Source organism: Suncus etruscus, chromosome 12 (assembly GCF_024139225.1).
Source record: "Suncus etruscus isolate mSunEtr1 chromosome 12, mSunEtr1.pri.cur, whole genome shotgun sequence".
NCBI classification, from domain to species: Eukaryota; Metazoa; Chordata; class Mammalia; order Eulipotyphla; family Soricidae; genus Suncus; species Suncus etruscus.
Window position 1 is genome coordinate 30,027,370 of NC_064859.1, and position 114,098 is coordinate 30,141,467.

A 114,098-nucleotide genomic window follows, 5' to 3' on the forward strand; every position below is an offset into this window, starting at 1 on the left:
TGGTCACTGGAGAGCAAATTATGAGTAAAAAGAAAAAAATTCTCCTAAATAATTGGGTCATCATGGCACAGCTCCATGAAAGATCTTCTGGGACAAAATTTAATCGCTTCATAAATTGCATATGTTGATTTTGTTATAACTAATAGCCCTGTGTGCCTCATTAAGGCCTGGGTGCATGTCCTTACATGAAACTCATTCCTTTTCTTGCCAGTCTGTCTAGATGCATTGTCTTTGTATTGGGAAACAGGTGTGCCTGGCTGAAAGTTTGAAAGTACAAGATGTCTCAAAGGTGGTAAAATTTTTTGCTGATCAATTTTGACAACCCATGTTCTAGACACTCTATCAGGCTCTCTCTCTTTTCTTGCCTCTCATTCCTTGCTCCCTCTCTCTGCCTTTTCATTTTCTCCCTTTCTTCATTTCTCTTTTCTCTCTCTTTCCACTTATAATTAACTGGTAGATCAATTACCTTAAATACTCAAGTATAAGCTGATCTCCCTAATTTTATCCTAAAAATTGAGTATAAGCCAAGGTGGAAAATGCAGCAGCCATTGGTAAATTTCAAAAATAAAAATATATTACAATAACTGGGCCCAAAGAGATAGCACAGCGGTGTTTGCCTTACAAGCAGCTGATCCAGGACCAAAGGTGGTTGGTTTGAATCCCAGTGTCCCATATGGTCCCCCATGCCTGCCAGGAGCTATTTCTTTTTTTTTTTTTTTTTTTTTTTTGGTTTTTGGGCCACACCCGGTAATGCTCAGGGGTTACTCCTGGCTATGCGCTCAGAAGTTGCTCCTGGCTTGGGGGACCATATGGGACGCCGGGGGATCGAACTGTGGTCCGTCCAAGGCTAGCGCAGGCAAGGCAGGCACCTTACCTCTTGCGCCACCGCCCGGCCCCATGCCAGGAGCTATTTCTGAGCAGGCAGTCAGGAGTAACCCCTGAGCACCGCTGGGTGTGGCCCAAAAACCAAGAAATATATATATATATTATATATATTACAATAATTACAATTACAATAATTGAGGAATCAGTGAATGAATAAACACATGATTACATTTACATACATGATTGTTTGGTATACTGTGTGTATACCATTAACGTTCCACATTAACCCATAGTGTTCAATGACAACTTTAATAAAATGAATAAACCATTTAAGACAGTAAAGCATTGTAAATATGATATATTGACAATATATTTATATATGTAAATGGCTAAAAATCCTACATCCTTATACTCCAAAACCCCTGATTATAAGGATTCAGGATTCATAAACATTTACTTACACGACTTTATTACCTTAAATGGGATTTTTACTTAATTAAATGTGCCATTAAATATTGTGGGTTAAATAGTTCAGTGGTATACAGTTCAGTTCAGCTGCCTCCCTCTTAAGCTCAGCCGCAACTTGTGGACTGAGCTGAATTGAAGTACCACCCCTTCCAGCAGACGGCAGAAGATGACTGGAGACTTGATTTGGTGCGCATGCACGGAATCAAATAAACTGTATGACCTGAGTATAAGCCGAGTTCGGGTTTTTGGGCACAAATTTTGTGCAGGAAAAACTCAGGTTATATTCGAGTATATAGGTACTAAAAAATTCCAGATGGGAAATTAACTTCCTTCTCGAGATTCCAGACAATCTGTTTCATTTTGTATTTAAGGCTTAAGATGGAGTTTTACAAAATACAAGTCTGACCTAATTTCTTCTACTAAAACCACTTAGAGTAAATTTGCTGGGGTAGAGAAGATGCCTTAAAGTATGAGGGTACATGTTTTTACTTGAAGGAAACCCTAGATTTAAATCCTGACACTGTATAACACCTCCAGATATGCAGGGAACAACCCCTGAGCACTCAGATGCAAGTAACTTACTTCCACCACATCACTGCGAAGTGTGGTTCAAACCCCAACACACAAATTGCTTAATAATTCAACTTTAATGCCCACCATAAAAGCAAATAATATTGGTGAGTGCTATAACAGTGTAAGACAAAACCCTTACTGTTAATATTTTTGTAAGAATGCACTCTGAACTATAATAATTACATTTAAAAACTTTTAAAAAGTTAAAAATAAGCCATAGAAGTTAAATGGAATTTATTTTATATGGAGGGGGTTCAAGGGCCACTCCTGGTGATTTTCACAAATTGGGCCAGATGGTCCAATGTGAGGGCTGGAAATGCTGAGCTTCCTGGTTCTGCAGTTTCTGAATATATGAGACAACCAGGGCCACCAGTGTTATGTCCTGTTGACTCCAGGTTAGATCCAGTGATGTTGGTGTGATATGGTTATATGATGCCAGGGTTCAAACTTGGGCCCGAGAGATAAGATAGGTAAGGTAGTTGCTTTGCATGCAGCCAACCCAGAGTTAATCCCTTGAACTGCATATGAACCTCCAAACATTACTATTATTCATTGCTATGAACACAAAGCAGGATTAAATCCTGAGCTCTACCAAGTATGGCCTCAAAAAAAAAAAAAAAAAAAAGACAAATTAGGATCTGGGCATACCATATTCAAACTCAAGATCATTGACCTATCCTGCCAGCTCCTGGATTTTATTTGAATACTAAAGAATGAAATTGGAATCCCCAGACTGGTAGAGGGATTAAAGCATTTTCCTTGCATGCATCCAGGCACAGTTGATCCCAGACACCATATATGGTCCCCTGATCACCAACCACCACTGATCTTCCTGATCAAAGTCAGAAATAGTCCCTGAGGGGCCGGCGAGGTGGCGCTAGAGGTAAGGTGTCTGCCTTGCAAGCGCTAGCCAAGGAAGGACCGCGGTTCAATCCCCTGGCGTCCCATATGATCCCCCCAAGCCAGGGGCAATTTCTGAGCGCTTAGCCAGGAGTAACCCCTGAGCATCAAACGGGTGTGGCCTGAAAAACCAAAAAAAAAAAAGTCCCGGAGCAGTGCCAGATATGACCTAAAAACCAAGCCCTCACCTATGGAAAAAAAATTCCCTTGCAAGGGATCCATTGGTCATGAAATTAGACACGATGGTGTTGCTTGCCAAGGCTTTATAGGGTAGTGTTGCGTAAGGTGCTACCACATATTCTAGTAGGCAAATTTTTTTTAACCAGCTCATCACATAGCACTGAACTTTAAAATAAACCCTAAAAAGCTTCAAGGTTTTTTTTTTTTTTTTTTTTTTCGGTGCCAGGTATCAAACCCAGTTCTTGTGTGTACAGACATGTACTTGGCCACTGAATCATATTCCTGGACCACATGTAGGAGGTTTTATAGGAAACTAAGCCTGTGTTTATTTTTCTATTTTCATTTCATTTCATAAAAATATCAGTTCATGATGGATTGGAAATGGAAAGAAATTAATTCTTCATTACAGAGAGTTTGAGGATTGCTGTTATGAGGAATTATTTAAGCACCATATTATCTTCTCTAAAGATAAATGTTTTCCTAGGCAACAGAATAATGCTGTTTGGTGCTTCTGCTTCTCTTGTCAGAGTAATACTATGGACTGGTGATGCCGGAACTTTAACCCATACATGCATGACAAGCTCTTTGCCACTGAGCCATGCTACCAGATCCCTGTCTGTTCTTGTCTGCTTTATTCCAAGTGTAACATACATAGACCAGAGCTGTTCAGTAGGAAAGAGTTCATTGTTGCATGCAGAAGATCAGACTCTGGGTTTGGTTCCTGGCACCACATCATTGTCCAACACCATCAAGAACAACCCTTAGGGCTTTAGCACAGTGGTAGGGCATTTGCCTTGCATGCAGCCGACCTGGGACAGACCTGGGTTTGATTCCTGGTATCCCATGTTTTCATGAGCCTGCCAGTAGTAAATTCTGAGCACAGAGCCAGAAGTATCTCCTGGGCACCATCAGGTGTAACCCCAAAAACAAAACAAACAAACAAACAAACAAAGAACAACCTTTAAGCACTGAGCAGGACCCCTTGGCACTATAAAGTGTTGCCCCCCAAAACAAACAAAAAACCCCGAAGTGTGAAGATACCTTATATCTAGTATTTTCACCAGCTGGCAAATATCAGTTCTTTGAGGATGAACCAGTTTTAGTTTATTCTACCTTTTAAACTCCATTTGTTTTCTTTTCTTTCTCCTCCCTCCCTCCTTCCCTCCTTCCCTCCCTCCCTTCTCCTTTCCTTCCTTCCTTCCTTCCTTCCTTCCTTCCTTCCTTCCTTCCTTCCTTCCTTCCTTCCTTCCTTCCTTCCTTCCTTCCTTCCTTCCTTCCTTCCTTCCTTCCTTCCTTCCTTCCTTCCTTCCTCTCTCTCACTTTTTTTTCTATGTTGGAATCCAACCCAAGACCTCAGAGACAAAAGGCATGTTCTGTTCTTCTAAATTGCATCCCTGGCCCCAAGACCTTTTAGATTCCCTAATTCTTTTTTTTTTTTTTTTTTGGTTTTTGGGCCACACCCGGTAACGCTCAGGGGTTACTCCTGGCTATGTGCTCAGAAGTTGCTCCTGGCTTGGGGGACCATATGGGACACCGGGGGATCGAACCGCGGTCCGTCCAAGGCTAGCGCAGGCAAGGCAGGCACCTTACCTTTAGCGCCACCGCCCGGCCCCTGATTCCCTAATTCTTGCCCAGAGGATCTCATTTACTTTCAGCTCTTATAATCTCTCCAAAGTGTGTCCTCTTTAGGATGTTTGTGATACTTGACTAAGCAATATATTTAAAGTCATGATAAAGATGCCTTTACTTGGTATCTTCCATTGCAGTAGTTGGTATATTATCCTTTTTGTATCAAAGTGCTGTTAGCTGAGAGGGAAGATGCCTAACTTGAGATGCCTATGCCTATGTGATGGTCTTTTTTTTTTTGGTGGGGGTGACCACACCCGGTAGGTGCTCAGGGGTTTCTCCTGGCAAGCTCAGGAGACCATATAGGATGCTGGGGATAGAACCAAGGTTTGCTGTGTGCAAGGCAAATGCCCTATGACCACGCTATCGCACCAGCCCTGTGTGATGACATTGTTTATTCAGAAACAGCTCTGGATGATGGAGACAGCCTTGATCCAGACACCATCCACGCCTCTGCTTATTCTCCTGCCTCTTGATCTTGAGACACAGATTCAAGAGTATCTAAAGATTCTGGGCCTTTCCTGGCATAGAATTTGACGAAACATATTAGGATTAGTCTTTTTTTTATACTCATATCTGCTTCTTAGAGAAATATGTTCACAGAGGAACTGGACAACTTTTTCATTCAAAAAATTTTAAACTGAGAATTAATAAATACTAATTTTCTCTGTTTAAATTTATTTTTTTGTATTTTTTTTATTTATTTTTTTTTATTTTTTTTATTTTTTTATTTTTTTTTATTTTTTTTTTATTTTTTTTTTTTATTTTTTTGTATTTTAAGAACTAACATATTTAGTATTCTTTTTTTTTTTTTTTTTTTTTTTTTTTTTGGTTTTTCGGGCCACACCCATTTGATGCTCAGGGGTTATTCATGGCTTAGCGCTCAGAAATTGCCCCTGGCTTGGGGGGACCATATGGGACGCTGGGGGATCGAACTGCGTGGTCCTTTCCTTGGCTGGCGCTTGCAAGGCAGACACCTTGCCTCTAGCGCCACCTCACCAGCCCCATACTTAGTATTCTTAAAACTCAATCTTTCCTACAAACATACACACACACACACTTTTTTTTTTTTTGGTTTTTGGGTCACACCTGGCAGCGCTCAGGGGTTACTCCTGGCTCCATGCTCAGAAATCGCTCTTGGCAGGCACGTGGGACCATATGGGATGCCGGGATTTGAACCAATGACCTTCTGCATGAAAGGCAAACGCCTGTGCTCTCTTCGGCAGCACATATACTAAAATTGGAACGATACAGAGAAGATTAGCATGGCCCCTGTGCAAGGATGACACGCAAATTCGTGAAGCGTTCCATATATATATTCTTTCTTTAAAGAAAGACAAACGCTGGGCCGGGCGGTGGCGCAAGAGGTAAGGTGCCTGCCTTGCCTGCGCTAGCCTAGGATGGACCGCGGTTCGATCCCCCGGTGTCCCATATGGTCCCCCAAGCCAGGAGCGACTTCTGAGCGCATAGCCAGGAGTAACCCCTGAGCGTTACCGGGATAGGCCCAAAAACCAAAAAAAAAAAAAAAAAAAAAAAAAAAGAAAGACAAACGCCTTACCTCCATGCTATCTCTCTGGCCCCACTTTTTTGTTTAAACTTTATTTATTTGCTTATTTATTGATCTTGGCTCTGCATTCAGAAATTGCCCCTGGCAGGCTGGGAGGACCATATGGGATGCTGGGAATTGAACTGGGTCCCTCCTGGGTAGGCTGCATGCAAGGCAAACTCTCTACCGCTATGCTATTCTCCAGCCCCCCACCTTTTTTGTTTGTTTGTTTCTTTTGTTTTGTTTTGTTTTATGGCCATACCTGGCTATGCTCAGGGCAACTCTTACCTTTGCACTCAGAGATCATTCCTGATGGTGCTTAGGGGACCATATGGAGTGCTGTGAAGTTTCCTTATTGTGGTCAAGTGACTGGTTTGGCTTTTTTTGCTTTTGGGCCACACTTTGCTGTGCTTAGGGGTTACTCCTGGCTCTGCACCCAGAATCACTCCTGGCAGTTCTTCAGGGACCATATAAGATGCTGAAGATCAAAACCAGGTAGTTGTGTGCAAGGTAAGTGTCTTACCTGCTGTACTATCTTTCCAGCCCATAGATCAAGTGACTGGTAAAGAGCTCATCAAAAGAACCAAGGATATAGCTGTGATAATAGCCTTTGCCTTGCATGAGTTCCTGGGTTCAAAAAACAGCTACAAGAAAAAAAAAAAAAAAACCCACCAGTTTGAATACCTGCATGTGACCTGACCTCCTTTATAGCATGGAAACTGAATGCCAGAAAACCTAGTTCATTTATTTGTTTCTGCATATTGTATGGAATAAATAGAAATTTTCCATTTACTATGTTCAAATTTTTACGAAAACAAAATTTTTGTTTTTTTTCCCCGGGGTGGAGGCGGGAATCACACCTGGCAGCGCTCAGGGGTTACTCCTGGCTCTATGCTCAGAAATCACTCCTAGTAGGCTCAGGGACCATATGGATGCTGGGATTCAAACCTTCGACCTTCTGCATGCAAGGCAAACACCTTACCTCCATGCTATCTAACCGGCCCTGAAAACAAAAATTTTAACTTTTCTTAGGTATATACCTAGTAGTAGAATTGTTGGGTTATATAGTAAGTCTATGTTTAAACATTTGAAGAACTGCTGTGCTGTTTTCCAAAGTAGCTGCAGTATTCATATTCCTACCAGTAGCATATGAAAAGTCTAGGTTGTCAATATCCTGGCCAAATTTTTATCATTATGTGATGCTTTATCTAGCATTATAGTGGATGTGGCATGTTTTCTCGTGACATACATTCTTCTTGAATATAAATTATTTATTTAACTTCCTTAAAGCTACACTCAGAATTCAAATATAATTTTCAAAAAAGTTAAAAAAATAGCACAACTTATGCAAATTAAGATGGTCACAATTTAATCAACTTACTAATTAGTGAGAAAATCATTAAGGTGGGAAGACTCGTCCAAAAACTATTTTGAGAAACAAGTTTATATTATCCTTTTAAAATATCTTAAAATGGTGCCAGAGCAATAGCACAGTGGTAGGGAGTTTGTCTTGCACATGGTCGACCCAGGACAGACCCAGGTTCAATCCCTGGCATCTTATATGGTCCCCTGCGCCTTCCAGAAGTGATTTCTGAGCACAGAGCCAGGAGTAATCCCTGAGCACCACTGAGTGTGGCCCCAAAACCAAAATAAATAAATAAATAAGATATATTAAAATAAAATCAATAAATTAAAGAGAAAATGGCTAATATACTATAGGGTAATAAACCATAATTTTTTAAATTTATTTTTTAATTTAATTAAAGAAAATGCATTACATAATTGACATAACTGATAATACATTTTTAGGAAGACCAAAAGCGACATTTTTTTTTTTTTTTGGTTTTTGGGTCACACCTGGCAGTGCTCAGGGGTTACTCCTGGCTATCTGCTCAGAAATAGCTCCTGGTAGGCATGGGGGACCATATGGGACGCCGGGATTCAAACCAACCACCTTAGGTCTTTGGTCGGCTGCTTGCAAGGCAAACGCCGCTGTGCTATCTCTTTGGCCCCCCAAAAGCAACATTATTTTTTTAAATAGAAAGTTGAAAGAAAAACTAAAGAGATGAAAGAGAAAGGAAAGAATAAACCTTGTCCTAAATACAAAGTGACCTTATCCCTGAAGTTCTCTGGCATAAGACCGATTCTAGGCTCCAGGCATCCTAGGTTGTCCAACCCCTGATTCATTCTCTGTGGTCATGGTGAAATTTTTCACACATTAGTTGTTGTTGTTGTCCGGTTTATGTAGTTTAAGATTCTGGTTTCCGTGGTTTCTGTGCGAGAAGGATCCTGGTTTCTGTGTTTCATCGAAGTCAGGATGTGGAGCATCCTTCAGTTTCACCTCACTATCAGTTGAGAAGTGTCCTGCCCTGCAAGCAACTTGCTGCTGTCACTCAGTCATCTGGGTGTCAAGGGAACATTCCTCGGAGTAAAGTCAATGCCAGGGTAGTGGCAGGGTCTCCCCTGGTAGAGGAATAAGGTTATCAGGTGGTGTACTGAAGTCAGCTCATACTAATTTACATGTTCATAAACTGTAAGGTTTTGTTATCCCCAATCTCTTTCCCAACAAATAACTAATTTGATCATTACTACTGGGAAGAAATTATTAAATTCTACATCAGATACAAAAAACAGCTAGTAAATAGTTTTTATAAGATCTCAATCGTTAACTAATAATAAAGAGCAAAGTTAAAGCCTGGTACATTCTTGAAAAATGAGTCATTGTTGGTTGGCCTGATAAACAGTCATCACCATAACAGTGATGAGCATGTAAAATAATGAACGGTGCATTTTTTTTCTTGATGCTAGTTTTCTTCCCATCTTTCTTCTTCTCCTTTATACTATTTATTATAAACTATTTGTCTACGTTTTCATAAATGCTGGTGTTTTTTTGTTTTTTTTTTTGGTTTTTGGGCCACACCCGGTAACGCTCAGGGGTTACTCCTGGCTATGCGCTCAGAAGTTGCTCCTGGCTTGGGGGACCATATGGGACGCCGGGGGATCGAACCGCGGTCCATCCAACGCTTGCGCAGGCAAAGCAGGCACCTTACCTTTAGCGCCACCGCGCGGCCCCAAATGCTGGTGTTTTTTAAAGTTCTTCAAGAATTATCTAAGATAGGTCATTTTTTTGTTTGTTTGTTTATTAAAGGCATTTTTTGTTGATGCTGTTTTTTTCTACCATTTTTTTTTTCTTTTGGACCACACCTGGTCATCTTCAGGGATTATTTCTGGCTCTGCACTCAGGAATCCCTCCTGGCAGTGCTAAGGGAACCATATGAAATGCTGGACTCAAACCCAGGTTGGCCATATGCACGTATGTACCATCTCTCTGGCCCAGAAAACTGATAGTTTTGGGATGCTGCATAATTAATTATACTTTTTTTCTTACCTTTCAAATAATACAAAATAAGCTTCAAATTTGGATTTTCACAAAGAATTCCTACTTTTTGTGGGGGTCTTTTTGGTATGTTTGGGGGACACCCCCAGTGATGCTCTAGGGTTACTCCTGACTCTGTAATCAGAAATCGCTCTTGGCTGTTCTGTACTTGGGACCAATTGGGATGGCAAGAATTGGACCTGGGTTGACTGTGTTCAAGGCAACTGCTATCTCTCTACTATCTTTCTGACCCAAGAATGTTTACTTTTTAGATTTTCTTACATTGAATGGGAGATTGGGGTGCATTTCTTCATTGTCTCAGATATAAATATCTCATTAGTAACAACTAACTTAAAGGCATGTGATTTTTTTCTATTTCTTTTTTCTGTTTTGGCCACACCAGGTTCTTCAATCAGAAATCGCTCCTTGGGCCTGGAGAGATAGCACAGAGGCGTTTGCCTTGCAAGCAGCCGATTCAGGACCAATTGGTTTGAATCCCGGTGTCCCATATGGTCCCCCTGCCTGCCAGGAGCTATATCTGAGCAGACAGCCAGGAGTAACCCCTGAGCACCGCCGGGTGTGGCCCAACGGGTGTGGCCCAAAAAAACAAACAAACAAAAAAGTCGCTCCTCAAAGAATTAGGCCTCAGGGCGAGTGAGGTGGCGCTAGAGGTAAGGTGTCTGCCTTGCAAGCCAAGGAAGGACCGAGGTTCAATCCCCTGGCGTCCCATATGGTCCCCCCAAGCTAGGGGCAATTTCTGAGCGCTTAGCCAGGAGTAACTCCTGAGCATCAAACGGGTGTGGCCTCCCCCCCCAAAAAAAAAGAATTAGGCCTCAAAGTATACATTTTCTTTAGGGTGTTTGCCTTGCACTAGTGAACCCAGATTTGATTCCCAGTACCCATTATGGTCCCCTGAGCTTGCCAGGAGTGATCCCTGAGTCCAGGCTTGGGGGACCATATGGGATACAAAGGATCAAGCTCCGGTTTATCCCAGGTCAGCTGCATGCAAGGCAAATGCCCTACCTCTGTGCCATCACTACAGCCCCTGTTTCTTCTTCTTCTTCTTCTTTTTTTTTTTTTTTTTTTTTGGTTTTTGGGCCACACCCAGTGGTGCTCAGGTGTTACTCCTGGCTGTCTGCTCAGAAATAGCTCCTGGCAGGCACGGGGGACCATATGGGACACCGGGATTCGAACCAACCACCTTAGGTCCTGGATCGGCTGCTTGCAAGGCAAACGCCGCTGTGCTATCTCTCCGGGCCCCTTCCTTTTTTTTTTTTTTTTTTTTTTAATGTCTTTCATTCTCCCTTATAAGGCTTGGTACAACTTCTAACTAAATATTACTATTCCAGTAAAACTGTTCAATGCAAGCTCCCATCTCATCCAACTACTTCATGCAATGTGACTTCGACATTCTCTCATCAAGGTGTGGAGTCTATTTCTACATCTCTTTGCATCTGTGGAGGGCCTGTGACTGTTTTGATTAATAATCTATGCTGGAAGTGACATTGAGGAAGTTTCAGGCACCATTTTACACTGACCCAGCAGCTTCTCCTTTCAACTATGCTCCTGCAAATCGTTTTGTAACAACTGGTAGGCAGGCCAGGCAAGTGAGCTATCTGGATGTATTACCTAGATGGCCTTCAGATAACTGCAGTTATCTAGGTCTAGTCGTGGTCACCTCAAATAAGAAGTATTGAGCTGAATGCAGTCCATAAACAAAATCAGGAAATAAAATGATTGTTAGACTGGAGCAATAGTGCAAAAAATAGGACATTTGCTTTGCACACAACAAACAGGGCATCTGATCTCTAGAACACCAATATCAATACATGGTCTCCTGAGCACAACCAAAGGTAGGTCTTGAGCGGAGTCAGGTGTGGTCCCTTTTCCTCCCACCACCCACCAAAAGCAAATACATTGTTGTTTTTTAGTAACTGGTTACACAACAAAGAAAAATAGAGCAGCAGAGGCCCCTAAATAAAGAATTTTACTTGATCTTGTTGTAGTTCTAAACATAGTCTCAAGAACTGAGAATCCTTAACAACAGGAACAGTGGCCAGAGAAATAGTACAGTGGTTTAGGCACTTGCCTGGCATGTGTCTGACTCAGTTTTGATCCCTGATACCACATACGGTCCCCTGAGCACCACCAGGATTGATCCCTAAGCACAGAGCCAGAAGTAAGCCCTGAGTTCACCAGGTGTGAACTGAAAACAAACAAATCCAGACAAAATTAGAAGCCATTTTCACCTAAGATCTTGTTTGATTCCTTGTATCTAATGGCCATTACTGATGTACTTTTAATTAAATAACTTCTTTATTTTTTTATTTATTATTATTTGAATCATTGTGAGATACACAGTTACAAAATTGTTCATGAAATTTGCTTATACGTGGATGGACATGGAGACTATATTATGGTTTTTTGTTTTTTGTTTTTTTGTATTTTGTTTTTTGGGTCACACCTGGCAGTGCTCAGGGGCTACTCCTGGCTCTACACTTAGAAATCGCCCCCAGCAGGCTCAGGGGACCATATGGGATACCTGGATTTGAACCACTGTCCTTCTGCATGCAAGGCAAACGCCTTACTGCTGTGCTATCTCTCTGGCCCCAAGAGACTATATTATGTTAACTGAAATGAGTCATAGGCAGAGAAATAGGCACAGAATAGTCTCACTCACCTGAGGGATTTAAGAAAAATAAAGGACATTATTGTAATAATACCCAGAGACAACAGAGATGAGAGCTGGAAGGACCAGCCCATGATAAGAAGCTTACCACAAAGAGTGGTGAGCACATTTAAAGAAATAACTACACTAATAACTACCATGACAATGATAATGAGAGAGAGAAATAGAATGCCTGTCTATCAAAGACAGGTAGGGGGTGGGGGAGGAGGAAAATGGGGGACATTGGTGGCGGGAAAGTTGCACTGGTGAAGGGAGGTGTACAGTCTATGACTAAAACACAACTACGATGATGTTTGTAACCATAGTGCTTAAATAAAGAAATCATTTAAAAAAATTATTGAGTTTCAGGCATATAATATCCAATACCCATCCCTTTATGAGTGCACATTTTTTTTTCATTAATGCCCCTAATTTCCTTCCTACCCTCCTCACCCCTGCTTGCATCTATGGCAGATATTTTTCTTCACTCTCTTCTACCCTCCCTCCCATGCTCCCTCCCCCCTCCTCCCCACTTCCTTTTATGCTTTTATATACTGTGGTTTGCAATATTGATGCTAAAGGGGTATCACACATATCACTTTACCTCTTTCAGCACATAGTTCTTGTTCAGTGATCATTTCTGCTAGTATAATGTATTTTTGTTGCATTAATGAATACACATAAAATAAATATTCCTAGTAGAACTCTTTAATTAGTTCACTTTTTGTGTGTGTAGGGCCACAATTGACAGTGTCAGGACTTAGACCTGGGTCTATACTCAGTAATCACTTTGGTAGCTCTAGTGATGATAAAGGATACCAAGGATTGGCTGCATGCAAGGCAAGCACCTTACCCACTGTTCCATTGCTCTCTTCCCTAAATTTAACATTTTTTTTTAACAAGATAACATAGTTTACAATACATTTCAAGTCACGGTGTTGTTGTCACAAAACTGCTATAACAATTCCTCCATCAATGTTTCAAAATCCCATATTCCGGAGAAAAAGTATTATTGGTATGGCACTTTTGCCTTTCACAACTGACCTGGGTTCAGTCCTAGCATCCCTGAGCCATCCAGGAGTGATTCCTCTGTGCAGAGTCAGGAGTTTTGCCAGGTCAAAAAAAAAAAGAACTTATATTATTATTACCTTACGATCCTTTCCTCATCCCCACTACTCCAACTCTGTGTTTGTATTTGTGTGCCTTTTTTTTTTTTTTTTTTGAGGTGAGGTTATATCTGGCAGTGTTCAGAGGAAACATTCTAGATTGGTGTTTTGGGGGTTGCTCCTCTGGTGTTCAGGGAAGCATATATTCATCCAATGAGCTATCTCTCTGACTGTATAATAAAGAATATTTTTATTAAATTCTTTATTTGAGCACCATGATTACAAACATGATTACAGTTGGGTTTCAGTCTTAAACAGAACACCCCCTTCACCAGTGTAATATTCCCATCCCCAACGCCCCCCTTCCCATCCCCTGCCTGTATTTGAGACAGGCATTCTACTACAGTTATTTATTTATTTATTTATTTATTTGATTTTTGGGTCACACCTGGAAGTGATCAGGGATTACTCCTGGCTCTATGCTCAGAAATCGTTCCTGGCAGGCTTGGGGGACCATATGGGATGCCAGGATTCGAATCACCGACCTTCTTCATGCAAGTCCTCCATGCTATCTCTCTGGCCCCTACAGTTATTTATTTATTATTTTTAAGTTCAGTAGGCTGTTTGTTTTTCTTTATTTTTTCTTAAAGGATAAGTGTTAAAAAAAATACAGCAGTAAAGGTGTGAAAATGGCAATCACCGTTGTTTGCATAGGCCCAGCAAAATATGGGGAAAACAGAAAAAAAAATCCTTGGCCTGATTACAAGAAGGCCTCACCCTCGAATTTTATTGGCATAAGATCAACTCTGGGCTCCAGGCATACCAGTCTGTCCAACCCCTGAGTCATTCTCCTTGGTTCCGGTGAAACTTTTTCGCACTGTAGCTGTTGTTGGTGTCAGGTTCCTGTATTTAAAGATTCTGGATTCTGTGTATTTCCTTCACCGAAGTCAGGCTGATGTGGAGCATCACCATTAGATGCAGAGAGACCTTCCCTGCAAGCCGGTTTTTGCTAAGTCGTCTGGGTATTGAGAGCACTCTTTGGAGTAAGTCAATGCCAGAGCAGTGGTAGGGTCTTCCCTGGTAGAGGTTTGCGTCCTGGTAAAATTATAGACAACTGTGGTTGTTTTCATAGATGGTATCCATTGTCCAGGGGCGTATGGTCAATGCCCATTCTTCTGAGGCTTAAGTCAAATCATTATGCCAATATAACAGAGATCTTAATCCTAAATTTTTTTTAAAAATATTGATTTATTCACCTATAAATTAAATACTTGGTATTAACTCTCCTTTCTGAATTTATATGTACCTGTGTTCAAATAAATTCAAGCATGGTCTGATCTCTAGACCTGTATCCTGACAACCTGTTTGATCACAAGTTTGAATTCATGTAGGAGGAAATTCCAGAACTGGTTTTGCTATTGTTGGGTAACAACTTGAACTCACTGCTGTTAAGGCAGCCCAATTTTGTTTGTCACCTTTTTAAAAGCCCTGAGAATGTTCTGAATTCTGAAAATGTAAGACTCAGATTTCAGTACACTCGTGTGCTTTTCTGTTTAAAAAAAAAAATAACTTTTGGGGATGGATAGAATGGAGTGTCCTGCACATGACAGACTGAGATTTGATCCTCAGCACTGCATGTGGTCCTCTGAGAATGTCTGGCCTGTGAGCATAGAGTCAAGAGTAAGCCCCGAACACTGCTAGGCCCTCCCCCACCCCCAAATAAAAATCACTCTTGTGGTGGGGAGGAGGGTGTAAGTGGGTGAACCAGGTGTTCCTGGTACTATTGCTAATTCAGTGCTTGAGTGTCACTGGGCCTCCTATAAGAAAATCATGTGCTTTAGTTAATTAAAAACATATCCCTGACCTAAACAAAATCTCTCTAAATCATGGTAGTGTCACTTTCATGATGTCTCCATTCACTTCAAGACCCAGCCAGCCTTTACTCTCAGACTTTGCTCTCTTACTTTCTGTGTGTCAACCTTTCTGATGTTTCAACAAGCCCTTGAATATACATATTCCTTTGATTGTGAGATTCTTTGCTCAGGTTATCTCATCCTCCCACCACTTTTCCTTCATTTAGTCAACCTCAATATTCTGCCCAAGTTCAGGAACAAGCTCCTCAAATGATCCTTTTTCTGGCCTCTGTATTCCAGTGAGGCAACTACAGTCCCTACTTTAATTTAATTTAATTATATGCACCTATAATGATCTACATAGTGGGGTTTGTGTTAGATTTTTGAGGGGAGCTCACCTGGTGGTGCTCAGTGGTTACTCATGACTTGGGGTATCATATGGAATGCTGGGGATCGAACCTGGGTAGTACTCTGGGGTTACTCATGACTTGGGTATCATATGGAATGCCGGGGATCGAACCTGGGTTGGCCATGTGCCAAGCAAACTCCTTACTTACTCCAGCCTCACTATATAGTGTTTTGTTTTATGGATCATACCAGGCTTACTCCTGGAATTATACTCAGAAATCATTCCTGGGGGGCTGGAGCAGTGGTGCAAGGGACAAGGCATCGGCCTTGCCCGCGCTAGCCTAGGATGGACCACGGTTCAATACCCCAGCGTCCCATATGGTCTCTCAAGCCAGGAGCGATTTCTGAGTGCATAGCCAGGAGTAACCCCTGAGTTACTCCTGAGTATGTAACACCTGAGTTACACTGGGTGTGGCCCAAAAAGCAAAAAAAAGAAAAGAAAAAAAAATTATTCCTGGAGGTCATTGGGAGACCATATGGAGAGCCAGGGAACAAATCTAGGTAAGCTATATGCAAGGCAAGCATTTTTCCTGTTGTACTATCTCTCCCCTCCCCCCCCAGGGTATTTTACCATTATACTAGCATATCTTCCTCTAATTTTATGTTATTTTATATCCCAAAAATGTACATTTCTCACATGTTTATGAAAACATCTATACAACCTTATTAACATGATTTACCTTTCTACTGCTGTCATCAATATAATTTTATTCATATAGGAAATTCTTGATCAGGAAGTTGCAAAATATTTTATAGTTGATCCTAGGGCTTTCTTGAATGACCCACCAACTTTTCATAAAAAAGCACCAAAACATAATTTATACCCTGACTCTATTTTTTTTCTGGGTAGTCAGTTTGGTACTAAGAACTTAACCCAAGCCTCCCACATGAAAGCATATGCTCCAGCCACTTTAACAATCTTTTAATCCCTACACGAGAACTTTTTTGATCCCTGTTAGGTTACATCTTATTTTATCTAAAACAAAAACCATCCCTGGTTTCTTTATATCTGTTTGTTTACAACTTGGTTTTGTTTTTTGTTTTTTGTTTTTTGTTTTTTTTTTTGTTTGTTTTTGGGCCACACCCGACGGTGCTCAGGAGTTACTCCTGGCTGTCTGCTCAGAAATAGCTCCTGGCAGGCATGGGGGACTATATGGGACACTGGGATTCGAACCAACCACCTTAGGTCCTGGATCGGGTGCTTGCTAGGCAAACACCACTGTGCTATCTCTCCGGGCCCTACAACTTGGTTTTATCCCCAAACAGAGATTATTTTACATGTAATCCCAGGTGGGGGTGGTTCAGGGTAGCCTAAACTATATTTACTCTGTTTTTACTGTCCCACTTGGGGGTGGTCTCTGTATTTAATAAAAATGATAGTTCTAGTAGGAACTTTGCCCTCCATATGAGGTAGAAGACTGCCAGACTATATGTGTTTCACCCTCAGTCTTGTTTAATTATTTCATGCATGACCTTGATTCAGACTTGTTCACCTGGGGTTGAAGATATGCCATGTGGACTAACTTTATAGTCCCTTTACTTCAAGCTCTATGTATTCTAGTTTAAAGCATGCCTTAAAGTATTATAACATGATGCCTATACACGTTCCCTCTTCCCACTTCAGCTAAAGACTTTGGGGGTGGGGTGGGATCATACCCAACCCAATCAACCCACACACCAACTCACTCCTGAGCAGGTTCAAGGGACCATATGGGCTACCAGGGACCATATGGGCTACCAGATTGGCTACATGTAAGGTAAGTGCCCTACCCTCTGTTCTATTACTCCAATCCTTCCAGTAAAAGACATTAAACCAGATATTTTAGTTTTATAAATAGCTTGAGTTTGCCTTACTCTTTACTGAGTCTTTAAAGACTCCTAAAATAATGCTCTGTTTAAAGAGTAAACAATCGGGGCCAAAGAGATAGCATGGAGGTAAGGCGTTTGCCTTTCATGCAGGAGGTCATCGGTTCGAATCCCGGCGTCCCATATGGTCCCCTGTGCCTGCCAGGAGCAATTTCTGAGCACGGAGCCAGGAATAACCCCTGAGCACTGCCGGGTGTGACCCAAAAACCACACACACACACACACACACACACACACACACACACACACAAATAAAGAGTAAACAATCAACTGAGCTTGCTTAATACATTGCTTTGTTGATATTCAGAGAGGCTTTTTTATGCTAAAATATAATAAATGTATCTATTTAATGTGGTAGCATTTTTTTTCTTTTCTTTTCTTTTCTTTTTTTGGTTTTTGGGCCACACCCGGCGATGCTCAGGGGTGACTCCTGGCTGTCTGTTCAGAAATAGCTCCTGGCAGGCACGGGGGACCATATGGGACACCGGGATTCGAACCAACCACCTTTGGTCCTGGGTCGGCCGCTTGCAAGGCAATCGCCGCTGCGCTATCTCTCCGGGACCAGCATTTTTTTCTTTTTCTGAAAAGCTATTGTTATATTGTGATGAAAATCAATGATACCTTGGGTATATTGATATATATACCAATTAACTATATCATTATTATAATTATATATAGTTGATATATATGATATATTAATAAATATGATACCATATATATCAATTATGTATATTGATAAATATATACATTCATTAAGAAATCTCTCGGGGCTGGTGAGGTGGAGGTAAGGTGTCTGCCTTGCAATCGCTAGCGTAGGACGGACCGTGGTTCGATCCCCGGGCGTCCCATATAGTCCCAGCAAGCCAGGGGCGATTTCTGAGCGCTTAGCCAGGAGTTACCCCTGAGCATCAAACGGGTGTGGTCCGAAAAAACAAAAAACAAACAAACAAAAAAAAGAAATCTCTCACTTGTAGGAGCTCATATATGTCCTAAGGGCATAGGCTTAGTCAGTTTTACTGGTTTATCTACTTGACATAGCAGAACAGATGCTTGCTAATAATTGTTGAATGAATTAAAGGATCAATGAAAAGAAGATAGGTCCATGGATGTGAGGGTGATCTGGCTGCGACATCTGTCACCCTATTGATTGCCAGGGTTGATTTGGCTGATCTGGCTGGCTAGGCGGGTGTCCGCGTCCTCCCTCACCACTTTATGTACGTCCCTCCTGTAGCTGCGTGCTAGGTTGAAGAGGATGGCCTTCCCCGAATAGAGACAGATTGGTTCGTTCTTCCATCGAGGGCATACAAGTAGCTGTGCTCTCCTGCTAGAACCTCTAAACAAGTTCTCAAGGTCCATTTGTAGGAGAACATAAGGTAGTCAAGCTTCCAAGACTCCAGACACACATCCAAATGAGATGCTGCATGTGGCTGTCTGTCTTCCTTAAAAAAAAAAAAAAAAGAAGAAGAAGAAGATAGATCCAAAAGCATTGGCAACTCTTATTGATGACTTCCTATTGATTCACTTCCTGCTTATGGCAAAAGTAAGATAAATTCACTTTCTCACTTTTCCATTTGAACTCAATTCCAAAGTATATTATGGGGCCGGAGCGGTGGTGCAAGCGGTAGGGCATTTGCCTTGCATGTGGTTGATCTAGGATCGACCATGGTTGGATCCCCCAGTGTCCCATATTGTCTCCCAAGTCAGGAGCGATTTCTGAGCTCTGAGCCAGGAGTAACCCCTGAGCATCACTGGGTGTGGGCCAAAAACAACAAAAAACAAAACAAAACAAAAAATAGTATGCTATGCTACTGTACAAGGTGTGTTTTTTTTGACATTTTTATTTTATATTATTTTATTTTTGGTTTTTGGGCCACACCTGGTGATGCTCAGAAATGGTGTTTTTTGTTTGTTTGTTTGTTTTGTTTTTGACATTTTTATATTATTTTATTTTTGTTTTTTGGGCCACACCTGGTGATGATCCTGGATCTGCACTCAGAAATCGCTCCTGGCTTGGGGGAACCATATGGGATGCTGGGGGATCAAACCGTGGTCCGTCCTAGGTCAGCCCGTGCAAGACAAATGCTCTACCACTGCGCCATCGCTCTGGCCCCTATAAGTTTTATTTTATGAGGAAAAATAAGTCAGGGTTATACCAGTTACAAAACAACTGTTGATAGAAACTGTAAAATAAGCATCTCACATGTAGAGTAAAAGTGAAAATGAGTCTGCTATAAATCCATATTGCTAGAAGACGAAAGACTTTCAGAACCTGTAGGAGAGTGGATATTGATTGCCCTTTCTGGTTCAGTATAATCTCAGGATGTTAAACTACTTAAATCACAGTTTCAAAATCTATTGTCTGTTTCCTTTATATATCAAATAAAAATTTCAAGTATATTAATTTATTCAACCTTATAATTTCAACTCTTCTCTGTTTTAATGTAAGAACTATAATGGTTTTAAAATATATTTTCTGTGGTTTGATCCCCTGGCATCCCATATGGTCCCCCAAGCCAGGAGTGATTTCTTTTTTTTTTTTTTTTTTGGTTTTTTTGGGTCACACCCAGCTGCGCTCAGGGGTTACTCCTGGCTGTCTGCTCAGAAATAGCTCCTGGCAGGCACGGGGGACCATATGGGACACCGGGATTCGAACCAACCACCTTTGGTCCTGGATTGGCTGCTTGCAAGGCAAACACCTCTGTGCTATCTCTCCGGGCCCGCCAGGAGTGATTTCTGAGCACATAGTCAGGAGTAACCCCTGAGCATTACCGGGTGTGGCCGGAAAAAAAAAAGATATTTATATCAAATTGCAATAATTGAACTCCACTAAGGAATGAAAATAAGAATTTTTAGAGTTAACCTAAGCATATTTTTCTAGAACATGAAGTTCTGATGGTAGTCTTAAGTTTCTGCTTAGCGGCTATGCTATAACTTGAATTTGCTCAACTTAGTTATGTAATAGTTCTATTAGAAGAAATAAAAATTGTTTATGAGGGAGCCAGGAGAAATAGTACAGTGATAAGGAACATGCTTGCATGCTTTCAACCCAGGATTGATCTCTGGCTTCCCAGATAGTCTGTGGAGCACTGCCAGGAGTGATGCTTGAGTATTGGCAGGTGTGGCCCCAAAACTAAAATAAAACAAAATAACCAATTGTCCACAGAGAGTTGCCATTGTGAGAAGGGAGTACAAATGAATTCCTTGAGGCACAGATTTGTAGCTTGGTTTGACTGACTCCAGATTAAAGGGTTGCAGAATATGTCATCCCTAAAAAATCTGCCACAGTACTGTAAGGATTATTTTGAAATAAAGTCTTTTGAGAAGAATCAGGCATAAATAAAAACTCTTGGTCTTTCTCCCATTTACCTTCACAAGAAAGGACATAAAATTGTGAAGTTGTATTCACTTTTTTCTCTATACCAGGAAGGAGATAAATTAATAACAGAGTCAAGTCTATTTATTTCCTTATCAGTTCAGAGATTGCAGAGGAAACTACTTAGCAAACCTCACTAAATAACCCTTATCTTCTATTAGTTTTTCAATACATAGGTTGTATTCTTATATGTATATAAAATACATATCCCTTCCCATAGTTTGCTTTCCCTTGAAACTCAGAATCCTTTCCATTGTTAATGCTCTCAAAATACTGTATAAATCCAAATTCTACTAACTTTTTGAGTTCCTCATCTGTAAGTGATCCCATATATATGCATATGTACTTGTTTATAAAATTCTGTTTTAATCACTTTATTATTATTTATTTGTATTGCTGGGCATCAACTCTAGAGAGACATGCATTTTTCCTTTGAGCCACATCCTGCCATTGTCCTGTTAATGTTTCATTACTCTAATTTACAGATGTCAAACATCAACAGCTTTTTTTTCTCTTTTTTTTTCTTTTTTGCAATTCCAAGAATTAAATCAAGGTTTTCAAGCCTCTTCCACTCAGCTACATGGCCCAGTTAACATCAACTCTTTTACTTACATAAACATCAGGTTGGCCAATAGTGAATGAAGACAAAATGATTTTTTTTTTCTTTTCTATAAAAGGATCAGTTGAAACAAGTCAGCTGGTAAAGAAGGATCAGTTACTAGCTACTCTCATGTGGTGACATGGTGACATGGTAAAAATCCTGGGATAAAGACTATTAGAAAAGTCATCACTGCAGCTAGAGACAGAGTACAGGGGTTAAGGCACTTGCCTGGCATGCAGTTTATCCTGATTTGATCCCTCATATGTCCCCTGATCACCATCAGGACTGATCCCTGAGCAGATTCAGGTATCCCTGAGCCACTGGTTGGGTTAGCCCCTACTACCACCACCACTACACACACACCATTACTGCAGTTTGTCAACAATATAGTTCACGCAAGACAGATACTATTACATTTGCTTAGTATATAAAGATTAAGTATTAAGTATATAAAGATTAGTATATGAGGATTGTGAATTTCTTTCCTCTCTTTTTTTTTGTCCTTTCCTTTTTTATATAGGAGAGCACAGCCAGTTTTGCTCAGTCCTTACTCCTGCCTCTGATGCTCAGGAATCAATCTAGGAATAGTTCCGGGGATCTACTATATGTAGTGCCAGGCTTCATACCCTGAGCAGCTGTGTGCAAGGCAAGTGCCTTACTTGTTGAACTATCTGACAGTGTGACTTTTTTTTTTCTTTAGGACTCACTAAGAACTTAATTCACTCACATTCACTCAGTACTTTTTTTTAAGCACCTAGTTACTGCATAATATACTTTAAGATATCTAATTTTCTAAAATTTGTTTTTGGGGGCCTCATCCAGCGGCGCTCAGAGGTTACTCCTGGTTCTGCATTTGAAAATCACTCCTGGTGGGGTCGTAGGGTGGCACAAGTGATATGACGTTTGCCTTGCTCGCGCTAACCTAGGACGGACTGTGGTTCGATCCTCTGGATCCCCAGGTATCCCATATGGTCCCCCACGCCAGGAGCAATTTCTGAGTACATAGCCAGGAGTAACTCCTAAGCATCACCAGGTGTGGTCCAAACTCCCCCACAAAAAAGAAATCACTCCTAGGAGGCTCAGGGGACCATATGGGATGCTGGGGATCAAACCCAGGTCCCTCCTGGATCAACAGCATGCAAGGCAAACACCCTACTGCTGTAAAATAGCTTCGACCCCCAGATATCTGAATATTTTCAAAGCGATGGGGGGATACACAATCAATGATGCCCAGGGGTTACTCCTGGCTCTGCACTTAGAAATTACTTCTAGCAATGCTGGGGAAAGGGTGTACATATGGAATGCCAGGGATTGAACCCAGATCATGCTATACAAGTGAGGGCTATCTCTGTACTCAGGTGCCCCTCAAAGAAAGATTATTTAGAATTGGTCTTGATTACTGTTTCTGGAGAAGCCTGTCCTGCTTCTACTCAAATGAAGTTCTCCATAGCGTTTGTGGTCTTGCTCTGCGTAGCTGGCTTGATTTGCTGTCCCACTGAAATCCTCTATGTGAAATTAAATTGTTCAATGGACTGGGTGGTAGTCTCAGTTACTCTGCCTACATACAGGAGGAATGAGTACATATATCCTGATGAACTATCCCTGGGGAAAGGTTGTCCTGTGAATAGGATGCAAACATACGTGTATGATTTTATATACCGTGTTTGTGAATGCTGCATTAGGATAAAGGTTCTTTCAGAGCATATGATCCTTTTGGAAATTGAGCTCTACTATAAACCAAGGAATAGGCCTAATCCACAAATAAAATTTCTCTTAGCATGTTCTGTCTCTAGGAAATCAGACTGGCTCACATCAGTTTTTACAGAAGATGACATAAAATTTCCTTCTAGTCTCTTTATGACTGATATTGACTCAACACCAGCAGAGTTAGGATTGCTTGGTTTGAATCACACATGCTCGAAGGAGAAGATGAAGCTTGAAAGTGGTACAAATTTGGGACAACATGGGGCCGGGCGGTGGCGCTCGAGGTAAGGTGCCTGCCTTACCTGCGCTAGCCTAGGAGACGGACCGCGGTTCGATCCCCCGGCGTCCCATATGGTCCCCCAAGCCAGGAGCGACTTCTGAGCGCATAGCCAGGAGTAACCCCTGAGCGTCACCGGGTGTGGCCCAAAAACCAAAAAAAAAAAAAAAAAAAAAAAAAAAAATTTGGGACAACAATGTTTTCTATGAAACAATTACTTTATTTCTCTCTAGATATTCTATTCTTAAATTCTTAATTCAATAAAGTTCTTGATTTTATTTTTAGTTTTTGGGTAAAAAAAAAAGAATTGGTCTTGATTAGTATTTTTATTAGTATATAGTATTAGTATATATTAGTTTATTATGTATTAGTGTATATGTATTAGTATATAGTATTTAACGGTAGTATATTCGTATTTGTCTTGATTATATGTTGTTATGGAGAAAGATGACTAGTTGTGTTCCATACAATTGACTATTAAAATGCTTTTTGTTGTTGTTGTTATTGTTGTTTGGTAGCTACACCAAGCAAAGTTTAGAGCTTACTCTTGGTGAATTTGGGGGAACACATGGGATGTTGGGGATCAAACCTGGGTCAGCCACATGCAAGGCAATTACCCTATCTGCTACACTATTGCTCTAGCCTTGTATTCATTGGTTCTATAAAAAAAAAGCCAACTAGATATTTATGGAAGATCTATTATGGGCTAAGCCATAAAGACACAGAGAAGTGTAAAATCCTAAAATGTCCTCTGAGGTGAGATTATCACTCCCTCCTTCCACTTTCTTCCTGCAAAGCAGAGAATATAAAAGATTGAATTCCTGTCTCTGGACCATGGACTCCTTCCTCTTCTCCCCATTAAGTCCTCTATTCTATATCTAAAAAATACTTTAAGTTGGGTAGCATTAAAGAAAGTTAAGGCATTTGTATGAATAGGGAGCTAGAAAGATAGTATAGTGGGTAGGGTATTTGCCTTGCATGTCACAGACCTGGGTTTGATCCCCAGCATACCTAAGTGCTGTTTGAAGTAACTCCTGATCATTTCTAGATGTGGCCCCCCCAACAAACAAACAAACAAACAAAGGGTTTTGGCTTGCTCTTCAAGCCCATGTTCTCCTTGAACACGTATCTTGTTTGCTTGTTTCTATGTCTCTGCATTTTCTACTCTAGAGAAGACAATGTTCTCTCCTCATCATGTATTTCATATCTTTCTCTCCCATCATCTCTTTTTTTTGTTTGTTTTGTTTTTTTTTTGGGGGGGCCACACCCAGAGTTGCTCAGGGGACCATATTGGATGCCGGGAATTAAACCTTGATCTGTCCCAGATCAGCTGCATGTAAGGCAAACACCCTACTGCTGTGCTATCTCTCCGCCCCTCCCCTCATCTTTCTATTAAGAGTCATTCAATAAAAACTATTCTGCCTCAATTAAAAAAAAGACATTAGGAGATATTCTATAAGTTGAAAAAGGCAATTAGGAAGGCCGGAGAGTTAGCATGGAGGTAAGGCGTTTACCTTGCAAGCAAAAGGTCGGTGGTTCGAATCCCAGCATCCCATATGGTCTCCGGAGTCTGCCAGGAGGATTTCTGAGTATAGAGCCAGAAGTAACCCCTGAGTGCGACTGGGTGTGACCCAAAAACCGAAAAAAAGAAAAAAGAAAAAGAAAAAAAAGGCAATTAGGGGCCAAAGAGATAGCATGGAGGTAAGGCATTTGCCTTGCATGCAGAAGGATGTGGTTCGAATCTCAGCATCTCATATGGTCTCCTGAGCCTGCCAGGAGCGATTTCTGAGCATAGAGCCAGGAGTAACCCCTGAGCACTGCCAGGTGTGACCCAGACACACACACACACACACACACACACACACACACACACACACACGAAAAGAAAAGAAAAGAAAAGAAAAGAGAAAGAAAAAGGCAATTATAGGTAGAGTAGAAGTGAAAAAAATCTTAAATTAAATAAAGGATGATTTCAATATATATTTATTCGGAGTTCATGTTTGGGTTAAGAATGGGTGCAGTGAGAAAGCTTCTAAAATAAATGGGTGTTGGTGACAGGGAAATATTTTCCAATCTTATAATTTCATCATGGCTGCCTACTAACTATAGATCAAAGAAGTGAGCGAGCGAGCGAGCGAGAGCGAGAGAGAGAGAGAAAGAGAAAGAGAAAGAGAAAGAGAAAGAGAAAGAGAGAGAGCTCAACAGATAGAGACCATGCTTTGCTTGAAGGAGGTCTAGGAGTGATCTCCTCAACAGCATATAGCGTGCTTGTCTTGCACACGAGTGACCAAAATTTGATCCCTGGCATTCCATATGGGCCCCCAGCACCTCTAGAAGTGATTCTTGGTACAGAGTGAAGAATAAGCTCTAAACAGTGCTGATTCTGACCCAAATAAAAGACCCTTCTCAATAAAACAAAAAAAACAAAACAAAACAAAACAATCAGTGTTGGTATAGATGTGGGGAGAAAGGAAATCTCATCTATTACTAGGGGAAAGTGCAACATTTTTTTTGAAACAACATGGACACCTCTCAAAAAACTAGAAATTGAAGTTCCATCTAGCCCAGCAATTCCACTTTTTGGCATCTACTCCAAGGGCCCCCAAACTCAGAAGAGACATTTGTGCTCCTAGGTTCATTGAAACACTACTTATTCATATTAGCCAAAAGCTGGCAACACCACAATTGTCCAAGGACAGAGAAATGGTATCTGTTATATATATATATATATATATATATATATATACATACATTGGAACACTACTTAACTTTAAGCAAAGAGGAGGGGCCAAAGCGATAGTATAGTGGGTAGGGAGTTTGCCTTGCACACGGCCTATTCGGGTTCAATCCCGGGTATCCCATACAGTTCCTGAGCCTGCCAAGAATGATTCTTGAGCTCAGAGTCAGGAATAACCCCTGAGCACTGCCAGGTTTGGTCCCCAAACAGAAACAAAACAAGGAAAGCTAAAAGCATAAAATTTGCTCCTACATAGGTGGGTATGGAGAGTATTAGTCATGCTGAGCATATTTTGAAGGGGGGGACAAGACACAGTATGATCTCTTTTATATGTGGGACATAAAGAAACATAATGGGTCAGAGAGATAGCATGGAGGTAAAGCATTTGCTTTTCATGCAGAACGATGGTGGTTTGAATCCTGGCATCCCATTTGGTCCCCTGAGCCTGCCAGGGGCAATTTCTGAGCATAGAGCCAGGAGTAACCCTTGAGCGCTGCCAGGTGTGACCTAAAAAACAAAGCAAAACAAAAATAAATAAATAAATAAAATAAAGAAACATAGTAAGGGAACAACAAATGGCCAAAAGCAACAGAAAATAAAAACTGCTCAACAGAATTGAATTTACCAAGGAGGGGAATAGGTACGGGTTGGGAGGAAATAGTGAGACAAAGGTGGACAGAAGTGGAGGGTGTGGTGTTGGAACACTACACATGAAACCTTATATTAACAGTATTGTAAATCACATTGAGGCAAATAGAATCCAAATCAAATACTGCTAGCACAAATTTTGTTTTTTTCTCCCTGCACTGAGAGATTTGAACAAACATTGGGATAGTTTCTAACAACTCAAGGACACATCCTTAAGATGACCCGGCCCCTCCTTAAAATTCCTGAGAAAGCTCAAAGCTGTCTAAGGAAGCTTTTTGTTCTAGCCAAACCTAGTAACAGATAGGCCCCAGAACCCATCATAACAACAGTTACTTTGGAAAGTTTGATATTATAAACCCCTTTCTGCTGTCTCTTTGATATATATACATATATATATATATGTATATATATATATACATATATATATATATTCGTTTGTTTGTTTGTTTTGGGCCATACCCAGCGCCACTCAGGGGTTACTCCTGGCTTTTTGTTCAGAAGTCGCTCCTGGCAGGCTCAGAGGACCATATGGAATGTTGGGGATCGAACCCAGGTTGGTCCCAGGTCGGCTGCATGCAAGGGAAATGCCTTACCACTGTGCTATCACTCTGGCCCCTTAGCTGTCTCTTTGATATGCAAACATTTGAGGAGTTCACTCTCACACCCAGACATAGTCATCCTGCTCCAACTTGTAGTACCAGTCTTCTCTTACAAAGAGGCAGAATTTGTCTTTTGAATAAGTACAATCAATGAAACCTCTTGGCTTAGTCCCAAATGCCAACTTCCTTAAATACCCCTTAGTCTCATTTTCTATATAGTCACTCACTTAAACATGTGTATCTTTTTTTTTAGTGATCTTGAGTTCAATTTCCAGTGGGTCTTCTTCCCTCTTGGAAGAAATATTGCTGACTAAAGTCTTTATTGCTTTAACAAAGTCTCTCTCTCTCTCTCTCTCTCTCTCTCTCTCTCTCTCTCTCTCTCTCTCTCTCTCTCTCTCTCTCTCTGTCTTTGTGGGGAGGGCACACGCAGTGACACTCAAGGGTTACTCCTGGCTATGTGCTCAGAAATTGCTCCTGACTTGGGGAACCATGTGGGAGGCCAGGGATCGAACCTAGGTCCATCCTAGGTCAGACTCATGCAAGGAAAACGCCTTACTGCTGCACCACCGCTTCGGCCCCTGTCTCTCTTGGACAGTCTCCTGTTTTCTTTGCTGATTCAGCAGGATGACATGTTCTGATAGTTCTGCTACCAAAGAGCACCTGTTCTTTGATTTTTGTCAGGTAAGCTCAAGTAGTTGGTTTTATGTCTGTTTGTTGTTGTTTTAATTCCACCTTTGCTTCCACTTCCTCCTCACAGAAATTTCCCCTCCTTATTTATTCTTTTTTTTTTTTTTTTTTTGGTTTTTGGATTTTTTGGGTCACACCCGGCAGCACTAGGGGTTACTCCTGGCTCTATGCTCAGAAATCGCTCCCGGCAGGCACGGGGACCATATGGGATGCCAGGATTTGAACCACCGTCCTTCTGCATGCAAGACAAAAGCACTATCTCCATGATATCTTTCTGGCCCCTCCTTATTCATTCTTGATGCAATTGCCCCAGGTCAAGGCATATTCCCTGATTACTAAATGAATCTAATGACCTTAAACTAATCTCCCTACCTCCTGTTTCTACATTTTTCTTTTGAAAAAATTCTTGGGGGCCAGAGCGATAGTGCAGAGGTAGGGTGTTTGCCTTGCATGCAGCTGACCCAGGACGGACATGGTTTAGATCCCTGGTGTCCCATATGGTCCCCTGAGCCAGGAGTGATTTCAGAGTGCATACACAGGAGTAACTCCTGAGCATCACAAGGTGTGGCCCAAAAACTGAAAAAAAATTTTTTCTTGGCTTTTGTGCCACACCCTGTCGCTTACCCAGATATTGCACTCAGGGATCATGGAACCATATGGGGTGCCGGGTATTAAATCTGGGTCGACCACCTGCAAGGTATACTTGCTTTACTATCTCCCTACTGTACTATCTGTTATGTACCTTTAAATTCACTCCTTTTAGGTATAGATAGCTCTATTAGGTTTAGTTTGTTTGGGAGAGAGGGGTTATGGTTTACTTCTAGTGGTAGTCAGAGATTACTCTTGGTTCTGTGCACAAGAGTCACTCCTGATGGTGCTTGGGGGACCATGGGTAATGCCAGGAATTGAACCTGAATTAGGCACATGCAACACCAGTGCCTTCCTGGTACTATTACTAGTGCAAAAATGAATTATTCTGAGTTGATGGGTTCTTAGGAATTGTATGAAGAATTTGCATTCAAAGCTTGAATATTACGAAGTTAAGTTTATTGTACAGTTCAAATAGATGGGTCCAGGTTCTTCCCCTATGTTAGACCTCTCCTTTTACTTGTGTACATCACTTATTCTTTCTCAAGATGCTTGGTCTCATGTACAATTCCTTGATTCTGTTCCTGGCCATCTGCTTGCATCCAGTGTACAGTGTCTGTATGCTTTCCTAGTCTGGTCTTGAGGTTAGGCCTCTCTCAGTTTTACTGTTGTAAATCTTCAGCTGTGGACCTGATGATCGTGCGTGCGTGACAGAGAGATGAGAGAGAGAAGAAGAGAGGAGAGAAGAGAGAGAGAGAGAGAGAGAGAGAGACCTAGAGAGAGAGACCGAGAGAGAGAGACCGAGAGAGAGAGACCGAGAGAGAGAGAGAGAGAGAGAGAGAGAGAGAGAGAGAGAGAGAGAGAGAGAGAGAGAGAGAGAGAGAGAGAGAGACCGAGAGACCTTCTGAGGTTATGTTTTTGTGAAATCACAAAAAGCAGGGTTAAGAGTCCAGAAAAATAAACACTTTAATTTTTTAATTTGTTTTTTTGGGCTACACCTGGCAGTACTCAGGGGCTATTTCTGGCTCTGTGCTCAAGTATCATTCCTGGCGGTGCTCAAGGATCATATGGTGATTGAACCCAGGTCAGCTGCATACAAGGCAAATACCCTATCAGTGTGGTATTGCTCTGGTCCTCACTTTTTAATGTATATCATTGATCCATCCTTTTTTTTTTTTTTTTTTTTTTGGTTTTTGGGTCACACCCGGTAGCACTCAGGGGTTACTCCAACCTTGTATTTCTAATGTGGAGTCCCTGCTTAAGCCAACATAGTATGACGAACTCCAGTATAGGTTTGACAATGCCAACTTTGGCACATGAAGGAGGTAATACATGGCTAGTAATAAGAACTGCCTACTTCCCACATTTTGGTGTCATGAGACTTCAGAGTGATTTTGCAATCAATCTTGGGAGATAATTTTCTTGTTTCTTAGAACAAGTTGGAAGATAAACTTTGGACAATGTATTATACTATGCCCTTTGTAATTAAATAACCTACGATAATGTGTTAAAGTTCAGTGGAGATTTAAGTTCAGGAGCTGATAAAAGTTGAAGGTTTTATTTTAAAAAGAAAGTCAATTAGTGACTTCCTGAGTTTCTAAGCATTAGATTATCTGTCACATTTCCTATTTCCTTTTTTATTTTTATTTTTTTTTTTTATTTTTGGGTCATACCTGGCGTCGCTCAGGGTTACTCCTGGCTCTGCACTCAGAAATCGCTCCTGTCAGGCTTGGTGGACCATATGGGATGTTGGGATTCTAACCACCTTGTCAGTCCTGAGTCGGTTACTTGGAAGACAAATGCCATACCGCTGTGCTATCTCTCAGGCCCCTAGCTGTCACATTTCTATGCGTTCTTCCTTTCCAATCTTGCAAAAACAGCTCAGAATTAAATAACTAAAAACAAGTAACAATTCAGCAGGACTGAGCTGTGTGTGGCATTGTGATGGAAATTGTTTCAGGAAGACAAATCTGGCCAGAAAGAGTAGAGTCGAAAGTCCACTTGGAGGTACTGCATTTGTTATGTAGGATCCTGTCTGGGGGTGATCAGGAAGGGCTGAAATCAAAACTTGCAGCCAGGAAGGACCAATAATGACAGGACCCAGTAGGGTTGGGTGAGAGCAAAGAAGGAAACTGACAGAACAGCTTTTAGTCTTCCAGAGGCCCAAGTTTTTTATTAGCAGCCAGGACCCTTGGCCTTCCTTTTCTGACCAGGCACCTCAGGCCTCTTTTCCGACCAGGCCTCAACAAAGTCCAGCGCGCAAGCTCCAGCCCTTCCTTCGCACAAGCCTTTGCACCCAGGTCGACCCTGCAAATCCCCAGTTCTGCCCCTTCCTCCGGCCCCCTAGGCACCACCGGCCCTGCAGGCACCGCCCTCCGCTCCTCCTCCCCCCTCCCTCCTCCACGGGGCGCCGACTCTCGGGGCTGCCACGTCTCCCTGATGACGTCACCAGGGCCGTTCGGCCGCAGCCAATCCGCTAGGGGGAGTCCGAGCGAAGTCCGAGCCAGCGAGTCAGCGGGGAGGGGCGCGGGGCGGGGCGGAGAGAGGAGGGGTGTGTGTGCGAAACCAGAGGAAATGGGCCGGGCGTCCATCCCCTCGAGTGCGCATGCGACGCTCGCGCGGGGGCCGCCGGGAAACCGAGTCCCGGAAGCCACCTCGTGTAGTCTACGAGAGCCGCTCGCGGACTCGCTTTCCCGGCATGCCCCGCGGCGCACCCGCCCCCCTCTCCACCCGCCCTCCCCCCGGGCCGGGGCCCAGACCCTCCTCGGTGCGAGGCTTTTCCTATTTCCTGGTTCGCCGGCGGCCATCTTGGGTGGAAGCGATCGCTGCGGAGCGGCGGCGGCTGCGGAGTGTGTTGTTGGAAGGGGACGGAGCGAGGGGAGGAAGGAAGGAAGGGACTGCCCGCCTGATCGCTCGCGCTCGCTCTCTCCTCCCCCCTCCGGTTCCCCGTGGCGCGGAGAGTCGAGCGGCGGCTGCGGCAGCGAGGGCGGCGGCGGCGGCTGCAGTGACATGTCCAGCATGAATCCCGAATAGTGAGTGGCGGGCGGGGGAGAGGGCCGCGGCCTGGGCCGGAGCCGGGCCCCTTTGTCTGTTGGCCGGCGGCGGGCGGAGGGGAGCCGGGCGGCCCGAGGCGGGCGGAGGCCGCGGGTGCGGGGCGGGGTGCGGGTGCGGGGTGCTGCGGGTGCGGGCCCGGCCTGCCTGCCTGCTGCCCCCTCCCTCCCTCGAGGGCTGGGTGGTGGGTGGGGCCGCCCCTGGGAAGGACGCTGGTTTGGTTTTGGGGTTGGTTCTCTTTCGAGCCTGTGTTGGGGGGCCTCCTCCTCCCCCTGCGGCCTCCGGGACCCGCGTCCGCCGGCCTGGGAGCTGTCAGCCGCCGGCGCGCCCCGGTGGACGGAAGGAAACCCGCCCGACTCGGCAGCCCCCCCCTGTCTCTCTCTGTGTCTCTCTGTCTCCTCTCTCTGCCTCTGTGTCTCTGTCTCCTCTCTCTGCCTCTGTCTCTCTGTCTCTCCCTCCTCTCTGTCTCCGTGTCTGTCTCTCCTCTGTCTCTGCCTCTGTATCTCTCTGTCTCTGTGTCTATCTCTCCTCTCTCTGTCTCTGTCTCTGCCTCTCTGTCTTTCTGTCTGTCTCTGTCTCTCACCTCTCTGTCTCTGCCTCTGTCTCTCTGTCCTCTCTCTGTCTCTGCCTCTCTGCGTCTCCCTCCTCTCGCTGTCTCTGTTTCTGTCTGTCTCTGTCTCTCCTCTCCTCCCTCTCTGTCTCTGCCTTTGTCTGTGTCACTCTTCTCTCTGTCCCTGTTTCTGTCTGTCTCAGTCTCTGTGCCTCTGTCCCTTCTGTTTCTCTTTCTGTCTCTACCTCTATCTCTCTGTCTCTGACTCTGTCTCTCCCTCCTCTTTCTGTCACTGTCTCTCTGTGTCTCTGTCTCTCTCCTCTCTGTCTCTGCGTCTCTCTCTCTCTCCCCCTTCTCTTTCTCTTCTCCTCTCCTCTCCCTGAATGCTTTCCTGGGCTGCGTGGGATTCGGAGGAAGGAAGGGAAGCAGGATGGGGTGGAGAGATCTCGCAAGGCCAAAGTGGTCTTGTCTTCTTGCGGAGTTGTGGACGGGAAAGGTGGAACTCGGGTAGCGTGCTTTTATTTTATTTATTTATTTATTTATTTATTTATTTATTTATTTATTTATTTAGATTTTTTTTTAAGAGGACACCAAAGTCATCTGATGTGTCCTGCAGGTTAGTGGGAGGTGGAGCGAAAAGCCAGAGGTCGGAGAGTTGGGAGGTGGACGGACACCACAGTTCCAGTTTGTGACAGCTTCCAGGGTCGTGGGAGATTCGGGCCGACCCGCCGCCTCGATTCGATCCCTCCTTTTGGGCTTGGGTTACCGACTCCTGATGCCTGCAGCAGGGGAATGAGGTTTCCTGAGGTGTCGTGAAAAGTTAATGCCTTTCTTTCTGTCACTGGAGCAGACAGAGCAGCAGGCCCGGGTGCCCTTTCTGGGAGCCAACATCCAAGGCCCCGGGAAGAATTAATTCACGAGGTTCTCTTAATGACCCTTAGATAAAACATTCTCCTAAGGTTCACATTCACTGAATAATTCGAGGCTTCATTGGTAGTTGTCCTGTGTCAGGAGAACCCCAGGAAGAGAAGGGTATTTTTGTTTGTTTTTAAGCACAAAATGTTTTTGTCCTAGAAGTTGAGTTTATTTGCTACTTTGGTCAATAACTCTAAAACGCTTTCTTCAACCGTAAAATTTTTGGTCTGCCCATCAGTTTAGCTGACTGTCATGTGTGTGTCACATGGCTCTTGCAACACGGCTTTCTGACCTCAAGTTTTGTAATACTGTGCTTTGGTGCTGAAATATGTCCCATTTTGTACTCAACAAGGAGCCTTAGTGTTAGGTTAAAATTTTAGGTAAAGAAGTTGAGGTTAGAATTTGTCTGAAGAGACCATATTTACTTTGGACAATTTTTTTAAATTTCTTTTATTCTGGGTTCTAAAGGACAGAGTTGGTTTATACAAGGTTAGGCAGAGTAGAATCTGAGGTTCCTAATTAAGTATTTTTCCTGGTAAAGTACATAGATCTATCACCTTTTAAGAAGTTTATACCTTTAGTTCAGGGAGTTTCTTTTATTTGCTATTTATATTTAGCTTTGTAAATATATCCAAAAGATTAGTTGAACAGAAAGAAGAACGACAAATTATTTGACCTCAAGTTGTTTTTCCTGTAAAATAGGTATTAGCCATCATTCCTAAGAAAGTAGTTGTGGAGTTAAAGGTAAAATAATTGGAAAACTGCAAGGGCTCTCTAGGAAATGTAGATCATTATCATGTATGGCAAGCAAGTTGTGATAGGCTTAGGAATTAACCTGTCCTTTATTCTCAAATTCATAATGAAATATGGAAGAATGGAATATGGAAGAATTGTGTGTATTTCACATTCAGCAGATAAAGCAAGTTCCACATCATGCTGCTGCAGCATCATGACAGGGGTGGAAGGGATGACATACTCAGCTTACTTCTGGGTTTACTTCTGACTTTGCGTTCAGGGATCACTCCTGGTGGTATTGAGAGAACAGTATCTGGTGCTGGGGATTAAATAAACCTGGGTCTGCCCTGTCTATGCCAGCAAGGCAGGCACCTTTCCTACTTGCTATGCTGTCTCTCCAGCCCATATAGTATCATGATTTTGAAAATGGGGTGTATTTTTTTGACGGGCTTATTTTGATTTAGGAAAACTTTATAGAAAAGAGACATATAAAGGAAATTTTAGTGAAAGATTTAAGGAACAGAAAGAAAGGGAAGAATTTTTTCCAAGGGGAGGAAGAATAGGGGTTAATAAATTTCAAGAATAATTTACAGCAAATATATTACCAAGCCAACTTTTTGAAGACACCAGAAACAGAATTTTAGTAATCTGACTCAAGCTATTTTTCTGCATTTGTTAGGTTACATCTTATTTTACCTAAAACAAAGATCCTCTCTGGTTCCTTTGTATGTTTGTTCACGTTTATTTATCCCAATGTGGGGTGATTTTACAGTGCAAAGCTATTACATTAATAAAAATAAAATAAAACAGTCCAGAGAGATAATACAGTAGGTAGGGCACTTGCCTTGCACACCAGGTTCAATCCCCAGCATCCCATATACCCACCCCTCCCATGCACACACATACCCAGCACCACTAGGAGTGATTCCTAAGCTAGAAGTAAAATCACCCCACGCCCCTTATCTCCAACCCCAGGTAAGCAAGTCAGAATCAGGATCGGTCACTCAAAATAATCCAAACCAGGCTGTGGGTAAAACAAATATAGTCTGGCTGTCTTCTACCTCTTATCTCCATCAAGCTGCCTGCCAGAACTGCCATTTTTATTGAGTACAGAGACCACCCCTGGATGGGGCAGTAAGGACAGATAGCTCTGGCTATCCTTAGCCTCTCCCACCTAGGTTTACAAGTAAGACAATCTATGTTTCAGGGTGAATCCAAGTTGCAAACAAACATACAAGGGAACCCGGTATCTTTGTTTTAGGTAAAATAAGGTGTGATCTAACACTTAATGAAGTTTGTTGCCATCATAAAAATAAATAGGGAAATTTGGAAGAAAAAAAAAAGAGAAATAGTATTATATCACTCTAATACAAGTCTGTTTTCATTAAGTTAAAGTTAATTAATTAAAAATTCTAAACTTTAAAATTCTATTCTAAAACTGAAACTTATGGGTGAGTGCCTTTCATGATTCTAAAATGTCTTTAATAGCTAACACTTATAGATGTTTACTGTATTTGCATCCTATATGGGTCCCCCAAGCCTGTCAGGAATGACTCGGAGCCCAGAGCCAGGAGTAACTCCTGAGCACTGCTGGTGTGACCAATAAACAAATACCGTATTTTCCAGCATATAAGACGACCCCCTATTTTTGCAGTTAAAACATAGGTTTAGGCCTGGATTCGCTGTATCAGACAGAACGTTCCTATGCTGCAACTGTATGTACCACAGTGAGCCAATCACAACAAGCAAAGATTCAAAGGTTATACTGTAATAGACTTCCTCTCTGACTCTGGTCAATCTGAGCAGGCTTTTGACAGTGTAGATTCAGGTCCAGAACATTGTCTAATTTGCATGCATCAAAAGTCTGCTTGGATTGGCTGAGTTAGAGAGGCGGTCTGAGCAGCACTGATCGAGTTGGAAAATTCGTTTTGTGGCAATATTGAGACAATTTTCGTTTAGTGGCATATTGAAACATTTTTCGGGATATAAGACGACCCCCGATTTTCTGTTGACTTTTTTTGTTTCAAACGTCGTCTTATACGCCGGAAAATACGGTATATGTTAGGGACATTATACATTATATTATAATTATTATAATATTATACATTATAATATTATACATTATAATATACATATACTGTATACTGGCTAATGTTTATAAGAGCTCCCAAATATTTGTTTTTTTATCATCTGATTTATATCTTTTCTTTTAGAAACTAAAAATCTTAGGGTGCTGCTGAATTTGGTGATGGAAATGAGTGGGAACAAAAGAAGGAACAGAATTTTATGTTTACATAAGTAAATGTAAGCTTATTACCTTCGCTTACTGAATACTTTCATTTGTGATTCTCAAATTGTAAACTAAGTTTTGGCTGCTTTGGAAGAAATGACAATCTCAGGTCTTCTTTGGTAAAAATTAGTTTTTTCACAAAAGCAGAAAGCAGTTGTAAGTGAAATCTGAGATGTGGTAAAAGTAGATGGAAAGGATAAAAGTCTTTTTTCTGAAATATTTGATATTTTAAGCTAGGTAGTGAGCCAGGCAACGATTATTCATATGCTGATTAAGTACTTAACATTATCTTCATACCAGAAATATTTCATAATCCATTAGTTTTTACAGGTTTTAATGTGTCATAATTACTCGTTTTTAAGGAATATGTTAAAGCATAAGTAACTATACTAACTATACGAGTAACTTTAGTTTCTATTGAAGCTATTACATCTTATTTTACCTAAATTTAATGCAGAAAAATGATGTAGGGCTTTAAAAATATGGCACAAGAACGATAATTTGAGATCAGTGACTTGAGACTCAAGACTTGAATAGCCTTTTAAATATTGTTCTTTTGTATTGGTAAACTAAACATTTGACAACTTTGGATGAAAAAAACTTAAAGAGGAAGTTTCTGGTTATGCCCAGCCGTGGTAAAGGATCCCCTAGCATTTCTGGGGAACCATATGTGGGATGTAGTTGTGGTTTTTACTTAGGAGCTTTGCTATGCAAAACTTTCTGTGGGGCCACACCCCTTGATGCTCAGGATTAACACCTAGCTTTGTGCTCAGGGACTGTATCTGGGGCAAAGGGGCTCAAACTCAGGTCCGCTGTGGACAAGGCAAGTGCACTACTTGGTGTACTATCAATGCAACCCATGATTTACAAAACCTCCAGTGACACAGTGTTCCAGCTCTAAACCCTGAGCACCTTTGTCAGCTTCCCTCAATCTTACCTTTTTTGTTTGTTTATTTTTGGTGGCACTCAGGGGTTACTCCTGGCTCTGTGCTCAGAAATTGCTCCTGGAAGGCACGGGGTGGGGGTGGGGGACACATGGGTTGCCGGATTCGAACCACCGTCTGTCCTGGATCAGCTGCTGTGTGCAAGGCAAATAAATGCTCTACCGCTTTGCTATCTCTCCCTGCCCCTTCAATCTAATCATTTGATTTAAGGATTTGACTATAAAAATATGTGAATCATCTCTGTTATCTGGCAGGCTGTAATAATAACCATCATTTCATGTAATTTTTACTTTTATAAGAAAAGCAGAAATCAAAAGTAAGTTTTTTTTCTATTGATTGATTTTTTTTTTTTTTTTTTTTTTTTTGGTTTTTGGGTCACTTCCAGCAGCGTTCAGGGGTTACTCCTGGCTCTACACTCAGAAATTGCTCCTGACAGGCTTAGGGGACCATATGGGATGCCAGGATTCGAACCACTGTCCTTCATGTAAGGCAAATGCCTCACCTCAATGTTATCTCTCCGGCCCCTATTGATTGATTTCTAGTGCCTTGATGACTTTTTGGTGGTGTTGGTAGTGATGTGAGAATTCCAGAATCATTTAAAGGAGAAAAAACAATAAAAGGAGATAGTTTTCACTATCCAGAATGTGATTACTTTCTTTTCTTTTGGTTTTGCACCACATCCAGCAGTTCTCTAGACTTTTTTCTTCCTCTGTAATCTGGGATCACTCCTGTAGTACTCAGTGGAATCATAGGTGTTGCCAGCAGTTGTATTTGGCAGCAACATGCAAGGCAAATGCCCTACCTGATCTGTTGTGCTGGACCCACTTTCTTTTGTGGTGCTGGCAGTTGAACTCTTTATTTGGGGGGGGGGCTGGGCCACACCTGGCAGCGCTCAGGGGTTATTCCTGGTTCTGCGCTCAGAAATTGCTCCTGGCTTGGGGAACCATATAGGATGCCAGGGATCAAACCGAGGTCCATCCTGGGTTAGCCACATTTACAAGGCAAAAGTCTTACCGCTGCGCTGTCACTCTGGCCCCTATAAAATGAATCTTGCTAAGAGTTCTGTGAATATTTAGTTTTGCAATATCATTTAAAGATAAATGAAACTTTGCATTTAAAATTTTATTTTCATCTTAGTTAAAAGGATTGGAATGTTGATAGTCTTTTTACCTATTTAAGAAAGCTATTTAAAATATCTTTTTAATGTTGTAAAACTTGAGAGTTTATATATATATATATATATATATATTTTTTTTTTTTTTTGGGTCACACGCAGCAAGCGCTTAGGGGTTGCTTCTGGCTCTATGCTCAGAAATCACTCCTGGCAGGCTTGGGACCATATGGGATGCCGGAATTTGAACCACTGTCCTTCACTCTAAGGCAAAAGCCTTTCCGCTGCGCTGTCTCTCCGGCCCCTTCTTTGGATATTTTAATCAGGGTAAAAATTGCCTTTTCTGGTCCCGAAGAGATAGCACAGTGACGTTTGCCTTGCAAGCAGCCGATCCAGGACCAAAGGTGGTAGGTTCGAATCCCGGTGTCCCATATGGTCCCCCGTGCCTACTAGGAGTTATTTCTGAGCAGACAGCCAGGAGTAACCCCTGAGCAACGCCGGCTGTAGCCCAAAACCAAAAAACAAACAAACAAACAAAATTTGCCTTTTCTGATTTTGGGATACTACTTGTTAAGTACTGGGTGGGGGTGCGTGAGTGCTGCTCCTGACACTGTTTTACCATCCAGTGTCTGGAATAAAAATTGTGGCTCTGGATTTTACAAAGCATGTTCTCCAACTCCTTGAGTATATCTCTCAATCTCCAAACCCCAATTTTGGGAGCAAGTTTAGTAATTTACTTGTGTTAATGTTTTCTAAGTTTACATCCTGCTAGCAATCAGTCCTTGAACTGTTTTTCTTTCCTTGACTACTTTTTTTGTTGTTGCTTTTGGGTCACACCTGGTGGTGCTCTAAGGGGTTTCTATCCACTGTACTTTTGCTCTGGTCCTCCTTGGCCACTTTTGATCTTATCCATGATGGATGTACTATTTGTAGTTATGATAGTTTGCTTAATTTAATATTATTATTTTTATTATTTTTGATTTTTGGGCCACACCTGGTGACGCTCAGGGGTTACTCCTGGCTGTGTGCTCAGAAATCGCTCCTGGCTTGGGGGACCATAGGGGATGCCTGGGGATCGAACTATGGTCCGTCCTAAACTTGTGTGTGCGGGCAAGGCAGATGCCTTTTCACTTGCGCCAGTGCTCTGTCCCCTAATTTTATTTTTGATAGACATGGTCCCCCTCTTTTTAAACTAATGTCTACTTATTGTTTAATATTTAAATTTGTGTGTGTGTGTATGTGTGTACACACATGCAAGACAAACATTCTACCCCTGTACTTTGTGTGTGTGTGTGTGTGTGTGTATGTGTGTACACGCATGCAAGACAAACATTCTACCCCTGTACTTTCTGGCCCTAAATAATAGTTAACTGAGTTTCTGAGATTTCTTTTTAAAGGATTTGCTAAAATTTGTGTTTCAAGACAAACATTTGAAAATGAATGTAGATGCTACTATATTAGGTAGCTGTTTAGCTTTTAGATGTGTAGCTTATTAACTTTTTATTGTTCTTGTGAACTTGCTTTAGTCTAAAATTTTTTTTTTTAAATTTTGGAAAGAGAGTTCAACAAAATTCCTCAGAGGGAAAGGGGAGTGTTTCAGTGTTTTCCTGTAGATGGTGGGGCTTGGATTGTTGCTTTGATGTCTGGAAAATAATTTAGTTGGGTGGAAACCTAGGTCCAAGATGCTTTTATTTGGAACCTCCCAGTGAACCTTTCAAATTATGAAAGGACAATGGGGAATGATATTTGGGGGGGAAGATGTGTGGATCCTAAGGAGCCAGAGAACAAGTGTTCGTTGAGTATAAAAGCTGGAAATACAACTTTTTCTTGGTATTTTATGACTGACTTGCTCTATTAATAGAACACTGCTTTATTAGTTCCAGGGGGTGGTCAGTACTACATAATTTCTAGTAATAATATCTACTTTTTTTCTCACTTTTTTTTTGCGGGGGGGGGGTCACTCCTGGCAGTGCTCAGGGGTATAATTCCTGGCTCTGTGCTCAGAAATTGTTCCTGGCAGTCACGGGGGACCATGTGGGATGCAGGATTCGAACCACCTTTTGTTCTGAATCAGCTGTGTGTGAGGCAAAGGCCCTACTGCTATGCCATCTCTCTTTTTCCCTTTCTTTTTGACCACATCCCCACTGGCACCCATGCCCGTGTTACTTCTACTCTGCATTTTAGGACTTATTCCTGGTGTTGCTCAGGGGATCCATATGGGATGCTGGGAATTGCATCTCGGCTGGCAAGACAAGTGCTCTCCCCACTGTACAATCTTTGTGACTCCAATAATATCAACTTTATTTTTGTTCTTTTGTTTTTTTTTTGTTGGTCATACATGGTTGGGTTCAGGGCTTATTACTTCTGGGGAACATATGTGGTGCTGGGGAACAAACCCAGGTCATCTGTATGCAAGTCAAGAAAATGCCTTGGCCTCTGTACTATTTCTTCTGCCCCACTAATATCTTTGAATGATGTTTTGGATGAGTTGTGTGTTCCTGCCGCATGAATATAGTCTCACAAGGGGCATTTTATGTAGTTTGTCAAACTGGTGAGATTCACAGATTGAGTTAACAAATTTTTTCAAGAATAATGAAATATTTAATTTTAATATATTTCCTTTGTATTATTTTAAGTACAGTTGTTTTTGTTCATTATTCTTTATCTGGATATATATGTATGTATGTATGTATGTAGTTTTTTTTGGTTTTTGGGTCATACCTGGCAGCGCTCAGCGGTTAGTCCTGTCTCTACACTCAGAAACCGCTCCTGGCAGGCTTGGGGGACTTTATGGGATGCTGGGATTTGAACCACTGACCTACTGCATGAAAGGCAAATGCCTTACCTCCATGCTATCTCTCCAGCCCTATTATCTATTTTTTTAATCCACTGAATATGTAGATTATATATATATATATATATATATATATATATATATATATATATACACACACACACACACACACACACACACACCATTTTTTTCTGTGTTATGTTTTCTGGGAGTTAAGATTTTTTTTTAATTTTTCAATTATGGGTGTTGGAGCGATATAGCAGTAGGGCTTTTGCCTTGCACACGGCCGACCCTGGACAGACCCGGGTTCGATTCCTGGCATTTCATATGGTCCTCCGAGCCTTCCAGGAGCAAATATCTGAGCACAGATCCAGGAGTAACCCCTGAGCACTGTCAGGTGTGGCCCCAAAATAAAAAATTTTAATCGTGAAATAAAATTTTAGGTACTTACCAGTCAATTTAAAACAATTACTCAAATCAATAAAAACAGTATTAACACAAATTAAATGATATTGTGACTTAAACTAGTGCAAAGGATTTGGAGATTAGGGCTCCTGATTTTTATTATTAATAAAAAGTTTAGTTGCGAGGCTGGAGAGATAGCATGGAGGGTACGGCATTTGCCTTGCATGCAAAAGGATGGTGGTTCGAATCCCAGCATCTCATATGGTTCCCCAAGCCTGTCAGGAGTGATTTCTGAGCATAGAGCCAGGAGTAACCAACCCCTGAGCATTACCGGGTGTGACCCAAAAACCAAAAAAATAAAAAGTTTCGTTGCGTTTGATTTTGCTGGTGAGGAAGAGTGCTGAGGAATTTCCTCAGAGCCTTTGTCCTGATCTTGGGATGTTGGGCTAATTAATTTACAATCACACTGTCAGTCATCAATCAGACATTTTATTTATTTACATGACTTTTCTTAATTTAGTGAAGAAGTATTCTGTTTTTATAATTGAGGGGAATAGGCAAAGAAGAGTAAACTAATGTGCATAGGGATGGAATTAGACTTGTGATTTGGTCATGATAAGTTTACTATTTGTTAACTTCTAGAAATTTAATTTTAAGTCAGTTAATGAGGCTTCTAATATTTTTGTGGTCACCATTAAAATTTGTGTTTTTTTTTTTTTTTTTTTTTGGTTTTTGGTCCACACCCGGCGATGCTCAGGGGTTACTCCTGGCTGTCTGCTCAGAAATAGCTCCTGGCAGGCACGGGGGGCCATATGGGACACCTGGATTCGAACCAACCACCTTTGGTCCTGGATCGGGTGCTTGCAAGGCAAATGCCGCTGTGCTATCTCTCCGGGCCCAAATTTGTGTTTTTTTTTAAGTGTCTAGGTTTACAGTGCAAAGATTATCTTGGACCTTTGACTTTAAGCTTGAATTATCTCTGACCTTGAGATTAAATTACTAGATTTTGGGGCCAACTAAGTATCACAGAGATTAGCTGGATCCTGTCTGGTTTGATCACTGATATCACAAGCTTACAGGGCGTCACCCCAGGGCTTTGGCCCCCTTGTAAGAAACAGTAAAAGAAATTGGCTGTTCAGATTTTCTGTTCTTTTCTTTTTCTTTTTTTTTTGGCCACACCCATTTGATGCTCAGGAGGTTACTCCTGCTAAGCGCCTCAGAAATTGCCCCTGGCTTGGGGGGACCATATGGGACGCCAGGGGATCCCAACAGCAGTCCTTCCTTGGCTAGCGCTTGCAAGGCAGACACCTTACCTCTAGCGCCACCTCACCGGCCCCTGAAAATTTTATTTTCTATTCTTAAATATTTGTTCAGGAGTCATGGAAAAGAAACAACAAATAAAATGTTGTGTCTGCCAGGAGTAAGCCCTGAGCACAAAAAAACCCCAAAATAAAGGGAAACCTATAGTCTTAGTGATTATGTGAATTTTATTTTATTATGTTTTTTTTCTTCTTCTTCTTCTTCCGGTTTTTGGGTCACACCCGGCAGCTCTCAAGGGTAACTCCTGGCTCTTCGCTCAGAAATCGTTCCTGGCAGGGGACTATATGGGATGCTGGGATTTGAACCAATGACCTTCTGTATGCAAGGGCAAATGCCTTACCCTCCATGCATCTCTCTGCCCCTTGTCAGTACTTCTTAATTGCACTATGGGCAAGCTTTTTGCTTAAGCTATACGTTTTACTGACTTAAAATTTACCTTTCTCCTAAAAAGTGTCACACTTAGTAGGGAGTCACCAGACCCACTTACTATGGCAGGGGGTGGGGACATATCAGCATCAAGAATTGAACTCAGCTGGAGAGATGGCAAGGAGGTAGGTAGGGCTTTTGCCTTGCATGCAGAAGGACGGTGGGTCGAGTCCTGGCATCCCATATGGTCCCTTGAGCCTGCTGGGGCGATTTCTGAGCATTAGAGCCAGGATTAACCCCCTGAGGCGCTGGCCAAGTGTGACCCAAAGAAACAAACAAAAACAAAAACAAAACAAAACAAAAAGAATTGAACTCAGGACCTTGTACATTCTGAGGCATGTGCACTCGAAACCACATGTCTGGCCATTCATGGTTTCTGTTTGAATTTAGTCACAAAAGTGATGCCTTCCTCTTTAAAAAAGAAACAATATAGAAGTATACTAAATACCTTGGGAGTTACTCTAAGATATAGTGTGCCTGTAACAGTTAACTATAGGCTGACATAATGAATACTTATTTTTGGGGTTCCTGGACATAAACAGTTCTTTACAGTCTTCTACAGTTTTACTGGTTGTCTTTTTCTCTTGAAAATTGCTTCTAATGGGTATATATATAGTTCCTGTTATATGTCTCGTAAACTTTTTACATAAAATATTCACCAACGTGTATTATGTCTGTCTCATCAACTAAGTTTTGTTTCATAAAGAATGTTTATGCTCATTTAACTAGTGCCCCCAAAGTTGGCCTTTTTAGCTATAATGAAATATGCGCCAATGCTGTGTATAACCTTGACTATCTATTTGGAAATCATTTGGTTATAAGTATATTGGACAGATTTTCAAGGGTTTGAATTTGTGAGACTCTTCTGATTGAAAATTTTCCTCTTCTGGTGTCAAGAGAGAAACTCAGTGGACTGGAGCACGTGCTTTGCATGAAACTGACCCTGGTTTGAATCCCCATATCATATAGTTTCCTGAGCACTACCAGGGGCAGTTCCTGGGTACAGAGCCAGTAGTCACCGCTGAGTACCACTGAGCCATTGGTTAGGGGTTAGGGATATGGCTGATTGATCAAAGCACATTAAACACCTACCCCAGAAAAAAAGAAGTAAAACCATAATAATTGAAATAGTATTTTAAAAAATTGCCTTTGAATCCCTTGGACCCATAAAATATTTTGTAGTACAATTGGAAGTCATTCCATCTTCCCCCTTCACCTCCCAGCTTTATGGGAGCTCTGAAATAGACTGCTCTTTCTGGTAAGGAATGATAAAGATGCCTAAAGAAAAACCTGTGATCTAAATCTGTGCTTAATTATGACAGAATTCAGTACTACTGACTAGGAGATATTTAATAAATATTGCTTGCTTGCTTTGGTGTCTGGCACCAATTTCAGGAGATAAGTAAGTTCAAGCTATCAGTATGTACAAATGTGAATAACTATATAACTAGTATCAGTATCTGTTAGGAAACAAATCTTTTGTTTGTTTTGGGGCCACTTTCAGTGGCGCATAGGACTTACTCCTGGGTCTGATTCAGGGATCACTTCTGGCCGGGATGGGATATCATATGGGATGCTAGTGTTGAATATATGCAAGACAAACATCCTATCTGCTATATTTCTAGATCCCAAATGTAAATTCTCAACTTGTACTCAATCTTCAAACTCAAGTTTCAATCTTCAGTGGCTTAAAAATTTTTCATTATATAGTTGTTCATAAATACATATTATATAGTATTTACATAGTTGCTTATAATACATTATTTTTGCCATTCTATGTTTCGGCATCGATTCCACCACCAGTGTAAAATTTTCTCCACCATTATTGCCAGATTCCCACCTTCCCCCAAAGGGGCACTAAATAATATTTATATTGCTTGTTTATAGATAGTTGGTAGTGAAATTATTTTAACTACAGTAGAAGAAAATTTGTAAAGTACTTGTCAAAAAGGAAGAGAGAGAGAAGTAAAATTTGCCTGCCCCAGAAGCATACATGGGGGTGAGACGGGAGGGAAATTGGGGATATTGGTGATGAGAAATATGCACTGGTGAAGGATGATGTATATTCAATCAGTCATGAAACTCAGTCATGAACTGAGTATCTAAACTGTTGTATCTAAACTGCTTAAAGTAATTATTAATAAATTTTGTGAAATTATATCTTGCAATGAGGTCATTAAGTCATTGTGTAAAGGTGGTTTTTTTTGGAGGGGGGCTTGGGCCACACTCGAAGTGCTCAGAGGTTGCTCCTGGCTCTGCACTCAGAAGTCACTCCTGGCAGGCTCTGGGGACCATATGGGATGCTGGTGATTGAACCTGAGTCCATCTCGGTCAGTCATGTGCAAGGCAAATGCCCAGCCAAGGTTTACAGGTTTATTAAGCTATTTGTTGCTAGTTGATTTTTCTCTTTGTTTTGTTACTTAACATTAGGTGGCTTCAATGCCACTTTGACATCTAATTTGATTGTTTTCCGACTGAGGTGACAGTATTGAAAAATTCAGAGGTTCAGGTATTCCAAACTCAGGCTGTTAGGATAGCCATCTGTGGCTGAAATCTGTGGGGCATGTTTACAACTGCCCCACCTTCCAGAAGTCAAAAGGGCAGGGGGAGGGTGGTGCTGGAATTCACTCTGATAAGTTCTGATGATGATCTCAGTCTAAATACTGGCATGCCCAGAGTTTTGGTCAATTAGGTGTTCTTGCAGTAAAGCAGTGAAGTTGGGCCATTGGCAAAGTGGTGATTATGGGTTGTGGGTGCAGCTGCCAGAGCTCTGGCAGGGTGGAGACTTGGCCTGCTCCTCCACCCGAGAGAGTCCAGTTTTCAGCTGAGAGGCTTGGACCCATGATTTTCCACAGTGTGGTTTACATCTCTTTTCCAATTAAAATGATTTGGATCGTGCTGGCCCGTGAGCACAGTGGCAGCTGTGGGGCATGGTTACTGCTCTCAATGGCTTCCAACTTTATTTGATTTAATTAAGAAGTAAGTTCAGTCATTTATTAAAGGAAAGATTTTAGTCATTTCTTTTCCCGCCACTTTTTTCCTTTAGGATTTTGAACTGGAAAGGATGGCCCTTCCAGCAATGTTTGATTAATTGGTACCTTATCTTGGGTTCTGTATTCTGGGACCATGTTTTTTGTGAACTAAACTCAGGGCCTTGAACATGCAAGAAGTAGAACATATTTATGGTGGTGCTTCAGAAGCTCGTACAGTGCTGAGGATCAGATCCCAGTGCCTTGTATGCAACCTGCTGGTGCTGTAACCTTTGAGCTATCTCCTTGATGATTTTTGCTTTCTCTTGTCTTTTTTTTTTGGATTTTGGGTCACACCTGTTGGTCACTTCTGGGTCTGAGCTCAGAAATCGCTTCTGGCTGGCTCAGGGTACCATGTGGGATGCCGGGAATCGAACTGGAGTCCATCTAGAATTGGTTGCATGACAATCTAACAGTTGAACAATCACAAAGATACTTTAAAAAGTTATACTTTTTATTTACATGTAATCTAATCTATGTTAAAATCAGAGCTATCAGGTTTGATCACCCCAATTTTGTTTGTTTTTGGGCTACACCCGGTGACGCTCAGGGGTTACTCCTGGCTGTGCTCTCAGAAATTGCTCCTGGTATGGGGGACCATTATGGGATACCCGGTGGTTGTACCGCAGTTCGTCCTAGGCTAGCACAGGCAAGGCAGACACTTAACCCCTTGTGCCACAGCTCTGGCCCCAACGTAGAAATTTTTAAAATGAAAAATATGAACAAAATTGAAAATCAAGGGGCCGGGCGGTGGCGCTAAAGGTAAGGTGCCTGCCTTGCCTGCGCTAGCCTTGAACGACCGCGGTTCGATCCCCCGGTGTCCCATATGGTCTCCCAAGCCAGGAGCGACTTCTGAGCGCATAGCCAGGAGTAACCCCTGAGTGTTACCGGGTGTGGCCCAAAAACAAACAAAAAAAAAAAATTGAAAATCATGTATATACATATATACATATATGTGTATGGATATATACATGATATATATTCTATATAAATATATATATTCTGGGCCACACCCAGTAGTGCTCAGAGGTTACTCCTGTCTCAGCACTGAGAAATAATTCCTGACAGGCCCTTGGAACTATATAGGATGCTGGGGATTGAACCTGGATCAGCTGCATGTAAGACAACCCTACCCACTGTGCTCTGGCCCCAAAATTATGTAAAGATTTATAATTTTGGATTTTTGTCATTTTGAATTTACTCAAAAGAATATTGTCAAACAGATTAAAATGTGGAAGGATCTGTGAAGAATTCTATTGGATACTGGATTTCATGAAGAAATACTTGATACTTAGGAATGGACTTTTTTAATTTTAATTTAATTTAATTTAATTTTGTTTTTTGTTTTTGGGTGATACTCCGTGCTCCTGACTTGGGGACCACATGGGATGCTGGGGGATCGAACTGCGGTCCATCCCGTCCATCCCAGGCTAGCGTGGGCAAGGCAAATACCTTACCACTTGCACCACCACTTCAGCCCTGGAATGGATCGCTTTTAAATAGACCTACCAATAGTAAATGCATATAAAGAGCCTACCTTACAATATTTTCTGTTTGTTTATTTGTTTTGGGACCATACCTGTTGGTGCTGAGGGGCTACTGCTTCTGACTCTGAGCTCAGATATTGGTGGCTTGGAGAGTCATGTGGAATTCTGGAGAAAGAGCTTGGTTGGCCTCTTGCAAGGCAAACACTCTACATGCTGTGATAATTGCTCTGGTCCCTGCCTACTCTACAATATATATGTTTTGGGTCACACCCGGTGGCACTTGGGTTACTCCTGGCTCTGTGCTCAGAAATCCTTCGTGGCAGGCATGGGGACCATATGAGATGCCAGGATTTGAATCGCTATCTGTCCTTAATCAGGCCACATGCAAGGCAAATGCTCTATTGCTGTGCTATCTCCCAGGCCCCTCTCTACAATGTTTTCTGAAGAGTGCTTTAAATACAAGCTTCAATGTTTTAATAGTTTTTTATTTGTATAAATAACCTCTTTTTTTTTTTTTTTGCAGCATCTCTAGTTTAAACCATATTATATGCTTCAGAAACGAAATGATTACATTTTATTTTTGAGTGGTACTGAAGATTCAACCCAGTGTTTCACAAGGAATATTAGTATTCTACCACCGAACAGCTTTCCCTCCCAGTACAAATGGTCCTTTTTTTTTTTTTTAAAGTTTCTTCTTTGGATGATTACTATGAAATGATTTGAAGAATCTTGGGAGATACTACAGTGGGTAGGATACTTGTCTCACACATGGCTAGCTAGGTTCAATTCCCAAGCACCTCATATCCTCCCCTGAGCAGCGCCAAGAGTAAACCCTGAGCACTGTTGTATGTGGCCTAAAATAATAATTATTATTGTGTAATATTAGTATTTGAGGGAAAGATTTATCTCATTGACACAAACAATGGAAACAAGTCAAGTTCTAATAATGCAGAGTAGGATTTATCTAGCTCTTTTGGCCTTTCTGAGATACTTACTGTGTTCTTTCTTTCCTTTATAGTGAAAGTTCACTGATCTCTGGAATCATGGGTGGAATTACCTAATTTACTTTAAATAATTCAGTCATTAATGACTCCTCAAAAGGGCTTTGTTGTTGGTTGCAGCTTTGGTTTCTGTTAAGTCATATATGGGTTTTTCAGAAACTGAAATACTTCTTTGGTGAATAAATATTCTTGGTTATGATTTTGTTGTCTTTAGTGTAGTATACATTTCATTAATGTGGTTTCTTTTTTTTTTACAGTGATTATTTATTCAAGTTACTTCTGATTGGTGATTCTGGTGTTGGAAAGTCTTGCCTCCTCCTTAGGTTTGCAGTAAGTTGAAATTTATATACATTAATGCTGTATATTTTCTAGGTAAACAAATTAGACATTTTTTTAAAAAAACTTGATTGGTTTTTGGGTCACACCCAGTGGTGTTCAGGGGTTACTCCTGGCTCTGTGCTCTTGGCATGCTGGGGGACCATATGGGATGTTGAGAATCGAACTGGGTTCCTCCTGGGTCAGCCGCATGCAAGGCTATTGCCCTACCGCTGTACTATCTCTCTTGCCTACAAATTAGACATTTTTATTCAGAATTTCTCCCACAGAATTTGTATGTTTAAAGCATCCATGTATGCACCCCTAGTGATATCTTGGACTCTTAAGTAGAATAGATTTTACTGCTTTTATATGCATATATCATCAGGTGGTCTTGGTAGAGGTGAAATTGGTAGAATTACGTGAAATTACTTAAGTAATTCCTATGTATGTAATGAAATGTAAGAAAAAATAGTTGACCCAATTTGAAGGTGGCTTGATGGAAATGACTTTTCAAACAAAAATTTAATAGAATGCTTTTTTTTTTTTTTTTAAATATTTTTTTTTTTTTTTTTTTTTTTTTTTTGGTTTTTTGGGCACACCCGGTGACGCTCAGGGGTTACTCCTGGCTATGCGCTCAGAAGTCGCTCCTGGCTTGGGGGACCATATGGGACGCCGGGGGATCGAACCGCGGTCCGTCTCCTAGGCTAGCGCAGGTAAGGCAGGCACCTTACCTCGAGCGCCACCGCCCGGCCCCATAATAGAATGCTTTTAAAAAATACATTATATATTATTTTCAACGTGAAGATGGTTGGTCAAAGTATGGACCAAAGACCCTTGACTTTTCAAGGGGCTGGAGAGATAGATAGTACAGCAGGTAGAACTCTTGACTTGACTTATGCTGACCTGGGATCTATTCCTGGCATCCCATATGGTCCCCAGCACTGCTAGGAATAATTTCTAAGTGCAGTCAGAAGTAAGCCCGTAGCATCACTGGGTGTGCCTCATAAACAAAACAAAATCCAAAAAAATTCTACAAGGGTTTTAGAACATTGAGCTTGTTATCACACTAAGACAAAAGATTGTTGTTGCTGCTTCCTCTCCCTCGCATCCTCCTTCCTTTTCTTTAAATTCTGTTTTTCAACACCCCTATTGGAATGCTGAAGATCAATTCTTGCCCTGTGCAAGGCGAAAAAAAGCCCTATCTGCTATCCTATCTTTCTGCTTCCTTGCTGTTTTTTATGATGTTGACATTTGCTCTGATGGAAAAGCCACGGTGGTAAAGGTGCTAGCCTATTTTAATATATATCAGGTTAATGCTGTACCCCAAACTACACTTTTTTTGTTTGTTTGTTGTTTTTGGGTCACATCTGGCAGCCCTCAGGGGTTTCTCCTGGCTCTGCACTCAGAAATCGCTCCTGGCAGGCTTGGGGGACCATATGGGATGTTGGGATTTGAACCACTGTTGGTCCTGGATTGGTTGCATACAAGGCAAATGCTCTACTGCTGTGCTATCTCTCCAGCTGCACTTGTTTGTCCTTTTTTTGGAGGGGGGGGGGCACATCCTGCAGCACTCAGGGGTTACTCCTGACTCCGTGCTCAGAAATCACTCCTGGCAGGCTCGGGGGACTATATGGCATGCCAGGAATCAAACCTGGGGAACCTGGGTCTATCCCGGGTTGGCCATGTGCTAGAGCTAAACAAACACCCTACCACTGTGATAACTCCAGCCCCATCAAACTACACTTGTTAATGGTATTTACATCCTTACACTAACAATATATTTGCTAAGACAATAAAAATGACCTTCTTTTTTTCAAAAGAAGACTCAGTGTTATTTTTGTTAATTTCATTAATTATGTCTCCCTACTTCTTATGTCTTGATACATACACTCAAGGATAGTAGGTCTGGCAAATTAAATGAAGGCCCAATAGATCAGTGATAAGGTGCTAGATATGTAGGCATGCTGTGTTCTCACTTCATCACCACTTGTGGAGGCCATTTGGAGTCATGAATCATACTATGCCTTGAGCACTCAGGCATGTTCTTCAGTCTCTTGAGATCTTTTCCAGCCAGATCTCTGAAGTATTTTTTTTTTTTCAATATTGCCCAGTGATAGAACGGCTGCTGCCTCCTACGCTTAATTTCTTGCACTGTGGCAACATGCTGTGTTATGCACACTGGTTTAGTTGTGCGAGATCCTGAGGGCACAACTGGTGGTTGATCTACTAAACATAACAGAAAGCAAAGAGAAAAATTTTTACTAAAAATCAAATGCTGTGCGATAAAAAGGATAATTGCGATACTAACGTTAATACGTTCTGATAAACCACTGCCATTGGACCACAGAAAGGATAATTGTAGGGCCGAGAGATAGCATGGAGGCAAAGCATTTGCCTTGCATGCAGAAGATCAGTGGTTCAAATCCCAGTATCCCATATGGTCCCCCGAGCCTGCCAAGAGCGATTTCTGAGCATAGAGCCAGGAGTAACCCCTGAGCATTGCCGGTGTGAACCAAAAACCAAAAACCAAAAACCAAAACCAAAAAAAAAAAAAAAAAAAAGGATAATTGCATGAAGCACATTTACTTCATACCAGAATGTGTTGTCTTAAATGAAAAACACTTGGGCCGGGTGGTGGCGCTAAAGGTAAGGTGCCTGCCTTGCCTGCGCTAGCCTTGGACAGACCACGGTTCGATCCCCCGGTGTCCCATATGGTCCCCCAAGCCAGGAGCAACTTCTGAGCGCATAGCCAGGAGTAACCCCTGAGCGTTACCGGGTGTGGCCCAAAAACAAAAAAAAAAAAAAGAAAAACACTTGTTTTATCTAGTTTTGGATTGTGAACTTTTAACTAGCTGTTTTTTTTTCATTATTGTATTGTTTTTTTATCTGAAAGCTAAGTAAAAATTGAAAATCTTTGTAGAAATATTATGTAGAATTAGATATTTAGCAGACATTTTCTCTTATGAACTGACATTTTTAGGGAAAATAAGTTAGTCTTTGTAATAATTTTCAGATTTATAAGGGGAAATAATGTTTTCTAAAACTTTACATTGTCACTATGAGCATAACAGTGTCTCATCTTAATATGATATTTCAGGTAATGTGAGTAAAGATAATGCCAGATAATTTCATTATATATAATTAAAATGAAACCATCAGTAAAATAAAAACATGGAGACTAACTTAGGTGAAATATTTTATAAGAAAATACATTTACTATATCAAAATTAATGTTAAATATATTAGAATTTTTAGAAAACAAATTGGCATTAGCAAAAAGTATTTAAAAAGTGGGTTTTCAGCGACTGTAACAATAGCACAGTGGATAGGGCATTTGCATTACATATGCCCAATCCGGGGTCAAACCTCAGCATCCCATATATTCTCGGGGTCTGCCAAGAATAATTTCTGAGTGCAGAGCAGCAGTAACCCCTTAGTACGTGCCCCCCACCCCTGATAAAAAGGTGTTTTCGTAGCCAGTGTGGAAGCGAGGTTTGATTCCAGATTACAGTAACAAATGTCAAAACTGTTGGCTTCTGGAGCATATAAAGTACATATATAAACCATGATAATAATATAGTAATATAATATAAACTATAATACAGAGTGTATTATACCGTCATATTCAAAAGACTATAAAATGCTTTATTTTTTAATAGGGACCATCCTGTGCAGTACAGAAAACCTAGTCTTACTCTTATCAGAATTTACCTTTGTGTACCCTGGGAGCAGTATTCTTGTGGTGTTGGGAATTGTACTAAGTCCTTCACATGCTGGGCATATGCTCTTTCATTTAATCTGTTTGCCCAGCCCTGAGTAAAATATACATGAAAATGACATGATCATTGCTTTGTGATGAATGTAATTGGATTGGAGAGACAAGGGAATATGAGTTAGCAATTTTAAAAATGTATATATTTTTTGGTGTTGCCAGTAACTTATACATGTAAGATTTCTCTTCTACAGATTAACATCACCAACCTCTAAATTATTATTTTGTTTTGTTTTATTTTTGGGTCACACCCTGCAGTGCTCAGGGGTTACTTCTTCTACACTCAGAAATCGCTCCTGGCAGGCTCGGGGCACCATATGGGATGCCGGGATTCCAACCACTGACCTTCTGCATGCAAGGCAAATGCCCTATCTCCATGCTATCTCTCTGGCCCTCTAAATTATTTTTAATCATTGAAGATAAAAAGCTTTTTTTTGGGCCGGAGAGATAGAATGAAGGTAGGATGTTTGCCTTGCATGCAGAAGGATGGTGGTTCGAGTCCCGGCATCCCATATGGTGCCCCGAGCCTGCCAGGAGCAATTTCTGAGTGTAGAACCAGGATTAATCCCTGAGCGCTGCTGGGTGTGAACCTAAAAACCAAAAAAAAAAATAAAAGTTTTTTTCGAAGTGATGTACCAAAGTAGGATAGAATGGCTATTCTCAGTATGTTGTGCCTTATAGTTTTTGCCAACTTCATAGATAAAAATAATAAGCATTATTCTTTTGAATTAATTATAATCCAACTTTTCCTCCTCTAGGATGATACATATACAGAAAGCTACATCAGCACAATTGGTGTGGATTTTAAAATAAGAACTATAGAGTTAGATGGGAAAACAATCAAACTTCAAATAGTAAGTAAAATTTTGGAACTATAAAAATTATTTGGAAGTGATTTAGGTAAACAGTATTCTTTCTTAAATACCCCAAAATTTTGTATCTTAACCATGTATCTATGAATGGTAGAATTGTTTAGATTGAAAAGGATTTATCTGAGTACCTTCCTTATGGAGTTATCTATTCATCTGAAGTACATTTTTTCTCCATTTTCATGTTTTAAGTCAAACATGAATCTAATTTTTTTCTTATGCTTTTATCAGTGGGCTAAGTTTACTTTGTCCCTTAATGAAAGTATGTTGGATAATTTTGTTAGAATTTTACTGTGAATATTGTGGAACTGAGAAATTTTAAGAGAAAGGTTTCATAGATAGTATGAACAAATCTGTAGAAACAAAATTCTGGAAAGTAACAAGATTTTTAATATGCTTGTTTTATATAGCTCATAAAATACTGAGAACACTTGCTTAGAGTTAACTACAGTTAACTAGTAGAATTAAGTTACCAGTTAGTGGTCCCTTAAGTTTCCACCCTTCATTACACCCCCCCATTTTACCTAACTTTATATCCCAATCCTTAATTAAAAAATAGGCAGTTGTAGGGGCCAGAGTGGTAGCACAAGTGGAAGGACATTTGCTTTGCACGCACTAGCCTGGGATGGACCTCGGTTTGATCCCCGCCGTCCCATATAGTCTCCCAAGCTAGGAGAGATTTCTGAGCATATAGCCAGGAGTAACCCCTAAGCGTCACCGGGTGTGGCCCAAAAACCAAAAACCAAAAACCAAAAACCAAAAACCAAAAAAAAAAAAACAGTTGTAGTACAATGTACAATTTAACCATTGTGGACCTATCTATGATCAGTAAAATAATTCCAAGTATATGGATTTTTTTTCCTGTTTTTTTTTTTTTTTTTTTTTTTATTAGAACCTTTATTTATTGATTGATTGGTTGTTGGGTCACAGCCAGTGGTGCTCAGGGGTCACTCCTCACTCTGCACTCAGAAATCACCTCTGGCAGGCTGGGGGACCATATTGGTGCCGGGAATTGAACTGGGTTCCGGGTCCCTTCTGGGTCAGCTGCATGCAAGGCAAATGCCCTACCGCTATACTATCTCTTTGGCCCCTTTTTTGAGTATCTTTTTAAATAGACTGTTGGTTTAAGGTGACATAGGAAACCAGTGACTTTTTTCCCTTAATAATCATGAAACTGATAATATTTAAATAGAAATTTGGTTTGTTTTGGAGCCACATTCAGTGGTGCTCAGTCATGTTCCTGGCTTTGTGTGCCCAGGAGTAACCATGGCAATGCACAGTACTGAGAATCCACTGCTAGTAAGGCAAGTGCCTTCATTGCTGATACTATCTCAGCTGCTCCAAACTTGTATTGTCTTGATTTTGATACTTACTAACAAATGGTTGGTGTAATTACTTTTTCCTGAGACTCAATTTCTTAGCTCTAAAATAGTGATGATACTAATAAGTGTGAGAACAAAATTTATATGAAAGCCCTTTGAAAACTTTGGACTCAGTTTCATTCTTTTATTTTATTTTATTTTTTTTTGTTTTTGGGCTCTACTTCGTGGTACTTTGGTTATTCCTGGCAGGCTTGGGGGACCATATCAGATGCCAGGGATCAAACCCAGGCCTATCTTGGGTCACTGTTTGCAAGGCAAATGCCCTACCACTGTGCGATTACTTTAGCCCCCATTTATGGAAATTCTTAAATTACCAGGCATTCATAAAAACCTAGAGGAACAGAAAAGTGAAATGTAGCCGCATCCATAGGAGATAGATCCCTTTATCAGTGGAAGAAAGGAACGTTGTAAAATCAATTACAGTGGGATTATGAAGAATAATTACATACAGTTTTCAAGTGTCAAGGAAACATCAAAAATTTTACTCTTTAAAACTGGAGCTATGCTATGCTTCTATGTTAATGTGCACAGAGGACTGTTGATTTATTTATCTGTATAAGACGCTAATGGGAAAAAAGGAAATATTTTATTGAGCAGCATTTGTAATTCAGCATGGCTGTAGGCCTTTTATAGATAGCAGAACTTCATTTAAGCTTTTGATGCTTGCACAATGTTGAAAAGACTGTAATGAATGTGAAAGGTATAACATAATTGCTCATTCTAGAGCAGGGGTCTCAAACTCAATTTACCTGGGGTCCGCAGGAGGCAAAGTCAGAGTGATTCTTGAGTGCAAAGTCAGTAGTAAGCCTTGAACATTGGGGGGTGTGACCCAAACAACTAAAACAAAACAAAACAAAACAAAATTCCTCTAGGGCAGGGCCACAAAATGTGAGACCCCTGTTCTAGAGGATGTTAATTTTACATTATTGCCATGAACTAATCACTTTTTTCTATTCTGGACCTTTATGCATTTTGACAGTTCAGTAGGATGAACATTGAAGGCTACTGTTTTTGTTTCAAATTCTGATAATCTAACTATGTCAACTAAACTGTTTTCCCTCTGTCCCTTTTCCTTATTCTTTAATGGAATTGTTTGGATTTCTTGATTGTTTTATAATAGTGGGATACAGCTGGCCAAGAAAGATTTCGAACAATAACCTCCAGTTATTACAGAGGAGCCCATGGCATCATAGTTGTGTATGATGTGACAGATCAGGTAAGTTCCAGGGGGAAATTGTTTTAATAGGGACAAATTAGAAAGTTACTGTTAAGTTAAATATTCTTGGGCCAAGCAGTAGTACAGTGGATAGGCTGCTTGCCTTGCACATGGCCAACCTGGATTCAGTTCCCTAGTTTACCATTTGGTCCCCAACTCCTGCCAGGAGTGATTCCTGAGCTCAGCGCCAGGAGTAAACCCTGGGCACACCCCGAAGCAAAATATACTATTATTTTGTATTTTGATCATTTTATTTATAAAGCAGAAAATTTTTGTCCCTCTCTAAAAATGAATCACTAAACATTTAAAAGCATTAATCTTTTGAATCCAGTATATATTTTTCTTCCATTCTTCATTTGAGTGGATTGATCAGCCTTTAGTAAATAGAACATTTGGTAATCGGTTTTACATTTGCTTTCAAGAGATGGTTATATTTATCAGCAACTAAACTGATCATTTGGCAAGAGTTAATAAGAAACTGTTGGGATAATATATTGCTTGGTGTTAATAAGAGAAATTTGCCTGTTAATTAAACCTGCTGGAATTTCCAAAAGCAGGATGCGGGTGAAGGTTGTTCTGTGCCTGGAGGATGTGGTTTAGAGGGCACATTTGATGACTATATGAAGCTAGCAAAAATCTGAAGGCAGGGAGACGCAAAGAATGAAGAATGTGATCCAAGGACCATAAACTGTTCTTTTGATCAAAAATAAAAGATAAACATTGAAAATTAGATATTTTCTGGTAGCAAACGTTACTTTTACATCAATGTAAAGTCAGCTATTTAGTATTTAACTAGACTCAGACTTTAGATTACCATTATAAGTATTGGAGGGTGGAGTGATAGTACAGTGGCCTGTGCTGTATTTGGATGTGGCCGACCCAGGTTCTATCCCTGACATCTCATATATGATCTGAGCCCCACCAGCAATAATTCCTGAGTGCAGAGTTTGGAGTAATGCCTGAGCATCACATGTGTGGTCCCCAAACAAAAACAGACAACCTCTACTACCCTGAATTACGTTTATATTCTGACATCTTTCACCAAGATGTCAAGGCTTAAATAACAACAACTGTGAATGTAGTCTAACCCCAGGTTATTACCTGCCACCCCATCTTCCCCCAGTTCCCCACAGTTCTGGACTGCAATCCCCACCAACCTCTGGGATTCCAATACCAATGCAGTAAGAAAGGGCTCTCTCTTTTTTTTATTTTTGGTTTTTGGGCCACACCCGGCAGTGCTCAGGGGTTACTCCTGGCTGTCTGCTCAGAAATAGCTCCTGGCAGGCACGGGGGACCATATGGGACACCGGGATTTGAACCAACCACCTTTGGTCCTGGATCGGCTGCTTGCAAGGCAAACGCCGCTGTGCTATCTCTCCGGGCCCAGAAAGGGCTCTCTTAGCTTTTTGAGGTCTATTCCCTTCAGTAAAATGTCATGTTGCTTGAAAGTGTAATCAACAGTGAGGTATTAATATTATACTATTAGTAATAGTATAGCAGGTAAGACACTTGCCTCACTATCAGAGGCAAGTGAACCCATATGGTTCCCCATGACCACCAGGAATAATTCCTGAGTATGGAGCCAGTAGTAAATCCTGAGCATAGCAGGTATGGCTAAATAAATACAGTATGGGGATATTAATGTGCGCTCACTTCAGCAGCCCATATACTAATAAACAATGGGAGAGAGGGATGTTAAACTAAAAAAAAATTGACAAATGAAAGGTTTTTTTCCCCTAAAATAGGAACTTGGAAATTGTCTTGTTATGGAACAAATTTTGTTTGGATGCCAGAGGTCTAACCCAGGGCTATTCCTGGCTTATAAACCAAAACTTTATTCAATTTTACAGAAAGGTTTTATATTTCACACTTAAATTGCATATTCAGAACTATTAGATTTGCATAAGTTTTAGTGTTGAGATATATTCCCCATTTATGTATTTTATCCTTTAGCTTTCAAATTTTAGGTTTCTTTTAAACTCATTTATCAAGTCATTTTATTAATTTTTGAGGAGGATGCCTATTCATACTGTTCAGGGAGCCTTCTTGTGGTACTGGACAGTTCCATACAAGGGTCCTGTGATATATGTTGCTGCTTAGGGATGATCCCCACTATGACCAATCTTTGGTACTTGGGAGGTCTCCATTGTTGTACCTGAAGGTTACCTGGGATGTGATACTGGGATAGAACTTAGAGTCATGCCACATGTAAGGCATGCACTTCTAAACTCAGCTTTCTCTTTGGCTCTCATATAGCTGTTTTTTTTTTTTTCTTTCTTTTTTTTTTTGAGCCATACCCAGCGGCACTCAGTCACTCCTGGCTCTGCGCCCAGAAATGGCTCCTGGCAGGCGCAGGAGACTGACTATATGGGATGCTGGGGATCAATCCCAGGTTTATCCTGGGTTAGCCGCATGCAAAGCAAATGCTCTATCCCTGTGCTATCGCTTCAGCCCATTCTATCAGTTCACCTCTTATGTATTTTGTAGATAGAGTTGTTAACACTAGTCTTAAAACCAAAAAGATTTTTTTCCCTTTGATTATGCTTTTCTGGTTTTTGGATCAGCTGGTGCTGCTTGGGGGTCATTCCTGGCTCTGCTCTCAGGAATTACTCTTGGGGGCCATTGGAGTGCTGGGGATCAAATCCAAGAGGGCCACATGCAAGGCAAGAACCCTACCTCCTATACTATTGTATGGCCCCATTAATTTCTGTAATTACTTGCTTTATTAGAGCCGTTGTGTTCTGAATCATATTTCTTTAAAATGCCTTTTCAGGAATCCTTCAATAATGTTAAGCAATGGCTGCAGGAAATAGATCGTTATGCCAGTGAAAATGTCAACAAGTTGTTGGTAGGGAACAAATGTGATCTGACTACAAAGAAAGTTGTAGACTACACAACAGCAAAGGTATGTTTTTAAGTTTGGACTTAAAATTGAATTTGAATTATGTATGTACTGTACAATGGTCATAGACTTACTTCAGTTTTGGAAATCATTGCACTAGAATACTCTGACGATGATATGAGAGGGCAGGCGGCTTCATTTGGGAACTCAGCTCTTCCTTTCTATTTTAGATGGTAGCAGTAGACCAAATGAAAAATATTAATCTGTTAATTGTGCCTTATTTCCTTAGGAATTTGCTGATTCCCTTGGAATTCCATTCTTGGAAACCAGTGCTAAGAATGCAACGAATGTAGAACAGTCTTTCATGACTATGGCAGCTGAGATTAAAAAGCGAATGGGTCCTGGAGCAACAGCTGGTGGTGCAGAGAAGTCCAATGTTAAAATTCAGAGCACTCCAGTCAAGCAGTCAGGTGGAGGTTGCTGCTAAAATTTGCCTCCATCCTTTTTCTCACAGCAATGAATTTGCAATCTGAACCCAAGTGAAAAAACAAAATTGCCTGAATTGTACTGTATGTAGCTGCACTACAACAGATTCTTACCGTCTCCACAAAGGTCAGAGATTGTAAATGGTCAATACTGACTTTTTTTTTATTCCCTTGACTCAAGACAGCTAACTTCATTTTCAGAACTGTTTTAAACCTTTGTGTGCTGGTTTATAAAATAATGTGTGTAATCTTTGTTGCTTTCCTGATACCAGACTGTTTTCCCGTGGTTGGTTAGAATATATTTTGTTTTGATGTTTCTATTGGCATGTTTAGATGTCAGGTTTAGTCTTCTGAAGATGAAGTTCAGCCATTTTGTATCCAACAGCACAAACAGTGTCTGTCACTTTCCATGCATAAAGTTTAGTGAGATGTTATATGTAAGATCTGATTTGCTAGTTCTTCCTTGTAGAGTTATAAATGGAAAGATTACACTATGATTAATAGTTTCTTCATATCTGCATATAATTTGTGGCTGCAGAATATTGTAATTTGTTGCACACTATGTAACAAAACAATGGAAAGATATGTTTAATAAATATTGTACTTATTGGAAGTTATATCAAATTGTATGGTGATAAGTATTGTTTCAGTTCTTATGGTTAAAAGGAAATGGTCCTGCATTATATCAAAACAGCCATTTATGTGTGCAACAGGGCATATAGACCTTATCTAGAGCAGTTTCTAATATGCTTTCCAGATAATACACCTAATAAATGATTTAGGGATGCTTGTGTGTTCTGAATGGATTTTGCAAAGCTTAGTGGGCTGGGGAGATTAAATTGTAAGGAAAACAAGTGTAGAATATATGTTAGCTAGCCTATTAATACCTTGATCCTTCTCTAAAGCTGTTTGAAATGGCTTTATTTTGTTCATCTGTGGTAGAGGTAGAATACAGCACACCTTTCTTAATTGGCAAGTGATCAGACTGCTGTGTTCAGTGCTGTTTTTTTCCATGCTTGGACTCAGATGTCAGCTGTGTTATCCTCCACAATTGTATAACTCAGATTTGGGGGAGAGTTAAAGCATTGAAATAGAAAGAAAGCAAGAAATTTATTGTTTGTGATTGCCCTAATTTTAGAAATTATAACCATACAAATTAACTGAAAACATGAATACTGAGTAGGAATAAATGAAAGAAATATATTTATTTCAGTGGAATTTTGCACATTTGAAAATTTTGTTAAATAGGACCTTAGATCCTAGGGTTTGTTTTTATTGTGGGAAACAAAATTGTTTGCTGACTTGGCATTTTAAAGTGAGAGGAGTCAAGGATCGTTTCTCAGGTGGGGGTAGGGGGTGGGGAAGAAGTGAGGTAGCAGCAGCCAGGCATTCTTTTTGACCTGGCACAGTTAAGGTTTCTTCTTTAATTCAATGATTAAAAATTTAAAACAAACCAAAATTTAATAGATTCCTTTATTTTCACTAAACCGGCAATTGGAATACATGGTACAAAAATAAGTGGTCAGAGTATTGTAAAAATAAAATGGACAGAATAAATATTCAAATTACATTTTCCATCTGAGAATTTCACAATAAAATCATAGTTTACTTTGTATTATAGACGTGCTTGTTGGATCTATTCATCCTCTTATGAGGCAGCTGAAAAATTGAAATTAATGGGTATTTGAACAATGATCTTTTTAATGTCATAAATAAGTTTGTTTTTTGCCTTATCAATACATATAGTAGGGTAAAAACTCAGAAAATATTTTTGACGCAAATTTATACAAATGTTGGCTTGATGTCATGCACTTTTAAACAGTTACTCAAAACTTGGTTTGTCAGCAAGTATATTTACATACATTACAGTCAAGACAGTCTGGATCTTACCACAAGACACTTCCGGCATGTTTCGCTGTTGGTGTTTATGAAATGCCAACAAATCCAACTGTTTCCAAATACAAACATTTCAAACCACTGGCTTTAACTATCTAAAATTAATAGATTTTTGTATTTAAGTGGAGACCGCAAATTAACGTTCACAAATGTAAAACTTAAACAGTGACAAGCTCTAAGAAAATCCTGCAGAAGGACAGCCGCCTTGGACTGAAATTACCTTGTAGCAACCTTTTATGTTCCTCGTTACATTTTAAAATTGCCCTGATTGACTTAGAGCTATAATAAGCAGTCAGTTCTCAACACTGCCAACCCACCACCTCTTAGTACTTTCTTCCCTGTGGAGTTTAATCTTTTCAGTTTTAAAAATTACTGTGAAGGGGCCGGGCGGTGGCACTGGAGGTAAGGTGCCTGCCTTACCTGCGCTAGCCTTGGAAGGACCGCGGTTCGATCCCCCGGCATCCCATATGGTCCCCCAAGCCAGGAGCGACTTCTGAGCGCATAGCCAGGAGTAACCCCTGAGCGTCACCGGGTGTGGCCCAAAAACAAAAACAAACAAAAAAAAAAGATATTTTGGGGCCGGGTAGGTGGCGCTGGAGGTAAGGTGTCTGCCTTGCAAGCGCTAGCCAAGGAAGGACCGCGGTTCGATCCCCCGGCGTCCCATATGGTCCCCCCAAGCCAGGGGCGATTTCTGAGCACATAGCCAGGAGTAACCCCTGAGCGTCAAACGGGTGTGGCCCCCCCAAAAAAAAATTACTGTGAAATGTCACTACAGGTAAATGAGGATTTCATAACTTTGGTTGTCACTGTAAGCCACTATTTTCTTTAGACATTGAATAGCCAGGCTATTTGACTTAACCTGACCACATGTGCTCATGAAAACCATTTCTGCTGGTGACATCTTCCTAAGTTGAAAACAATTTCAGTTTGAGTTTTAAGGGAGGTCTTTCACTTGTTGAGGCACCATTTTATTTTATTTTATTTTTTTTTTTTTGTGGTTTTTGGGTCACACCCGGCAGTGCTCAGGGGTTACTCCTGGCTCCATGCTCAGAAATTGCTCCTGGCAGGCACGGGGGACCATATGGGACGCTGGGATTCGAACCGATGACCTCTTGCATGAAAGGCAAATGCCTTACCTCCATGCTATCTCTCCAGCCCCTGAAGCACCATTTTAGATAGAATTAATAGTGTGCTGATACTATACAGTGGCAATCACAGCCAGGTTATGAGTCAGTACTCCTGGCCATGCCTTATTTCAAAGGATATGAATAAAAATATTCAAAACATCTCAGTAAAATAGTACTATTTGGGAACGTTTTGGAGGTTGCGGGGGCCTAACAGCTACTTTTTATGCCTACCAAAGAAATATTAATAAATGGGCTTTACTCCTCCTAAACATATTTAGTCGGGAGGCATGTACCAATATATAGCCATAGCAGTGGAGATAAAATGTTACCAATTTAAGAAAAAATGCCATAAATTCTATTTGTCTTTTTAAACCAAATTAATTATAGGGGACTGAAGAAAATAAAAGGGTTAGGCACTTGTTTTTGGGTGTAATTTCCAAATGTAGGCCTCCCAGAGTCACTGGCTAACTCCCGAGCAACATCAGAAGTTGTCAAAACCCCAATCCTCCCCCAAAGAATATTTCTTTTTCCCCAAAGAATATTTCATCTTTTAGGGCTAGAGTCATAGAACAGTGGGTAGGGCATTTGCCTTGCATGTAACCGACCCAGTTTCTATCCCCGGCATTCCATTTGGTCAGGAGCCCTCCAGGAGTGATTTCTGAGTGCCACTGGATATGGCCCCAAATGAAAAAAAAAAGTCATTTAATTTTCTAAAATCTCTTGGGCCCGGAGAGATAGCACAGCGGTGTTTGCCTTGCAAGCAGCCGATCCAGGACCAAAGGTGGTTGGTTCGAATCCCGGTGTCCCATATGGTCCCCAGTGCCTGCCAGGAGCTATTTCTGAGCAGACAGCCAGGAGTAACCCCTGAGCACTGCCGGGTGTGGCCCAAAAACCAAAAACCAAAAAAAAAAAAAAAAAAAAAAATCTAAAATCTCACTGTTTTGATCTAAAGCAGGGGTCTCAAACTCGCGGCCCGCCTTCAAATATCGCAGTATTCACGATTATTCGCTTACCGAATAATCGCAATAAAAATCGCATTAAACATTCGCATACCCCGAGCAGTTCTTTTCGGAGTATGCAAATGTTTAATGCGATTTTTTTTCTACTAATGCGATTTTTTTATTGCGAATATTCAGTAAGCGAATAATCGCGAATACTTTGCGCCTAGCGCAGACGTCATTTCCGCTGCTCCTGCCTGCTGTCCCTTTTTTTGTGTGTGAAATCCCTTATGCGGCCCTGCCTCACCCCGACTTTGCTTCCTGCCGCCCCCAGGTAAGTTGAGTTTGAGACCCCTGATCTAAAGAGTAGAGCAGAAATAGAAGGTGGTTTTTTGTTTGTTTGTTTGGTTGGTTTTTCGGGCCACACCCGTTTGATGCTCAGGGGTAGAAGGTGGTTTTTTTTTTTTTTTTTTCGGGCCACACCCGTTTGCTGCTAAGGGGTAACTCCTGGCTAAGCGCTCAGAAATTGCCCCTGGCTTGGGGGGACCATATGGGATGCCAGGGATCGAACCGCGGTCCTTCCTTGGCTAGCGCTTGCAAGGCAGACACCTTAGCTCTAGCGCCACCTTGCCGGCCCCAGAAATAGATTTTGATCATACCCTTAAGCATTATAGTAAATCCAATAATAAGGGGCATTTGAAACAGTCCATTTAATGTATTATTGGATCATACATAGTAGTCCTTATCTTTATTAAGTAGTTTCCAACTACTATAAAGTTTAAGAATATCTTAAACTTATTAATAACATATAAGGAGATGTGAGATGTGTTAAATAAGATTGTGGGTTTAGGGCTGGGGATACTGGCTCAATAGTAGAGTGGATACCTAGTGTGGGGCCCTGGATTGGAGCCCTGGGACTTCAAAAACATTTGTGTGGCTTAGCTCCCAATACTAAAGCCCTAAATTTATTTACCGTATTTTCCAGCGTATAAGATAACTTTTGAAACGAAAAAAATGTCAGCCGAAAATCAGGAGTCGTCTTATACGCCGAGTATATCCCGAAAAACATTTCGATATGCCACTAAACACTGGATATTGCCATCAAATGAATTTCCAACTGGATCCTGCACCAATCACTGCAAGGCTGCTCGGACTGCCTTTCTACCTCAGCCAATCCAAGCAGGCTTTTTATGCATGCAAATTAGACAATGTGCTGTACCTAATCTACACTGTAAAAAGTCTGCTCAGATCGGCCAGAGTCAGAGAGGAAGTTTATGACAGTCTAACCTTTGAACCTTTGCTTGTTGTGATTGGCTCACTGTGGTACATACAGTTGCAGCACAGGAACCTTCTGTCTTATACAGCGAATATAGGCCTAAACCTATGTTTTAACTGTAAAATTAGGGGGTCATCTTATATGCTGGAAAATATGGTATTTGTTTATTGGTCATACCAGCAGTGCTCAGGAGTTACTCCTGGCTCTGGGCTCCGAGTCATTCCTGACAGGCTTGGGGGACCCATATAGGATGCCAGGATCGAGCTGGAGTTCGTCCTGTTTTGGCTGCTTGAAAGGCAAATGCCTAACTGCTGTGCTATCGCTCCGGACCCCCCAAATTTCTTTTAAAGAAGGTATAAAAGTTTTGTTCTGAGAGGATTATTGAGTATATAAACTAGGGGCCAGGGCAATAGTGCAGTGGTAGGATGTTTGCCTTGCACTTGTGGTGAATCCAGGACGGAACTGATCTCAGTTCTATCCCCGGCATTCCATATGGTCCCCCATGCCAGGAGCATTTTTGAGTGCATAGCTAGGAGTAACCCTTGAGCATCATCTGGTGTGACCCAAAAACCAATATATATATATACATATGTGTGTGTGTGTGTATATATATATATATATATACACACACATATATATGTATATATATACACACACACATACTCAAGAGAATCAAGTTAAATCAATGGCTTTTATGTGCTCATCTTGCCATCAAATTATGAAGAATTCTTTAAGCCATAGTCGATTACATTATCCAAGTTATTAGGAGACTGGGGAGGGAGTAGTGAGGGGAATGTGTTTTCCTCCCATGTTTGTAACCCCATTGACCTTTTACTAAATTTGGTTACCATCAGTAGCTAGTTATTTTGCTTTAAAATTACAGAATTAGGGCTTTTGCTGCATGTTTGAACAGGATTTGATTCACAGAACCAAACACAAGTTAAAAAAATAGACTCTTGGGCCCGGAGAGATAGCACAGCGGCGTTTGCCTTGCAAGCAGCCGATCCAGGACCAAAGGTGGTTGGTTTGAATCCCGGTGTCCCATATGGTCCCCCGTGCCTGCCAGGAGCTATTTCTGAGCAGACAGCCAGGAGTGACCCCTGAGCACCGCCGGGTGTGGCCCAAAAACCAAAAACCAAAAAAAAAAAAAAAAAAATAGACTCTAAGTGTCTGATCCAGTCTCTCTTTTTTTTTCTTTCCACTTAAGAGGTCCACTCCAAAGTAACAATGACCCAACCCCCACCCCCCATGCTGCTGCTCTTGGTTTCTGTAGTTAATGAGGCTGAGTAGCAATGGATAGATACCCTTCCTGTGTCTGACCTTGGACTACTTCCATGGCGGGTGGGGGAGAGAAGGTCGGAGTATGAATGGAGGGATGCAGCCTCTCAGTGGTTTCCTTAAGGAGGGTTGATAATTATTCTGTTATTGCTCATCAGCAACTTACTAAAACTCCCAACCCAGTTTCCTTTTTTCTCCCCTAACATTTTGTTTTAAGTATTACTAAGGCAGTCAGATGGAGCCCTTTAGTCTTCAAGATAACAAAAAGTATCATTAACAGCTCCAAGTAATTTGTAGATGTTCTTTAGATTAGTGGTCGGCCACATGTGGCTCTTTAATTTTTATTTGGCTCTTCTGTGTGCCGGGCAGCCGTTCCAGGAGTCAGGACTCTGCTCCTAGCTTCTGTCAGTGCGTGCCCTTTGGGGCTCTCAAAATAAACTTGAATCGTGGTTTTGGTGAGATTTGGCTCAGTTGAAAAAAAAAAGGTTGCCGACCATTGTTTTAGATCATAACAGTCTTATCAGTCTGGAGTTTTGAAGTCTAATATCTTCTGAGTCTTATAAACCTTAAACTTTATTTTGTACAGTCTTATATGTTATTATCATATCTATTGTATCATATCTAGTAGGTTATTACTATTATTTTGGTTTTGGGACCACACCCAGCAGTGCTCAGGTGTCAGTCTTGCTGGGACTTAGGGGACCATATGTGGTCCTGGGTGTCACACCTGGGCTGACTTTATGCAAAATCTCCACTGCATTCTTTCTAGACCTGAAAGTTATGTGTTTTTTTTTTTTTTTGGTAAGGGGAAATTTTAAGAATGCCTTTTCAAGCCCCCACTCATATTATATGCCAAATCATTCCAAATGGGAGCATTCTATTTTATGATGGGAGGCTAGAGTGGGAAATACTGCACAGCATAGAGGATCTGTCTTTGGGCGCCTTCTTTCTTAGCTAGCTCAGGAGGAGGGATGTGTAGAGCTGGCGGTACCTAGGGATTCACTCCTCACTCTCCTTAAAGATCATTCCTGGTGGGCTTTATGTGGGGAGGCCTTGTAATCTTGGATTCCCAGCCAACTGTGCTAGGGAGCCAAGGATGTTATGCTGCTTGAGCCTTCTGGTGCCAACAGGGCTACCCATGGACCATGTGGTACCTGAGATCGAACTTGGCAATGGCACATGCAAGGCAACCATCTTAATCCTTTTATTGTTTCTCCAGTCCCTATCTGCTCTTTTTAACAATATATAGGGTTAGAATACAAAAGTAATTTTACTAGCATTTTCTCAAAAATGCAAAGCCATAGTCTTTGTAGAGATGCACCAAAAGGAAAACCTTGGTTTGGAACAACTAATTTTATTTTTTTTTATTTTGGAACAACTAATTTTAAATAAAAAAACAGTAGGCAAATAACCTTACTTAAGGGAAGAGAAAAGGCATTTTAAAGCTAGTAAAGTTGCTTCTCCCTTCATTGATATTTCTGTATTAACATGGTTCTTGCTGAAAGAATTTCCTGAAAGCTTCCTACCAACCAGGTTTTGACTAGATTATATCTCTGCCTGAGAAGATGCCTGGAAGAGAAGACAAAGGGTTACAGGTAGAAATTAGACCTGCAGTTACCAGCATTCATGCCCAAATTCAATCATTGTTTAAACTGCTTTAATGCAAATAGTGACTCCTGTATTTGACATAAATGGACGTATATCTATTAACTTGTCTACAGTAGATCCCCCTCATACCCTTTACCACCACCATCTCTCCTAGAAAATCTCTTGAGCTTCTTCACACTTGCTTGTAGGAGAGTAAGTTTAGAGAAAGTTCCGTGTAGAATCATAATGACAGTGGACAGTGTAATACCAAAGTGGACAATAACATTTGTTTTGGGGCCATACCCGGTGACGCTCAGGGGTTACTCCTGGCTATGCATTCAAAAATCACTCCCGGCTTGGGGGACCATATGGGATGCCGGAGGATCGAACCACTGTCCGTCCTAGGCTAGCGTGAGCAAGGCAGAGATGCCTTACACGCAAAGTCGGGGTGATCCTTGAGTGCAAAGTCAGTAGTAAGCCTTGAACACGGTGTGTGTGTGTGTGTGTGTGTGTGTGTGTGTGTGTGACCCAAACAACTAAAACAAAACAAAACAAAAAAATATTCCTCTAGGACGGGGCCACAAAATGTTGTACAGAGGGCCGCAAATGGCCCGTGGGCCGCGAGTTTGAGACCCCTGGCTTGCGCCACTGCTCCAGTCCCCCCCCCCCCCCCCACTGCTCTCTTTTTTTTTTTTTTTTTTTTTTTTTTTTTTTTTTTTTGGTTTTTGGGCCACACCCAGTAACGCTCAGGGGTTACTCCTGGCTATGTGCTCAGAAGTTGCTCCTGGCTTGGGGGACCATATGGGACACCGGGGGATCGAACCGAGGTCCGTCCAAGGCTAGCGCAAGCAAGGCAGGCACCTTACCTTTAGCGCCACCGCCCGGCCCCCCCACTGCTCTCTTAACTCCCCTTTCCTATCATTCTTTTTAACATTCCTGAGTATAGTTGTCTTGTAAGTGTCCAGGGATGTTAGCCCATCTATCCCATAGTCCTTTTTGGAGTGAACCTGTAGAAGAAATTTGTGGGAAAAGGGTGTGTGCAGGGAGTGACCAGTAACTGGGTTCTGGGGTTGTTTGATGGCATCAGAATGGTAGAACAGATGGTAGGTGCCTTTCATGTGGCTGATGCAGCCTCAGCTTCTAGCACCTATAGTCTCAAGTGCAGAGCCAGAGTAAGCCCCAAGCACACTGAATGTAGTCCCCAAACAAAAAAAGAAAGCACTGATTAGAGATAGAACAAATTTCTTGGGACAAGCAGAGAAGGAATAACTCTACAGATTATGTGAGCAGAATAAAGTCAGTATTGGGTGGAGAAGGGAGTGTTGTAGAACTGAGGATATTGGCACCAAACACAATTGGAACTGAGGAAGGAATTTCTGTTATAGGAACAACTCCCTTGTTCAGTACCAGGGGCTTCTCCCACGATTTTATCTAAGACATAGCAAGTTAACAGCGGATTTGCATCTTATTTCAGCACAGCTCCAGGAATATTTTATTTTGTTATACTCACTAGGCTGAGCTTCCTGTCGCTGTCTGTGTGTGTCCTTGTTGTGGTGTCAGGAGTGAGAGTGCAGCCAGCCAACACATCCAGAGAGGCAAGCAGGGAGTCATACAGGTGTTCTGCGTGGCTCTCCAGCTCACTGGGCTGCTGTGAGATTCTCTCGAGGACATCCTTTAACACTGGTGAGAGATAGGGTCAAAGCAGTTAGGCAAAAACAACATGCAAGCTTATTTTTAAATGATTCACAGAGGGGCCCACAGCATGGGTCTCTGGTGAGAACTGAGCCACACCCAGATGCTGTGAGCAGCTAGCTGTCTTAAATGAAACAAATGTGCTAAGATCAGGATTCAAGGTCCTACTACTAGTCCTGGTAGTTTCTGTTGGCTGGGGGATGTCACTTAGCAGCCATCATGGACTGCTTGTGGACCTTTTTTTGTAGGTGCTAAGTGAAGAGGAAAGTATCTGAAACCAGACTAGAACAAGATTGTTAGGGCAATATTCACTCCTAGAAGTCAAAGTTTCATTTGAGGAAGGGATGGGCTAGGTTGGGAGAATACACAGTGGGATTGTACTTCCCCCTTTAATTCTTTCTTTGTTAAACCAGCTTCCTGTGCCTTTATCAGCTGTGTTAACACTCTCCCTAGTTTCCTGCCACAGTTGCAACATTTGCCAGCAAGAGGAAGGAAAAGAGGAAGCTGTATTTGGAGAGGATACAGACAAATGGGCAGAACATGGGGGTTGGCTAGGCTGCACTCAGCCCCTAGGAAGCAGAGCAGTGCAGTGTCATGGGGCAAAGTTCCCCTGACATCGAGAGCTGTTGAGGCTGCAGAAGAATGCAGAGGGCAGGGAACAACTGTTAACTGGCTGTCTCCTCCCCTCCACCTTTAGACTTTCATCCTCTTGGGTGTGGTCAGTGGAATTCAGCAAACCCTTATTATTATCTTTCAGTATGTTTCTTGGAGCCATGTAAAAGGAATAGATTATTTCACAGAATGAAGTAATCTTTCCCATCGGTCTCGCACAGACACTAGTGTCCAGTCATCTGATCTAATACAGTTATACACTGGCTGGAGTTACATAGGTCCAGCAAGAACCAAGAGGTTGCAAGCTTAATGTACTTAATATCTGATTATTCTATTTTCCAAATTGACAACACCTCTTGCAAGTTGACCTTGAGTTTCCTTAGCATGCCACACCAGCCTGTCATTTCTTCCTTTGGTCTGTTCCCTTAGAATAGACTCCTCAGATCCTTAAACAAACCTTCCCCCAGAGTACTTGTTCAGCCTGTGTTGGGGAATTCTAAAAATTGCCTACTCTGAATACCTTCTCCAAAAGGGACACATTAAAAGACAGGAACCAGCAGTCCAAAAAGATAGTACAGTGTTTTTAAGGTGCGTGTCTAGCTTACCTCCCAGCCCAGATAAAATTCATGGCACCCCACACATTCAAGCAGCAGGGTATGCTTGGGCCCTTGTATTGGTAAAAATGATGGCCCAGGTTGGTTGAGAATTGTCAATGTTGCCTCTGGGTCTCCTGAGCATTACCTGGCAGCCTCCCTCCTAAAAGCAAGTTCCCCCTCCCCAATCCTAGCAGTCCTATGCAGGTCACCAAAGGAAGTAAAAAAGCAAGGGCAAGAATATAACTGCTGGGGCCGGGCGGTGGCGCTAAAGGTAAGGTGCCTGCCTTGCCTGCGCTAGCCTTGGACGGACCGCGGTTCGATCCCCGGTGTCCCATATGGTCCCCCAAGCCAGGAGCAACTTCTGAGCACATAGCCAGGAGTAACCTCTGAGCACATAGCCAGGAGTAACCCCTGAGCGTTACCGGGTGTGGCCCAAAAACCAAAAAAAAAAAAAAAAAAAAAAAAAAAAAAAAAAGAATATAACTGCTGGGCCCGGAGAGATAGCTCAGCGGCGTTTGCCTTGCAAGCAGCTGATCCAGGACCAAAGGTGGTTGGTTCAAATCCCAGTGTCCCATATGGTCCCCTGTGCCTGCCAGGAGCTATTTCTGAGCAGACAGCCAGGAGTAACCCCTGAGCAACGCCGGGTTATGACCCAAAAACCAAAAAAAAAAAAAAAAAAAAAAAAAGAATATAACTGCTGCAGGTCTAAAACTTCTACTTGGCTTACCTTAATCACAGTAAACTGCCTCAGGTGGCTAAGTGGGCAGTGATGGTGTAAGGGACAGAATAGCAGATGGTCATAGGCATCTACAACAGTGGGAGACTTCGGGAGGGATATTACACATGTTTCTGTGGATTCCTGAAAGATTGACTGTGAACTGGATTCAAACCTCATGTCACTCACCTGGGATATTATCCAACAGGCACTGAAGAAGAATTTCTCCTTTCTGCAAGACACTCTCCGTCAGGGGCTGGTGTTCAGCTATATCTTTCTTAAATTGCTTGAAGCATATCAGAAAAAGAAAGACACTTCGTTAGCATTTTATTTTGAAAATATTTCATGCAGGGTAGCTTGATTCTCCTCTAACATAGAAGAAAGCCCCTAATAGTTTAAATAAGCTCAAAGTAAATATAGTGTCAATTCTTTTTCTGTACTTTCACAAAACCCCATCTCCACCCCCACCAAGCTGAGTGTGGGCTTGTGGAAAGGTTGAAATCATGGTTTCCTTCTAAAGCCACAATTCAGAGGGGGTCTCTAAACTCAAAGTTCTCAGATTCTCAAAGAAGACTATTATTGTCATGGATCTGGTAGAGAAGAAACAAGAGATCTGCTGTTATTAGCCTATAGGATCCTACCCACATCCTAGATAATCTGCCTTGCCAAGGAAGCTATGAGAATTTGTTACACAGTGCAGTTATCTAGCTTTGTAGCTGCTTTGATTTTGTTTTGAATATTTCTTTAGCTTCTAAAAAATATAAAGTACAGGCTTGCAGAGCCAGGCAGTTAAGGTTTTGTACCCGATCATTTTAATTTTACTCTTGTTTTCCTGTTCTAATAGCCATAAATTTTATTTATTTTATGTAGTTCACATGCTGCCAAAAATCAAGTTAGTCAAACACATATTTAAGATATAGACACAAATTAAGCCAACACATGCATATATATGTATGCACCATTCTATACTGTAAGGGACTGACACCCCCATTCTGTGCCAAAGCTGTGTGGATGACACGTAAGAGGAAGACTTGACTGAAATGCAGGGGAGACCCCCGGAGACACCCCCCCCGGGGGGGGGGGGCTCTGTAGAGTATAATAGATGCTTCTGGTTCACTATGGAAGTTAAGGGACATATAACTTGTGTGTGTGGGGATAATGAAGGATTAGAATAATGAAGGTCGCACTGAGGTACACCAAAAAGAAGAAAAGAAAAAAAAAAAAGGACATAGGTGCGCAAAAAGGTGGTTTTTATTTTTTCTCTCCCTGCAGTGACGTGCACACATGTGGGGCTAGAATTAGAATGCAAGGAACTTCAGACTGAGACGTGGCATTCCCACAGGGCGAGCGAGAGTGCCCCCTGGAGGAAATCTGGCCAAAACTGAAAAGCAAAGTCCTGCCCTCCAACTGGTTCTGGGAGCAATAGTGAACTCCCAGTTTAGCTCAGGCTTGGATAAAGCTTGGTCTTTTCTGTTGAACATTTGCTCTGGGTTACTATAAGGTGATGGGCAGTCAAAAAATTGTCTTAGAAAACTTTCTAGACTAGTATCAAGCACAGATCATAGATCCTATCTCTGTTCCACCAACCACAAGTTTAGAAAGGTTTAGAAATCAGATGCGCCAGAAGCCAGATGACTGACAATGCTCAGGGTATCTCTAAAATCTATCCTCAAGTTAAGAACACTTCTGAGGGGCCTGGAGAGAGATAGCACAGCAGCGTTTGCTTTGCAAGCAGCCAATTCAGGACCAAAGGTGATTGGTTCGAATCCTGAATCCCGGTGTCCCATATGGTCCCCCGTGCCTGCCAGGAGCTATTTCTGAGCAGACAGCCAGGAGTCACCCCTGAGCACCGCCGGGTGTGGCCCAAAAACCAAAACAAACAAACAAAAAAAAAAAACAACACTTCTGAGGAGGGCATGGCACCTCTCAGTACATCAACATGCCCTATGCACATTATAGAGTCACTATGATTTTCAGCTCAAATCTTTATGGACCGTTGGTGCTGTCTGACAGAACTGTCTTTGGTGTTGGACAAGTTCTACATAAGCACTGCTCAATGTGAGAGACAAATACGAGGACAGAACAATCAGAATGTGTTGAAAATTCTGAACCTCTGGTAGCAGATAAGACCAGTCTAGGGATTGTACCTATCAATTCCTGAGACATCCAGAAAAGATTTACTTTTCAAATCACCATAGTTGTTTATTAATATTAAATCTATTTACTCAAGTCTGTGGCCTGAGAGATAATTACTACACTTCAGTTTCACCTAAGAATTGGAAAAGGCCCTCATTAGATTTCAGGTAAACAGCTGCACCACAACACAGACATCTCTTACTTGGGGTTTAAAATCAAATCACTCTTAGGAGCAAACAACTAAAAGTCGGGCCCGAATATTACCCGGTAAAGCTGCAGAGAAGACTTGAGACCTTTCAGATTGGATTTGGGTGGTGCCAAGTGGTTGGTAATGTCAGCTACATTATACAGCCAGAGGATCAGCTCTTCCAGCTGACAGCAGAATGTCTGTAGACAGAACACATGTCATGAACTGATGAGCTCTTGTTTATGTTCTCAAAGGCTAAAAATACCTTGCGGGAGCTGAAAGTGCACCCTGCTATAACTCTACCACCTGTCCCCACCCCAGTGCTTCAGACCTCGGCTGGGCCAACATGAAGGGATCCCCTCACCTTGATGTAACACCAAAAGTGAACATGCTGAGAACAGCCAGTCCTCACTGGGAGTAGACCCACCAAGGTGTGGATAGGGCAAGGGCAAGAGGTAGCCTAGAAGAGATTAGCTTGCCACAGACGAATTCAGGTCAGCACCACTGCCAACTCAGATGGCTCCTGGCAACATCATGAACATATATGCCTCTAGACAAGGCAAAGCTGAACCTACAGCTTAAAACAAAGGTATGAATTGTTTACCTTGTTTTATTCCCACTTTTTAGAAAACTGGGTATCTTGACTCCTGCCAGCCACTGGGAGCAGCATATTTGAGTTTTTATCACAAAGGAGGGCACATGGACGTGGAGATGTTTATCCTGTTTACTAAAAGCGAAACACGGCACTGGGCAGCCTCGTGCCAAGTGTGCCAGGAAACAGCTGGGGCATCCTCCCGGCCATCCTGCCACCAGCTCACCAGGCCTGAGCGAGGACAGCACCTCCTAAGCTGCCGATGACCAGTGGCACAAAGCCCTCAGCATACATTGCAGCACTCACACAGCAGCTCAGAGCACCCACCATTTGTGAATGGGAAAACGTGATTGAATCAAAGCCCCAAAGACAGGTGCCTGATACCCCTGGCCTACGCCAGCATGGGAGCTCTGGGCACCCTCACAGGGTACATAGGAGAGCCCATGGCCAGAGGAATGGCCTGGACTCTGCAGTTTATACTACTTAGCCCAAATGAATCTGATGAGCCCTGTGATCCAAAGTGGCACCTCTTCAAGTCCAAGGCTTTGGGGAATAGCTCTGAGAATAAGTTGGGAGTCTCCATGGCTAGGCAGGCCACCAAGTACCCGCAGCCCATCTCACCCTCAGCACAATGCTGAATTATGATCAGGGAGGGGTGAGGAAGAACAGAGTCCAGCCACCAAACTCCACGACACACTCATGTTTACCTTCATACACTGCAGCAGTGATTCTCTGCCCTGCTCTCCTTTGCAAGGCTGTCCCCCTGCTTGTGAGTCTGAGAATGACCGATGCTCCGATGTGGCTGGCAAGGAGGGAGCTGCCTTGAGCAGTCCAGAGGAGATACCCCGAGCCTGGCTGCCTGCTGTACACGGAGCCTCCCTGGAGTTCTGGGTCTGGACAAAACAGGGCTTCTGTCCTACTGGGGCCCTCCTGAGGGCTGTCCCGGAGGGCAGCTGGCTTTGGCTGTAGTCCAATGGGAGGGAAGGGGGTCCCTCACTGTCCGATGCCTCGGAGGAGCTCTGAGCATTGGCAGCTGTGCCACGCAGGCTACCTGGATCAGGATTGGAACCCAGATACGTGGCTAGGCTGGAGATTTGTGTGAGCCTAGTAGGCAGAGGGAGGTACTCCTCGTCACTCTCCACCTCTGCTTCAGCTTGACAGCCAGGTTCCGTGTAGACACGGCTGCCCCCACTCCGCTGCATTTCTTTCTTGCTGCCCAGCCAGGGTGTAGGACAGCCTTGGTTCCAGGTCCTTGGTTGGGTGTCCACTTCCAGACGTGTGCTCCCAGCTAGCCGGGCTGCCGGGTGCCTCAGCACTGACTCCCGGCTTGCCCAAGGACCATCCTGATGGCTGGTGGTGACAGGGGTGGAAGCAAACTGGCTCCCAGGGGTGAGCCCCATGCCCTGTTTTGGGGGTGTTCTGGGGAGCTGTTGCTTGAAGTGGGACTCAGCAGGCCCCAAAAATGACAGAGCAGTTGCCTCTGCTGGAGGGCAGCTGTAGGAGACATTAGTAGGGGACTTCAGGGTACTTGCTGGGGAGACAGAGAAGCTGTCCAGGTCCACCCCGGAGTCCTGCAGGGCTACGTCAGTGGACACGCGGCAGGAGCGGTGCTTGGAGAGCTGAGGGCCAGGCCTCAAGGGGTAGGTATAGTCTAACAGCTCTTCATACTCCCTGTTGGGGTTCCAGAGTGGGGAGCGGCGGTCAGGGGAAGGAGGCAGTGAGTCTGGCAGAACGCAGGCCCAATACTCGGCCTGGAAGGAAAGGCGGCCCCTGCCTAGAGCAGACTCCTCAGTGCTGGAGGGCAGAGGCTGTGGTGACCACTGCAGCTGAGGGCCCGGGACCAGCACAGACGGAGTGGTCCGGGGGACCGTCAACTCCCAGGAAGAGGCCATTTGGGTGAGAGCACCATTCCGAGGCTCTGCCTGTGCAGGGTGGCCCTGGGCACTGCTGCCAGCACACAGAGGGCCGGTAGCCCCAGGGCGCCCCACAGCTCTCCACCTTGATGGGAAACAGGAGGGGTGAGGTGACTCATCGGGGGACAGGTGCTCCTCTTCCGTGTCAGCGTCATGTCCTGAGCAAATAGAGGTCTGAGGTAGCTCCTCGGGGGCAGGGGACCTGCCCTCTTCCATCTGCAAGGAGGAAAGAGGCACTGGGTGAGACTGCAGCCACACCAAACTTCTGGGGACTCACTGGAAGTGGGCAGATGAAATCTGGGGAAAGTTCTGGAAAAGGGTAGCAAGGAGCAAGACAAAGTGCCACTCTCCCCAGCCTGGGCACCTCTGAGGAGCAGACTCGTTCCTCTGTTCTCTAGACACATAGTGAAGACAAGATGCCCCAGAGCTGTGGGTACTGCAACCTGAGGTACTAGAAGGAAAGCTGCTTCCTCCTGCGCTAGAACAAAGCAAATGGCAGTCTGCTCCTATCCTCTGGAGACTGCTCATCGATGGGAAGAGGGTGTGGCATGGGAAGCAGAAGCCCACACTACCCACCATCCTGCCTTCGAGAGACAATCTGGGGGGATTCTCTTCCTACGCTAGAAACAGGGGCCTTGGGGCCGGAGAGACAGCATGGAGGTAGGGCGTTTCCCTTTCATGCAGAAGGTCGGAGGTTTGAATCCCAGCATCCCATGTGGTCCCATGTGGTCTGCCTAGAGCGATTTTTGAACAGAGAGCCAGGAGTAACCCCTGAGCATTGTAATGCATTATAATGCAAAAACCAATTAAAAACAAAAACAAAAACAGAGGCCAAGGATGGGATTAACTCAGGCTGGACAGCACTGGGAAAGTGGGGCCCTCCCTGTTCTTGTCCCTGGCTCCAACTGCCTAATTCCTCTCATGGCCCTGAGCCATAAGGCATATGGCACCAAACTGCTCCCCTAGTACCCTCAAGGACAGGAAAGGCTCCCAGGCCAACAGCATCCGGGAGACACTGGCCATTCTGGATTGAGGCCCATCAGAGCTGGGAAGGTCATTCATGTCACCTTGCCAGCCAGAAAGGGACTCCTGCGAGTACGGCCACACTGGGTCAAGCAGCATCAGGAGCGCTACTTACCTGACAATGCTGCTCCAAGAGGACTGTCCCTGAGGCCTGAGGAACAAACTGCCCTGAGCTCCTCTATTCCCAAGCCTTTGGGCAGCAGGTCTCAAGCCGCAGCACCAGTCTTGGGGTCACCTGGACCCCTCTTGAGTAGGGTGCACCAGAGCCCCTGCTGGCCCCCAAACCCAACTCCAGCTAGACCTACACCACAGGAGTCACCCCCAGGTCCCCAACCTTAGTGAAACTGCCCCCTCGTGCAAAGGACACAGGAGAGGCCAGCACCACTCAACCCCCACCCATCCCCTGGGCCGGACCTACCTGTCCTGCAGGGAGCAGTGGCTCTCCAGGTGGCACCACACAGCCGGGCTTGGGTGCCCCAGAGGCAGGTTCTCGGCAGGAGCTATTGGCTGCAGAGGGGCAACAAGGGGCCGCCCCACTGCTGCCTGCCTCGGCACCCCACACGGGGAAGGCAGGCCCTCCCTCGGCTTCCAGACGGGGCAGCTGCTCTTTGCTCTCTGGGGAGCCCCCACGCTGCTGCTCGCATGTTGTCCACCTGCCCGAGACTTCGGCTTCATGTGCAGTCGCCCTCTCTCCTCCAAGGGCCATGGGGCCTGCCTGTGCAGGGTTCAGCCTTCACTCCCTGCAGATGGGAAAAGGAGAAAGAAAGAAAGGTTCTGAGCCTGTGTCCAGGTAAGCCTGTTTTCTTCATGATGGAGAAAAATTTGTCTTCCTTTTCGTGTTTTGCCCAAAAGAGAAAAGGAACAGTGACGACTTCCTGTGAGAAATCAGAGGCCTGTTTCCATGGCTTTAGATTCTAGAACCTACCAAGGGGCTGCAGCAGCCTTAGTAGTGGTCCCATTTTATGCGTCTAGTGCAGGCTTCCAGGCAGGCTAAGTCAGTTCCAAACCAGAGTCAGGGTTTGGCCCTGCCCTGTCCGTCCATCCCCTGCGTAAGGGGCCTGGCTCTTCACATTTGTTATCAGTTCCAGGGATGAACAAGTTGGGACCTGCCCAGATTCTGCTGGGCCGAGCACACTCCCCTGGGCCTGCACTGCCAGGTTTTGGAGCAAGGCGGGTTTCCCAGTCCAAGGGCCCCAGCAGAGCACAGCAGCTCTCCTTCGGCTATACTTACCCCAGTAACTAAGGGGACAGGCAGCAATGGAAAGGGGGTGAACAAGACAAGTTCATGTGACCGCAGGGGGTGCAGAGGCAGGGAAAGCCTGAGGAGGAGCTCAGTAATCAGGCCCGTTCCTGTGAGCACAGACCTGGGAACTGGCCCCTCAGCTGAGCACAGGTCAGTGCTGGGTGCTGGCAGGGAGCATACCCAGAGCACTGAGAAGGGGAGTTGAGGGTAGCTGGAGTAAAGTGGGGTAAAAGCCATCCTCGAAGTTCCCACTCTAGGATTAGCCTGGCTTCCTCTGGGGCCTGGAAGCCAAGATGTGACAAGAGGGAATGGGGGGATGTGGTGGTACTGGAAAGCCAGAGAGGGCAGAGAATGTGCCTCATCGATGTTCTTGGCTCCAGTTGGGAAACACAACTGGAGGGGACAATTTAGACCCCAAGGCTGTAGTTCGCTGCCCTGACCCTTAGACAGAACTGATTTCTCATACAGATCAAGTGTTATCTTCCCAGAGGAAGCACCGAGTCTACCACCCTAGGCACCATGCAGACAAATACCAGCATCCACTGTACCCACCTCTTTCCACAGGAAGCAGCAAACTCTGGGGAATACTGCCTAGGGCTAGATAACCTTTAGGGGCCACGGATGGATCCCAAAGAGCCATACTACAGGGACTGTGCTTGGCACATGGAGGCAGCCAAAGGATCAAACTCAGCCTCACCCTTCCTTGCAAAACAGATGCTCTGCCACTGAGCTGTCCCTCACTCCTTTTCTCTAAATGCTTACAGACTGCCCTTAGAAATGGAGCCTCCTTTTATTATTTTTTCAGTCAGTGCCTACCTAGGACAGTAGTATTCCATGGTATATTCCTTATCAGTGGACATTTGAGGTTCTGCCAACCCCACTGTGATGGGGACCAAGGACATGCTTCACTGGCCTAGTGTCTGCACAACACAACACCTATACAGAACTGTGGAGGTCTACAGAGCACCTTTACCCGACTTCTGCCAAATGCTACCCCCACAGCTGGCTATGGGGACCCCCAGTTGACACCAGTATTTCCCAGTTTCCCCAGGAGGCAGGCCCCATTCACAGATGGGAGACAAGGCTCTGGTCTGACTCTGTCACACAGGAGAATGGGTATCCTTTCCCAAACGCTGGTGAAGTGACTGGAGCCCGGAAATGACAGCCTGTGTGTTGGACTAGCACCCTTCCCCGTAGCAGCAGTTTTGAACTAGAATTCTCTGTGGCAGTTTCTAATCTTGAGTTCATTTTAGGGTCCCAAGAGGCTGATAGGGTGGGCAGAGGCCTGAGTTGGCCTCCACCCTAACAGAAATTATCAGGAGATTCAGTGAAGGACACATGGCCTATAAACTACAACAGTGGAGGGGAGACCCATGAAAGGGGTGAACTCAGAACCCCACGCTGGACCAAACCAGAAGCCCAGCCGGTGAGCTGTAGGATCCCAAAGGAGCAGCTGGGCTATTACTTTAAAGTCTCTATTGGCTTCCAGATTGTGTAGAGGCCATGACCCGCTGGATATAATTAGGAGTGACGAGGGCTTGGCTCACTCTAGCCTACGGTAAAAATACCTCCCGCCTTGGGTATGTGGAATACTCGATAGGGACACCTGACCAGACCCCCTATCTGCTGCAGGGACCCCATGGACTGCCAGGTCAGACAGGAGGCCAGCATGGTGAGCTTGCTCTCTCACCTGGAGTGTAGGAAATCACTCATATACAAAACACTTCCCCTAGGATTCCTCCAACCTGACTGCTCCTGACTTAGTTTTGTACCAGAGCACACAGCCAGTCACCAGGATCCATCATGGAAGCTAAGGCTCGCTTGGCAGAGCCAGGCCGGCCAGTGCCAGGGCCCCAGCCCCCAAAGGTTCCTAACTCAGAACACTGTGTGTAGGGGGAGATTTTGCACACAGAGGCAGAGCTGGGTCAAGAACCCAGAGAACTTTTGGTATTGGCTTCTTTAAGAATATGGCCCTGCTCATGTCAAAGGGGTGGACATGGTGAGTGCTCCCCATTCCACTCCCCACAGCTGGGGGCTGGACGAAGACTTCTGGGGGAACAGAGCTGAAAGACAACAGCCAGTCTGGGTGTGGGAGGCAGCAAGAAAGGCTGTAATATGCATATATGGGGGGAGACCAACAAAGGAGACAAACACAGGGACCTGGGTCTGCCTTAGAGGTGGGTGGTTGACAGAAACGCTGTGGGCAAAGGTCACTGACCCCAGGCCATTGAGCAGGGGCAACTGGCAGTTGGTGCCTTGGTGCAAGTCACCCTGGCGCCATGTCCCCTCTGCAGATTGGAAAGGAGAAGGCACAATGTTATCCATGGACTCAAGGCTTGGTGGGCTGTATTATTCCCAGATCTCAAGGAACCGGCAGTCTCCCATCTTGCAATGGAGTCTCCTTAGACCCAAAAGCCCCCATCCCAGGTCCAAACAGAAACCTCTGGGCTCTCTGAGCAGTGGCCACACATCATGGCTGATCACCCCCTTCCAGGAAATACACTTTCCTGAGGGAGCAACAGAAGTTCCCCCTACTGACCCTTATTGCACTCAAGGACACTTCTGCTCCCAGGAGCTTGAACCCCTTTGGCCCCTTCAGATAACACTGCCCGAAAGCCCTGTGGTGGGAGAATCTCTCGCCCTGTCACTTGTCACTTGGTGGGCGGTCCTGAGATCTTCAGAGGGTCTGAAGAGATGAAACTGCCACAAGGCGGTTGTTCCAGTCACCTCACTGCACCCCAAGCTCTCAGGCTGACAAATTGCTCCCATTAGGTCAGAGGATGCTGAGGCCAACAGGGCCATTGTTCCCACCACACAGTAAGGCAGAAAAACTACTTGGGACACATCAATGGCTCCTGCCTTCTGAGGATGGTGGGGCTGGGCCCCGCTTCACTGTTTGGATGGAGACTGAAGGAACCTTATTGTCCCAAGAGATGCTATTAAGGACACTGCTCCCTGTCTCTCCCTGAGAACCCAGGGGAGGACTCTACTCTCACTAATAGAAACAGCTATTTCACCCGGCAACCAGGGTGTTATTACTTTACAGGTACCAGCAAAACTGGTCGAATGTTCCTCTCTGCTCTGGCTGTTGATAAGCTCAGATCCAAACTGCATTCCCACACAAGAAAAGGTCAGAGCACAGAGTAGCACTCACCCTTCTTCCAGCATAGGTGATTAGCTTACTTTTCCTTACTTTTTGGACAACATCCTCTTAACTTTTCCTTGGCCCCACCTGACTAAATATTGTGTCATAATGAAAGTAAATAGAAAAATTGTTTAAAAAAACATTAACATAATAAATTGGGAAGGGCCAGAGAGCTAGTTCAGGGGTTAAAGCACTTGTGTCACATCCAGCTGTCCCTGGAACCACATAAGGTCCCCTGAGTACTGCCTAGAGTCATTCCTGAAGAGAGCCAGAAATGGCCTGAGAACCACCCAATTGAGAGAGAGAGAGAGAGAGAGAGAGAGAGAGAGAGAGAGAGAGAGAGAGAGAGAGAGAGAGTAAGAGTAGAGAGAGAGAGAGAGAGAAACAGACAAACCAAACATTCCCTGGTCATTATAGCAGCTGCAGAAAAAGCTATGGGGTACCAAAAGAAAATAAAACCATTACTACCTTATAAAAGACAAATGCATATTTTCACCAGCATATTCTCACTCAAAATATTGTCTCAGAACTAGCAATGCAGATTTTCAGGCCCTACAGTCTTACAATCAAAATTCAGGGGCACCAAGTTAGTAAGCAGGACTTTTTCAGCATTCTGAAAAGCTACACTATGGCTTTCTAACCACTCACTCTCTTCATGCTAGATACACAGAAAAGGTACACCCTAATCCAGGGGTCTCAAACTCGCGGCCCGTGCAAACGGCCCTCCGTACAACATTATGTGGCCCTGTCCTAGAGGAATCTTTTTGTTTTGTTTTGTTTTAGTTGTTTGGGTCACACCCCCCAATGTTCAAGGCTTACTACTGACTTTGCACTCAAGGATCACCCCGACTTTGCTGCCTGCGGCCCCCAGGTAAATAGAGTTTGAGACCCCTGGAAGGTGTGTTTTTTTTGCAGCACCAAGGAGGGCATGTTTTTATTGCAATTACTGAACAAGAGTTGGAAAGGACCTCAGGATGCAGAGTATGCCATCAGTGGGGATTTGAGATTCACTGTGACCACATCAAGAATCAGAGCCCAGAAACTTGAAAATTTTACAGCTGAGGTTTGGAAGGTTATCTGTTTTGGAGATTCCAAATAATTTCAGACAAACTGGTATGCCTTGGCCTGCAGCTGGAAGGAAATATACAACTTCCAACTTGGGGTGTTTCCTGTGAACAGGAAGGGAAGCCATAACCCCTTCCCCGGGTGTTGCAGCCACCTGTTTGTCATTTCTGGCAAGCAGGTCTGAAGCCAACAGGAAACTTCCTCTACAGTGCACAATGTTTGGAAACGACTTTGAAGTGTGTTTCCTCTAAATGAGTTTCTTCATGAGAATACATTTTAGCCTTCATAAACCATAGCCCACCAGCATCTTTTTTGCCTCTCTAGCTATGAGCTTTTTTTGTCAACCACATCAGGCCCCATCTGTTTTATACCTATGTTCCTTCTATGACACCTTCAAGAACCAGAGCACACTAAAAACATGTCAAACACTATTGTACTATCTGGCCAAAGTGTGATTTGGCAATGTAAGCTAATATATAGTAAGGCTCTGTGTGAAGAAATGATTTATATTCTATGGAATTATTTTACTGTGGGAGTTATAGGGGAAACCAGAAAATATCGAATAAAGGAAGATTTTTTTTTAAATCATGAAAAAATAAGGACTAATAGGCAGAGACTTTGAAGAGTAAATACTATACAGAACTATACAGATATTTAGTAACAGTGAATCTGCCTCAAGTATTATAACACCCAGCTATCAATCCCATTACCAACTTCCTCCTTCCTTAAACCTTTTCCTTTGATAAATAAAAGCCCATTGGATAGGTACTTTTGTCTGACCTTCCCCCTCCTGATGTGTGGGTATTGGTACAGTAAAGATAAAGTCAGTTACACATACATGCACATTATAACAATGAGATATGATGTACTATTTACAAAAATCAAGTATCTTTGATTTTGTCTGAACAACAACATTTTTTTGCTGCCTGGAACTTTTTTTTTTTTTTTTTTTTTTTTAGTTTTTGGGTCACACCCGGCAGTGCTCAGGGGTTCCTCCTGGCTGTCTGCTCAGAAATAGCCCCTGGCAGGCACGGGGGACCATATGGGACACCGGGATTCGAACCAACCACCTTTGGTCCTGGATTGGCTGCTTGCAAGCAAACGCCGCTGCGCTATCTCTCCGGGCCCTGCTGCCTGGAACTTTTAATCAATAATTTAATACTCAGGACCCATGTAGGTAGTTACCATAATAACTCCATTTTATGATGGGAAGGAAAACTGAGGCAGAGAATTTAAGGGACTGATCCAGAGTTGATAATGTAGCAGGGTTAGTCCAATTTGACCCACGAGTCAATAGTTCGACTACCTCCTGAGCTGGAAGAATAACTGGTCTGACAAGAGAAAGAAACCTAAAGTTTTTGTTTTGTCAACTTTTGGCTACAGTACTATTTTTCTTTTTAATTTTTGTTTTCTTTGGGCTTCAATCATTGAGAGCCTTGTATGTTCCCAGCATTGTGCCAGGGATGGCGGAAACCACAATGGAACAGTGTGAAGTCTAAGAGCCGAGGCCACAAAAGAGAGACCAAAGGAGGGGAGCATATTAGTTGGGGGATATGGGGACATAGGTGGACAAGGAAGAACTTTCCAGAACACCTGAAACTGACTTCAAAAGGGGACAGGTGGTGGAGGAAACAAGGAAAGAAAGCAGTCACCTACCAAGCTCTAGTCTTACCCACTGGGATGCATTTTAACGTCCTTCACACCCCACATCTAGGAAAGTTGGGGTAAGCATGAACACTGCCACCATCCTGCCTGCCACACCCCGGAGGGAGTGTTCAGTGAGATCTGTCCCGCTCTGACATTTGTTTTCCCGCCTTTTGGGGCTGAGGGGGGGAGACACTCAGGGGTGCTCAGGGATCACTCCTAGCGTGCTTTAGGAGACCATATGGTATGCCAAGAATCGAACCTGGGCTGGCCACAAGCAAGATAAACAAATGCCCTACCAGCTGTGCAATCACTTTTGAAGTTCTCCCCGAGGCTGGAGAGATAGCATGGATGCAGGGCATTTGCCTCGCACGGAGAAGGACAGTGGTTCGAATCCCGGAATCCCATATGGTCCCTCGAAGCCTGCCAGGAGCGATTTCTAAGCATAGAGCCAGGAGGAACCCCTGAGCGCTGGCGGGTGTGACCCCCAAACCAAATACAATAAAATAAAGTTCTCTCCCTCATTTTAATTGCAAAACAAAACAAAACAAAACAAAAAACACCAAACCCAAAATCGATTACCCCCGAGGCAGGATTTGTGCCTCTGTGCTGCTGAGATGTGTTGTGGAGATGACAGGGTGGAAATGGCATCTTGGCAGTGGGCATGACCCCTGAGCGCACAAGAGAAAGAGGGTTTAAATTTGAACCCCAGAGGAAGGCCAGCGCCCAACTCTTGGAGGCACGCAGGGGCCCAGCAAGGGCGCGGGGGACAAAACCAGGGCTGGCACCTCACATCTGGGAGCGAGGCCAGGCCGGGATTTGGGCCCGCAGCTGCTCCAACGGTTGCTTGCAAGAGCGCACCCCGGATCCCCCTCACCCGGAGATCCCCCACGCAGCCTGCAATGTAAGATGGAGGCGAGGGCTCGAGCGCGGGCTGCAAGGCCCAGCAGGCCGCCTGGAGACCCGCAGGGCAGAGGGCCAGGCGGCGCTGAGGGGTTCAGTCAGACCCCCCACTGTTTCGCCCACGAACCTACCGAGCTTCAAGCGCTTCAGAAGCGGGGATCCCCGCAGGCTTGCAGCGGCGGCACCCCCATGCGGCGGCCCTCTCTAGGCAAGGGGGGTCTGCAGCGCAGACCAGATCTCAATCCTCTCCCGCCCGTGCCAGGCGCGCTTGTGCGGGAGGGACCCGCGCCGGCCACGCCCTTTGACCCCGCCTCTCTTCCGCCTTCTCCGCGGCGCGGCCAATCCCGAGGCTCCGTCTGGAAGATCAGCCAATGAGATCACACGTTTCCCCCGGGCGAGCCCGCCTCCCCGAGCCGTCTCGGCCAATGGGAGCTCGAGCGCTCTTCACCGCGTCGCTGCAGAGGGAGGGTCGCGCGAGGTTCAACTAAGCGGTCCCTGGGGGGTCGGAGCGAAGGCCGCGCCTCCTACACGCCAACTTTGCCCCACGATTTCTTTGCACGCATGCGCTTCGTTGGGCGGCTGCCAAACTTACGGGGAAGAGGGGCCGCGGTGCCTTCGCCTGGGAACTCCCAGGGGGGTGTGACCGAACCCAACAGGTGCTGAGGGGAGAGGTTGGACAACGGCGAGATGACGAGGAGGTGGAACTCAGGCGGACTCTGAATGGACGTGGAGGATGTGGAGAAAGGCACCGGGCGTTGCTTGAGCAGCTCGGAGCGAGCTCCCATGGGCGATGATGCATCGGCTTGGCGTTTGCAAGAAAGTGAGAGCTGGCCAGCTTCTGCGAGGCCACTGTGCTCGTCCGCCCGCCCAAGGCCTCTCCATCCCTTCCACCTTTTCAGAGGCTATCTTGCCTTTGTTTGTTTATTTATTTTGTTTTTTTGGGGCCACACCCGGTGACGCTCAGGGGTTCCTCCTGGCCATGCGCTCAGAAATCGCTCCTGGCTTGGGGGACCCCTATGGGATGCCCGGGGATCGAACTACGGGTCCGTCCTAGGTTAGTGCGTGCAAGCAGACGCCCTACCGCTGGTGCCACCGCTTTGGCCCCCTTTATTTTTATTTTTGTTGTGGAGGGCACACTATTGGAACTCGACTTAGTCCTGGCTCTGTGCTCTCTCTCTCTCTCTCTCTCTCTCTCTCTCTCTCTCTCTCTCTCTCTCTCTCTCTCTCTCTCTCTCTCTCTCTCCACACACACACACACACACACACACACACACACACACACACACATCCCGTTATCCTGTCATCCTGTATGCAAGGCAAACACCCTACCTCCATGCTATCTCTCCGGCTCCCAGCTACACTCTCAGAGATGGGCGACCCACCCTGAAAATGGGTCTTTAAAGCCCTGGAATCCTGCTTGGATTCTTTTCTGTGATGCTCCTAGGACTTAGGCAACTTAGACTTGTTGGATTTTCCTGAACTTGTCTTGTTTGGTAGAGGTTTTATCAAGCCCAGACGTCACAAATGTTTAATAGTAAGAACAGTTTACCCTCAAATGAGTTTGTTTGGGAAAAACGTATATTTTATTTGCTTTTGTTTTTGTTTTGGGGTAACAGCAGGCTGTATTCAAAGATCACCCCGGTGGTGCTCAGGGACCATATACAATGCTAGTAGTATTCAAACCGGGGTCTCTGTTCAAGACAAGTGCCTTAACCTCTGTACTATCGCTTTAATAATTTAAAAATATTTTTTAAATTCTCAAAAATGTCCTCATCTAATTCCTAAAGCATAATCAAAAGAGCAAGCTAAAGAAAAGTTTATATTATAAAGTGATAATTGTGGAAGGAATAATAGATCAACCAATCACTGTATGCAACTCCAAATATATTAATTAACCAAGTCATGGATCATCTATCTTCAAGAAAGAAATTGACTAAAAACAATATTTATATTCATGCAGGGTCCAGGTCCTTTCTCCACAAATCACTTACTGATTACCAGAGTGAAGCTGTGCATTTATAAAGGAGAAACAGTTTTCACAATAAGCAAACAATGGAATATCCCTAATAACAAGACTTGCAGGCTTTTGCCTTCTCAGAAGTCTTTAATCACAGAAATATTTAGCTTCACTTTATGTGAATGGGATATACATTGGACATCAGAATATGTTCAATATCACCACAAGGATGGCTAAAATAAACCACTTAATCTGAAGAGCAAAAAATAGTCACACACCACACATCTAGCAACTAGCTAAGAGATGGAAGGTACTCACAGGACTCAATAACAAAGAATCAAACTCAACAAAAATTGGGGAGAAGGCACTAAATAGACATTTCTTCAAAGATTATTAAAGATGGCCAAAAGCTTGGAAATAGTGCTCATCATTCCTGATAATCAAGGAAATGCAAATCAAAATGACAATGGGTACTGTCCCAGGCTGGTTCAGCCTCAGTAGAAAAGTATAGAGACTTAAAATAAATAAAAACAGCTATCATGTAACCCCAAAATATGATATCATGCCTGCCAGTATCACCCCCTCTCTAGACACTGCTGTAGGGTCCCTGGAGGGATGGCTTGGTTGGTTGGTCTGTCAATGGCTGTTTAATAGAGACTGGTGAGTCAGATGTTTTCTCTTGCATGCACTTGGGATAAGGGTTTCTGTAGCTTCTTCATGTCCTCTGAGGTAGTCCTAGACAGAACCACCTTTGCACAGCAGCCCCCAAATTGGGGGCTCTCTTGGGCTCTGAGAGGCTTCTGTAAGAGGACACAGTAGAGGGAGAACCTGTGGATCTCTTCACTCCTGTCTCACTGAAGAAGTGAGATCCTCATTCAAGACACTGATAGGAATGTTATTGCTCAGATGCTTCAGAAGAGGAGGTATGGTATGGTGGTGGGTGGGAGTCCTGGGGTGAAGTTTGAAACTTAGGGTTGGAGTGGAGAATTGAAAATCCGGAGTGAAACAGCTATGCAAAACTGATCTAATGGTAAGCTAGAATTCAAGCTAGAATTGAGCTGGAGCTGGAGGTTAGATGTGGGAGTACCATTGAAGAGAGATTCCCAGTCTTATCCAGGGGCAGGGAAGAGTTGCTCAGATGCTTCAGAAGAGGAGGTATGGTATGGTGGTGGGTGGGAGTCCTGGGGTGAAGTTTGAAACTTAGGGTTGGAGTGGAGAATTGAAAATCCGGAGTGAAACAGCTATGCAAAACTGAGCTAATGGTAAGCTAGAATTCAAGCTAGAATTGAGCTGGAGCTGGAGGTTAGATGTGGGAGTACCATTGAAGAGAGATTCCCAGTCTTATCCAGGGGCAGGGAAGAGTCTAGGATTGGAGAAGCAAGAGCAACTGTGAAGCGAATGGGATTTACCATTGTCCAGACCACTTCTGCCTCCATGTGCAGTCAGACACATGCCTAATATTCACTTGGTTTGTTCGTTTCTTGTTTTGTATCTGGTGGTGCTTTGAGAGACCATATTGTAGGGATCAAACCTAGGTTTTCCGCAAATGAAGCATGATTTCCCACCTTTGCGTTGTCTCTCGAGCTCCTAATATCCCCTCTTTATGACAGTGGCTGATCATTGAACCACACAGGTAGGGTAATTTTTGGAGTTACTCCAATGAGATGCCTCTCATGAGCCCTGTCCCCCCTCATCCTTCCCCCTAGGGGAAGTTGTCACAAACTGAAAAAAACTTGCCTACAAAGCATGTTTTTTCTGACTTTATTTGAAAAAGATCTCAGTCCTCAGAAGTGACTTAGTACTCTGCAGGGAGAGGAAACAGTTTTGAAAGGACTCTAAATGAGCCTGGGAGGATTTCCTTCATCTCAGGAAAAACCATTCTCTTCCCTAACAACACCCCAGAACAGAATAGTGAGGCAGGGTGGGGTAGGGTGACTCCCAGCCTCACCTGCTACAGGTGACCTGTAAGCTAGCAGGCTATGCAATTGAAGTGAGCACAGCATCTGGAGATACCTCAGCAGTAAAAGTGCCTGTCTTGTGAGCATGAGGCCATGACATTGATCCTTGTTTCCACCCTCCATGTGTCCTGTATGATATCAGCTCTACTGCAAAGATTCTTGCTGCCAGAGGTACATGATTCCTGGCAGCCAGGTATGTGAAAACACTACAAATAACACTATAACTAACCCCAGTGGAACACAGTGTATTCCACTCTGAGTCACTGCTGCAACAAAAGAGGGGTGTGTGTGTGTGTGTGTGACTCAGTGGCAGAGTTGCCTGCCATGGAAGCGAGAAGCTCAAAGTTGGATCTGAGTGCCATTAAGATACATCAAGAGGGGCCAGGAAGGTGGCGCTAGAGGTAAGGTGTCTGCCTTGCAAGTGCTAGCGTAGGACGGACCGCGGTTCGATCCCCTGGTGTCCCATATGGTCCCCCCAAGCCAGGAGCGATTTCTGAGTGCATAGCCAGGAGTAACCCCTGAGCGTCAAACGGGTGTGGCCCAAAAACAAAAACAAAAGCAAAAACAAAAGATACATCAAGAGGGGCTGGAGAGATGGCATGGAGGTAAGGCGTTTGCCTTGCATGCAGAAGGACGGTGGTTCAAATCCCGGCATCACATATGGTCCTCTGAGCCTGCCAGGAGCTATTTCTGAGCATAGAGCCAGGAGTAACCCCTGAGCGGTGCTGGGTGTGACCCAAAAACCAAAAAAAAAAAAAAAAGATGCATCAAGAGAGGAGAGAGGCCCCAGGAACCACACCACACAGCTGTGTGGTAGAGCTGACATACCCAACCAGATGTGTGTAGGCATCACAAAAAGTACTTCCAGATTGTGATTCAAAAAAGAACTGAGGGAACTAGGTAAATTGGGTTCACTTGCCAGTGACCAGATTTGACCCATAGCTTTGGGGTCTTCTGAGGAACACCCAAGGCAGGATATTTGCTGGTCTGGATTGAAATAAACTTGACTTAAATATATTTTATGATTTTTTTATATTTCAGGAGTTTTAAGTTTATTAACCCATGTGTGTGCAGATAGTCACTACTTCCACAATAAGTACACACAGTTTGCTCTCATATGTGAGATATAAATAAACATAGTATGGGATCAAAAAAATGGCCGAAGCCTTCAGAACTGGAGATTTTGTGGTATGGAACTGGGCTTACCTAGGGGAGTGGGGATGTGGCTAGGCAAAGCCCTTGAGGACACCAGTGGAAGAAGGGAATCTCTGGTGTTGATGAGTGTTGATATTGAAATAATGTATGCACAAAAAGTATAATTAACAGTATTGTAAATTCCAGTGCTTCAGTAAAAATGGTAAAAAAAAAGTATTGATAATAAAGTTCTTAAAGATCATAGGGATGAATAGATAGCATCAATAGTAATATCCTGACTCTCTGAATTTATTTCTGGGTTACCATACTTATATAATTTTGTTAGTATTAATTTTTGGTGCCAGGATTAAACCTAATGCCTCGTACATGTTAAACACGTGCACTGCCGAGCTATTATTTTACCATAATAGATATAGGTGACACTATCTCCAAAGCCCTGTGACTTTGAAGGAATGAAAGAAAATGGGTGCTCTGAGAGAGGAGATGTGATACTTGGATGGGAAAGAAACACTTGGCCAGAGAGGCTGGCAAATGGTTTAGCTGCCTTGCCTGGGTGAGGAGGTCCTGGGTTCCATCACTGGTCCTGAGGAGAAAAAGAAAAAAAGCCAAAATTAAGCCAGCAAACCAAAACTAAAAGAAATGTGCTTGGTTTGAAACAAATTGTATTTAGGACTATGCTATATACCATGTAGTTTCTGGCCAACTCATTATTCCCCACTCCCTCACCCCTTCCCTTTCCTTTGTTGCTGTATACACGTTTGTTTGTTTGGACGGGATTGCACACTTGCCAGCTATCACACAATTTTAGTTGCGGTGCTCTCACACACTTGGTGGTTGCGTGCCAGAGTGCACAACTAACTGGGCTACTTTGAGTATTTTTCTTTCCATAGAACACTGCAAGTGGCTAAAGAGGAGAGGGTTAAGTGCCTTGAGGGCAAGGGCTGTGGAACGACGGAATGTAGTTCTCCAGGAAGACCACTAGGAGGAGCGCGTTGTGCGCAAAGTTTTAGGACTTGGGCAGGGAACACGCATTCCCGGGAACCGCTGAGAGCAATGTGTTGCACAAAGTGCCTTCTCTGAGCTGGTTCTGCTTCCTGGGGACCTTCCAGGTTTGTATGGTCCGGGGCTACAATCTGTGGGAGGGCAGGTTATGTTACTTCACACCAAGGTTGGATTTTTGGCTTTGACTATATGGATCGGGGAACTTTTCCTTTCAGGATCATCACTTGTCAGTCTAGAGTTAACTACAAAACTGGGCCCCTAGGAGAGAGGTTAGTTTTTACTTCTAAAAATGTACATAAAGGGGGTGGGAAGGATCAAGGGACATTAAACAGAACTAAAGGGATTTATTTATGGGGCATTTTACTTATATATTTCAAAACATCTCTCTCTCTCTCGTGTATGTGTGTGTGTGTGTGTGTGTGTGTGTGTGTGTGTGTGTGTGTGTGTGTGTGGTTTTGGGCCACACCCAATGGCACTCAGGGGTTACTCCTGGCTCTGTGCTCAGAAATGACTCCTAGCATGCTCAGGGAAGACCATATGGGATACCGGGGATCGAGCCCAGATCTCTCCCAGGTTGGCCGCCTGAAAAGCAACCACCCTACTGTCGTGTTATTATTCTAGCCCCCTAATCCTCTTTATAAAAAAACACTAAAGACCGTGGGGACTGTGGAGATAGTACAGCAGGTAGGGTGCTTGTCTTGTTGTACACAGCCAACTGGTTTCCATACCCAGAAACCATGCTATCGTCCCCCAATCTATCAGGAGTGATTTCTGAGCACAGAGCCAGAAGTAAGCCCTAAGCACTGCCAGGTTTGGCTCCAAAACAAACTAACAAAAAGCCCCCCAAACCCCAAAGTTAAGGGCAATGACACATTTTCAAAGGTCACAGATTTTTCTGTGGAGAGTCTTGGAGAACAGTGGACTTCTCCTATCTAGAGAACATAAAATGCTGTTTAGAGCATTGCACTGTTACGTTGCATGACCAATTCATGCGATGGTACTCCAAGGTCAATCCTAGGAGTGTTGAGTGGACCGTATGCGGTGCCAGAAATAGAGCTGGGGATAGCTGCATGCAAGACAGGCACCTTAAGTCCTGTTCATCTCTCCCTTATCTCATTGTAGTGGGGGGATACTGAGGGTGAGTGTTGGTTCTACCCATCCGTGCTCTGGGCTCTTCCTGGTTCTGCGCTCAGGGGTGAACCCTGGCAGTGCTCAGGGGCCATATGTATTACAGGGAATTCGAACCAGGATTGCAGCCACTACAGTTGCTTATAAGGCAAATGCCTTCCTCCAGTACTAGCACCCTGACCCCTACCTCATGTTTTATATAGTTAATCTATGTTATGCAATGTCTTGTTGGTTTTTGTTTATTTTTTACTCCTGTGTTGATATGCTAATATAGCCTTTTAAACTTGTATCTCCTGCTGAAAGGAGATAAAGTGATATTCATGATTTTTCTTCAGTAACAATAGTGTAAACCACAATGTCCAAATATCAGGAAGAGGGGAGGGAGGGAAGGAGGGAGGGAAGGAATGGGAGAGGGAGAGAGAGAAAGAGAGAAGAAGGAGAGAGAGAGGGGGAGAGGAGAGGGGGATATCTGCCCCAGAGGCAGGCAGAAGAGAGGGCAGGAAGGAAACTAGGAACATTGGTGGCATAAATGTGCCTTGGTGAAAAGTGTTGGACATTGTATGGCTGAAACTCAATCCCTAACAACTTTGTAACTGTGTATCTCATGGTGACTCAAAGAATTTATTTATAAAAAATAAATAGAACTTGCATCCAAACTACTTTTCATGTCTGCATAAATGCAGCCTGCTGGGCAAACCTTGAACCCATCAAATGTCTCAGGGAGTTCTTGTTTACAAGTAGGCAGGGCTTCAGGGGTTCGGAGGTGCTGTGGGCTACTGCTTTTGTGTGGGCAATGAGCTTTAAGTGTCACCAGAAGCAAATACGTGATAGATATGAACCCCCTCCCCTATTTCCTCTTTCAATTTCAAAAGATTATAACTGCTTTTTAGCTGCGTAACTTTGGTTCAGTTACTTCACCCTTCAACTTCTCATTTGTAAAATGGCCATTAGTGTAGTGCCAGCGTTGCAGGGTTATTCTGAGGATTAAATGGGATAATCTCTCTAAACCACTTAGAACAGTCCCCACACACCAGTGAGCTCAGCAGTAGGCCATGGCTGGCTGCTGCCCACATACAATGAATGAAGTGGGGTGCAGGAGCTATGGGGAAATGCAGCCCTACCATTTCAGGTCCTGGTTTCTGGTCTAGTCACCTTAGCAGTTTCTGGAGTGACTCTGGCTGCTGAGCACTGCCTAGGGTGCTCACGGTACCTGCAGGGACCCCGCCCCCTATGCCTCACCCAACCACCACCACCACAAACCTGAAAAATGACAGGTAGGAAGTATTTCTATCATTGTTCCCTTGACTCAGTGGTCCTCAAACTATGGCCCGCGGGCCACATATTGTATTTGTATCTGTTTTGTCTCTTCATTGCAAAATAAGATATATGCAGTGTGCATAAGAATTCGTTCATAAGTTTTGTTTTTACTATAGTTAGACCCTCCAATGGTCTGAGGGACAGTGAACTGGTCCCCTGTTTAAAAAGTTTGAGGACCCCTGCCTGAGTGATCTCTAGCATGTACGGTAAAGTGAGAAGAGTGAAAAAAGTGTAGAGTGTTTATAAGTGAAATGTACATCTTTAACATATATACATACATATATGTATATACATGCACAGACACACTTTAAGAATCAAATGATGGAAGAAAAACCAATAAAGGAGAAAGCTAGGGCCGGAGAGAATACAGTGGTAGGGCATTTGCCTCACAAATGTCAACCCAGTACCGAAGTTGAATCCAGCACCCATATGGTCCCCTGTGCCTGCCAGGAGTGATTTCTGAGCAGAGAGCCAGGAGTAACCCCTGAGCACTGCTGGGTGTGCCCTCCCACCAAAAAAAAAAAAAAAAAAAAAGGGAAAAAGTGAGGGACCAAAGACTAGTCCAGGAGGCAAAGTACTTTCATTGCTATATGCAACTGACTCCAGTTCAAATCCCTGGAACCATGTATGGCTACCAGAGCACTGCCAGGAATATCCCTTAAGTACTGATAGGTGTGGTCCAATTCCTCTTGCACCAAAAAAAGAAGAAAAACAAAGGTTCCCTATAAGAACCTTAAGTGCCCAGAACACAACTGATTTTCCCAAAATACTCTTCACATATACATCTAGATATTAAACTTAGGTTACTGAAGGCCCTTGAAGGCCCTTGAAGGCAGGACAATCTCTATGCTTCCCTGTCATCAGAGAAATGTTTGGCCACTCCCTCATCTAACCAGAAGGAAAAAAGGAGGCCTATCCAGAAAGAGGGTTGCCCTTAGAACTAACCTCCCGGAAAAGCACCCACATTTGCATGCTACTTTTCTTTCACAGCCCCTAGTTACAGGTTTAAAGCTTCTTAAAGAAAATGACTAAAAAGGAATCTGTGTGATCTTTGTTGATTCACCATGTACACATTATTCAATTGCTCTTTTTTCTTCTGAACTTGGTTGGGTTTTTTTGTTTGTTTGCTTTGTTCTGCCTTTTTGGGTCAAACCCAGTGGCGCTCAGGCCAAACTCTGGCTCTGTGCTTAGAAATTGCTCCTGGCACGCTCAAGGGACCATATGGGATGCAGGGGATTGAAGGATTGAACCCAGTTCATCCCAGGTCAGCCACATGCAAGGCAAACGCCCTACTGCTGTGCTATCACTCCAGCCCTTGGTTGGGATTTTTTAAAGTTCTTTTTCTGTTGGAGAGGGCTTGGGTCATTCTTAGTTATGCTCACAGAACATAACTCTTGGCTCTGCACATACACCTGGTGGTGCTCATGGAACCATATGGAATGCTGGAGATCAAACCCAAGTCAGCCATATGCCAGGCAAGAACCACACCTGCTGTACTATCTGCTGGCTCCTTGGATGAATTTTGTTTGTGTTGCTTTGAGGCCATTCCTAGTGCTTGGGGTCACTTCTGGGAACTGTGGAAAATGTGTGTTGTTGAGGGTCAAGTACAAGACAAGTACCCTGCCTGCTGTACTATCTCTTTGGCCCCACTAAGGTTGTTTGATTATCAGCCTGAGGAGAACCCAGGCAGGTGGGAGAATTTTCAGAATCAAGTGAGCAGAATCCACAACCATAGAGTAGACAAGGAGAGAAGCCAGATTGCTTTGAAATATAGCTTCATTCATACTTTTGACTTGTAGCCATGCAATAATTGAAATAATTAAAATTTTAAGCCATTCATAAAAATAAAACAAAAAATTAGGCAGTTAATTTTAGTCTTAGTATAGGTAACTACTTATTAAATAGAATATACATTAATTACAGGAAAGCTGATCATTCAATGAACAATAAATCTCAACAGACTCTTAACAGAAAAAGTAATCCTTTGCAAATGAAAATAACTTTTTTCTTAATAAGCTACAAAACTTTTTGATTGTTTATTTGTTTGTTTTGTTTTGGGCCACACCTGGTGACACTTAGGGGTTACTCCTGGCTATTCAATCAGAAATTGATCCTGGCTTGGGGGACCATACAGGACACCCGGGGATTGAACCACTGTCTGTCCTAGGCTAGCACACACAAGGCAGATGCCTTACCACTGTGCCACCCCTCCAGCCCCAAGACATTTTTTTTTGGTTTTTGGGCCACACCCGGTAACGCTCAGGGGTTACTACTGGCTATGCGCTCAGAAGTTGCTCCTGGCTTGGGGGACCATATGGGACACTGGGGGATCGAACCGCAGTCCGTCCAAGGCTAGCGCAGGCAAGGCAGGCACCTTACCTCTAGCACCACCGCCCGGCCCCAAGACATTTTTTTATAGTTTAAGTAACATGGTTAACAGATTTGGTACGATATAATTGTTAATCATAAACAGCTCAAAGCATTAATGTTTTTTGCTTTTCTATGTGAACTGTACCACTGGTAACCAAATAGCCAGTAAAAGATGCTTTGGTTAAGAAAAGAAAAAAAAGAAAAAGTGTATCATTCAGGAATGATACAATTAGATTCTTCCTGATAAATCCCACATTATTAAAGAATAAGATATTGAACATTATGATGGGGGTGAGATATCTGTCATCTCAAAAATATATCTTTGGCAAAAGATTAATTTTATAGGAGGAACCCAAAGGGCAGAATAAAAGTAACCTTTGAAAAATAGATCTCAGCATCTCTTTTAAGTTTATTCTTTTTTTGTTTTTGTTTTTGGGTCACACCGGCAGTGCTCAGGGGTTACTCCTGGCTCCTGTCTCTGCACTCAGAAGTTGCTCCTGGCAGGCACGGGGGATTGTGGAGGGATCAGATGGAATGCATGGATTTGAACCAGGGTCCATCCTGTGTTGGCTGCATGCAAGGCAAACGCCTTACCACTGTGCTATCACTTTGGTCCTGATCTCAACATCTCTTTAGGGTGTCTTGATGTATGACTTAGTTAATGGAGAAAGCAGAACTCAAATCTATTGGCCTTTGTTTTACTGTGTAATCTCCCTACCACATTTCACCACATAACTGTTGCAGATTTTAAGACAGATTTTTCTAAACAAAAAAATGGAGTGAGGCATGTGAAGTTTTTGAAAAATTTGTTCTCATATTGACCCCCACCCCAATAACAAAATAAAGCAACAAATCTGAGTGTGATAATTAGGATGTAAATCTTGGAACTTATTTTTCCTTCTCAATGTCATCTTGCTGTTTACTTATTTATTTATGTTTGGGGGTGCCACACCCAGCTGTGCTCAGGGCTTCTTCCAGGCTCTGTGCTCAGAGATCACTCATGAAACCATATGGGCACCAGGTTCAAGTCCATTTCGGCTGCAAGTAAGACATGCGTTATTGCTCTCCTATCTCTGCAGCTCCAAGGAGAACTGTGTGAGGATTTTCCAAAATTATGTGGTGAGTTATGCAGTTTTTCTGGGGCTTTCTCACATATGGATATAGGAAGGAAATCTATTAATGAATTTCTCCTTACTTTCCCCCTAATCAGTCTAATTGCTTGCTTATTTGTTGAACCTCTGAAGAACCCCGAGAGGCACAGCTTGATTTAATCTGTGCCATGTTTTCAACACATGTCATCATAACAAAAAAGAGAAAACATTTTGGAAGAATTTCCTTCCAGAATATTTCTCTAGACAGGAAACAGTCATTTTGTTTGTTTGCTTTGAGCCACACCTGGCAGCGCTCAGGGACTTCTTATGGTGTATTGCTTTTACATTCAGCAGGGATAGGTGTATGCAGTACCAGGGATCTAAGCAGGCCTTGGGCCAGAGAGAATTCAAAGAACTGGAGTGCATGCACTGCTGATGGAGTCAACAGCACCCTTGGAAGTGACAACCAGATGCCCCTGAGCACCACTGGGTGGCCCCCAAACAAAATAAACAAAACCCAGCAAAAGCAAAAAAGTTATTGGCCTCCTGCCTGCAGAAGGTATGCAGTAGCCCTTGGAGCTCTCTCCTAAGTCTCCCAGGACAAAGTCTGACAAACATATTGAACCTAGGGCCAGAGCAATAGCACAGTAGGGTGTTTGCCTTGCATGCAGCCGACCGGGACAGACCTGGGTTTGATTCCTGGCATCCCATATGGTCCCGATAGGATCTGTCAGGAGTGATTTTTGATCTCAGAGCCAGGAATAATTCCTGAGCACCGCCAGGTGTGGGCCAATCCTCCCACCCACCCCCCCAAATTATAAAAAAACACACACATACACACAACAAAAACCAAAAAATAAAAAACAAACATATTGAACCTGAATTTGAATAAGTTCTAATCCCAATTTATAAGAAATTCAAAGAAGAATTGAGATAAATAGTAAAAGATACCACCAGAGAATTGTAACAGCAAAATCCAGACAATGGGGGAACTCTCCAGGCTGAAAGCCTTGTAGTACGGAACTAATTCTTCTACTTTTATTAATTGACACAAATGGTTTGTAATAGTGTTCATGTTTGTGGTTTAGGCATACACTGTTACTGAACCATACTTACCACCTAAGTGCCAATATTACTCCTACACTATTCCTTCTTGTCTCCCTGCTCCACCTTCCCCCTCCTCTTATGGTACTCTTAGTTCTATTGTCAGTGAACCAAAGTAATTTCAGTGAAAAACTTTAAACAAGAAAGGGCAATGGGTTGGTGATCAGGAACCACAGAGACTAAGAGACATATCAATCAGTTGTGGTATGGAACTGATATAGATCCCAATTCAAATTAGCCTTGTAAAGTTATTATTTTATGAAGCAATTGGACATTTGAATTGACTAGATATTTTATGAAAGAATTGTTAAATCTTTTAGACGTGAGATTGAAAAAATACTTTTGTTTGCTTATATTTTAGCCACACCTAGAGGCACTAAGGAGTTATTTGCTGGCTATGTACTTAGGGATCAACCCTGTAGGGCTCAGGGAATCAAATGAGGTATTGGGGTTCAACCTGGGTCAGCCACATGCAAGGCAAACACCTTGCACACTGAATTATTAATCTAGTCCTGAAAAAATGTTTATGTACTTATCTAGTGGCAAGGAGACAGTTTAGCAGTTGGACCGTAGCATTGAACCACCAGTCAGATTAGCCTTGTATTGTGATAGGCTCCTGGGCCTCCTGAGGACCACTCTGGAGCACCCACCTAAAAAATGGGGAAGAAAGGTTTTGTATATTAGAGATAATACTGAAATACTCATAAGAGGAAATTATATGATCCTGAAACAGGTTTCAAAACAAAGCTGGAGGAGGACATGAATGGTTATAGATGGCCAAGGATTGTTTTTTGGTAATGAATACATAAGACTCTTTATTCTGTACTATACACTTTTATATATTTCTTGTTTTTTTTTTTTGTTTTTTTTTTTTTTGGGCCACACCCGGCATTGCTCAGAGGTTACTCCTGGCTGTCTGCTCAGAAATAGCTCCTGGCAGGCACGGGGGACCATATGGGACACCGGGACTCGAACCAACCACCTTTGGTCCTGGATCAGCTGCTTGCAAGGCAAACACCGCTGTGCTATCTCTCCGGGCCCCTATATATTTCTTTAAAAATTGCTTTTGTTGTTTTTGGAACTACACCCAGCTCTATGCTTAGGGATCATTCCTGGCTGGGCTGGAGTGATCATATGTGGTGCTGGGAAATGGTACTCAGGTTGGCCACAGGCAAGGCAAGCACTCTACCTGCTATACTATTGGTCCAGCCTTATATTTAAGGTTTTTCATGATAAAAAGATGTTCAAGAGGTCAGGCAGGTGGAGCACCGTGGTAGAGTAAATATCTCTCATGTGCCAAGCCCTGGGGGGGTTGCCATTCATCTCCCCTCCTCACTTCCTCACCTAGGAGCTGAAATGATCCAGAGTGGGGGAGTGGAAGCCACTAAGTGGGCACTGAATGATTTTTTTTTAAGTAAAAATAGATTTTATTTGGAGGTACTGAGGAAGGTGAAGGAGAGATTAAGAGCAAAAAAGAGATGGATAAGAGAGAGGGAGGGAGAGAGAGAGAAAGAGAGAGAATAGTGAATAACTAATATCTATTTGCTCAAGAAAGGACATGGGCTTCTCCAAAAGCAGAGAGGCACCCTGGTACACAGACCAGCAAAAAAAAAAAAAAAGAAAGAAAGAAAGAAAGAAAGAAAGAAAGAAAGAAAGAAAGAAAGAAAGAAAGAAAGAAAGAAAGAAAGAAAGAAAGAAAGAAAGAAAGAAAGAAAGAAAGAAAGAAAGAAAGAAAGAAAGAAAGAAAGAAAGAAAGAAAGAAAGAAAGAAAGAAAGAAAGAAAGAAAGAAAAAGAAAAAGAAAGTCTGAATCTCAGGAGGGGAGATGGGTCATATGTGCTTGGGCCCCATGTACCACAGCAACACATGTGTCTGAATAATTGTTTTTCTTTTTTTATAAAAGGGGGAAGTGAGCCAAAGAAGTTTAGGAACCTCTGCTCCAACCCCTTTCTCCCCAGAAGGGAAATCCTGAAGCAGCAACAATGAAAAGTTACCATCATTGTCCTGCCGCAACCCCAACCCCACCTGAATAGACTAAAAGCTCAACGGATCAGTTAAGGTGCAGTTACAAATTCATCCTTTCCAGAGTTTTCAGACACATTTACAGCACCATGCTCTTGATTCTTATGGGCATGAGAGTGTCTAGATTTAATTAATCAGACTGAAAATGACCCTCTCGTGTTAAATACTAATTATTTTGGTCAAGTTTTTCCTAACGTGTCTTATATTATTCCTTTCTAGTATTAAATCAACAATACCTTATTACCTTTTAAATTTTATGACCTAGTTATATTAGGAACACACAGGCATGGGGCCGGTCCTAGTTCAGTCTAGAGGACTTCTTAGTGATCTGTAGTGACGGAGTTAATTCAAAAGCTGGGGCCCTTTTGGCTCTGCATAATCCTCCTATTTCTTCCTATATAGGCAGCAGGCCTCTTCCACTTTGTATTCTTTGTTGTCCTCTTCTTCTCTTCATCTTAGCCCTACAGAAGCCCCGCACCCCCACACTCAATAACCACTTGCTAAATTGGATTAATCTGAGAAAGAAACAGAGGTTTGCCTGGGGAAATCAAGTATCATTAACCTTATTTTTAAACATATCATTTAAGTGGCTGGTGTAGTTTGGAAAAGAGTTGGAATTCCAGGTGGTTGGAGTTGCCAGGAACCTGGCTGCAGAGTTAAACAGAGAGTATGACTATTGTAAATGAAAATGTATGTTTGCAGCCATGCATAATTGCTGCTAATTTGTACTGCAGAGAGAACAATAGTAGCAAATTGATAAAGCTCTACTTTTAATTCTAGTGTGAAGAATAACCCTTGATTAGTTTAAGTGCGACCCTACCTCCATTGTAGAATGAACACTAGAGTATGAAAGGATGACTGAACATGAAATTCCAAATTACTTGTTTAAATTTTTATAAAAGAAGATAAAATATTTTTACAACATAGAATCAGGTGAGTTGTGGAAAGAACATTCATAGTCTGAATTATTTTTTCTATTAAAACATTTATAGTATACAGTAAGTCCTTGCTTTATATCATGAATAAATTGTTGGAAACTCACAATTTTACCTTCAACTGGTTAATGTGAACTAAAGATAAGTTCTAGTGGCTTATTTCTGGTCATAAAACATCATCACATTTCTAAACAAAGAGCCTAATATTTTATTATTAAACTATTATTGTTTTATTCATTTTCAGCCTATATATTCCATTTTAGGATCTCGGTGGCCAGGAGGGTGATTCTAGCAGCTCAGGGCATGATCTTGGGAACCAGCCAGAGAGGAGGCTATTCTGTTTGCACCAGTGACAATGAAGGCAGGACTGTGACCTTAACATGCACATTTTGGAATGTGGGAGTAGCCAGAGTACCTGAAATGACCAGGCAGATGAGAGCATATGCACATGCCAATCAGATGATAGCCCTGGCCCAGAATGGACTCTTTCCCCATGAATGCTATAAATGCAACTATGTGGAGTGAAGTGATACTCTTCAAGAACCTGCTATTGATTTTATTTCATCTGTAGTAGCATTTTATTGTTTCTTGCTCAGTCTTCCTAGAGTCCTTTTGGTCTCATCTAAGACCCAATTCACCCACAATTTCTGCTGGTTGCCCTTCAAAAGCTATCCAAGATGAGACCTCTCATGACCTCAACACTCTAGAGCCCAATGAAAGCCCAACTCTCTCCTCTGAACTTCTTCCAGCTTTGTGTTTAGTTACCTTTTCCCACTGCTGTTTGTCCCCTAGCCATGAACTGAAGTGACTATTTATAAGCAATCAGCCTCATGCCTAATGCCTGCTGTGTGTCCTCCAGGGGCCCCAAGGCACAAGAGTCGTTACCTGGATTCACTTCCTATACAACCTGACTCTGTCTCTTCTACTCTCCCTCCTAAGCATCACCTCCAACCTTATATATAAGTGGTTTATTTTTTTTTTTGTTAAATGTTGAAGAATGATGAACTCTATAATAAATCAAATGTGGTTATTCTAGCCCAGGGAGCTATTTTTTTTCCATTTTTTTCTAAAGACTGTATAGTACTCAATTGTGTCTATGTGTCATAATTTCTTTATCCATTCATCTGTTCTCAGGCACTTGGGTTGTTGCAATGAACACAGGAGTGCGTATGTTTTATCTGCATTGTGTTTTTAGGTCCTTAGGATATATTCCTAGGAGTTGAATTGCTGGGTCATATAAAAGCTCAATTCCTAATTTTTTGAGGAATGTCCATATTGTTTTTTTTTTGTTTGTTTGTTTTTTTGGTTTTTGGGCCACACCCGGTGACGCTCAGGGGTTACTCCTGGCTATGCGCTCAGAAGTCGCTCCTGGCTTGGGGGACCATACGGGACGCCGGGGGATCGAACCGCGGTCCGTCCTAGGCTAGCGCAGGTAAGGCAGGCACCTTACCTTTAGCGCCACCGCCCGGCCCCCCCATATTGTTTAATTGAAAGAAAGTCTGACCAGTCAACATTCCTACCAGTAGTAGGAAAAATTAAAAGGGTCTCTTTTCAGGACGGAGCGGTGGTGCCAAGTGGTAAGGTGTCTGTCTTGCATGTGATAGCCTAGGATGGACCTCAGTTTGATCCCCTGGCGTCCCACGTGGTCCCCGAAGCCAGGAACGATTTCTGAGTACACAGCCATGAGTAACCCCTGAGTGTCACCCGGTGCGGCTCAAAAAAGCAAAAAAAAAAAGGCAAAAAAAAAAGGATCCCTTTTCTCTACATCTACGCCAACAGTGGTTGTTGTGGTTCTTTTTGATGAGTTCCAGTCATCTTGGTAGATGATTTATCATTGTGTTTTGATTTGCATATCCCTTATGTTTCATGATACAGATGCTGTGGCTTTGGTTTTGGTTTTATTGGTCACACCTGACATTGCTCAGGGGACCCATATGCAATGCAGAAGATCAAACCCAGGTTGGCAGGGGGAGCTATTTCTATCCTAAACCAGTGGCTCTCAGACTACCTGGTACCACCATCATCTGCCAGGGGTCTCAAACTCGCAGCCTTCGAGTTGTTGCGGCCTCCGTACAACATTTTGTGGCCCACGGCCGGCCTTCAAATATCGCAGTATTCACGATTATTCGCTTACTGAATAAAATTCGCATATTTGAAGGCTGGCCGCGGGCCACAAAATGTCTAGAATTTCTAGACTAATGCTTTTCATTATTTTGCAACCATGTCCATTTCCAACCTTGTTTTCTTCCTGACCCTAACCCTATCTCATTCTTCTGGCTGGCCCTGTTTGCATGCTGTGCCCCACCCCATTTATGTGACCCCATTTCTGTGACCCCACTTCAATATCTTTGGGATCCACGGGTTGAGAAATGCCAACTTGGAGAATTTATTAAAACTGAAGTGATTTATTGACTCCAACCTGCAGAATTTCTCATTCAGTAAGTTAAAGTTGGGCCTAAAAGTTTGCATTTGACTTTTCACCTCATATTTGTAAGAATTACCTACATACTTGTGAAGACAACCTATATACTTATGAAGACAACCTACATCAAGAAGGGCAGAAATAATCAGTGCTGGTAGGGATGTAGACAGGAAGACTACTGGCAGGAAATGAAACTGATTCAGCCTCAGTGGAACCAACGTCAATGGAAACAAGGAAACTTCTTTTTTATTGTGGGGGGAGATCACACCCGGCAGTTTAGTAAGTGTGTAGGTGTGTAGGTCATGCTGATAGTGCTTGGTGAGGCTTTACAAGGACTTTGGCTTTGTAATATTTCATCTATTCTAGGAGGCTTGATGGTTCTGAGCTGAAACTTGGCCAGTTTTTTCTTGGGTTCCTGTCTATTCCTTGAATAAAGAAAATTAACTGCAGAACTGCAAAGGGTGTGTTTTGCAGCCAGCAGGTTAAGGGTGGAGGGACAGAGGACAGACCAGGACCTTATTTTTGATACTTAGCCAGAGGGTGGCCCTCTACACTCAGTAATGATGCCATTGGCACCTCTAATTTAAACTTTCACAGTGCTTAAATAAAAATATTTTTTGGGGTCACACCCAGCAGCGTTCAGGAATTACTCCTGGCTCTACGCTCAGAAATCACTCCTGGCAGGCTCGGGGATCATATGGGATGCCAGGATTTGAACCACCGTCCTTCTGCATGCAAGGCAAACGCCTTGCCTCCATGCTATTTCTTCAGCCCCTTAAATAAATTATTTTAAAAAATCAAATAAAACTTGAAAAAGTAAAAGATAAATATAATTTTAATTTTTAAAATAAAAAATAAGTGGGGCCGGGCGATGGCACTAGAGGTAAGGTGCCTGCCTTGCCTGCGCTAGCCTTGGACGGACCGCGGTTCGATCCCCGGGCGTCCCATATGGTCCCCCAAGCCAGGAGCAACTTCTGAGCGCATAGCCAGGAGTAACCCCTGAGCGTTACCGGGTGTGGCCCCAAAACCAAAAACAAACAAACAAACAAAACCTAATTTTTTATTATTGTCAACATTCCAAACCATTTCTCTTTCCCAAAACAAGATCAAATAATCAGTTATAGCACTAGAGGTTTGCTGTTCACCAAAGTTTTGTCAATGGCTTCCTCAGCTAAGGAAAGGTGGGTTGGAAGGTGCTACTGCCAGTCAGAGGCACTGTGGAAGGGCAGACGGGAAGAAGATTTGTCAGCCAGAGCAGGAGTATCACTTTAGAAGGAGGCGCACACAGAACAAATACCTCCTCTGCACGGCCCATGGCTCATGGCCAAATGCTGCTATTTGGGTTTGCCCAAAGTCACTCTCCTTGGAGACCCTGACTGGGAAGGAGGCGCCTTTTCTCTTACAGCCATGCCCTTTCACAGATCCCTCTTCTCACTCCCAGCCCAGCAAGAGGGAGGCTGAAGGCCTAGTATTGGAAAGGGCCTGGGCTACGTACTTGGCAGGGCAGGGCTGGGGGGCTACAGACTGAACCCCATGACCTCTTCTCCCTGCACACCTATTCTTTAGCTTCTTTCTAGAATGTAAGCTGACTTCCTAGACTAATGGGGGTGCAAAATGTACTCATGGAAGAAGGTGCAAACAATTGAAAACCACCTGTCATAGTTCCATGTAAGTTTCCTATCCAGGAGAGTAAGCAAAAGGATGAACCCCCAGTGATACATTGTCCATTAGTTATACTTCAGCAGTGTGTGTGTTTGTGTGTGTGTTTTCTATCTGACTCACACTCTTTGACCTTCCTTCCTGAGGATGGGATGTAGTGTGGGTCTCTGCTTCTGTTGTTTTTTCTTTTAATTATGAGAGCTGTATGCCTTGTGACTAGTCTCCTCTTGCCTGAGAGGGATGAGAACCCCAGAGTAAAGCACATACATCTGGACAAGAGGAGGGCACTGCTGGGTGGGCAGCTTGGAGGGATCTGGAGTCCTCTTCTGTCCACTGAGGCAAGTCCACAAGGGTCACAGAGCACCCTGCAGAGAGTCCAGACTTGTCTAGGGATGTGTCTGGAAATAAGGATGTGGCTAACCTTGCAAAACAGCCTCCAAGGTCCACCAACCCACACACCCTGCGCGCACACACACACACACACCCAGCTATAACTTCACACACACACACACAGCTATAACTTCCTGGGCCTCAAGGTCTAAAAGACCAAAAAAACGACCTTCTGGACACTCTTGAAGCTCTGCCAAGGAGAGCACCTGTATGCCTTGGGGGTGAGAGTGAGAAAAGAGGGGAGAGTAATGTGTGTCGGGTGAGGGTGCAGGGTCGGGAGACTTCCCAGTTGCCTAGTAAGACATCAACAGCACTGACAGATCTTGTTAGAACAGTCTTCTGGGAACTCGGACAATGAGTGGTATAGTTCCTGGCTGCTAGGGACCTCGCTCCGCTCCTCAGCAATAACGTAGGGCTCCTAAGTAGTGCCTGTCACCCCAAATCAATATTTACAAGGCTCCTGTACTGGTTACAAATCAAGGGTAGTGCCCCCAACTCCTCCACCCACTTTGCTTTGGGTTTGTAGCAAAGGTGGAACATGCCACCTCCAAAGCCCAGCCCAGGAGGGGATGTGATTGTTTCATCAGAGCCTGTGGTTTTGCTGCCCTCCCTCTCTCCCATTCCTTCTTGGGACCCTGTGGACAAGATGGTGGCTTTGAGAATAAGTACACTGACCTGGTTGTCAATAAAGTTCTTTTTCATCTGTTTTTTTTTTTTTAAAGTACCTGGAGTCAAAGAGATAGCACAATGGGTAGGGTGTTTGCCTTGCACGTGCCGAACTGAGTTTGATCCCTGGCATCTCATATGGTTCCTCATGCCTGCCAGGAGTGATTTCTGAGCCAGGAGTAACTCCTGAGTACCACTGGGTGTGACCCAAAAACAAAAACAAAAGTATCTATCAGTCTTCTTTGTTCTGGAATAAATTCTGACAAGTTAAAGGTCTTCTGTCCGGGCTGAGGCAGCATGTTGTGACCTTCAAGCCTCTGAGCAACTTCTGGTTCCTGCTCAGGGTTTGCAGTGCTATTTCCCTTGCACACTGGTGCTTCTGGGCTGCTCCAGCCCCATCATCCTTTACATGAGAACAGTGGCCAGGAGGGTACATCCATGTGCTGACTTACCTGACTCCAAATACGAACACCACAGCATGTGCTCATTGATCCAAGAGTGCAGCATGGCTGTGAGCACAGGCAGCAGGAGACATGGACACTTCAATGACAGTTAACGGGTATCGTAAAAAAAAAAAAAGTGTTTCCATTGTTTTTTAGTTTTATTTTTTGGCAGATTTGTGCTACTACACCTGGCAGCGCTCAGGGCTTATTCCTGGATCTGCGCTCAGAAATCGCTCCTGGAAGGTTTTGGGGGATCAAAATCAGGTCCGTCTCGGGTCCGTTGTGTGCAAGACAAACACACTATTGCTGTGCTATCGCTCTGGCCCCACCACTGGTTTTTAGTTCTATAATATCTCCTGAGAACAGCACCACCAGATTTGTGCAGAATACTGAGTGCTGTGTGTTTTCACCTGGAAAAAGGCCCCTTGCAGGACATTGGATGGTCTCAAAGTTATTTGGATACTTTGAAGAAAAAAATGTTCTCTACCCCAGGAACCAATTGAAATAGTATCTTTGAAGGTAATTGTAGGCATTTTAATTTCTAATGATTTACTTATTTTTTCATGAAGCAAGATAGTTTTTGTTGAAGTTTATTAAGAGAGATGCAAGGGGTGAGAAAGGGAGAAATATGTGTTTGAGAGAGAACATAGGCTTTTCCAGAGTGGAAATAAGCAAGCAAAGACACAAAGAAAGAAAAATAGCAAGTGATGGGGCTGAAGAGATAGCATGGAGGTAGTGTGTTTTTGCCTTGCATGCAGAAGGACAGTGGTTCAAATCCCGGTATCCCATATGGTCCCCCGAACCTGCAGGGAGTGATTTCTGAGCGTAGAGCCAGGAGTAACGCTTGAGGGCTGCTGGGTGGGACACAAAAACAAACAAACAAAAAAAAATGAAAGAAAGAAAAATAGCCAAGTGAGATTAAGTGAGATTAGTGTTTAAGGGAGACCATGGGCTTGAAGAGCAAACCCAGTGTGGGCATTTTTAACACTCAGTTGATGTTAAGAAGCCCTCAAGGCGGAGAGCCATCTTGTAGGTTTTTCACTCTGCCCCATTTAATCCTCAGAAATTGGTTTACTTTCCTCTCCACCTGTGTCTGTGGACTGAGCCATAGAACCACATCTGTGGTTGGAGGATCAACTGTGATCTGCTGTAAGCTGACAGGGCACTGGCACCACCTTGCAGGCAGCATTCAGGCCTTTTGATGTCTCCCTTACATGAATCCCCATTGACTTGCTGATACTATAAACCTCAACCCCTAACCATCAGACCTAAGGCTGTCAGGTTATGTATGACTGGGTAAGATTTTCTTTATAGAAGAACTTGCAATCTTTTCCCATAAAATAATAGATATTGAGGGATTTAGGCATCTGAGATAAGAGGCAAAACTGAAGGTTTCATGTATATTTTTAGGTGACAGAGAAGAAAACCTTGTCTCACAGGGGCCCAGAGAGATATAGCACAGTGGATAGGCCATTTGCTTTGTGCGTGGCTGAGCTAGGTTCAATCCCCAGCATCCCATTTGGTCTCCTGAACTTGCCCAGGTATGACCCCCAAACAAAAGCAACAACAACAACAACAACAAAAAGAAAAACCACTATTATTCTCTTTTTCCAATTGAGCTATTCCTGGAAATGGGCAAGTTGGTGCCTAACTGCTGTTAGCAGGAGTCTCAGGACAAAGCACCACTGGCCTGATGGGATTCATGTGTGGTCTGTGTGTGTGTATAGTCTATACGTATACATGGTGTGTATGCATGGGTATGTGAGTGTACATGCTCTGTGTGAATGTGACATGTGTATATATATATAGGATATTGTGATGTATTGTGGTTGTCTATGTGGTGTGTGTTTCTGGTATATGTAAGGCTATGTGTGTGAGTGTCTGTGTAGTATGTGAGATAGTTCCAAAACCTGGAGGGGAGATGTTGGATCCCTTCCAAGACATAGTTCTTGAACCCCCTGGCAGATGGAATCCTAGCAAGTGATCCAGGGATTATTCTTGAGGCAAAAATCTTGGGGAGAGAACCTGGGAAAGGACTGCACAAAAAGGGGCACCTTCTCCCAATTGGATTTGACTCTGGTGTCCCTCCTCCCTTTACAGTGAGCGCTGGTTATAGGAGATCTACCTACAAACACTGTGTTGCTTTCTGGCATCCCTAAGCCTCATTGTTCATGCTTATCTTTTCCCTGGCACATCACTTGCTTCAGGCTATACTTCTATGCCTATCACCCTGCACACATCCAGTTCCTTTTGTTTTATGTAAGCACTTTTGTAACAGAATAAAGTATCTTTGGTTATCAGCCTAGCTCCTGTTTTTCCCCAGTCCTTGGTACCAAATACACCAGGGGAAAGAAGTTGGCTCTTTGCTGGCCAACAGGATTGGCAAAGGGAGGGACAGGTAAAAGATTTGGGGGTCGGGTCACAATCGGCAGCGCTCAGGGGTTATCCTGGCTCTACACTCAGAAATCACTCCTGGCAGGCTCAGGGGACCATAGGGGATGCCGGGATTCGAACCACTATCCTTCTGCATGCAAGGCAAACACCATACCTCCATGCTATTTCTCTAGCCCCAGATAAAATAATTTTTTACATGAGAACATAAAAACTGTTACATACTTTACCCTACACTGGTGGTTTTTTCTTTTTCCTTTCCTTTCCTCTTTCCTTTCCTTTCCTTCTTTTCTTTCCTTTCCTTCTTTCCTTTCCTTTCCTTTTCTTCCTTTCCCTTTGTTTTTTGTTTTTGTTTTTGTTTTGGGGTCTCACCTGTCAGTGCTCAGGAGTTACTCCTGGGTCTGCACAAAGACATTACTCTTGGCAGGTTTGTCACACCATATTGGATGCTGAGGACCAAAACCAAGTCAGTCAAGTGCAAGGCAAATGTTCTACCTGTTCTACTATCACTTTGGCCTGTTTTTTTTTTTTCTTCTAAATATGTTGTGGCTATCAGCAGTGGTGTCCATAAATTTGGAAATCAACCTTTCTCATAAAAGAATAAAAGGTCAAACATGAGCTGACCATCTAGACTGGAAGTAAAAGAAGTAAATTGGCCCCTTTGATGTTTCTCTGGCTGACTAGTATAACTTCCCATGCCAAGTTCTCATCCATGAAGTCCTCCAGTTGAAGAGACAGTTAGAGAGCCTCTTAGCAATGTGCTGCAGGAAATCACAAAATCAAAAAATATTGGGACTAGAAAGGATCTGAAAAGGAGCTATTCTGCCACCAGCATAAGGGTTGGAACTGAAGAGGATCAGTTCAGACCCAAAGGCAAGAACCCTCCGAAACTCACAGGCTGGCACAAAGACTCTGCCAAGACTGAACCAACAACTGGTCACCATGGCAAAAGTTCTTTTCTTGGCAGCACCTTAAAAAGTGACTCTTTGGGGCCGGAGAGATAGCATGGAGGTAAGGTGTTTGCCTTTCATGCAGAAGGTCATCGGTTCGAATCCCGGCGTCCCATATGGTCCCCTGTGCCTGCCAGGAGCAATTTCTGAGCATGGAGCCAGGAGTAACCCCTGAGCACTGCCGGGTGTGACCCAAAAACCACAAAAAAAAAAAAAAAAAAGTGACTCTTTTTCTCTCTTTTTTATATGCCAGGATTGTACTTGGCACATTGTGACACCATGGATTTGATTCATGACCATATAGTTGCTGCAAGACAGGTGTTCTAAGCTACTGTATGCCCCACCCTGTGTCTCTCTTCCAACCAGGCTAGTGGCTCATGGCTCAAGCCCAATGCTGCTTGGGTTCTGCTGTGCCAGGAATTACCCTAATGTATGCCCAGGGTTCTTCAGGGTGGTAGTTCAGGGAACATGAGATGTAACTTCACCCTGGATTTAGGTGTACCTACCTGAGACCCTCCCATTCCGGGGAGTGGTCTTGGAAGGTTATATAAAGCCTTTGACCCAGGGGATTAAGGTCTCTCGGCCCTTTTGGCTTTTGCCCTTTTGGTCTTTGACCAGCATGGAGGTCAAAGGGAAGATGGCTGAAAGGAGTTAAAATGCAGGGCTAGCTAAGAATGGCTGAATGCTTATAAGGTGGATAGGGCATGAATAAAGCTGATACTTCCTGATGCCTGTCTCTGGATGAGTCTGATTCCGACGTTCACCTAAACCTGGGACCTGCCAGCTGAATGGGGGTTGCGGAGCCACGTGGCCTGGGGTGGCAGAGAAATCCACCTTCATCCCTCTTCATCCAGATCCATCGTTATTTAATGCTATAATGAGGGACTAAGAACTGCAGTTGGATGCAAGTGAAGCACACCCACTGTATTATCTCTCCATACTTCTAGACTTCATTCATTGTCTTAAAGAGCAGATGGGGAGAGGGCCCTCTAATATGCTTCCTGAAGCAACCAGTCACTTTATTCTGGACTTCCACACACACATACCTGCTCTGGCTGTTTAATATTTTCCTTTATAGGACAATTTCCCTCTCATTTTTCCTGAGCAAAACTGTTCTGTTAGATTACATGTTCTCCTACAATTCCTTTCTGAAAGATAGACGAAGAACCTAGAACTCAGGTGGAGGTCAGGACTGACGACTTTTCTTGACAAAAGCATATTGTCCCTCAGCCTGAGTACAGGAGTCCCTGAAAATCTGGGTGGGTTAGTGACTGTCTTTTTCATTTTGTTTTGTGGCCACTGTTGCTGGTACTCAGGGTTTACAATGGGATTATTCCTGGAGGTGCTTGGGAAGACCCAATATGCCTTGTTGGGGATTGAACCCAGACTGGCCACATGCAAGGTAACTGCTCTCTATCAGTGGGACTGCCTCTCCAGCCACAGACTAACTTCCATGCTGTGAAGAGCAAGTGGGCCCAGAGCAATTTGATGGCTGTTTGTTTGGGCTGACAGGATCATGGTTTCCAGGCTGTGAAGAGCCTCAGACAGGCTTTAAGACCCAACCTCCAGGCATTCACCTGGCTTACTCCATGCATCTGGCCCTCCTGCTCTACCACTTCCCTTCATACATCACCAGTACAAGACCACAGAGGGCTTGAGAATATCTCTGAGGAAATTCAGCTGACTCAACAGATCTGTGCTGCTTACCTGGAAAGAGGCAGTGCCACTCCTTTTGCTTTGGCTGCCTTAAGAGGCTGAACCACTGGATATCAATCCCCTACAAATATTCTCCAGGAGAAACAAGATAGCCTCACTTCAGGGCAAGAATCCACATTTGTCATCAGTGACAGGTCCTGTCAGGCCCTTCACAAAATCTATGCAAATTCTCTTCTTCTCTCTTTGGACCTTACTCAGAAACAAAAATCAGTTTTCTAAGGATATATGAGAAGGTCAGAATATCGACCTATTTCTTCAGAGGCCCCGAGGTTAGGAAATGACAGTTTCCAGTGTGAACTTGTAGGATAATCCTATTAACAAGAAACTTTTAGATTCCCTGATTGTGCTGGAATGTGGTTTCATTTGAAAATAAGATTATATAAAAGAAAGGTTTGGGTGTGGCGGTGATGAAAATGGTCAAGAAGGTACAGGCCAGGGCCTTTCTCAGTCATTTACACACTGGGCATTCTTCCAGCTGGGCTCTTTGCTCCTGCAGATGCTCAGGCAGGACTTGAGGACCTTGTTGTGCTAATAAGATTTCACCTTTGAGAGAAAAATGTGACTGGATGCAGCTCTGTACCCACCAGCCTCACGTGTGTGCTGGTGTAGTACCAGCATTGTGCAGCCTGCTTGAGAGCAGCAAAAAGCAAGCTGGTCCCCCCTGCAAATGAACCCCAGGACAAGCAAGAGCTCCACCCATCAAGGCCACCTCAAAACCCAAGAAAGGGACAAAGGCACACAGGTGCTGGTAGAAACACTGTATTCATTTGTGAGAATGCTATGTTTTAAGGCAAGTGTCACATGTACAAAACCATAAGAGATGAGCAGTATTTACAACAACATGTTATCAGAGGGTAGTGGCAGAGACACCTTCAGCTCCAGGTCTCTCCTGGTCTGGCCCCTTCTGTGGGATGCGATGAAAAGTGGGGGGAGCTAGACTTTCCCTCCTCTTCTCTTTCAGGGAAGGGGGCTATCATCACGGGGTTGGGTGTGTCTGGAAGCACCTTCTCTAGACCCTCTTGTGCTCTTCTGGCTGCATTTCCAGGTTCCAGGGTGAGGAGGTACCATCCTGAAGTCTTTCTGATCAGTCCTGACTCCACACCTTGTGAAAGTTGCTCTTTGCAACAGGATAATCAGAATGCTAAAGCCATGCCACTTGGCAACTTGGTCCTCTCTGTCAGGACTCCAACACAGGAACTGAAACAATATCCATAAGTACACAGAGAAGAGAGAGGCCTATCTGTATGCATGTATGTGCATATAGCCACAGAGATGGGAGCAGGAAAGAGGAACTACACAGTCTAAAAGAGACTCTGTGCATCCTGGAATCCAACAGTGTCTGTTTCCCCCTTTGCAAGCTGTAAGGTCTTCTAGTCAGAGGGCTGAAGCTTCCAGGTCTCTCTCAGCCATGGCTGTTCCTAGGCACTTCCCGGCTTCAGGGGGTGCCAAAGGGAGTTGGCCATGCCCCGGAGCAGGTGTTGGGGCCTCACTCAGGAAAATGAAGCTTTACCATCTGTCCTGTCTGACATTCTCATCACAAAAGGACATCGTTGTTGGCACGGGGGGAGTGTGTGTCCCCTTTTGTAGGGCCTGGTGAGAGTGAGACCACAGCAACTGGAATAAGAAGCTGGATGAGGCCCATAGCTTGGGCACTCTAATAGACTGTTGGGAGAGAACAGTGCAGGGAGAGTCGGGCGCCTGGAAATGTGGAGAAAGGAGGGGCAGGAACCAAGATCTGAGGGACACCAGGAAGAGACTGCAGTTGAAAGGGAAATAGGGTATAAGCAACATGCTGAGAAACAAGCCCCTGTGCAGAGAACACGCAGGAGAAAGGCCTCAACTTGGTGAGAAAAAAGAAAAAAAAGAAAAATGAATTGCAGAGGAGTATCAGCATTTGCTCTTTGGGAAGTGAAATGGCAGGAAGTGAAATGATTGCTTTGGGGGATCCACTGTTCACCTCACCCAAAACCTCTGAGGTAGGTAAGAGGCAGGTGACATCTGCCCCACTTCATAAATGGGTAGAGTGGGACCCGAGATTGTCTGCAAATCACCCCACAGATTTGAAGAGGTGCCAATGCCCCTGTGAAATAGCAAGTGAGTGTGTTAAGGTCGACCCTGTCCCTGGGATCCCTCCCTTGATTCAGACCTGCACCCGCAGGAGTCTGGAGCAAAGGCGGATTTTCTCAACTCTGAGCAATGGCCAGCATGGACATTTCACCATGGAGTTCAAATGAAACCAGATCTGGAGGCTCCTTAGCAAGGGATGGGGTGCGCAGGGTGTGCTCGGTTATGTTCCTGCAATTT

The 114,098-nt window shown here is 43.4% G+C and overlaps 2 protein-coding genes and 1 non-coding gene across 3 annotated transcripts; 2 read left to right on the plus strand and 1 right to left on the minus strand.

Moving 5' to 3' along the window:
• Window positions 1-5,782: 5,782 nt before the first annotated feature.
• Window positions 5,783-5,889, plus strand: LOC126025052 (U6 spliceosomal RNA). The gene has a single exon (XR_007501101.1). It is a non-coding gene; the product is annotated as a U6 spliceosomal RNA (small nuclear RNA).
• A 25,635-nt stretch (window positions 5,890-31,524) lies between these two features.
• RAB1A (RAB1A, member RAS oncogene family) lies at window positions 31,525-60,175 on the plus strand. Its single transcript, XM_049784753.1, has 6 exons — window positions 31,525-31,641; window positions 48,925-48,997; window positions 53,516-53,611; window positions 56,129-56,224; window positions 58,998-59,129; window positions 59,356-60,175. The coding sequence occupies exons 1-6, from the start codon at window positions 31,619-31,621 to the stop codon at window positions 59,551-59,553; spliced, it is 618 nt and encodes a 205-aa protein (XP_049640710.1). The 5' UTR covers window positions 31,525-31,618; the 3' UTR covers window positions 59,554-60,175.
• A 7,319-nt stretch (window positions 60,176-67,494) lies between these two features.
• On the minus strand, window positions 67,495-85,358 carry CEP68 (centrosomal protein 68). The gene is made up of 7 exons (XM_049784734.1): window positions 85,251-85,358; window positions 77,538-77,859; window positions 74,891-76,312; window positions 73,669-73,791; window positions 71,458-71,554; window positions 69,164-69,333; window positions 67,495-67,635 (listed from the first exon to the last, which is right to left on the minus strand). The coding sequence occupies exons 2-7, from the start codon at window positions 77,823-77,825 to the stop codon at window positions 67,612-67,614; spliced, it is 2,124 nt and encodes a 707-aa protein (XP_049640691.1). The 5' UTR covers window positions 77,826-77,859; window positions 85,251-85,358; the 3' UTR covers window positions 67,495-67,611.
• Window positions 85,359-114,098: the final 28,740 nt, after the last annotated feature.

What these genes read in the sequence shown, in the direction of transcription:
- RAB1A (XM_049784753.1), top strand. Translation starts at nt 31,619, where the DNA reads ATGTCCAGCATGAATCCCGAATA. An exon ending in TCCAGCATGAATCCCGAATA is followed by an intron (nt 31,642 to 48,924) that starts GTGAGTGGCGGG and finishes TTTTTTTTACAG; the next exon opens with TGATTATTTATTCAAGTTAC. An exon ending in AAACAATCAAACTTCAAATA is followed by an intron (nt 53,612 to 56,128) that starts GTAAGTAAAATT and finishes GTTTTATAATAG; the next exon opens with TGGGATACAGCTGGCCAAGA.
- CEP68 (XM_049784734.1), bottom strand. Translation starts at nt 77,825, where the DNA reads ATGGCCCTTGGAGGAGAGAGGGCGACTGCACATGAAGCCGAAGTCTCG. An exon ending in CACTGCTGCAGTGTATGAAG is followed by an intron (nt 73,792 to 74,890) that starts GTAAACATGAGT and finishes TTCTGTCTACAG; the next exon opens with ACATTCTGCTGTCAGCTGGA. An exon ending in CTTCTCTGCAGCTTTACCGG is followed by an intron (nt 71,555 to 73,668) that starts GTAATATTCGGG and finishes ATATGCTTCAAG; the next exon opens with CAATTTAAGAAAGATATAGC.